The 144179-nt window shown below is 36.6% G+C and overlaps 3 protein-coding genes across 19 annotated transcripts; 2 read left to right on the forward strand and 1 right to left on the reverse strand.

Moving 5' to 3' along the window:
- The first annotated feature begins 24519 nt into the window (after positions 1-24519).
- Positions 24520-58437, forward strand: LOC131167798 (DNA-(apurinic or apyrimidinic site) endonuclease, chloroplastic). 4 transcript variants are annotated; one of them, XM_058126688.1, is made up of 13 exons: positions 24520-24797; positions 25479-25654; positions 25754-25854; positions 40220-40299; positions 40513-40767; positions 40950-41275; positions 42918-43028; positions 44547-44684; positions 44807-44854; positions 46621-46701; positions 49365-49524; positions 57039-57148; positions 58000-58437. In XM_058126688.1, exons 1-13 carry the CDS (start codon positions 24695-24697, stop codon positions 58036-58038), a joined length of 1728 nt encoding a protein of 575 aa, XP_057982671.1. In that variant the 5' UTR covers positions 24520-24694; the 3' UTR covers positions 58039-58437. The 4 variants fall into 4 exon arrangements, with proteins under 4 accessions (XP_057982671.1, XP_057982674.1, XP_057982673.1 ...); XM_058126691.1 differs by having other exon boundaries at positions 24521-24696; positions 25448-25654; XM_058126690.1 differs by having other exon boundaries at positions 24521-24696.
- Positions 58438-59410: 973 nt separating this feature from the next.
- Positions 59411-81138, forward strand: LOC131167799 (uncharacterized). The gene is made up of 11 exons (XM_058126692.1): positions 59411-59978; positions 60150-60237; positions 64603-64694; positions 64820-64938; positions 78033-78148; positions 78243-78370; positions 78471-78557; positions 79895-79955; positions 80055-80095; positions 80208-80328; positions 80833-81138. Exons 1-11 carry the CDS (start codon positions 59620-59622, stop codon positions 80890-80892), a joined length of 1272 nt encoding a protein of 423 aa, XP_057982675.1. The 5' UTR covers positions 59411-59619; the 3' UTR covers positions 80893-81138.
- Positions 81139-90900: 9762 nt separating this feature from the next.
- LOC131167800 (U4/U6 small nuclear ribonucleoprotein PRP4-like protein) lies at positions 90901-127117 on the reverse strand. Of its 14 annotated transcripts, none has more exons than XM_058126699.1 (10): positions 126825-127102; positions 126392-126505; positions 125974-126185; positions 124650-124711; positions 123038-123100; positions 113525-114419; positions 111829-112282; positions 111509-111706; positions 111320-111401; positions 90901-91421 (listed from the first exon to the last, which is right to left on the reverse strand). In XM_058126699.1, exons 6-10 carry the CDS (start codon positions 114412-114414, stop codon positions 91324-91326), a joined length of 1722 nt encoding a protein of 573 aa, XP_057982682.1. In that variant the 5' UTR covers positions 114415-114419; positions 123038-123100; positions 124650-124711; positions 125974-126185; positions 126392-126505; positions 126825-127102; the 3' UTR covers positions 90901-91323. The 14 variants fall into 14 exon arrangements, with proteins under 14 accessions (XP_057982682.1, XP_057982681.1, XP_057982677.1 ...); XM_058126698.1 differs by having other exon boundaries at positions 125974-126229; XM_058126694.1 differs by lacking the exon at positions 125974-126185.
- Between the last annotated feature and the right edge of the window lie 17062 nt (positions 127118-144179).

Here is a 144179-nt window from a genome sequence, read left to right on the forward strand (position 1 = left end):
GACTTAAAGTTCATACTCCTGGCGTATTCCATGAGAAAATGAAGAGCAAAGGAAGAAGAAGACTTGTTTTAATTGTAATTGCATTTAGAGTTGTATGTAATAATGCATATCATGCATGATGTGGATGAAACTTCAGAATCACCATAGACAGACCTTAGGGACCTAACCTATTGACCTTATGGGTCATATCCCATTTTGATCATGACAAATACATTGATATTTAATGTTTGCTGAGTTTGTGTGCAGGATCAACTAGCAAAATCATATGGTAGCACATGATGACTTAAAGGAAAAATGAAGACCCAAAGTGTTTTAGTTGTTGTAATTTATATTCAATTCATTGGGTCTGTAATATTATTAATTCCAAAGGTCTGTAATAATTGGTGCATATCATGCATGTAGGATCTATAAGCTCATCAATAACCGTAGACAGACTGTAGGTTAATCAGAAGACCCTAGACAAGACTTCGATTTATCGATGCCAGGTTTTTAGACTTAATTGAAAAGCATAGACCATAGATAGACCCTAGGTCCCTACATATAACTTTGAACTCAAAAAGAACCTAAAATATTAAGTTTGAAAGGGATTCGGGCGACTGAACCAGGCAAGTTAAAAATGCCTCGATCGATAGAACTGTTGACTAGTTAAAAGTTTGACTTGATTCGGGCGACCAAACCAAAATGAGTTGAACTTCCTCAGTCGATCGAACCCTGGCCATAACTTTTTCCATCTTCTCTGAGCGCCCGAACTTCACGTTCAAAATACCCTCGCGCGATCAAACATGCAAGGTCGATAGACCGAACTTGAAGTCAGGCGACCAAACCTCAAGCAGATTAGAAAATCGCCTAGTTCAACCACCCGAACCTGTCCTCGAGCACTTGAACATGGGAAATTTACTTTTTCTCATGTGTTTGTTCGGGCGACCGAACCTCGGGCTTGGTTGACTGAAACTCTCGGGTTGGCCTAATTTTTACTGAGGTTAATTGGGGTTAAACAAGGTTAATTTTTTAAAACTCAATTAAAATAATTTTAATAATTTCCCTGGTGTCCCCAACGGTTATAATTTTGGCCAAGTCTATAAATATGGGTTCATTTGCACAATTAAAAAGAGATTAGTGATTGGATTAGCCAAAAATCCTCTGAATATTATGAAAGCTTATTTTTCCAATACACATCCTATACACTCACCCATTGTTATTTACTTGCTAAATCAAACTTGGTGAGTGTAAGGACCTGCCTATTTTACCATAATTTATTTTTTTTCCCTCTTATGCATAAATATTATACTTAATAATAACCCTGATACTAATATAGCAAAATCAACCAGAACCCATGGTGCTGAGAATGTACCTATTACACACAGCGGACACCTAAGCAACAGAAAATATAAAATTACATCCATAATAAACAATACCATAGTTTTACTACATTCCATAACATTTCTGTAAATATAAAAATATACAATCCTCCAAAAGACAAAAAGGGGAAAAACTAGGATCATAATCCAAAAACCATCTGACCCTAGTTCAATAACTCACCCTCCTACCAGGGTAGAATGAACTGCCTCTACTGACGCGGAGCTCGGTCCGCCTGTGTATCTGGATTCCCTAAAATGTTTTGTAAGCTGGGGTGAGACATCTCTCAGTAAGGGAAATAAACTAATATCGATTGTGTGGCGGTATGAATATATTTGTACTATAATAGATAAACAATACTTAATTCATGTCTCGATAAAAACTGGTGATATAATACTAGATAAAACATACATAATCATGATCATGTTAAATCATACTGAATTTCAGTTATTATAAAATTATCTACTATAACTGATAGTACTGAAATATTACCTACGATGGATAGCTAGCTGATGTCATGTATTACCCCCCATGACTAGGTTGTGCAGCCCGAAGACGGGACCTGACAATGGCTGGCTGACCATTGCTAAGTCAAATGTGTCTGTAAGTACGATGGGCCTACCCCACCCTGGTCCGGACTGCCAGAGGGACGTCTACAACCCTACACTGAAGCCACATCGACTATCCATCTCCCACACTCTTTACTGACAAGTGTGGTAGCACTAGTCTGAACTAAATTGAATAACTATGGTACCAAGCCCTAAATACTAATCTAAACTAAACCATCCAGGTACTGATAACATATAATATGTTTACATATACTGATTTAACATGAAACTAGATTGATAGCATTTTTTTGAATTCTGACATATCATACATAATCACGACCTTGCACTAAATAACATACATAATTATGGTTTTGTGCCGGCTATCAATCACGACCTTGTACCGAGCCTATTATAACATACCGATATGATATTTGTACTATTTATCATAAAATTCTAAAACCATAATTTCCTGTATTATTTATGGTTTTCTTGAAAAAACTATTGTAAACATGCTTTTATTGAAAATTTGACAAAACATAATATTTGTAAAATGATACTCATGCCACACAGTTTTAAATAGTATTAAAGCTGAATACCTAATCTGAATATATTTTTAGTTAAACATTTTAAAACTGTTTTCCTATTCAACAACAATATTTCCAAATATTCTGATATAACATACATAATTACTGTAAATACATACTATTTAAAAATAACAAATTTTCATAAAAATAAACTAACTTAATATATCCCCTTACTTGACTACTGAAAAGCCCAAAAATTTAACTAAATCTACACCTATGGTGTTCCCAGCGCAACACCCTGAAATTCACATTTTGCCCCAGCAAAACTTTAGTATTATTTCATCTACTACACCTCCTCAGTTCAGAAATACTAAATACCTTATTAAACTTTAAATAATTAACTTACCCAAATTTTGGGATGGTGTCCAAATTGGCCTAACCAACGATCCACTCCTACAAATATGAAGAGAAACTTCCTAGGAGTAGCATGGCAGCTTCGGATCGTCGAACCAGTGAAGAACCAGACCAAAAATCTAGAGAGAAGGTGGAGGGGGATGGGTTTTAGAGAGAGAAAATAATCTGCATGTGATTCTCTCGCAGAAAATGAATTCTTCACCTTTTATAGAAATGCTTGTCCACGTGACCTTGTCGATGAGCCACATCTCCTCGTCGATGAGTCTAAGAAGGAGTTTTGTCGACGAACACTTACCCCTTGTCGACAAAATTCAAGCCCTGGAAAACTGTCTATTGGTAAGTTCTCATTGATAAGATGCATGTCTCTGTCGACGAGCCAAAGAATCCCGTTCGTCAACAAATGCGCTGTGTTCGTCGACAAGACCCTGTTGAATTTCCCTTAAAATTTCCTTTGTTTCCACTCCTTTATTATTTAGTTGATATAATTCACTAGGTCTCTACATTCTCCCCTCCTTATAAAATTTTGTCCTCGAAATTTACTATCTGTATTAAACACCATCCTTTAAATAAAAATGGGCTACTTATTTTATTACTTACCCTCACTTGTGGCGGAGGAATACCGTGGTTACGTTCAAGGTCTTAGGAGATTACAAATACATAAACTAAAATTCTCTCAAAACCAAAATACTGACTACTACCAAAAGATTATTACATTACTGATTAACTTGCAAAAGGAACATTACATACTTATTTGCGTCTTTTCCTAATTACTATTGAACCCCACTGAATAAATGCGGGTATTTTTGTCGTATCTGCTCCTCGAGTTCTCATGAAACTTCTTCTATCACATGAATTCTCCACAGGACTTTTACTAAATGATTCTTCTTATTGCACAATTCCTGTTCTTTCCTGTCTAGAATTTGCACTTGTACCTCCTCATACGCCAAAGTATCCTTGAGCTCTAACTCACCATAACTGATCATATGGGAGGGGTCTGGGATGTATTTTCTCAACATGGAAACATGGAATACGTCGTGTATCTTGGACAAAATGGGTGGTAAGGCTAGCATGTAGGCAACTGACCCTACTCTCTCAAGGATCTCAAACGGGCCAATAAACCTAGAGCTAAGCTTACTCTTCCTTCCAAATCTCATAACTCCTTTTAATGGAGCTATTTTCAGAAACACATGATCTCTCATATCAAATTCCAATTTCCTGTGGCGAGTATCACGTAACTCTTTTGCCCTCTCGGAGCTGCACTGATTCTATCTCTGATGAGCCGAACTTTATCGCATACCTACTGCACTAGCTCTTGCCCCACAACTCGCTGCTCACCCATCTCATCTCAGTATAATGGGGAACGACACCTTCTTCCATACAATGCTTCATAAGGTGTCATCCTGATGCTGGCCTGGTAGCTATTATTGTACGCAAACTCCACCAATGGCATATACTGGGTCCAACTACCCCCAAACTCCAGCACGCAAGCCCGTAGCATATCTTCAAGAATCTGGATCATCTTCTCAGTCTGCCCATTTGTCTAAGGATGAAAGGTCGTGCTGAAGGATATCTGAGACCCCAGAGCCTCCTGCAAGCTCTTCCAAAACCATGATGTAAAACGTGGGTCTCGGCCTGATACTATAGACACTAGCACACCATGAGAACGGACTATCTCCTGAACATAAATCTTTGCCAGTCTGTCCATGGAGTAGTTGATTTTAATGGGAAGGAAATGAGCGGTCTTCGTTAGATGATCCACGATCACCCAAATTACATTCTGACCATGCAATGTTGATGGCAACCCTGTAACAAAGTCCATAGATATGTGATCCCACTTCCACTCTAGAATGAAAAGTGGCTGCAAATGATCCGTCGGTCTCTAATGCTTAGTCTTAACCTGTTGGCACATCAAGCAATGTGCTACAAACTTGGCAATCTCCCTCTTCATGCCGCTCCACCAGAAAAATTCTTGAAGGTCCCTATACATTTTCATTCTGTCAGGATGAATCGTGTATAGAGATCTGTGAGCCTCCTCTAAAATTGTTCTCCTGATATCAACATCTGCAGGTGCTGGCCCGGTTAAGCATCCAAAGGGGGGTGAATAGATGTTTCTCACGGATATGCAAATTTTCTACAAACACGAAAATCTTGCCAAGAACAAGTGCATAATATCACAATATAAAAGTGAAGAAAATGCTAATGAAAGAGCAATATAAAAGAGAGAAGAGAGGAGAGAAGCTTAACACAGTGATATTAACGTGGTTCGGCACCCCGCCTATGTCTATGCCTTGAGACCAACTCAAGGATTCCCAAAATCTACTATACGATCCTCCTTCAGGCGGAGAAGCCAATACACACAATTGCTCACAAAGAGCTTTAACAAGGTACTCACGTAGAGATACCCTACAACGACTCACAAAGGGCCTTTCTATACAAGTAGTTTATAAGAGGTGAATACAATATTAAATGCTCCCTTTGAACTGAGTATCACCACAAGATCCTTACACTATATCCTCTTTTCAATGGAGTAAAACAAGAGCAAGAGCAACAGGAAGAGGGCAAGTGAGTTACACAAAGAAAACCCTAGAGTGAAAGCACAATAAATGATCTTAATGACTAAATGAGCTTTCTTAGTTTGAAGTAAATGCAAAAACCCTTATTTAAACACCAAATGGGCGAGCTAGGTGCTGGAGAGCCGTTGGGCATTTATTAATGCAAGACAAGAGCAAAACTAATTGTTCTGGTGCATTTAATGAACCCTACAGCTTGACATTCGTTGACAAGGTCTCTCCTTCGTCGACGAAGTCCTGTGTTCGTCGACGAGTTGCTGGTTCTGAATTCAGACAAGTCTCAATTTCTTTTCGTCGATGAGAACCCTGAGTTCGTCGACGAAGTTTGCATATACCTTGTCGCTGAGTCCCTTATATTCGTCGATGAGGGGTGCTCTGAACTTTTAGGCACTCTCGGTATATTCTTGTTGATGAGAACCTTGTGTTCGTCAACCAGGGCATGTGTTATACTCGTCGACGAAGCCCTGTGTTCGTCGATGAGGCCCTTTTTATTACTTTAGAAAAAATCCTTTTAAGTTCTAAGAAAGGTCCTTGTCTATTTATGAGGGATGATCCCTGATTCATTGTAAGATGTCTTAAATTTTGTAAAACATGTTTTAGGGTTTTTAGACACCTTAAGTAGCTTTACTTGTCTTTGTTGTGTGTGTGTGATATGCCCATTTCTTGCTCTTTATTTGAGTCACTCCATATACAAGGGATTTACAAAAAATAATCTCTTACTTTCACACTCAATCTTTAGAACACTTGCATATTATGTAGAGTTCATGAATGCTTTGAGTAGCTGAGCTTTTGGTCATGTCACGAGTTGCTTTTGGCTGATTTGAAACTTTACTTGCTTTGGTGCTGTTTTGTGCAACTGAACAAGACTAGAGAAAAAGGTTAGTAGCCTTAAAGAACTGCTATTGGGTTGTTGTCATCAAAACATAGTTGGAATGAATGACTCTTAACCACTTTGTCTAACATTCACCCCCTTTTTGATGATGGCAATCCATTAATGTTCTTTTTGAAAAATATATGTTCCCCCTTACTAAATGTATATGTTTAGAATTTAAGTAAATACTCCCCCTTAATATTTGCATTATATGAATGGAGATTTTGTTTGAATTTTCGGCAGCATGCCGTTTATAAGTAAGACATTTTCCAAGTTTTGTAATCTTGCAAAAAATCAATATGTAACAGTTCAGTATATCAATCATTGTATTATTCAAGCATGTTCCTACAACGATAGTGCATTTATGTTCAACAATTACAATACCTACCAAGTACAATAATTTCAGTGAAATACTAAACTACTATATTAATCGCAGTGACTACTAATCTACTACACCAACTGATTACATCCGATAAAAGCCTATATCTCTCCCCCTTTGCCATTATCAAAATTGGGGGAAAGCAGAAACGAAGGACTACTCGCGCAGGTGACCAAGGTAGTCAAAGAGGGCAGCAAAGGAAGCATCAATGGTATCAAAACGAGCACGGTTGGTGTTTTCTTAATGGGCAAAGGGCGCATCTAGGGAATCAAAATGAGTGCTGTGACGTATTTTAGACTACGTCATGGCATGCTGAAAGCCATCCAAGCGCTCCAAGATATGGCTATAGGAAGTATCCTCATCTTCGCCTTCTTTATCTTCCTCCACGGCGGCCTCAACTTCATCGATCAAAGCTTGACCCTGCTTGTGGGCTTTGATCCACGTGTTGGATGCATCGTCCTTTTCAAAATGCATGTGACGAAGGGTCGCCTCGGTGTATATATCCTTGGGCATAGGACGAATGCAGGGCAAGCCAGCACAGATGAGCTTGAAATGATCAAAAAAGGTCGTGAGGAGATGACCATAGGGAAGGCAACCCCGCTACCGTTTGAGGCTCTTTTCCATATTTTGAACAATGATGGAGGGCAAGTAGATACCACACTCAACCCAGAGGCAGTACATACTGAAAATATCACCCAATGTTACCCAATCCCGTCCACTAGTGCGAGGGCAAAGATTCTATGTGATCATGTGGTGGAGGACCCTAAATTCAATTGTGAGGTCCTTGGATTTGGGGTGGGCAATGGAGGGAATGTGAGGGTTACCAGTAATGAGCTTTAGCGCAGCGTGTGAGTCGAACCATTCAAATTGTGCGGGCCTAGAGGCCTTGGGGAGGCCTCGGAGTGGATAGTTGTCGCAACCAAGCATGGCGGAGAATGTGTCCTCGAAGATTTGAATGATGGTCCTGCAAACTATAGAGTAGGCGGCAATTCCGCGATGTGAGGGAACAAAATTAGCATAGAATTCGTGAACCAAGTCCTCATAGACAAGCTCTCCTAGGTCGAAGAGAGCATCACATCCAATAACTTTAATTTTGGAGAGGAGAGTGGGAAAATGGAGCTGAAGAAAGTCGGAGGGCACAATCTTCCCATGAAAGATGTGCCATTTTAGAATGTTATTCTGATAGGGATAGGCGGCCTCTGGAGAGACGAAACGGGGGTCAGATTTTTTGGGGGTAGTCGAAGAAGGAATGTCTGTAGGACGATGAGAGGAGCATTCACCGGCCTCAATTTGAAGGTTACGGCACTTAGATCTGGGAGCCATTGAAGGATGAAGGGGAAAGAGAGAGTTGGGAAATGGAAAAGATGGTAGGCGCAGCGATGAGTGGAGAGCCAAGGAGATGGGAGGCTATGGAGAGAGTATGCATTGGTGAGAGAGAGGGAGGTGGAGTGAGGTAGAGGGTCGAGAGGGTGCTCAGGACAAGGTGGGTTGAGAGAGGGAGGGGAGAGAGAGGCAGAGGGTCGAGAAGAAGGAGAGGGATCGAAATAGGACGGCTAGGGTTTGCAAAAAGAGGGGGCTGTGCGAGCGGGAATATGAAGTATCCCGACAGATTTCATCGACGAGGCCCTGGGTTCGCCGATGAAATTAAGGAAAATTCGACGATGAGACCCCTATGTTCGTCGATGAATATGACAGATTTCTTGGCAACGAATACCTTATGTTCGTTGACGAGAGCAGGGAAAAATTGAGTTAAGCGTAGGATGAGCTAAAGAATGGAGGAAGAACCAATATAAAGATCCTATGATAGATCTGAAGGAGTACACATGCCTAGGGCATGCCGGATTTTATGGAATCTTTCTTCATTGAGTGGCTTAGTTAGGATGTCGGCGAGTTGATTTTCAGTAGAAACATAAACCAACTCAATGTCTCCCTTTTGGACATGGTCTCGAATAAAGTGGTGCCTAATTTCAATATGCTTAGTTCTAGAATGGAGGCACGGATTTTTTGAAATGTTGATGATACTAGTATTGTCACAATGGATTGGAGTACCCTTAACTAAGATTCGAAAGTCCTCAAGTTGTTGTTTCATGTATAAGGCTTGAGCACAGCAACTATCGGCTGCAATATACTCAGCCTCAGTGGTTGAGAGAGCTACGTAGGTTTGTTTTTTGCAAAACCAAGACACAAGTGAGTGTCCTAGGAAATGACGTGTTCCACTAGTGCTTTTTCTATCGATTTTGCAACCACCGTAGTCAACATCAGAGTAGCAGGTGAGGTCAAAGGGAGCATTCTTAGGGTAGAAGAGTCCTAAGTCATGGGTGCTTGCTAAGTATCTAAACATTTTTGACTGCATGAATATGAGATTCTTTGGGACAAGATTGGAATCTAGCGTATAGACAAATACTGAACATTATATCGGGCTTGCTAGAAGTGAGGTACAACAAATTACCGATCATTCCACGGTAGAGTTTTTGGTCAACATTTTTCCCTTTTTCATTAGCGTCAAGCTTTGTTGTGATGCTCATAGGGGTTACTTTAGACTTACCCATTTCAAGACTGAATTTCTTTAGCATGTCCTTAACGTATTTGCCTTGATTTATAAAGATTCCATGTTTCATTTGTTTAATTTGTAATCTTAGGAAGAATGTTAGTTCACCCATCATACTCATCTCAAATATTTCCTGCATAGTTTGAGCAAAATCCTGACACAAAGTTTCATTGGTGGCACCGAAAATGATATCATCTACATAAATCTATATAACTAGCATATCATTCTCCTTATGTTTTAAGAAAAGAGTAGTGTCGAATTTTCCTCTTGTGAACCCATTATCTAGGAGAAATTTACTTAAACGCTCATACCATGCTCTTGGTGCTTGCTTGAGTCCATAAAGGGCTTTTGAGAGTTTGTATACGTAATTGGGATGAGTGTGGCTCTCAAATCCTGGAGGTTGCTTGACATATACTTCTTCATTTTTGTATACATTTAAAAATGCGCTTTTTACATCCATTTGAAATATTTTAAAGTTTTGTAGCAAGAAAAGGCAAGTAGCATTCTAATAGCTTCTAGTCTTGCCACAGGAGCATAAGTTTCATCATAGTCAATACCCTCTTGTTGGTTATACCCTTGGGCAACCAATCTAGCTTTGTTTCTAACAATATTCCCATCTTCATCTTTCTTATTCCTAAACACCCATTTGGTGTCAATTATTGTAGTATTTTTGGGTTTAGGAACTAAGTGTCATACTTTGTTTCTTTCAAATTGATCTAGTTCTTCTTGCATGGCATTTATCCAATTTTCATCATTTTCAGCTTCCTCAAAGTTTTTTGGTTCTAGATGAGATATGAAAGCGATACGATTACATCCAATTCTTAGGCGAGATCCAGTGCTAACTCCTTGGGATGGACTACCTATGATAAGATCAGTTGGGTGATTTTTTACGAACTTCCAAGCTCTAGGTAGTTCATAATTCTCTTCTTCTGGTTCATTAGGCTTTTGAGGAGATGATTCTTGATGATCAATGTTTGTGTCTTGACAGTTTCTATCTTGATCATTATTTAACTTAAGTTGCTCAAATTCTTTTTCAATTCTAAAGGTGGTGACTTGATTATCTTCATCTATCTCAACAGGTGTTTTGGATGTGTGAGGGTCTGTTTCATCAAACACAACGTGGGTTGATTCTTGAACAGTTTGAGTTCTTTTGTTGAATACCCTATATGCTTTGCTATTCATGGCATATCCTATAAAAATTCCCTCATCGGATTGTGAATCAAATTTCTCCAAATGATCCCTATCATTTAATATGAAACATTTACATCCAAAAACCTTAAAGTGTGAAATTTTAGGTTTCCTACCCTTCCATATCTCATATGGGGTTTTTCCTAACTTGGATCTAATGATAACATGGCTACTAACATAGCAAGTTGTGCTAACGGCTTCTGCCCAGAAGTATTTTGGCAAGTTATGTTCGTTGAGCATTGTCCTAGCCATTTCTTGGAGTGTTCGATTTTTTCTTTCAACTACTCCGTTTTGTTGTGGAGTTTTTGGTGCGGAGAAGTTGTGTGAATAGTCATTTTCATTGCAAAAGTCTTCTAGTTCTTTGTTTCTAAATTCTCTCCCTCTGTCACTCCTAATGTGTACAATTGACATTCCCTTTTCATTTTAGATTTTTCCACAAAAATGAATGAATGCATTACAAGTGTCACTTTTGTTTGTAAGAAAAATTACCCATGAAAACCTTGACAAGTCATCAACTATAACAAATGCATACAGCTTTCCACTAATCCTAGCTATGTCATTAGAACCAAATAAATCAAGATGAATTAACTCTAAGGGTCTTGAGGTAGATATCATTTTCTTGGTTTTGAAAAAGGTTTTAACTTGTTTTCCATATTGACATGCATCACAAATTTTGTCTTTCACATAATTGTCTTTTGGTAGGCCATTTACTAGTTCTTTGGATGAAAGTCTATGAAGTAGATCCATGCTTGCATGACCTAGACTCCTATGTCATAACCAACAATTTTCATTAGTAACTGCTAAATATTTAACATTACAAGTTTTGATGTCATCAAATTCAATTGTGTATATGTTGGATTCACGTTTTCCTACGAGGATGTTTTTCCATTTAAATCATTTACTAAACATTTGGTGGATTGAAATGTAATGTTTAACCCTTTATCACATAATTGACTAACACTCAACAAGTTGTGTTTGAGAGTATCTACAAGAGCAATATTTTCAATAGCCAAGGATGAATTACCTATTTTACCTTTAACGATGATTCTTCCTTTGGCATTGTCTCCAAATGTGACTAATCCTTCCTTTTTGTAGGTGAGAGAGAGGAATTTGCTTGCATCTCCCGTCATGTATCTTGAACATCCACTATCGAGAAACCATTTGTTTCTTGTGGAGTTGGTCTTCAAGCATACCTGTACACAGCATTAAGTGACTTGTTTTGGTATCCACATTTTCTTGGGTCCTATGGGGTTAGTGTTCTTAATCACCCATTTGTAATTTATGTTCTTTCCTCTATTTCCCCTGAAGGGACAAGTAAATCGTACATGACCTTTTCTTTCATAATACAGGCAAACTTTATTAACATGTGAGGGGTTTGGTTTAGGTGCAGGATTTTTCTTTGATGCGGAGCTTCTTTTAGCATAAAGATTTGCAAATCCTATTGATTCTAAAGATGATAGGCCGTATTCTAATCCTTCTTTGAAAATTCCAAACCTTTGAGCTCCAAGTAACTTATCAAAATTCTTTTTACCATTTGTAAATTTATAAATTGTATTGTTTTGATCTTCCACCTTCTTTTTCAATTTAGAGTTTTCTTGAAGAATTTCAATTATATGTATTTTCAAGCTTCCAACTTCCTTTTGAGAAGACTCTTTGCAATTTATGTATTCCTTAGTGAGTTTTTCATTTTCAAGACTAAGAGATGCATTTTCTTCTTTCAAAGTGTCACATGAGCATATTTGTTTTTGTTTGCATCTTGAATGATTTTCTTCTAAGAGTTTGTGTTTCTTTTTAGATGCTTTTAATTCAATATAGAGTTTTCTACAATTTTCTTCTAGTTCTTCATAAGAAGGGAGATATTTGTCATCAGAGTTTACCTCACTTTGTTCGTCTACCATAAGGCAGAAATGGGCAACTTCTTCCTCGATTTTTTCGTCGGTTGAGGTCCCATCCAGTTCATCCCATTCGATTGCATTCATTGCTTTGAACTTCTTTTTATCTCCCCATTGATTGTTGCCTTTGTTTTTGAAGAGAGGACAATCTGCCATGTGGTGCCCGATCTTTTTGCAATTGTAGCATCTTATGCTCGATTCTCCTTTCTCCTTTTGTTTGCAACTTCGTTTGTTCATCAGAAAATTCCTTAATCTTCTTGTAAGGAGAGCGAATTCATCATCATCATCATTTTGTTCCTCTTCTACGAGCTCTTTTTGCTTTCCAACTTTTAGAGCAATTCCGGTAGCCTTCTTGGGTACTTCAGCTTCTGCGGAAGCATTTTTCTTCTTGATCTCATTGGTTATAAGAGACCTGATTAGTTTGTCAAGGGTGACCTTTGAGAGGTCCTTTGCTTCTTCAATTGCTGTGGACTTGGTGTACCAATATGCCGGTAATGAGCGAAGGACTTTCTTCTCATTGTCTTCCATAGAGTACTCTCTACCGAGAGCTTTTAGTCCATTTGTGATGTGTGTGAACTGAGTAAACATGACAGTAATTGTCTCACCTTCTTCCATTTTAAACATCTCATATTCTTTTACCATCATATAAATTTTTGACCTTTTTACCTGGGTTGTACCTTCGTATGTCACCTGAAGCTTTTCCCACATTTCCTTAGTCGTGTTGCATCCGCATATTCGGTTGTACTCTTCATCATTTACAGCGCAATAGAGGAAGTACTTGGTCTTGAAGTTCAGTTGTGCTAGCTTTGCATCCGCCTTGGGAAGTTTTCCAATAGGTATGTCATCACCTTCTTCGTTTTTGAAGGTGTAGTCTCCTTCAGTGATGACATTCCACATTCGGTAGTCATAGGCTTGGATGAAGATTGACATTCGATATTTCCATGTCGGGTAGTTAGCTCCACAAAATTTGGGGGGAAGGTCCACGGATTGACCTTGGGCAAACATATCCGCCATATTGATCTTTTCGCCTGGGAGTTACTCCGAAATTTAGCGACTAGCGCTCTGATACCACTTATTGGCTTGGTTGAGCGTCTAGAGGGGGTGAATAGACGTTTCTCGCGGATATGTAAATTTTCTACAAATATAAAAATCTTGCCAAGAACAAGTGCATAATATCACAATATAAAAGTGAAGCAAAAGCTAATGAATGAACAATATAAAAGAGAGAAGAGAGGAGAGAAGCTTAACATGACGATATTAACATGGTTTGACACCCCACCTACGTCCACGCCTTGAGACCAACTCAAGGATTCCCAAAATCCACTATACGATCCTCCTTCGGGTGGAGAAGCCAATACACACAACTGCTCACAAAAAGCTTTAACAAGGTACTCACTTAGAGATATCCTACAATGGCTCACAAAGGGCCTTTCTATACAAGTAGTTGATGAGAGGTGAATACAATATTAAATGCTCCCTTTGAGCTCAGTATCACCACAAGATCCTCACACTATATCCTCTTTCAATGGAGTAAAAAAAGAACAAGAGCAGTAGGAAGAGGGCAAGTGTGTTACATAAAGAAAACCGTAGAGTGAAAGCACAATAAATGATCTTAATGACTAAATGAGCTTTCTTAGTTTGAAGCAAATGAAAAAAACCCTTATTTAAACACCAAATGGGCGAGCTGGGTGCTGGAGAGCCGTTGGGCATTTATTGATGCAAGACAAGAGCAAAACTAGCCGTTTTGCTGCATTTAATGAACCCTGCAACCCGACATTCGTCGATGAGGTCTCTCCTTCGTCAAAGAGCTCTCCAGTTCATCGACGAGTTGCTGGTTCTAAATTTAGACAAATCTCGGTTTCTTTTTGTCGACGAGAACCCTGTGTTCGTCGATAAAGTTTGCACATACCTCGTCACTGAGTCCCCTGTATTCGTCGACGAGGGTGCTCTGAACTTTTAGGCACTCTCGGTATATTCTCATCGATGAGAACCTTGTGTTCGTCGACGAGAGCATGTGTTATACTCGTCGACGAAGCCCTATGTTCGTCGATGAGGCCCTTCTTACTACTTTAGAAAAAATCCTTTTAAGTTCTAAGAAAGGTCCTTGTCTATTTATGAGGGATGATCCCTAATTCATTGTAAGATGTCTTAAATTTTGTAAAACATGTTTGAGGGTTTTTAGACACCTTAAGTAGCTTTACTTGTCTTTGTTGTGTGTGTGTGTGATATGCCTATTTCTTGCTCTTTATTTGAGTCACTCCATATACAAGGGATTTACAAAAAATAATCTCTCTCACTCTCACACTCAATCTTTAAAACATTTGCATATTATGTAGAGTCCATGAATGCTTTGAGTGGCTGAGCTTTTGGTCATGTCATGAGTTGCTTTTGGTTGATTTGAAACTTTACTTGCTTTGGTGCTGTTTTGTGCAACTGAACAGGACTATAGAAAAAGGTTAGTAGCCTTAAAGAACTGCTAATGGGTTGTTGTCATCAAAATAAAGTTGGAATGAAAGACCCTTAACCACTTGGTCTAACAACAGGTACACATAATCTAGTGTGAAACCTCAAAGTTCTGTCATCCAAAATACTAAACACCTCTCCCTGACCACCCTGTACTCTGGCTATTACCTTTGCTAATTCTGGGTCCTCTTTCTGAGTAGCTTTAATCTTTTCATGTAATGTAGGCTGCACCACTAAGTTGGCAATAAATACCTGAGGATCACTCTCTACCAACTCTAAACCTATTCTTTCTAGATCTATCTGGATCGAATGTTGAACCTCCATAACTGCCATTGTTGGTCCCACTGATTTCCTGCTCAAAGCATCAGTTACCACGTTTGCTTTCCCTGGGTAGTAACTGATAGTCCAGTCATAATCTTTAATAAGATCCAACCACCTCCTCTATCTTATGTTCAGCTCCTTTTGAGTGAAAAAGTACTTTAAACTTTTTTGATTGGAGAATATCTCACATCTCTCACCGTACAAGTAATGTCTCCAAATCTTTAATGCGTATACCACTGCAGTCAATTCCAGATAGTGGGTAGGGTAGTTCCTTTCATACTCTTTCAATTGTCGGGAGGCATAAGCTACAACCCTACCATGTTGCATCAATACACAGCCGAGCCCTTTCAAAGACGTGTCACTGTAAATTATATAGCCATCACCCCCCCCCGATGGAATTGTCAGTACTGGTGCAGTGACGAGCCGCTGTTTCAATTCCTAGAAGTTCTGCTCGCATTCATCATCCCATACAAATCTGGCATTCTTCTTGGTCAGTCGTGCCAAAGGCCCTAATAGTCCCGAGAATCCCTCTACAAACCGATTGTAATATCCCGCCAGTCCCAAGAAACTCCTAATTTCCTGAACGTTCCTCAGCCTTTCCCAATTTACCACTGCCTCTATCTTATTGGGATCTACAGATATTCCATTACCAGATATAACATGCCCCAAAAACGCAACTTTCTCTAACCAGAATCCACATTTGCTAAACTTGGCATACAATTTCTTTTTCCTGAACATATAAAATACCAGTCGTAGATGCGTCTCATGCTCTTCAAAGCTCCTCGAGTAAACCAGTATGTCATCAATGAAAACTACAATGAACTGGTCTAAGTACTGATGAAAAACACTATTCATCAACTCTATGAACACAACGAGAGCATTCATCAATCCAAATGGCATGACCAGAAACTTATAGTGGTTATATCGAGTCCGGAACGCTATCTTGGAGATGTCCTCTGCTCTGACTTTCACCTGATGGTACCCAGAGCATAGATCAATCTTCGAATACACCAGTGTACCTTGAAGCTGATCAAATAAATCATCTATACGGGGTAGAGGATATTTGTTCTTGATTGTCACCTTATTAATTTCCATGTAATCTATACACATGCTCATGGACCCGTCTTTCTTCTTTACAAATAATACTGGAGCTCCCCACGGTGATACACTAGGCCGGATAAATCCCTTATCTAGCAAGTCTTGCAACTGATCATTTATCTCTCCCAACTCTGCTGGAGTCATTCTGTAAGGAGCTTTAGAAATCGGTGCCATCCTCGGAAGTAAATCAATAGAGAAATTTACCTCGCGATCAGGAGGCAAACCGGATAGCTCATCTAGAAAGACATCGGAAAACTCCTTCACTACTCGCATATTAGCAAGATTTAATTCATTTCCTGACATTTCCTTTACAAAGGCCACGAACCCGTGACAACCATCCATGAGTAGTCTCCTCGCATTTTTTTTTTATAACCAAAAGAGGGAGCACCTCCATTTATTTATTAATATACCCTCACTTTTGGTGCAGGAATATCGTGGTTACAAGATAAAAACAAAAGGGAGAGTACAAAAAAACCCTCCAAAAAAAAAAAACCAACACTAGCAACCAACCAAACTAGGACAACAAAACTAAACATAACTAACAAAGAAGATAAAGACATAAACACAACCAAAATCAAAACAAAATACACCAAACGAAACTCTAGAGTTGAACTAACGATGAATAGAAACGAGACCCCACCTATATATCCATCCGAAGAATACCTTTCAGATAACGTGGTAGAAGGTGTTGTTCTCCGTAGATTACATTGTTTCCCATTTCTCCTTCTTTAGCAAGAAAATCAGTCACACTATTGCCTTCTCTATGGCCGTATGGCTGATACTAACTAAGGCGAGGATTGCACTCGCGACCCCATGAACCTGAATTCTGACCCTCCTAGAGGTTTGAAAATCACTTCTTTCAAACGACAGTCTATACTGGCGTAGTTAGTTGTCAGTCAGTCCATTCCAAATATTACATTGAACCCATACATATCCAACACTATCAAGTCAGCTGGCAAGACTTGCCTCTGAATATCAATTGGACAACCTCGAAGCACTCTACTACACCTCACTACTAACCCTGTCGGTGTAGTTACTAACAGTTCGGTGTCTAACAACTATGTTTCTACCCCACATAATCTAATACACCTCATAGACATGAATGAGTGTGTGGCTCCTGAATCAAACAATACAATGACTTTAAATGAAAGCATGCTAATCATACCTATCACCACATCGCCGACTATCTCAGCATCACCTGACGTCAGGGTGTAAACTCTTGTCAAAGAAGTATACCTCTGCTAACCTCCATGGGGCGCCTGGTAACCTCCCTGAGCAAGTCTGGGAGCAGGAGCAGCTCCAACCTGAGCCTAACAATATCTCATAATATGTCCTGGCTCCCCGCATCGGTAGTAGATGCATCACTTGGCACGACACTCTCCCGGGTGTTTCTTCCACAAATCTAACAGGCTGAGTATGATTGCGTACCCTGAATCCCATAGCTCCCCGACTCCTGCTTTCGATCCTTATAGTAGCCACCCTTCTTCCACGAACCCCGACTGGATCCCTGCTGGAAACTTGAAGGCATGGATTTCTTTTTCTATTTATGTTCCTCAACATCCATCCGCTCTCCGGCTTTTGCCACAGCTGCTCTATCTACCAGCTTGGCAAAGTCTTATAGTTTTAGTATTGCCACCCACTTATATAATTCTCATCTCAAGCATCTTTTAAATTGTCTTGCTTTCTTCATCTTGTCTGGGATAATGTACGAGGCGAAGCAAGATAATTCAATGAACCTCGCCACGTACTACTGCACTGTTTGCTGTCCCTGCTTCAGATTTAGGAACTCCTCTACCTTGGCTTCTCTAAACGAGGCCAAAAAGTATATGTCAAAAAATATTTCTTTGAATCGATCCCATGTCATCTCTATAGGCACTAACCTCTGCTGCTCCATAAGTTTCACTGTCATCCACCATCTCTTGGCCTCTCCTATCAAATTATGTGTGGCAAATAGAATCCTTTGCTCCTCTGTACAATGCAGCATTGCCAACACCTTTTCAATCTCCTGCATCCAGTTCTTAGCGACTGCAGGATTAGTTCCTCCTGAGAAAGCCTGAGGATTCATCTTTGTAAACTTCTCACTCGTACATTTGTGGCCTACAGACGGACCTCCCTACTCCCTGGAGCTTCTGGCAATTTTAGCCATGACTTTCTGAGCCACACTACGTAATACTGCATTTGAGTCGCCACTAGTTGCACCCGAGGGCCCAACACCCTCACTACTACTTGCATGTGCACTACCACCTCCAGGGTCCATCTTGAAAAGAAAATAAAGTTGGCTTTAGAACCCTATTACCATAGCATATCCAACACCTTTTATCTAACTAGTATATCATATCCTTAATTAATTTATCATGCCTAATCTTAATTCAAGGTTCTATCTTGCAACCTAGACAACCTATTCAACATTAGTTTGCTATGACTTTCACCCCAGGAGAGACACCTAAACCATCACGGAAGTACTGCATTTAGACTACAAAATAAAACCTCAAATTCCTTTTTCCTACACTCTGGTATTATTTCCGTTGCATTCTAGAGTCTACAGAACCTAGCAACCTAGGCTCTAATACCAAACTGTAATGACCTGTCTATTTTACCATAATTTATTTTTTTCCCTTATATATATATAAATATCATAATTAATAATAACCCTGATACCAATATAGCAAAATCAACTCGAACCCGTGGTGCCGGAAATGCACCTGTTATACACAGCGAACACCTAAGCTACATAAAATATAAAATTACATCCATAACAAACAGTACCAGAGTTTTACTACATTCCATAACATTTCTGTGAATATAAAAACATACAATCCTCCAAAATACCAAAAGGGGAAAAACTAGGATCATAATTCAAAAACCAATTGACCCTAGCTCAGTAGCTCACCCTCCTACCAGGGTAGTATGAACTGCTTCTACTGACACAAAGCTTGGTCCACCTGTTTATCTAGATTCCCTGAAATATTTTGTAAGTTGGGGCGAGACATCTCTCAATAAGGGAAATAAACTAATATCAGTTGTGTGGCGGTATGAGTATATTCGTACTATAATAGATAAACAATACATCATACATGTCTGGATAAAAACTAGTGATATAATACTAGATAAAACATATATAATCATGATCATGTTAAATCATACTGAATTTCAGTTATTATAAAATCATTTTCTATAACTGATAGTACTGAAATATTACCCAGGATGGATAGCTAGCTGATGTCATGTATTACCCCCCATGATTGGGTTGTGCAGCTCGAAGGCGGGACCTGACAATGGCTGGCCAACCACTCCCAAGTCAAATGTGTCTGTAAGTATGATGGGCTTGCCCTACCCTGGTTCGGACTGTTAGAGGGACGTCTACAATACTACATTGAAGCCACATTGACTATCCATCTCCCACACTCTCTACTGGCAAGTGTGGCAGCACTAGTCTGCAATAGCTACGGTACCTAGCCCTAAATACTAATCTAAACTAAATCATCCGGGTTCTGATAACATATAATATGTCTACATATATTGATTTAGAATGAAACTAGATTGATAGCATTTTTCTGAATTCTAACATATCATACATAATCACGACCTTGCGCCGAATAACATACATAATTACGACCTTGCGCCGGCTGTCAATCACGACTTTGTGTCGAGCCTATTATAACATACTAATATGATATTTGTACTATTTATCATAAAATTTTGAAACCATAATTTTCTGTATTATTTATGGGTTTCCTAAAAAACTGTTGTAAACATGCGTTTATTGAAAATCTGACATAACATAATATTCGTAAAATGATACTCATGCCACACAGTTTCAAATAGTATAAAAACTAAATACCTAAGCTGAATATATTTCTGGTTAAACATTTTAAAACAGTTTTCGAGTTCAACAGCAGTATTTCCAAATATTCTGATATAACATAGATAATTACTGTATATACATGCTGTTTAAAAATAATAAATTTTCATAAAAATAAACTAACTTAATTTATCCCCTTACTTGGCTACTAAAAAGCCCACAAATTTAACTAAAACTACACCTGTGGTGTTTCCAGCTCAACACCCTGAAATTCACATTTTTCCCCAACAAAACTTTAGTATTATTTCATCTACTACACCTCTTCGGTCCAGAAATACCAAATACCTTATAAAACTTAAAATAATTAACTTACCCAAATTTTGAGATGGTACCCAAATTGGCCTAACCAACGATTTACTCCTGTAGATATGAAGAGAAACTTCCCAACAGTAGTGTGGCAGCTTCAGATCAGCGAACCGGCAAAGAACTAGGCCAAAAATCTAGAGAGAAGGTAGAGGGGGACGAGTTTTAGAGAGAGAAAATAATCTGCATGTGATTCTCTCATAGAAAATGAATTCTTGGCCTTTTATAGAAATGCTTGTCAACGTGGCCTTGTCGATGAGCCACATCTCCTCATCGACGAGTCCAAGAAGGAGTTTCGTCGACGAACACTTACCCCTTGTCGACGAAATTCAGGTCCTAGGAAACGGTCTCTCGGTAAGTTCTCGTCGACTAGATGCATGTCTCCGTCGACGAGCCCAAGAAGCCCGTTCATCGACGAACGCTCCCCTTAAAATTTCCTTTCTTTCCTCTCCTTTATTATTTAATTGATATAATTCACCGGGTCTCTACAATGAGAGTGTCCTTGAGTGATTCCATATTGTTCTCACTTGCTCAAATTCTCATTAGTTTAATTGCTTGTTGATTTTTTGATTGAGAGTTTTGACCAAAGTTTTTCCCCTCGGTTTAATTAATAAACTCATTGAGTGGGGAAAACTTTTAGCTAGTGAGTCTTTGCACCATTATTGCAAGATTCATTAAGCTTATCTTGTATTGTGTTATTACAAAAATCATTTGACAAGCTTATTCTCAAATATCTCTTGTGCTAGAATTTTGAGAAAATCATTTTAGAGATACTTTGATTAAACTATTTGGATATCTTTGAAACCCTACTTGAGATTGAGATATTTTGATATATTGTTTCAAAGATTGTTTGAAAATGCACTCTTGCACTTGATTGGCTATTGACATACAATTGAGTGTTAGCACACATATTGCATTGAACTTATAGTTCTTATCATATTGAAGTATGTTGATTATTACATGTGCGTATCGGTACATAATAATCTACTTGTAATAGAAGCAATTTGAATCGTACACAAATTTGTATTTCATTGTTGTATCCCAAGCGTGGCTTGAGGGGGTTTGATCTAGCCCGTAAGGATCAGGTTGGGGTCAGCCCTGTGAATTTGACCTAGGGCCTTCTCCGCCCCGTAAGGAGAGTGTGTAAAGGTTGAGTTTAGCCCTGGTAATTTGACCTGGTTGTAAATGGTGCCGCTTCACCCGTTAAGTGAGTCGTAGTGGAATCCTTGGGCTTGCGAGCCAAGGCGGGGACGTAGGCAGTATTGGGCGAACCCCGATAACATATTGTGGGTGTACTTTATATTTCCGCAATTTATTTTCTACACTTTCATTTTCAGTACATGCATGTTGTATGCCTAATTCATTATATGTTGTACATGTGTTGATTGGGTTTGCGATTATAAAGACAGACCCTAGGTTGTGTATTACTGCTGCTGAGTTGGATAAACTTAGGAATAAATTTTTAATACCCAATTCACCCCCTCTTGGGAATACATCGATGTCAACATAACCTTTTAGGAGTAACCTTTTTCATAAAAAGCTAAAATCATACAAGGTTTTTAAATGAATTTGGCGTCAAAAATAGGGTAAAACTTGCATTTTAATTAGGCCTAGTTGACCGACCCTTTTTACGTTCAAACACACCTCAGTCGACCGACTTGTCTTATGTGCCCAGCTAACCGACCTCATGAAGGCTGTAGAAGGCTAGTCGACCGACCCTATTCAAGATTATTTTAAAGTGCCTTAGCCGACTGACCCTTAAGTGCGTTCATTTTCTCAATTGATTGGCCTTTGGATTTTGACCAGATTTTCCTACCTTAGCCGACCGACCATCTAAGAACAAATTAGACTCAGCCGACCGGCACTGTTCACTCGGCAGACCGATCTAAAGCCTCAACCGATCGAACCTACAAAGTGTTTGGAATCGCCTTTGGCCAACCGACCGGTGGCTTCCATGGTCAACCAACCATCTTTGAAAATTCAAAATTTAACTGATGTCAGCCGACCGACATTAGCACCAGCCGATCGAACCTCTTGGGTTGACTAATTTTTTTAGTGCTTAAAAGCAATTAATTTTTTATTAAACAAATTAATAAATGCCCAACGTGTCCGTAACAGTCATATTTTTTCAAGATTCTATAAATATCCCTTCATTACTCATTTTTTAATTAATGTTCATATTGAAAATCCTCCTAAAAATTATTTTTGTGGTTTTTTCATTGTTACTCTCTTTCTCTTAATTCTTTTGAAAAATCATTTTTGAAAAAGAGCTTTGCTTGTTCTTTTACTTCTTTCACTTGCAAAGTTGTTGCATTTGAGAGTTGTTTAAGAAATCATTCCTTTGGGCATATATATTTTAAAAATCACTTACTCTCTCAAACCTTTACTTTTGAAAATCATCATTGAGAGTAAGATTAAAAGTTCTCCACTTAGTATTTCTTTGATAAATATTTTTGTGGAGAAATTTCTTATAGATTGTGAATCTTTGCACATATATTGCAAGATTCATAAGCTCACATGTGTTTATTTGCAAAAATCTTCTTGAGCCCAAAGCCTTAGCTTCCCTTGAACTTTGTTTGAAAAATCATTTTGCGAAAATTATTGGGATATTGAGAAGAGAACCTTGAACATACTTTTATCTATATATTTTTTCTTGAAAGGTTTCTCATATTTTATATTGAGAAATTTATTTTCCATACTCTTGGTTTTAATTAGAAAATATTTCTCTAAGAGAAATACCACACATACTCACATGAACTTTAATTCATATATTGTGTGAGTGCATTTTAGAGTTTCATATTGTACATCTTTGCTTTTGTAGAAGCAATTAATTGTACGTAAATTTTATTATCTTTGTATTCCAAGTGTGGCCTGAAGAGGGAGACTCGCCCTGTAAGGAGTCCGGGCTTGGCTCAAACTTGGTTAGGTGAGCTAGGAGGTCCACCTTCCTGTCAAAGGGTATACGACTTGGTTCCGCCCGAAAAGTGAACCGAGGTGTCTTCACCTCATAAGGAGAACCAGTTGTGGCTTAACCCTGTAATTGAGTTGGGGAGACTCCGCCCCGCAAGGAGTATTGGTTGTGGCTTAACCCCGTAATTGAGTTAGGGAGTCTCCGCCCCGTAAGGAGAGTTGTAAGTGGTGTCGCTCCACCCGGTTAAGTGAGCAAATAGTGGAATCCTCTTACTAGTTAGCTTGAGGCGGGGACATAAGCTAATTTGGCCGAACCTCGATAAAAATACCGTGTTATTCTCTTCCCTATACTCTTTACTTTACAACATTTGCATGTCTACATTTAAACTATTGTGTATGATTTAAATATTCGAGTATCCCAATATCTGTAGAATTGGTAATTGCTTAGAAAGACCCTAAGTTGCGTTATACTGACTGTGAATCCTAAACATAGGACATATTTGACCTATGAAATTTAAAATTTCCAACTCACCCTCCTATTAGGAATATACCATTCCTCACACAATGAATGCAAAAAAAAAAAAAAATCATTTCAGCTTGCCACCTACTTATGAAATTTCCAACCTTTAAAGGGATTAGGGACTTGATTGAAGAGGTCATGCTATGTGGCAACATTGAAAGGGAACTCAAAGCTAGGGAAGCTTTGCGCATTGAAATTTTAGACGTTAAAGATAAGTTCCCTTGTCTATGAGCAACAATTGTCATCACTAGGAGTAGTCCTCAATAAGATGGTGTTAATAATAGTAGAATAATAACTTAAAACTAAAGTTTGGAGTTTATGGGTGAAATACGAATGTGTTAATGTAGTTGACAATAGATATGCTCGGGGGTCAACCTTAGTGCGATGGTTCACCTCATGAATGTGTATTATATTTGCAAACTTGATAAGGATAATAAATGAACTTTCTTTTTTTTTGCCTCAAAGTTAGAGGAATCAAGTTAGGGCTATGTTGGGTGGGAAAAATCATGAACTAAAATTTTTGAGCTTTTTTATGGAAGCAAATTGAACCAACCAAATATCTTCCTTGGACCAAAATCCAACCAAGCAAAAAAATGTTAATTTTTAAATCTAGAAGTAATTTACGCATTTCAACTGTTATATCATAGCAATACAATGATTTTAGCTCCACGAAGCATAGAGATGGAAGCATTTTGCATTCACATTGATCCAACAACATGTTTAGTAGAAATAGACAATAAGAACACATAATACATTTAACATTCGTAGAAGACTAGTATACCACCCTATTTTCAACTCTAACATGTTCCATTTGCTACCGTGCGTGTTCGATCCGCGACCCACTGTCCCACCCGACGCTTTTTTCGCGGTTCTTTCTCGCTTTCCATGCCGCTAAGACGACGCTAGCCTACGCCGCCTGCCTGCTTAATGTACGCCTCCCCTTTGCCTTTCTCATGTCATGTGATGCATTCAAGCATGCAATTAGGGTTTCATAGATTCACAAACCTTAGAGCAGCATTTGCATTCTTCGGTAATTATACAAATCTCATTGTTATTATTATTATTTGTTCAAAAAATTTGAACGTCTTGTTCTTTATTTTTCCTTTAATCATCTGTTCGGCCTCAGCTGCCAAGAATTCTAAAGGTCGACGAAAGAGGTTCTAAGAGTTATGTTGGTTTGGTTTTCACAAAAATGAATTGTTTCCTAATGTCTGCAAACATTTCTGACCAACCAAACAGAAAAGAAAATTCGTTTATTGCTATTATTTTTACCGTATGAGCTGTTTCTTCCAATTTTATTTGTTATTTTTTCTGTAATTCCTTTTTTTTTTTGGTTTATGGGCAATGTTGTCCCGGGGATATTGTCTCTGTTTGTTTTTTGGAAGATTTTTGTTTTTTGATAAAACTTTTCCTGGGGGAAATTATCACTATCAGAGTGAATTTCTCTTTACACCATCTGTTTGATGGTAGATGATAATTTCTTTCTGTTTTTTAGCCTCTATTGTAAAATATTATGGAACTATTTCTGCACAAACAAGCTGAGTTTTGGAAAGAAATTATAACACACGCAAAACACACTGGCTCACGGCAGTTTGCTTCTAGGAAAACGAATGTGTGAAACTTTTTTACTAGAAGTAGCTTTAGTAGAAGCATATGAAGCCTAATTTGAGATTTTAACAGGCAAGCTTATTTAGGTTCTTTGGTTGTGCAGTAACTCCAAGGCATTTGGAAGTTGGGGGATTGGCCTTTCTGAAAGAAAGAGAAATGGGATCGAAACGGCTCCTTTCAAATTCATCAGTGCTAGCATCATCAACAGCTATCAACAAGAAAGACAAGAAGCCAACTGAATTCATGAATGAGTCACAATCCGGGCATGGTGTTTTCGAGGTCACTAAATACTTTATTTGTTCATTGTTAACGAAGTAAGATCTTTAGGTTTGTTGGTAATTAATAGTTTTTCCTGATTTTATATTCACTGGGATATAGGAAAATGTTGTGAAGAGGAATTTAGTTGATATTCAGAGTTTTCGGGATGACCCAGACAAAGTTGAAGCAATGACAGTTCAGGAACTCAGAACGACGTTGAGGTAAATGCAAGTATTAGGCCTGATATATTGGTTTTTGTGCATAAGGTGTCTATCTTGAACTTTAGTTCTAAAAAAGAATTGGGGGAAGGAAATTGACTGATAAAGATTGATGGAGGTTAATAAAGGAGGCCATTAAAATTGTTTCATAACTTTATTACTAATGAGAATAATGTTTAGGGAGTGATTCATTTCATAAATCCTCATGCTTGGCATTATTGTACAATATCAAAAGGTGGATTTCTAAATGGAGCTTACAAATAATGATGACTTCTTTGTGGGATATGGCCGGTTGGGAATTTTATTATTAAGGAGAAAATGTTTAGAGAATAATTCATTGTATAAATCCTCAGGTTTGGCATTAGCATACCAAAGCAAAATATGGTTTTGCAAGTGAATTTTGATCATGCATAAATAATGTAATTACATAAACAGTATATTCTTTTATATTTAATCTTCTGCTTAGTAATATAAATTTTTGGTACACATTGTTGATGTTCCATTTTGATTTAACAACTTACCCACCCTTTCACCTTCCTTAGTCCTTTTTTTTCCTTTTTATTTAAATTGACCAAAATAAAAAAAAGGCCTTAGCTGGCAATAAATTTAATTTATAAAAAGAAACTAGTTTTTCTTTGACAAAAACTTGAAACCTTGGTTCCGTCCCCTTCAAATTCTAAATCAAGGAGCTTGAATCTTAATGGACTTGTACTCATTTCATCCCATGTGCACGCATATAAACAAATATTCCTTTTGATTCCCTCACACCTAAAATTTTGGTGTGCTTATTCACACCTTACAGAAACTATTGAAATCTTCAACCACCTTAAAATTAATCAGAAATTGTTTTCATTTTGGCAAGGCCTCATTGGGTCATGTGGAAGGGAATCATTTCCACTAACATCCTTCATCCTGTAGCTATGTGAAGGCCCCCTCACGTTTTCTTCCTCATGCTCACACCTGGGCAGCCCCTATTCATGCATCTCCTCTCCTCTCTTAACCTTCATAATCATCAAGGTTTTACAAGGAAGCTAAGGAGCCAAGAACTTTCAAGGTGCAGGTATGGCCATTTTCTTCTTCAAGGTTGAGCATGCACTTTGATTTTGTGATTTTAGAATTCCCATATGTGTGTTTTTGTTTTATAAAAAGGGAAAGAGAGGTAGCAGTGCGGGTGAGTGTGTGAATGTGTGTTTGTGCCCCGAGAGGGTTATTGAATATTCAGGAAGTGGTGAAACCATAGTGAGGGAGTAGGTGAACTATGTGTACTTTTGTTTCTAGAGAGATAAATAGTTGTGTTGGTCTGCTTGAATGCTACAAAAAGGGAGAATGTGAGATTTGTTACATAGGGACAAGGAGCCCAACCAAAGAGAGAGGAGTGTGTGTGTGTTAGTGAGGTTAGAGAGAACAGAAAAATCTAGAGAGAGAGAGAGAGAGAGAGAGAAATGCATTTCTAGAAGAGAGTCTAGGACTAAAGGGGGAGAGAATGAGTAAGCTAAAATTTAGAGAGTGGAGAAAAGGAGAGCAATTTCTGAGTGTTAGAGAGAGAGAGAGAGCTAGGATCTTTTAAGGGAAGAAAAAATCTAGAGTGAGAAAGAGAAACACAATTCTAGAAGTGAGAGACTAAAATAGGATATAGAGAGAATAAACAACCTGCAAGGGCGGTTAGAGGTGGTGACGCCATCCCTTCCGTTTCGTTGGAGGAGTTAAGATCTTTGGGGGGGGGGGGGGGTGGGGTGGGAAGGGTTTCAAAAGTGCCTTAGCAGCCCCCTTCCTGATGCAAGGAAGAAGAAATGGAGGAAAGGTTCCCCCCACCCCAAATGACACACGACCATGCGATTTCAAAAATAGGTTGGGTTGACCCAGTTGGACTAGATGGGTCATCAGGTTGATTTGACTTGTATCTCTTGTCTTCGTTGGTTATCTGCATTTGCTTTCCTCCATTGGTTATGTGGGGTGACCAACATGGTCTTTCTCAATATTTCTATACTTATTCCAGAAAAAAAAAAAAAAAAACATAAACAGTCATGAAGAATTCTTAAAAAATAAAAAAAACTGAAAACATTAAATTAATCTAAAGAATAAGAAAACTCAGAAAAACAAAAGAATCAAAAATAAAAAAAAAATAGAAAATAATGAAAACCGAGTAAAAGGTAGGAAGATTAGAAAAAAAATAAAAAAAAGGGGATTAGAAAGAAGATAAAAATCATAAAAAAATAGAAAGTCTAAAAATGTGTGGACAAAAAAATCAGAAGGTAGCAATTAGAAGTAGAGGAATGAAAACCAAAAATAGGTGAAAATCAGAAAAAATCATAAAAATCCAAAAAAAAAAAGAGAAAATAAAAAGGTAAAGTCCAGAAAATAAAAAAAAAAACTAATAAATTAGAAATTTAAAGCTCCATAAAAGTTGATAAACCCTCACAATGATCTCAACACAAGCTTTGCTTTATTCCTTTTTGATCCTTATTTTGCCCTTTTGTCTAATGACTTGGATGATATAGCTTGCATTTGAAATCCTCACTTTGGCTGACAATGGGATAGCTGGAACATAATGTCTTCTTCCCCCTATCCCTAAGCAAGACGGGAGTCTTCTCTTTCCAATTAGATGGTTGAAGGAAGTTGATGCTCCAGCTAGCAGAGTTAGGTAAAATAAAGCATGTAATGTATTTTGTTAATTGTGTTTGTTGCTTGCTCCGAAAGCCTTATCATGGTTGATGATAGGATAGATGGAAACGAGACAGTGTCTTTCTTCTCTTTATCCCTAGGCAAGGTGGGGGTTTTCTCTTCCCAACAATTGGATAGTTAAGGGAGGTTATGCTTTAGTTGTTGAGGTTAGCAGAATAAAGGGGACTAGTATGTTCCTATCTGTGTTTGTTATCTGTCTTATGACTCTTATCTGCCTTTGCTTGCTGGCTGCACTCCATTCTTTTGCAGAGTAGTTTAGTTCACTTGCTTCTGAAAGCCTCATTTTGACTCACTAGGGGATGGTTGGAAGATGTTACCAGATAGTGCCTTCTTTCCTCTATCTTTAGGTGTCACGGGCCGAACACTTCACATTGTGTGAATGGCTATGTGGCACTAGTGTAGCACACTAGTTTAATTAGTCAGCTGAAAGTAAATTGCAGTTTCACCACATGGACTAATCATTCACATTGTGTGAAGGGCTATGTGGCACTAGTGTAGCACACTAGTTTAACTAGTTAGCTGAAAGTAAACTGTAGTTTCACCACATGGACAAATCAACAACCATTGATTACAAAAATAAATGGTAGTAGTAAGAACATGAATGTAAATGAGAGTCACATAGTAAACCATAAAGTAATGCAATTCATTTATCACGCATTCACACCTCCATAGGCAAGGTGTGTTAAGTGAGGGAAGTAAGTAGGCTACATGCATTTACAATAGCTAGTGACTCTTACAATGGTTTATGAGCAGCCACTATATCCGAAGGAACTTTTTACGCTATTATAAGTTTGACACTAGGAAACATCAATGTGACGGAGGATGCATACTCTCCTTTTACACTAAGGCATTACCCTACTCAAAGAATAAAAATTACACCAGTATTTACATGATGGTTACCCATCCCATGTGTGCAAGACAAGCAGTCACATGCAAGTATAATACCTTGTACAAGTTTGTCTTATGACATCCTTGACTTATGTGGTCTATGTTCTGGTAGAATTTGAAGTTTAGTGGTGCTCTAGAATTTGGGTTAGATCTTCAGTTTGACAATGAATGGCTCGAGGCAGCTAACATGAAACACATAATGCACCTTCATCCAAGTTGGAGCATCAATGTTGTTAGAGGCCTTCCTAACCTTGGCCAAGATAGGGAGTGGTCCTTGATATTTGTGAAGTTGTCTTCTATCTCAACCTTATAGTGACTTGATCTATTCTGGATAGAGCTTAACAAGCACCAAGTTACCCATGTTGAAGTGCAATGATCCTCTCCCTTGATTTTCCTAGTTCTTCATCCACTTCAAAGCAGATTAAGAAGTATGCTTGGTGAAGATATACGCTCTTGGATTCTTTCCTTTGTACAACTTGTCCATTGTGTGAGGTGGCAATGGTTGCTGATGTCTAACGAGCTCAAAAAGGACTTTTGTTGGTTGTTGAGCTCTTTAGGCATTGAAATAGAACTTAGCCACGTCAAGTAGCTGTATGTGATTCTTTTGGTTGGCAGTGTTGAAATGACACAATAGTCCTTTAGTAGCCCTTTTGAATCCATTTGTTTGTCTGTCGGTGGAAGCTCAAAGAGATGTCAAGCCATGAATTGAAGATTCTAAAAAGTTCTGTCCATTAGTTTCCTGTGAATATTTTCTCTTGGACACAAAAGATGCCATAGGGAATATCTTAATACTCTACAATATGTTTAAAAAATGATTGTGCCATATCTTGCGAGAGTAGTAGTTTGATGTTAGTGTGATTGTACCATACTTTGAAAGCCTATTTATAACTACAAGTATAGACCGCACATCCCGAAGTCTAGGTAGGTTGGTAATGAAGTCAAGTGAGACACTCTCCCATGAGCTTGTTGGTACTTGAAGAGCCTTAAACAACCTTGCAATCTTCTTTTGCTTGACCTTGTCTTGTTAATAGGTGAAACAAGTCGAATTACTCTACCATTGTGTTCAGTAGTACCTTTGCTTCAACAATACTAAAGTCTATGTCATGTCATCCTAGGTGTCCTGCCCACAATGTATCACGACACTCCTGCAACATGTCACCGCCTCAAGGAAAAAGAGCCAGTTACCACGTGTCAGTAGTAAGCCACCCTCTAACTAGAATTGGCATGCTTTTTTCTTGCTTCCACCAACTTCATGAGGTTTAAGGTGGATCTTTGACAAGGTTCTCCTTAATGGGCTCTCATATTCTTGTGGTAACTTAGGCTATGTAAGGAATTGGCTGACGGCCAAGTTATCCTTCTTCACCATGAACTTAGACCCAAGTAGGTAATATCGCCACATTTGTTGTCAATGAATCACTATTAGCATCTCATTCTCTTGAGTTGCGTACTTCTACTTTGCTCCACCATGCTTTCGACTCTCACACGCAATAGGATGCTCATCTTGTAATAAGACGACACTGATTGCATAGTACCTCGAAGGGCTTCATGATGTCATGAACAAGAAGTATTAGATCCTTTATCATGGTTTTCCTTCAAGTTGTCAAAAGGATCCCTAGACTGTCTTCAACAATGCAGTTAACGGGACAGCCCTCCTCGGGTATCCTTCCATGAACTTGTGATTGTAATATTTAGTCCAAGAAAGGAGCACATCTACTTGACTGTTGTTAGGATCTTCCTATCTTGAATAGTTCTCACCTTCTCCCTGTCCATCTGGATACGATCTTATTCAATCACATGACCAAGAAATTTGATACTCACTTTCATAGATGCTCTTCGTGCTCATCCAAAGTGGGATGATAGACAACAATGTTGTCATGGTACACCACGATAAATTTGTCGAGGTAATTATGAAACACCTGACTCACGAGTGTGCTAGAAGTAGCTAGCATGTTCTTAACCCAAGGGCAACACCAAGAATTCATACGCCCTATATTATCATGTAAGTAGTCTTTGGCTCATCACCTTATGCTATTCTCACTTACTAGTGGCCTCATGGCCAGTCAAGTTTGGTGAAGTACTTGGTTCAATGGAACGAGATACTTGTGCTCAATTATCTACACATATCACATGCTCTCATCATGTTTCCTCTGAAAGAACACTTCGTCCAGCAGTGCTTTAGAAGGTTGTATATTACCTATTCCCAAACTCGTCAAGTTGCTTTCTCAATTATGCGAACTCTAGAGGCACCATTTGGACTGACCCTTTAATAGGAGGCTTCACCTAGCAACTTGATCTCATGCTACATACCTCGTGGTGAAGGTAAGTTGTGCAGCTTATTTGGTATCACGACTTTATATTCCTCCAACACATCTTGGATGGCAATAGACACCTACTCCTGTCTTACATCCTCATCCACCACCACCAAGGCAAGATAAGTTGGTTCACCCCAAATCCTTTCTTGAGTTTCATGGTCAAGAGGAACTGCTTGTCGTCCTATTTCTCTTGCCATAGCTTGCACCCTACAAGGATGATCTCCCATCAGGTAGCGTGAGCCAAAAAACAACATTGGTACCACTTTAGGGCCTGTTTGGTATCGTTGTTGTTTCCTGTTTTCTGTTTCTCTTTTTCCACAGTGAAAAACAGATTATAAAAATGCGTTTGTTTTTGTTACTGATTTTCAACTGTTTGTCAAAAAACTGAAAACTAGATTTTATGGTTTTCAATTATTTTGGCAACTTGTTGCCAAAAATTTTAATATCCAGAAATAGTTTTTTTGGATTAAATTAATCATTTTATACACTTTTAAATTAAAATCAAAATTAAATGATTATATGAATTTAAATATAATTAAAATAAAAATATACATAAATTTTAAAAAATAATGATAAAGCCAATTACAAAATATTTTTTCTATTTTTCAGTTGTCATGTCTAATAAAATTTTTGTTGTAAAGTAAATTTTGAAAGTGGAACAATTAAGTAAAATAATTATAATAAATTTTATTTTAATTATAGTAATTTTTTTGATGTGTATTATTTGTAATTTTATTATTCTAATCATATTTTTATAATATTTTGATTTAAAGATGAAAATGAGCATTTTTTTAATTTAAATTTTTTTTAATTTGTATTAGTTTTATAAATATTAACCAAATAGGTTGCTAGTTTCTAGTTTTTAGTTTCTATTTCTGGTTTTTGGTTTTCGTTACTCTAATGTTTGACAGCGATACCAAATGGCCCCTTAGTTTCCCTTAAGAATTCCATTTCCATTATCATTTGAAACCATCCAGGAACGGTTGAAATTTGCATGTCTCCCTCACTAACCAAGCTTAACAGCCACTTGCTTGGCTTTCTTAGAGTAGGTTAGGCTTTGAAGTTAATTGTTTTTATGTATCCTGAGTCTTTTTCCAACTTCAAGTTGATTCTTTGTGCTTTGTGCTTCCCTCTATGAGACAAAGTTATCGGTAGTCTTGGTCCACTGAAGCACGGATGCTCTTCTCATTAATTGTAGATCCACAAACATGAACCCTTTACCATGGGCAACTTTGGATTATTTCATTTGCCTCTCGAACCATTGAGTAACCACATTGCACCCATCTTTATGGTTTCCTCATTCTCATGCTGTCCTTGTCTAGAAGTGGGGAAGAATTGAAATAGTATTTCTTATTATTGTAAAATAAGGTACAATCTGAATGTCTTATAGAATACAAGGCTAATCTAAAAGGAAAGAATAATAAAGGAAAGAATATAAAAAAAGGAAGGAATGACAATTTCTAACAAATCTCCTAGAATATCTCCTAAGAATATATCCTAGAATATCTCCTAAGATTATTTACATAATTACAGAAATTTCTCCTATAATCAAGGAGAGTAGATTTACATAATTACAGAAATTTTTCCTATGATCAAGAAGAGTTGACTGGATAAATTTTGAAACTTTCCAACACTCCCCCTCAAGCTGGTTTGAAGATATCTTCCATAGCTAGCTTGCCGATCAAATTTTCAAATTGCTTCTTTGGTAGTCCTTTTGTAAGTATATCTATTACTTGTTCAGCAGTAGAGATATAGGGTAAACAAATCAGTCCACTGTCCAGCTTCTCCTTTATAAAATGCTTGTCGACCTCAACATGTTTTGTTCTATCATGAAGCACAGAAGCACTGGATTTTGAGCAATGGCTATGGCAGATTTGTTATTGCAATACAGTCTCGTAGGTAGCGGATTAGTGACTTTCAATTCTTCCAATAATTTTTTAATCCACAACACTTCACAAATTCCATGAGCAACTGCTTTAAATTCTGAATCTGCACTACTCCTAGCTACCGCATTTTGTTTTTTGCTTCACCATGTAACCAAATTTCCACCAACAAAGGCACAATAACCAGAAGTTGATCTTCGATTGGTTATACTCCCAGCCTAATCTACATCAGTGTATACCTCAACTTGTAGATGTCTATGGTCTTCAAACGATAGACCTTTTCCTGGAGTTCCCTTTAAATATCTCAGGATTCTATAAATTGCATTAAAGTGGTCAGGCCCTGGTGAGTGCATGAATTGGCTTACCATACTGATAGCAAAGGCTATGTCAGGACGTGTAGCCTTCCAACCAATCTTTGGTACTGGTCTCTATTGGTTACTTCGTCAGCTTGGTAGGTCGTAGTTTAAGATTAGGTTCTATAGATGTCTCAGCTGCTTTACACCCTAGTAAACCGGTTTTTCCAAGCAAGTCAAGCGCATATTTTCTTTGTGAAACAAAAATACCTTTTCTTGACCTTGCAAATTCCATACTGAGAAAATATTTCAAGTCACCCAAGTTTTTAATCTCAAATTTATTAGCAAGCATCTGTTTTAATTTCTCAAGTTCCTTGCTGTCATTGCCCATCAAAATAACATCGTCAACATAGATAGTTAGAATAGCAACCTTCCCTTCACTTGTGTGGTTATAGAACATGGTGTGATCAGCTTGACCTTGGCTGTAACCATGACCCTTTACAACCTTCCCAAAGCGTTCAAACCAAGCTCTCGGAGATTGCTTGAGCCCATACAATGATTTTTTCAATTTACACACCTTATCTCTACCAAGATTACCTTCAAAACCTGGTGGTAATTCCATAACCACTTCATCCTCTAAATCTCCATTTAAAAAGGCATTCTTTACATCCAACTGGTGTAAGGGCTAGTTAGAATGTACAACTAAGGAGAGTAACATTCGGATTGAGTTTATCTTGGCCATTGGAGCAAAAGTTTCTTGATAGTCAATTCCATATGTTTGTGTAAACCCTTTTGCAACAAGTCTTGCCTTATATCTCTTTATATTGCCGTCAGCCTTGCATTTAACTGTAAACACCCACTTGCAACCTACAGTTTTCTTTTCCTTTGGAAAATCAACAATTTCCCAAGTACTGTTGTTCTGTAGTGCATTCATCTCTTCAAGAACTGCTAACTTCCAATCCGGATGATCCATAGCTTCCTGAGTGGTCCTTGGAACAAATAGGTGAGAAATATTGGATGTAAAGGCCTTATGATTATAAGAGAGTCTATGGTATGATAAATATTTGGCAATGGGGTGTGTGGTATAGGTTCTAACTCCTTTCCTAGTGGCTATAGGTACATCAAGGTCAGTAGATTGATCAACTGGAAGTGTAGTAGAAGAATTACCTAGGATTTCCAAATGACTAGTTTTTGGAGGTGATGATTGATTCTACTATGAAATTGTGGGATGATCCTTAGTATTAGAATGATATTTGCCTTCAGTATAAACATGAAGCTCAGAAGAAGGATTATTCTGTAGCAATTCTCCCCCTGTTTGTGATTCCCTTATGCTTTGTACAGGCGGATTGGGATTTCCATTCTTTTCACTATTTAAAATTTCAGTTCCTTGAATGTTTTGTATAGGGATGCCAATGTCAAGGAAAACATTAGGCATTGGTGTAGAAGTTTTCCAAAACTGATCTTCACTACTCTCTTTCTCCCCCTGAAGATAAGTTTGGTTAAAGTAAGACTGATTTTCAACGAAAACGACATCCATACTGATGTGATTTTTTTGTTTTGTTTTTGGATTCAAACATTTATATCCTCTCTTATTGGGAGCATATCCAAGAAACAAATGTTTTTCAGCCCTAGGATCAAGTTTAGATCTAAGGTGAGCTGGAATATGAACAAAAATAGTGCATCCAAATACTTTTAGAGGCAGATAAAAAATTATCCTATTATTAGGAAAGGATTTATTTAGGCATGCCAAAGGAGTGATATATTGCAGCACACGGGTAGGCATCTATTAAAAAGGTAACAAGAAGTTAGAATAGGATCCCCCCACAAATATTTTGGAATATGCATTGAAAACATTATAGCCCATGCAACCTCAAGTAAATAACGATTTTTTCTTTCAGCAATGCCATTTTGTTGTGGGGTGTCATGACAAGTGGATTGATGTTGAATCCCTCTTTCTTTCAAAAAATTTCCCAAAACTTGATTAAAATATTCTGTACCATTATCCGTACGAAGTATGCTTATTTTTGTGTGAAATTGGTTTTTGATCATACTATAAAAATTCTTGATCAACTTCAGATTTTCCATTCATCAAATATACCCAACAAATCCGAGTATGATCATCTATAAAAGTCACAAACCATTTTTTTCGGATAAGGTAGTAACCTTAGAGGAACCCCAAACATCATTATGAATCAAATAAAAAGGTTTTGATGCATAGTAGCCTTTTGAACTATAAGGAACTCGATGATTTTTTTGATAAATGACACGCATCACAATGAAGAGAAGTACAATTCAAATTTTTAAACAGATTAGGCAACAAATATTTTAAATAAGAAAAACTAGGATGCCCTAATCTAAGATGTCAAAGCATTATTTGATCACGCCCAGGGATTGAACTAGTACTACCACTCAAGCCCTGAGCTTGTTTATTTCTGAATAGGGTATCATCAAAATAATAAAGGCCATTGATCATCCTTGCACTGCCAATCATCGCCCTTGACATTTGATCCTGAAATCCACAGTGAGAATCAAAGAATATGATACGACAGTTAGAATCACGGGATAATCTACTAACAGATAGAAGATTGCAAGTAAGTTTAGGAACATGAAGGATAGATTTTAATTCTATTTTCCCGGAAATTCTAATTGAACCTGCTCTTGCAATGGATGAAAGACTCCCATCTGCAATCCTAACCTTTTTATTACCCGGACAAGGATAATAAGATTGAAGCAATTGAGATATACTAGTCATATGGTCGGATGCACCTGAATCAATAATCCATGGCGCAAAGGCTAAAGAGTTGGAACAGGCACTCGACATTTTTCCTGTTTGGGCCAAGGAACCAATAGAAGTACCGGATATCAGATTGGATTTCAGCAGTCGAAGAAGCTGATCCATCTGCTTTGAACTTAGAACATTGGTCTGGGCTTCATTTGCTCTTGGAATCACTTGGTTGTTTCTAGATCCAAGTTTGCTGCTCTTCCAATTTGCTGGTTTTCCATGTAGTTTCCAGCAGGTTTCTTGGGTATGGCATGGCTTATTACAATAGTCACACCATACTCGAAATTTTGATTGGGATATGACCGCTGTACAGAGGCATTAGCAGCAGCCAAAACAGTAGGATTAGCAGCAACCAAAGCCAAGTTCTCTACTGTTCCATCAGCCCCTTTTTTCTTTAGCATAACATTCCAGCGACAATCTTCACGTCTCACTTTAGAAAATACCTCTCTGATTTGAGGCAGAGGCTGTCTACCAAGAATCCTCCCCCTGACCTCGTCAAACTCATCATTGAGTCTAGCCAAAAATTTAAAAATTCTTGCATTTTCCACCATCTTCTTGTTGTAGTTGCAATCATTAGGGCTCTTCCATTCATAATCATTGAATAGATCCAAGTCCTGCCACAGTCCCTTTAAAGACATTGAAATACTTAGTCACACTATCTTCCCCTTGTTGGGTCTTGCCAATTTTTGCTGCAATTCATAAATCTGGGAATAATTTCCAAGGTCAGAATACATCTGACTAACATTATCCTAGAGTTCTTTTGCAGTTGGATAGCACGTGTAATTAGCACTAATATCTTCATCCATTGCATTCACAAGCCAAGCCTTAATCATGGAATTTTCAGCATCCCATATAGTATATGATGGGTCTACTCTGTCAGGGGCCTTGGTTTCACCAGTAAGGTATGCAATCTTACCTCTCCCGCTGATATACATTCAAATTGACTGAGACCATCTCAAGAAGTTGGCTTCATTGAGACGGATATTTGTGATTTGGACTGAATGGGGTTCGGTATGGGCTACCTTGGTTTCAGTTTTGGTGTTGACCATAGGTTCAGGTCTGGCCATGGTGGAAGTGTCAGAAATTTCAGACATAATGGAGGCTGAACAGAGTTAAGGCAGTGAGGCCTAGGTTTTAGAGCCTATGGCTGCCTAAAGGAAAAGAAAACCAGGCTCTGATACCATCTATAAGTGGAGAAGAATTGAAATAGTATGTCTTATTATTGTAAAATTAGGTACAATCTGAATGTCTTATAGACTACAAGGATAATCTAAAAGGAAAGAATAATAAAGGAAAGAATAGAAAAAAAGGAAGGAATGACAATTGCTAACAAATCTCCTAGAATATCTCCTAAGATTATTTACATAATTAAAGAAATTTCTCCTATAATCAAGGAGAGTAGATTTGCATAATTACAGAAATATCTCCTATAATCAAGGTGAGTTGATTGGATAAATTTTGAAACTTTCCAACACCCTGTGTCCCCTTCCCCACAATGGAGGCTTGTATGACATTGAATGATGATTTGTGTGTGCAATTAGTAATCTGTAAGGGCCTCAACATAAGAAGCACACAATCTTGCCCTTACCATCAGATGTGTGTAAGATCGAGACGAGGATGCTTCCATTGAAGTTGATGTCTCAACTTTGCCACTTTCAGGTTCGCCCTTCTTGAAAGACTTTGCTATTTTCACCCAAAGAGCCACTCTCCTTAGGCGTGGAGTTAGTGCGTGCATGGTTCTCCCATCGATGCTTCACACAATCTTACAATCCAAAGGCAACTAAATCCAAAAGCAATTAACCAAGCTCTGTTACCAACTCTGACAGGCTGAACACTTCACATTGTGTGAAAGGCCGTGTGGAACTAGTTGTAATACTAGCTTAACTAGTTGCTTGAAATTAAACTGCGGCAAATTACAAATCCACAGCCATCAAATACAAAATAAGCAGAAGCAGTATGCAAACATGAATGCAAACGAGAGTCATGCTAATTGTAAAGTAATGCGGTTCATTAATCACACCCTTGTAAGCAACGTGTGTCCTAGTGAGGGCTACAATAGGCTAAACATATGTACGATAGCTAGTGGGTTTTATAATGATTGATGAATGTTTACTCTCCGCTAAAGAGCTTTCTTATGCTTTTTTCACTCTGTCATTGGGAAAAATGTGACCGAGATGTAATACTACCTACTTTAACTAAATCATTGTCCTACTCCAAGTACACAACCTATGCTAGTATTTTCAAGAATGTTATTCATACCGTATGTACAAGGCATGCAGTCACGGGCAAGCATTATGTCCTAAGCGAGGTTAGCTTGTGAGACTAGGTAAGGCAAGAATTTTCTCTTCCTAAAGACTGGATAGTTGAGAGAAGTGAGGCTCTAATCAATGAGGTTAGGCTGAGAGAAGCAAGTATTGTGGGTTTGTGTTTACTTGGTAAATTGTGGGAGTCTGGTGTTTTCTTGGTTGGATCTTTCACAATAGTGGACTTTTAATACACTTTTTCAAACAACTGCTTTAGAAACCTGCTTTTTAAAAAATGGCTGATGTTGAAACCCTAGATTCTAGCTCCGGTCTTTGTTCTTTTAGTCAAGTCTTACATCAAATCGGTATGCCAGCCTTATTTTTTTTTTTTCTAAGTCCACGGTCTCAGTGATCAGCATTCTTTATTTCTTTACTTTTTAAAGTCTCAGAAGTTAGGGTTCCTAAGGCTATACCCTGCTTCCCGCCCCCCTTGTTAAGAGTAAAGTCAAGGGCTCCGGATTCTGTCAGTCACACTTACATACTCTTTGACAGTAAGAATCTTGTTGGGTGATTGAAGGGGTCAACTTTCCAGTTTCTTTTCTGTCTATTTGATTCTAGGGACACATGCATAGCACCAGCAACCATTCTTTGAACACGTGACGATAGGGGTATCGGTTGCCAATTGTCTTCAAAATGATTGGTCTATCACCTTCGCTGCACACAAATGTACTCTTAAATCCACTCTGTTTTTGTTAATTTTCTAGGTTTTTTTATTTGTTTTCTTTTTGAAAAAAAAAAATACTAAAATAAATAAGTGATGACTATGCTCTCTGTTTGTTTTGCTTTATTCTGTTTTATTGTGTTTCATGATTCATCCTTTATTTGGTTTCTGGTGTAGGAATGCTACGCTACCTCGTCGGCTCCCATATGGAATCTAGTGTCAGCATATCCATTCACTTGTAAACACCAAAAACTTACTTTGTGCAAAGGCATACATTTAGGACATGATACAATGAACGTGTGTGTATGTGGGCAGGTGCAGACATGCTTGTGTGCATGCTTTGTTGTGTTGTGTAACTTGTGTTGTTTTGTGTCTGCATATTTGTATCTGCCATGTGCTTAGTAAGCCTTGAAACTTAGCGAGAATTGGGAAGCTTCTGTTATATTGTTCCATGGGATGAGAATAACATTAATTGGCTCTGTAGTTTTGGTTAGCATGAATTATGAGGGATGCTATGCAACAGTGTGTCTAATGATTTATTATAATGGATTTTTGAATTTTCAGGACTGTTGGGTTGCCTGCTAAAGGTCGTAAACGTGATCTTGTGTTAGCATTTAAGCATTTCCTGGACAACAACATGACTGGTATTCTAGTTGAACTTGAACTAAATTATTCCATAAAGTAGTAGCCATGGTGCAACATTACTTACTGAGAAGACAGAGGAAAGAGGATATCCTTCTTGGCAAGCTAGTAGTTTAAAGGTTCCAAAAAATCTTTCCCCTTATCCTCTGTCTTGTCGGCAACCACATGAAGGTAATTGTTTGATGTCTCTGGTTAAAATATTCCTGTGTGAGCAGATAAAAGTTCTCAGGTAACAAATGAACAAGTTTCCTTTGAGATGAAAGCTACTTGTACAGAGAATATTTCATCAAAAAGGAAGACAGAGAAGTCATCTGGGGGAGACCATGTTAAAGACATAAATATCTTTTCGACAGAATCTGGAATTCAAAGGCGTAAGAAAAGGGTAAAACAAAACCAGGTTGAGAATAACATTGTTAAAATCAAAAATAAAGAAAAACAGCGGCTGTCAATCAACAGTGATGAATTCTCAGGTACTTTAGTACATTTATACTTTCCTATATTGCCAATGTATCACTATTATGTTTTCCTCTCTCTCTCTCTCTCTCTCTCTCTCTCTCTCTCTCTTAGCTGTAAGAATATGATTAAATTGTCAAGGCCATGTGTGAGTGAATTGATTTAATTAGTCATGTTATAAGATTGTCATTGTTTCTAGGCCAGAAGCCCCCCAGCACAAGGAGAAAAGTGTCTTCTGAAGGGGGAAGTGAAGATGTTGACCGTGTTGGTGCAGTTGATATGTCCATGATTCTAAACGAACCATGGACGGTTCTTGCACACAAGAAGCCGCAGAAAGGTTGGATTCCATATAACCCTAGAACCATGAGGCCTCCTCCTCTTACTGGTAATACCAAGTCTGTGAAGCTGATGTCTTGGAATGTCAATGGTTTGAGAGCCTTGTTAAAGTTGGAGGCCTGCTCTGCGTTACAGCTTGCACAAAGGGAGGATTTTGATGTCTTGTGCTTACAAGAGACCAAACTACAGGCAAGTGGGTTACAACTATATTGTCACAATTTCATTCCTAGTTCAGGAAATCATCTTGTTAGTGGCTGTTTCTCTTTGGCTTGGGCCTTTTGGTAACATATACCCAATTAATAATTTTATTTATGAGGAAAAAATGGGAGTGTGCAATAGTTACAAGTGAGAGATGTTGAAGTTTTACAAGTTCTAAAACATATCCAATCCTTTCAAGTTTCGTTTTAGGTTTTAGTTATGCATGTCTCATTCCAATATTTGAAAGCATTTTTTATCAGTTTGAAGCTTTGGTGTTGTAATCCTTCTAAGAGTGGTGCTGGCACTGGATGTTTAGTCAATAGGTACGTATGGAAGAGTTTAGGAGAATTTTTTTGGAAGATTAAGTCTCTTATTAGTTGTGCAAGGTTTATGATAATTCGTTTCTTCCATATTAGTGCTGCTTAAGGGTTGGGAGTTAATCTCTCAGTCCTTGCTCTTTTTGTAGAGTTTGGAGCTACCAAGGTGCTCACCTCGTCTCCCACTTGTCCAGTTAAATGTTCATAAAAAATCTTTGATGTTTTTATCACCAGTTGTTGACAAACATCCATTTGTCACATAATGGGTAATTAATTTTAGACACATGCACACATCTGCACACATGCGACCTGTTCAAAATAGTGGATTTATACAAATTTGAGCACATTATACACATTTTTACATATTCATATGCATTTAAGTGCTAGCTTGCTTGGTACTAGAGATCTCAGTGATTGGTACCATAGACCTGGGATCATGTCTCACCAACTAGGTCTCCCACACTCTTGATGTGTTTGAAAATAGGGAAATCAAGAAAAGGCAAACTAGGATATCTCAAGCAAGGTATGGCTTTATGACACTAGTCAAACACGTCGTACGTTGTGATGTGTTGTGCGGTACTAGTTGAAACACTCTTGCTTAACTAATCAGCTGAAAGTATACTGCAGTTTACGACTAGAACACATTCATAACCATCAAATGCAAAGTAAGCAGAAGCTGTAAGCAAGAATCATGTGGTAAACAGTAAAACAATGTTATTCATTCTTAGCACCTCCATGGGGCAATGTGTGCTTAACGAGGGAGGCAATTAGGCTAAACGCATTTTCAAATGCTATTGAGTTTTATAATGATCGATGAATATTCACCTTACTCTAACGAGCTTTCTATGCTATTCTAGCTTTGGCACTAGGAAACATAAAACTGACGGAGGGGTCAGACTCCCATTTTATACAAAGGCATACCTCCATGAATAAAACCTGTGCTACTATTCACTTGATGGTCACCCTTCCCATGCACCCAAGAGAAGGGTTCACAGGCAAGCATAATGCTTTGAACAAGCTTGGCTTGTGACGTTTTAGTGTCATTATGCAAATTGTAGGCTTATGTCATTATGGCTTATAGACCTTATGCTTATAGTGAAAACATAATTCATTGCTTTTTTTTTTTAATTTTTAGTTTTAAATTTTTATTTTTCATCAAATGTCAATGAATTCTGTTTTGTTATTTTTGTAAATTTTATTGTGTTGTTATTACTACTAGTACTACTACTACTACTACATAGTGAGTATTCACTTTTGTTTTTTTTTATATTTGGGCCTTGTATTCAGTTTTGATTTTTTTCTGGTTTCAAAAGCAGGAGAAGGATGTTGAGACTATTAAGCAGTGCCTTGTTGATGGCTATGAGAATAGCTTTTGGGCTTGTAGTTCCTCCAAGCTTGGGTACTCTGGTACTGCTATTATTTCACGGGTATGCATGTTCCTTTTCATTAGAGAGCATGTCATCATATTTTTCTTCTCTTTAATTCTTCATTAGTTTCCCTAGATTTTTCACTTCTTTTCCTTTTTCATATTTATTTTTTCTCTAATTAACATTGCTTTAGCAGAAAACTCCCCCCCCCCCCTCCTCCCCCCTCAACTACTAAAAAGTTGGAAGATCAGAGGATGAGAGGAAGCATAAGGCTACAACATCTGAGGAACCTAAGTTACAGTATCGGCAGGAGTTGGACTAGGGTTTGGGAATGGGAAGCCTCTATAAGATTAAAAATTTGTAATGTTGTCAAGACATCAATGGGAGGCTTTTTGACATGTTTAGAGGATCTGTTGCATTAATAATAATGGGTTGTTAACATATCAAATAATAATAATCCTAGTGGTTTTTTTAAGATTTGTATGGAAAGAATAGTCATGACTACTTTTCTCCATTCAGATCAATTTAAGGTTACCCCTTTATTAAACTATATATAAAACAAAATTTTGACTACCTCAATCTATATTTTTTTTCGTCATCTCATTATCCAAAAGTAGTGTTTTGGGAGCATAGATTTCGATGCTTGGATTTGGATATGTGTGGAGTTGGAAGAAACTCAATACAATTTTATACTACATTTTGTCAAAATTCAAGATCCGATTTCCATGCTTCCAAATGCAAGGCAAGAGTATCCTAATGATCACCATTGTACTTCTAAACCTTAGTGATTTTCTTCATTTGGTCTCCAGTGGGTGCTGCCACTAACCTCTTATGTATGCAATTTTTTTATTTATCTTGTTTATTGCCATTCATGCATCCAAACAAAGTCATTTCAGCTACTCATTTTTTAACTGGTCCACATTCAAATCCAAATAATATGACTAATCTTGTGGGTGTGTTTTAATATTTGAACTTTCAACTTGATGAGCAATTGATAATCACATAGCACTTCAGAAAATACTTCAATGGTAGTTTTATTTTGTGTAATACCCTTGATCTCCTCATTGATAGCTGATCCTAGGTATGAACCCGATAATTCTAGATACCTCTTGGCCATTATATCAACCGTTACCATATTTTATAAGTTGAGTTTGGGTGGACAACAAATTTTTGCAAGCTTTGGGTAGGAAATTCACAATCATGGTTTCAAAACGGAGCAGCTTGACTGAAAAGGGGATAAAAGGTGGGCAGAGAAAAAGTAGAGCATCAAATAAACAGAAGAATACAACAACAGCAACAACAACAACAACAAACAAACAAACCAAGCCTGTACTCCTACTAGGTGGGGTCGGCTACGTGAATTATTTACCATCAATAAATAAACAGAAGAATACTGCAGCTAAATTTGAGATGTATGCAATAAATCCTCTTTGCAAATGTTAAGATTAGTTCTTAATTTTACAATTTAAGCTGCTGTTTGATTATATTATCTGCAATTGCAAGTGAGCTTTTCTCCTTTTAGCATGCTGTGCTACATTATTAACTATTTTGCTAGTAAAGTCATCACTTGTCTGACAGATAAAGCCTCTTTCAGTCAGTTACGGCTTAGGCATAGCAGATCATGATACTGAAGGACGGCTAGTGACAGCTGAGTTTGATACATTTTATTTATTAAATGCATATGTTCCTAATTCAGGAGAAGGTCTAAAAAGACTGGTAATTTACCTGGTTCTTTATACGATATTCTTCTGTTTTTGTTATTTTTAGCATAATTTATGACTATTGCTGCAGTCTACTATTCTTTACTGGAAAACTTTAGTGACTCCTTTTAATACCAGTCTTACAGGGTTACGCAATGGGATACATCTCTCAGCAGTTACATGAAAGTAAGTTCACTTTCCCACCTCTTAGTATTCTTTAATCTTATTTATTTATATAATATTTATCAGAAAAAATTCCTTTCCTATTGCTTCTTACTCATGCAAGGCTGGAAAGATTCTGATGGTTCTCATTCTTTATTTCTTAGAAGGTGTATTCTTTTTTATGACGTTTTTCGCTTACCTCATTGATTATAGTGATCACCAAAACAAAGTGCTCTAGCATTCTCAACACAAAACAGTGGATTTTTCTTATGAATAATTAGATATTTATTTTCCTTATAACATCAGTCATTCAAGTTTCAAGTAAAAATGAAAAAGGGTAGCCGGTGCACAAAGCTCTTGCGTATGCTGGGTTCGGAGAAGGGGCAGACCATGATGGATCTATAGTACGAAGCCTTACCTTGCATTTTTGCAAGAGGCTGTTTCCATGGCTCAAACCCTTGACCTTCAGGTCTACTTTGCAATTTTGTTTAGTCTGGATTATGCTTCATTCTTGTTCAGGTAATAGCTCTCTAATTATATAGTTTAAAGGTTTATCTATGGTACTATGAACGAGGTAGACCACATTGGTGTCCTCCTTCAAAGGTTTTGATAACTTAAAGACACTTATTTCATTTCTAAAACAATAAAAAATCCTCACAGTGCTTCTCTACATTCTTTCTTCACTTTCAGCATAACATATTACATAACTACAAACAACTCATCAGCAACTTCTCTCTTTGGGCTGCTCATACTCATTAATATTGCGTCAATTGCATCTTCATGAGGGATTAGACTACCTACATTCGAGTTGGACCACCCTCACTAGAGCCTACATTAGAGCCTCATGAGCATGAGCTGCCCTTTACCTAATGACTATTGAGATCAATAGTCCTTTAAAAAAATATATAGAAAAAATTAAACAAATTATATATAGTGGAGGGGCAAAACATTTCAACCTGAATTTCTGAAGAATAGTTGGTCATTCAAAATTTTGAGGGTTGCTGGGAGACCAACTGTGAACTTTTTCCTTCTTTTAATTTGTAATAAATTATAGGGGTGCAATTGTATCTTTCACTAATTTTTTGAAAGGTCTCTAAATTTTAAAACTTCTAAATTTTATTAAATTACTGTGGTTAATATATATATATATATATATATATATATATATATATATATATATATTCACAATGCTCACCCCCCCTCCCCCTCCCTCCAAAAATGTAAATATCATAGATGTAGTTCCACCCCTGCATGGAGTGCATTTTGCGGGGTAGTCGTAGATTTAGGAAATTTTTTTTCTTTGGTTACTTTTTTTAGGAAAAAAGTATTCATGAGCTGACCCAATTAGTATAGTATGTTTATTGACGGAAAATGTGCTAGAGGTTTTTCATGAAAAGTTTGCTATGGGGTTTCAGTAGTTATACTAAGCCTTCTCTATGTTTGTCTCTTTGATTTCTAAATAGCTGGGTCTAAATTGATTGTTATGGCAAGGTAGAAAATTACTTGTAGCCTGCAATATAATGCAGGGATGATGTATACCTTCATAAGCACAAGCTTGCCTTTTTGGGTCTGAATTTTAATTGAATGGAGACCTTTACTTTGTAGTTGGAGAGCTCATATTTGATTGATTTCAGATAATTTTTATGCTTATATTTACTTCCATTTTATTTTTTTTGTGTTTATTATTGTTATTATTATTAATTATTTTCATTATAATGTCATAAATTGTTATGCTAATCTGAAGAAATGATAAACTAGGAATTGTTGCTTATGGCTGCTATTTGATGCAGGAGCTAGAAAAATCAAAGCCTGTAATACTGACTGGTGATCTGAACTGTTCTCATGAAGAGATAGACATTTACAACCCTGCTGTAAGTTACCCAGATCTATTGTAATTTGTTACATGCTTCTTCTTGTTGAGTGACTGATATTTAAACCACAGCAAGTATACTCCACCGAAAAAAGAGAAAAAAAAAAACAAATAGCAATTTTCCTTTATAATGGTTAATATATAGCCAAATGTTGCTAAAAATTTTGTTCTTAGTATTCTTGAGCAGTTGTTAATTTCTTCTCATAGAGATGGTTAGAATAGTTTGTTGCCTTGAGATGATGTGGTGCGCTGCCCAAGAATTTTGGCATGATTTCATTCTTAGTTTATTTGATTGGAAGGGTTGATGGGAGGGGGGGGGGGGAGTGTGTGTAATCATGCTGTTGCCCACATGTCTTGAAAGTTAGTGTATCAATTATTGGATTTGAGGAATAGCGAAGAGTGTTTTTAGTTGGGGAAAACAGATTTCATTTTCCATTTTAATTTTCAAAAAATTATAAAAAATTAGCTAATTTTTCATTTTTAAAACATTTTTATGAAATAAAAAACAATAAAAAATTTTGGCACTATTTGTTTGTGGAAATTGTTTATTTCTAATTTTTATTCAAATAATTACAAAAATGTCATTTTGATTTTGGACGAGAAGTGGGTATTTTGATGGATTATTTTGACCCAATTAGGAGGCTTATGTCAAAGAATAGGGTGAATGGTTTATTGAGTCCGAAACCCAAATGTACTAAAGTTAGTTGGTTGTTTAAGAATGTGTGTGTAGTTTTCTTGTACTAGGATTATTTATGTTGGGGGTTTGTTTGTAGTTATTGTGTATTCTAGGGGTATTTTTGTAATGCTATGTAGTTTTAGGGGTATGTATATAATTTCATGTGCTTAGAAGCTTTCTTATAAATAGTGTGTGAAAACCATGTTGTAAGAACAACCCCCCCCCCCCCCCCCCCCCGCGGCCCGGTATCTCCTCTCTCCTACCTTCCCATTCCTTCCTTTCTTCTATTTCTTCTAAATTCTCCCATGGCTGCAGAACCTTGATGCTGCCCCTGCATCACATCTTGTTTTCCAATTTTCCAAATTTATACAGAAAAGTTGAAAAATATCTTTTCATTATTTTCTGGATTTCTGACTCTTACTTTACATATGGGAGCATGGAATTCAGATCTTAGACTTTGACTTGTGTGGATTATATGTTTGAGTTTCTTCCAAATCCACATACAATTGAAATTCAAGCCCCAAAATCCATTATCCCTAATACTACCTTATATAGTTTAGGAAAATTGAAAAAAAAATTGTTTTTTTGGCAATTATTTTGAAATCTAGAAATAAAAAATGAAAAATTGTTTTGGACATTCAAACATAACAAGCTCTTTATTTTCTATCTTTTTTTAATATGAATCTTGAAAAACTAAAAAATAAACTAAAATTTATATAATTCTTTGATAAATTTAAAAAGTGGAAATGGAAAATATTTTCCACAACTAACCTGCCCCAATTTTCTTTATTATTAACTCAAGACCTTTTCATGATTTCAGGGCTAATTGCCATGCTAGAGGCCAATATTAAGTTGCAAAATCAGTTTTTTTCTTTGTTAATTTAGCTCAAATAGATAGGATAAATATTGAGTGTGAAAAAAGAGTCACAATTTGTGCTTACAAGCCCATTTGTATTTGGTGCTTTACCTGGCAAAATTGCCCAAACTTATTCCGCTTTCAACTTTAGTATATTGGTGGTAAACGATCCATAGACACCATAAATGATTTTGAAGATTTCCAGAACAGTTGTTTAATTGAGAGGTGCAAGGGCAAATTCTATTCTATATGCATATAAATGCAAGCTTTCAGCTTTTCTAAACAGGCTAGTGCAGGCTTTCTTATAACTTGATTATGTAGGCTAGCATATGAATCTCTTTTATCTTTGCAACAGCATGCCTGTTGGGTTTATGAATTTCAAATTCTTCATTCATGGATTCTGTTTGATTTGAGAGGGAATGAGATCAAAGAAGAGTGTCAAATGTTTTTATATGAGGCTGTATGTAATAAAATATTTATGCTGGTATGCTTCATTATAAGTATTGCAAAATATGAGATGAGTAAGATATTTTTAATGGGTAATGGATGTCATTTCCTCTTTTGCTCCTACCCAGGATAAAATTATCATTGTCCTTAGAAGTATTTTCCTGAACGACCCTCTTCTCTTCCCAAGTGTGACCCATGGAAATCTTCTATGTGATCTAGTTTTTGAGTTTATTTATGTTAGGATAAGTTGGAACTGAGATGTCTACAACCGTTGTTTTATTCACATTTTATTGCTTCATTCTGTTATTTTCTGCATTTGATAAAGAGCATCATAATAGTCACATAATCACATGAGATATTTTGGCTTATTTGAGTGAACAGTGATATAATATTTTAATTCATTAACTTTTTGCCTTCTAAATTCTGGATATTTGTTTTCACCTGGACATTTAATATAAAAGAAACCTCGAGTCTTTTGAGTGGTCACTTTCTTTTTGCTTGGTGTTCTGAGTGGTCACTTAATAACTTCTGATTTAATCTTATGCAGACTTTAGACACTATTTACGAAAAAGATAAAGCAAACACTGATTACCGTGCAGTTATTACTTCAGTATAATGCTTTGTTTGATTGTCATTTCTTTTTTATGACACTGCTAAACTTCTTGATTTTTACAACAATTTGTAGGGAAATAGAAGAAATGCTGGGTTTACCAATGAAGAACGAGAATCATTTGGAGCAAACTTCTTGTCTAAGGGTTTTGTTGATACCTTTAGAAAGCAACATCCTGGTGTTGTTGGCTATACTTATTGGGGCTATAGACATGGCGTGCGCAAAACTAATAAAGGTATTTAACATTCTATATTCTTTGATTTTTTTGAAAATGTTAATGCTTTTCCCTGGGTTATCTATCAGTGATTCAAATTTCATTATATGAGGTTTTAGAAGCCTTTATTTGGTCAAAATTGTATCAATAAATTATTCTGTGGATCCTTGAATCTTGATATCTTTTATGGTGATGTATCCATTATACAATTGAACTGGAATAGGATTCCTAGTTACATTAACCTGAGGAGAAACTATTATGGGTGCAGTAATTTTGAATCATGAAGGTTGAGCAAATCCTTAATGTAGCCACTGCTTTTGTGTGCCTTTCTTGCAGTTGTCTTGTGTTTGTGCAAGTATAGATTGCTTATATAAATGAAATCATGAGCTTTTAGTTTCTGTAGATTTTATAATTTGAGCAAGCTACATAATGGAAGTTTGAAAAAATGGACAACTAACTTCTCTATGAGATGATATGAGGAATGAAGTCATGGGCTTTGGGACATTGTATGGGCTTCTGTATTGGATATTTAAGAAACAAGTGGCATTTCCAACAAGTTGCTGTGTCTGCCTCTTACTTGAAAAATATGTAGTTGCAAAATCTCTTTATCATGGTTTTAGAACCCAGACTGGAGCGGTCCGCCTGAACTGGTGCTGACCTGATGAACCCGCCTCAAGCCAAAAAAATAAATATTTGTGTAATTTTTATGCTAGTGGGTCTTCAACTTGGGACCTACGGATGTATTTACCTCCTGTTTTGACTGCTTAGAATCTGCATCTCATCCTTTTCTTGCATTGCTATTTCTCTTTGAGGATTTGTAATGTATTGATTGGTTTATTTGGAGAGAATTGGGTTTGCTTGGGAGTTGGGACATTGGAGGATTTGACTATTTCCTTTGGAGGCTTTGGGAAGGGTGGAGATGGTTTTGTTTTGTGGAGTTGTATGATTTTTTATTTATTATAGTTATTTTTTTTTTCAATTTTGTCAAGAATTTGGTTGGAAAGGGGTAAGTGTATTTTTACAGGAAGAAGGTCACATGTTCTTTTTTTTAATGGGAAAGGATTCCTTCTTTGGCTTCACTTTGGTCTTTTGAAGCTAGATGAAGAGTGTCTTTTTCTGATTTACAGTGAGAGTGGAAGGCGGTTTTATTAACAATTTTTGTTCTTTTAATGAAATCTCTTCTTTTTATAGAAAAAAAAAAGGAAAGAAAAAGAAAGGACAATTTCAAGTTCAGGAAATTATTGGAAACTCTCATTATACATAATATTTGATTTTTAGCACCAGCATTTGAGTGTAATTTTCACTATAAGCAAGACATGAATCAACAGCACAATCCCTTGATAGTAAAATAGATTATGATTGTGGGGAACAGTTTTGCTCATATTGGTGACTGAACCACCCAGAATAGAGCACAGTGCTGGCAATCTACATCAATGGGCCCAAATTATGACAAATGGAAATTAGTCGTTTGTATTAAAATGCAAAATTTTCTTTTCCATAATATTTTTGGAAAGAATGTTCCCGAACATTGGGACCTATGAAGCTTGACATTTTAAGAAAGAGGGAAAAATGTTTGGTGTTCTATTTTCCATTCAAACTATTCCATCTTAATGGAATTCGGACTCGATCAATGTTAGGGATTGGGGCTTCCTTAATGCTGATGTTTTGAGTGCATGCATCAGTGTCATTTTGTGTGAAGAACTTTTTTCCTGTTCATCTCTCAAATAAATGCATACCCTTTTGGTTTTCAATTGGGTTGGGTTGGTCATATGAAGTACCTCTCAAAGTGCCTTTCGTTCCATTACTCTTTGGTCTCAAGTTAAGTGAATGGTTGTCGTGCTTCAAAAGTCTATGGCCGCTTCACTTTTTATGTTGCATTTTGTGTAGTAAGATGGTTGATCTCCTTTTTCCATTGCTTGGATTTCAATACCATTTGGATTTCTCTCTTTTTTTTTTTTATGTGATGGGATCATTTCCTGTGCGCAGTGGTCTTCCACCCGCCATTATTATTGGCTTGCAATTATGGTGTTTGTTGCCGCTCACCCGTAGCCTAAATGGGACAAATTGTTATGGAGCATTAATAAACTTGTTTGCCACATGATTTGTATTTCTTATTATTTAAAGGAAAATCATGGAGTATGGAGGCCCCTCACCCGTAGCCTTTGTTTTGGGGCAGATTCCTTCTCCATGGAATTTTGCTATAAAGGCCATACTGCAATCTCTCATAAGATCATCATCAGAAGAAGAAAATTATCTTCTTGTTTAGCTCCCTTGTGATTTTTTCTTTTGAGTGTGATAAAAGGGTGTAAAAGGGGTTTTGGTATTTTGAGTAAGTGACAAATGCTCCAGTAAAATTTTCAATTCCATAGTGAATCATTCTCACTGCTCTCCTCTCGTGGACGTAGGCAATTTGCCGAACCACGTTAAATCTATGTCTCTTTCTTGTCTTTATTTTTTATCACACAATTTATTTCTCCATATCAGCATTTTATTTCAACAAACTGGTATCAAAGCTATGGCTACTGCCAAATATGATGTGGAGAAATTTAATGGAGAAAATGATTTTAGTTTGTAACAAGTCAAGATGCGAGCTCTACTTGTTAATCAAGGTTTGGCAAAAAGCCTTGAAGGGAAGAGAAGCGTTGCTGGAGACTCTGATAGAAGGCGAAAAAATGAGATCATGGAGAAAGCACACAATGCCATTTTGTTGTGCTTGGGAGACGAAATTCTGTGAGAAGTGTCCAAAGAAACTTTAGCTGCTAAGCTATGGCTGAAACTGGAAAGTTTGTTCATGACGAAGTCACTCACAAATCGACTGTATTTGAAGAAAAAGTTGTATACTCTTCAAATGCAGAGAGGAAAGCCCATGAAAGAGCACCTAGATGATTTTAACAAAACTATTCTTGATCTAAAGAATATAGATGTTAAAATTGAAGACGAAGACCAAGCAATTATTTTGTTGTGTTCCCTGCCAAATTCTTACGAACACTTCATCGACACCATGATGTACAGTCGTGAATCTCTTACCATGGAAGAGGTCAAAGCGGCGTTAAACTCGAAAGAGTTGAAGAAAAGAGTATCAGAAAACAAATCTAAAGGCTCATTAGAAAGTCTTGTTGCAAGGGGAAGAACAGATAAAAGGAGTCAAGAAGGTGGGAAAGGCAGATTTTGGCCAAGTTCCAAATCCAGGCCTAGGAAATACAAATGTTTCCATTGTCACAAGGAAGGACATCTACGAAGAGGTTGTCCAGAGCACAAAGTCAAAGAGAAGGAGAAGATTTCCGAATCTGGAGATGCGGCTATAGCAGATGGCTATGATAGTGCGGATGTTCTTACAATTTCAAAACATGACTCAGGCGATGAGTGGATTCTTGATTCCAGGTGTTCATATCACATGTGTATCAATAAGGATTGGTTTTCTACCTACGAATCTTTAGATGGGAGCAAGGTGCTACTAGGCAATAATGCAGCTTGCAAAGTTGTCCGTATTGGCACAGTCAGAATCAAGATGTTTGATGGGATCATAATAACATTAACAGATGTCAAGCATGTTCCAGAATTGAAGAAGAACTTGATCTCTTTGGGTACGCTTGATTCGAAAGGTTATAGCTACAAAGGTGAAGGTGGAGCTATAAGAATTTATAAAGGCGCACTTATTGTGATGAAAGGCAAGATAGTCAATAGCCTTTACACATTACAAGGAAGCACAGTTACAGGAATTGTTGCTGTATCATCAAGTTCAGAATCTAATGTCACCAAATTATGGCATATGCGGTTGGGGCATTTTAGTGAGAGGGGTTTAGCTGAGTTGAGCAAGTAGGGACTACTTTGTGGACTACGAGTTGGAAAGTTAGATTTCTGCAAGCACTGCATATTTGGAAAATTGTGTCGAGTAAAGTTCAACATTGTTGTTCATTGGACAAAGGGCACCTTGGATTACATCCATTCAAATTTATGGGGTCCTTCTCAAGTTCCTTTTCATGGTGGTGGCAGGTATATGTTAACATTCATTGATGATTATTCAAGGAAGGTTTGGATCTTTATTCTGAAGCAAAAAGATGAAGTCTGTCAAGTTCAAACCGTGGAAAGCTTTGATCGAAAAGCAGACTGGAAAGCAGATCAAGCGACTAAGGAATGACAATGGTTTGGAGTTTTGTGGTGGCGAATTTGAAAAGTTCTGCAAGGATCATGGTATTTTCAGACACCGCACAGTGAGACACACTCTACAACAAAATGGGCTTGCGGAACGGATGAATAGAACTTTATTAGAGAGAGCTAGATGCATGTTGTCTAATGCCGGATTATCAAAAAAGTTCTGGGCTGAATCTGTCAACACAACTTGTTATTTGGTCAATAGATGTCCATCTTTTGGTTTCAAGACTCCTGAAGAGGTACAGTTAAATACCCCTGCTAAGTATGAAAATTTAAAAATTTTCGGTTGTCCTACTTATGCTCATGTGAACGAAGGAAAACTTGAGCCAAGGGCGATGAAATGCATTTTTCTCGGATATCCTGACAGTGTGAAAGGGTACAAGTTATGGTATCCAGCTAAAAGAAAATGCATTATCAACAGGGACTTGACTTTCAATGAAGCTGAGATGCTGAAGCCTCAAAAGGAGCCATCAGAAGAAAATGAAGACCCCAATGTCATGAAGAAGGTGGAGCTTGAGGTGGAGCCGTCCAAAGAAAACTCAGTTGGCTAGGAAGAAGAGCAAACTTCAGGGGAGGAAATAGATACACCACAATTGCAGCAATATCAGTTGGCTAAAGATAGGCAAAGGAGAGAGATAAGACCTCCTCAAAGGTATGGCTATGTAGACCTGGTATCATATGCTCTAAATGTTGCTAATGAAATTGGTAGATGTGAGCCACAATCATATAGTGAAGTTGTTACGAGTAAAGAGTCTACTTGGTGGATTGCTACAATGACAGAGGAGATGGAATCTCTCCACAAGAATCATACTTGGATACTTGTTGAAAGGCCAAAGAACCAAAAGATTGTTGGAAGCAAATGTCTTCAAGAAGAAAGAAGAAATTCTCGGGGTTGAGGGTGCAAGGTTCAAGGCTCATTTGGTGGCAAAGGGCTATACACAGAGGGAAGGTATCGACTACAACGAAATTTTCTCCCCAGTGGTGAAGCATAGCTCGATTCGTATTCTACTTGCCATTATTGTTCACTTTGATTTAGAACTTGAGTAGCTGGATGTCAAAACAGCCTTCCTGCATGGTGATTTTGAGGAACAAATATATATGAAGCAGCCCAAGGGGTTCGAAGTTCAAGGTAAAGAAGATCATGTCTGCGTACTAATGAAATCTTTATAATGCCTAAAACAATCTCCTGGATAGTGGTATAAATGGTTTGACAATTTTATGCTTGAAAATAATTACTTTAGGAGTAAGTATGATAGTTGTGTGTATTACAAGAAACTCTCAGATGGGTTATTTATTTATTTGCTCTTGTATGTTGATGACATGTTGATTGCTTGTAAGAACATGTTAGAAATCAACCTTCTTAAAGCTCAATTGAGTATGGAGTTTGAAATGAAGAATTTGGGAGCTGCAAAGAAAATTCTGGGAATGAAGATCTACTGAGATAGAAAAACGGGCACTTTGTTTTTGTCACAGAAAAAGTACATAGAGAAAGTGCTAGAGCGTTTTGGCATGCAAAATTCAAAGTCTATCACAACTCCATTAGCATCTCATTTTAGATTCTAATTGGCTTTGTCACCACAGACCAAGGGAGGGTGGAGTGCATGACTAATGTCCCTTATTCTAGTGCAGTTGGTAGTCTCATGTTTGCAATGGTATGCGCTAGACCAGATATTTCACAAGCTGTCAGTGTTGTAAGTAGGTACATGGCAAATCCTGAAAAAGTCCATTGGCAAGCTGTAAAGTGGATTTTGTGCTACCTTAAAGGTACGACTGATGTAGGCTTGGTTTATAGGAGTATCAAAGATATTGAAGGAAGTATCAACAGATTTGTCTGTTCAAATTATGTTGGAGATCTTGATAAACGAAGGTCGCTTGCCGGGTATTTGTTCACTTTATGCGGATGAACTATCAATTGGAAAGCAAATTTACAATCCATTGTTGCTTTGTCAACCACTGAAGTAGAGTACATTGCCGCAACAGAAGCAGTAAAAGAAGCTTTCTGGCTTCAAGGATTAGTCAATGAGTTGGGTATACAATTAAAGGAGACAATGGTCTATTGTGATAGTCAAAGTACGATCCATCTGATGAGGAATCCTATGTTTCATGAAAGAACCAAACATATTGATGTCAGGATGCACTTTATTAGAGATGTTGTCACACGAGGAATTGTTAATGTTGATAAGATTTCTACAGCAGATAGTCCGACAGATATGCTGACCAAGTCTGTTCCAGTTAGCAAGTTTAGGCATTGCCTGGACTTGATTGGAGTTCACATCAAATGAGGGACATAGGGGAGAGCGGCAGAGATAAAATTATGGATAATTGAAGCCAAAGGTGGAGATTTGTGCGCAGTGGTCTTCTGCCCACCATTATTATTGGCTTGCTATTATGGTGTTTGTTGCCACTCATGTGTATCCTAAATGGGACAAATTGTTATGGAGCATTAATGAACTTGTCTGCCACATGATTTGTATTTCCTATTATTTAAAGGAAAATCATGGAGTATGGAGGCCACTCACCCGTAGTCTTTGTTTTGGGGCAGATTCCTTCTCCATGGAATTTTTCTATAAAGGTCATTCTGCACTCTCTCATAAGATCATCATCAGAAGAAGAAAATTATCTTCTTGTTTAGCTCCCTTGTGATTTTTTCTTTCTGAGTGTGATAAAAGGGTGTAAAAGGGGTTTTGGTATTTTGAGTAAGTGACAAATGCTCCTGTCAAATTTTCAATTCCATAGTAAATCATGCTCGCTGCTCTCCTCTCATGGACGTAGGCAATTTTCCGAACCACGTTAAATCTGTGTGTCTCTTTCTTGTCTTTATTTTTTCTCACACAATTTACTTATCCATATCAGCATTTTATTTCAACATTTCCCATAGATCCTATTTCATTGAGATCTAGTGTTTCGCTGGATTTTGGTTGCCATCTATGCATGGCATGTCAAGGACTTCAAACTTTGCACCTAGATGATTTACCTGGGAAGGTGTGTAAAGAACTGATCTTGGGGTTGTTTTGTAGCTATGTTCATTATTTAGTTGAGACTACTACTTGATATGGGCTATTACCACTGTCTAATATTATTGGAGATGGTTAGCTGTGCTGAGGCTCTCAATGGTTCTTCCAGATTCTTTATGTCTATGTTGTTTTTGTTTGTTCCTCATCTTTTCTTACATATTCTCGTAGACTCTGTAATGTTTCTTTTTCATTCAATTCTTTAAAGACCCTATTTTGTTCCTTTATTTTGATGATTCTCACTCTCATCCCTGATCTTAGTTACTTTCTTCTAAACTAAAAGAGTATTAGTTAAATTCAATCTGATAGCTAGAAGCATTAGCAATGAAATAGATCATAATGTGTGCTTTTCCGATTTTATCTTTCGACAAGTTGTTGCCCCTGTTTCTGCTGCACAGCGTCCTAAAAATTCGGGGTTGTGGCTTACTGTGACATTACCTATGGTGGCAGAAGAAAGAATGGATCCATTCACTTATAATATGGTAAAAGTTTGTTACAATTCAATTGCATCTGCATGTTTGTATGACACTGCTTCTCTCCTTTTCGTTTGAAACTGTATTTTATTGCATCTATTAGATTATTCCTTTACCAAAAAACTTAAGCTATTAGGTTGTGGGCCAACAATGTATATCAAACTTTAACATTCCCTCGCACATACAGTCCGACGGAGCGTGGAGAGATAAACACACAATAAATAACACCCATGTTAGGGAATACAATAATATTTTTTAAACGTACACAATAAATGCGGGCAATAAGAGTAGAACCCAGGACCTCTTGGTAACCAGCTCTAATTCCATGTTAGATTACGACTTTACCTAAAAGCTTAAGCTATTAGGTTTTGGGCCAATAATGTATATCAAGCTTTAACAACATCAATTAAAGTTTTTTAAGATTTCAATAAATGATGTAGTTTTAGGGGGTACTCTCTCTTTCTCTCTCTCTCTCTCTCTCTCTCTCTCTCTCTCTCTCTCTCTATATATATATATATATATATATATATATATATTTGGGTGCATGTGTATTGGAATAAGATTTTCAATACTGCCATCTTTGTTTTCAAATTAGATCAAAGACAAATTTGAATTATGTTATTTTTATGTGGTGTTCAAACTCATGAAAATTACTGATCGAGAAAGATGACAATAGCATTCGAGATTTTCAAGCTCCTATGCATTATCAATGAGTGTTATCTTGCAGGCATGAACCCCCCTCACATATGATTCATTGCATTTCATGCTCTTATTTCATGTATAATTTTTTCATCATACATGATTTATTGCATAGTATCTGTTCTTATTTTCATGTTTTATTGTCATTGTGTGGGTAACAGGGTGGCGGCTTGACTATTTCCTCGTCTCAGAATCGATAGCGGACAACGTTCATGATTCATATATTCTTCCTGATGTTACTGGCAGTGATCATTGTCCTGTTGGCCTTATCCTCAAGCTCTAGCTTTGCCGTGCCATTGGAGCCAATCTTTGCTGCATTGAAATTGGTATATACTTGGATGACCAGAGCAAGAACAAAATTGCGTTCTATCCTGTGGTGTAGCCAGAACAGAGCAAAGTGTTTGTTTGCAAATCCAATCCTGGTGCAAAGATGCAAGGTTTTGAATTTTATTGTTTTGCTAGGTTCTAAAAACCTATCAAAGATGCAGGGTGGTTCTAATTTTGAAATCTAAAATGTTTTACTTGAAAAGTTGAAGATTATGATTGAAAGTTTGAAATCTTTGCAATGATATGTGAATCAACAGGAAAATTCATTTGAATTGTTTAGGGTCTGATCTATTGTGGAACCAGTTTATCATTTTTCAATGTTCATCATCTTCATAGGCATTGCAAAAATGCCACAAAATTTTTTTTCTTTCTAGTTTTTCAATATTTGCATAAGAAATTTGAAAAACAATCTTTTTAGTTTCTATGTTAAAAAATTGAAAATTAAGGTAAAAACTTTGCAATTTTTGATAAAATAAAAATAAAAATAAGAAAACAAAATTTGTTCTTAACTCATCAAATAAGAGCAAGTGAATTGACATTGAAGCTCCATTAGAAATTTAAATATGATCATATGAAAGTAGGCGTTTGATATATTAAATTGCATTCATCCAATTGCTAATAGTTGTCTTGGTTTGTGAGATTGTTGAAATCTTTTGTCCAATTTAACCCTTGAAACAAAGTTGCTGCTTAAAAAAAATTAAGAGGCAATTAAGTAAACAAGCCCAACTTCTTATTTAATAAGTTTAGGAAATCAATCCAGTTCTATATAGATAAGAAACAAGACAAATAAAATAAATAGCGAGGGCATTATCTTCAATCTATCTTCAATTCTCAATTTCATATATTTTAGGAGTAAAAACGATTTTTGTAGTAGGATTTGAAGTTTAATTTGTGTTTTACAATGCACGCGTTTCAAAATTTTATCTAATCATAATTAGCTTCTCTTCAAAAATTTTGAATTTAAATTATTTATTTTTAAAAATTAATTATTTTTAGAAACATTTTAACTGAGAATCAAATTTATTCAAGAAGAAGAATATAACTAAACTCGACATTTTTGTTATTTTTAACTTAATAAATTAAAGGGAAGTAGTTACGAATGAAAAATAATTTAAATAATTATTATAATAATTTAATGAATAAATATGCATTTAATTTAAAAAAAAAATTAGTTCTTTGTTTTGTAATTCTTTATTGAAGTCATTAATGTTAATCCAAGTCTTAAGGAAAATAAGCACTTTGCAGGTTTCAAATTTTGAGCTTAGGACTTGGGCCTCATTCAAATATCAAGCCTGGTGGCACGACGGCCACAGAGTGACGTGGCGCCCGTTGATTGGTGGAAATGGTCTCCACATCATTTCATGACGTGTCCCTGCGATGAATAACCTGTACCAAGGTCGCCAGAACAGAAGAACAGAGAAAGAAAGAACGACGCAGAGAGAGAGAGAACGGAGATGGGTGCTCGGAAGAGAGCTTCTTCGGACGCATCATCGAAACATCTGGCGGAATCGAAGGAACGAGAATTTGAAGGCATCAGCAGGAACTCCGCAGACCCTACGATCGCTCCGTCTAAAGCTGGGGAGATCCTGAAATTCTCTTTAATTTTCTTCGTTCCGTACTTGTACATGCTCTTCTACCACTATAGGATCGACATAGAGCTCAAGAGACCCATCCTCATCAACGCCGCCCTCAGCCTCGCCGGTTTCTTCCTCACCCTCTGTTTGATCCCCGTCGCTTCCAGATACGTTCTCCGTCGCAATCTCTTCGGCTATGATATCAACAAGAAGGGTACCCCTCAAGGCTCAGTGAAAGTGTGAGTCCCCATTCATTTTTTTTTCCTTTTAATTCTTTGAATTATGAAACGGGCGTCTGCCTAGTCCTCCGTTCGGTTTCCAGTTTGTTTTGAGTCTTTGCGGATGAAGAGTAATGGGCCGAAGTAGATAGAGCTTTACTTGATGATATTATATTGTTTTGGGTTTTGCAGGCCTGAGTCATTGGGTATTGTTGTTGGGATTGTCTTCTTGGTGTTGGCAATTCTATTTCAGTATTTTAACATACCATCGGATTCGAATGTAAGTGCATTGTTTAACTAAAGCTTCTGGCTCATTTTTTTTTTTAATTGTTTAATGTTAATCTTTAAAAGGGTCTATCCTACATGCTTCCCGAACGTATTTGCTTGTCTGTATCGCCGTCTTTGATTAGTTGTTTGGGGAGGATGTGGTAGCGTGCTGTTTTGTTCGTTCCGTCCAATGGACTGCCTCTTATAATGTCCTTAATACAATTGTCATTCTTCCCTTCAACAATGCATATCTATGTTTTATCTTTTGGCAATGGGCGATTGCTAATTTTATGCTGTCTGAACTGTAACTTATTATGCACTTGTTTATTGATAAAACCAGTTGCATAATTAGGATGCAGTTTTTTTCTTAGGTAACTGATGGATAGCTGGGACATAGTTTATTGGCTAGAAACTCATGCTCTACGAGAGAAATCTTGACAAAATTTTTAATTGAAATTGGAATATAAAACAATTATTGATGTGCTTAAGAACACATATGAGCAGGGAGGATTTGAAACTAGATTGAATTCTACTTTCATTGTGCTTATTCCTTAAAAAGGGGAGCCTAGCACATGGAGGAATTTGAAAATTTTAATTGAAATTGGAATATAAAATAATTGTTGATGTGATTAAGTACACATATGAGCGGGGAAGATTTGAAAATAGATTGAATTCTACTTTCATTGTGCTTATTCCTTAAAAAGGGGAGCCTAGGACATGCAGGAATTTTGGCCTATCAGTCTGTTAAGTAGTGTTTATAATTTGCTGGTGAAAGCCGGCTCATTGACTTGAAGAAGTGCTTGGAAAAGTTGTTTCGAAGCTCAGAATGCTTTTGTCCTAAATAGAAAAATCTTAGACGTGATCCTTGTAGCAAATGAATCTGTGGACTCAAGAATCTAGAGGAATGAACCTAGACTGATTTGCAAAATGGGAATTGCTTACGACTACATTTGCTCAAATATTCTTCTTTTTGTAAAGAGTGGTACTTGGCATGGGTAGAGGGAGTGCATCAAATATTTTTATTTTTATTTTTATTTTTTTTTCATTTTTCAGTGATTTATTAATGGCTAGTTGAAATCCTTTTGCCAGATCTAGGGGTTTAAGATGCGGGGAACCCATATCCCCATATTTGTTTGTCTTATTCATGGTAGCACTTGTGCTGATGCTCAAGAGGATCATGGAAGGAGTTTCTTTTTGAAGGTTTGAGCTTTATTTGTTAAAAATTGAGAGGATTAAATTGATCAAGAGTGCACTTGCTAATCTTTCTACCAACATTTTATCATTATTCACAATTCCTATGTCCCTTTCTTGCTCAATTGCCTAAAGGTTAGAGGGAATTCAAAAGAGATTCCTTTGGGGGAATTTGAGGGAGGAATTTTGATATCATCTTGTAAAATGGGAAATTGTTAAACAACATCTAAGATATGGAGGTTTACGGCTAAAATCCCTATCTACTTTCAATAAAACTCTCCTTGGAAAATGGATTTGGAGATTCATGAAGGAGAAGGATAACCTTTAGAGGGAAGTCATTGCTTCAAAATATAGTCTTATGCATAATGATTGGACCATTAAAGCTCGGAGAGGAGTGCATAGTGTGGGAGTTTGGAAATTCATCAGAATGGGTTGGCTGGATTTTTCCCCTCACATTAGCTTTCGAGCAGGGAATTGGGATAATATTTTCTTCTAGCATGATATATGGTGGGATCGATCTCCCCTTAGTTTGAAATTCCTTTCTATCTTCACTTTGCCTCATGACAAGGATGCCTTTATTAATAATTATCACCAAATTTCTAGCCAAGTGAATTTTTGGATCATTTCCTTTGATAAGGAATGCTTTAGATCGAAAAATAGAGAAACTTACTATTTTTTTTATTGCTAATACAAAATCCACTACAGTAACACCACAACCAAATCCAAGTGGATCTTGGAAAAAAATGGCGTGTTTATAGTCATATCCTTGTATAGGAAATTCGCTTCCCTAGTAGGAACTATTGATAAATTTTGTAGAAGCTCATTTGGAAATCTATAGCCCCCACAAAAGTTGCTTTGTCTGCACGGGAGGCAACTCTTAGGAAAATTCCCATGGACAACCTTCAAAAATGGGGGATGCCCCTTGTAGACAGGTGCTTCTTGTGTTTAGAAAGTGTGGAAACTATTGACAACATCCTTTTGTGTTGTTCTTGGGCCACAATCTTATAGGACCAAAACCATATGGGACCTGGCCATTTCCTCAATCAACCATCAGTGGGTAGCTAGAACAGTGGAAGGAGAGGTATGGTCTTGGAAAGGAATCCACACTTTTAAGGAAGGGAAGAAAGCCTTGTCCGCCATTCCCCTGGCCATTTTTAATGTATGTGTGCGGGGGCCACCTCCGGGGGGGGGGGGGTGGTGGGGTAAGGAATAAGACATATTTTGGAGGAATGGCAATGCCACTACATGTTTTTAAAGACCACTGGTTTACTACTGCTACTGGATGGCATAGTGGTTAGTCTTTAGTTGATTCACTTTTAATTCTTGATTTTATTGATACCATCCAGAGCAGGTGAGCACATTGTTGTTTGTACATGGGTGAAATCCCCTTGATGCCCTTTGATGAAACTTTCTTTGTTGATAAAAAGTGTGTGTGTGCGTGTGCGCTCACAATTCAAGTGTCAGTGGTGAAAAGATTAGAAAGGCTTCTGGGAGACTTCCCATGGGGCAGCAGTGAGGAAGAAGGGAAGTTTTGATTGTGGAATGGGATGTAAGATTTGTTCTCCTACGAAATAAGATGGTTTGTGGTTAAGACAAGTGCAAGACTTTAATCAGGCTCTCCTTGCATGTGGTTATAGAGATCATCTGTGCAGGACAGTTATTGTTGGAGAAAAGTTATTGAGAGCAAATTCAGCGAGGATGAGGGATGCTGGATGGCAAAGGATGTCAGCGTTTCCTTCAGAGTTGGTCTTTGGAAAGGTATTATGGAAAGAAAGAAGACCACTTCCAAGTTTATTGGGTTTGTTGTGGATTCTGATAACATGATTAGGTTCTGTTTCATATCTGGTGTGGAGTCACAAGGCTTAAAGATTCATTTCCATCCTTGCATGAAACAGTAGCTAAAAAAATGCTGTTGTTTCCTATGTACTCTTAGAAGGAAAATGGTGTTGTTTGGATTTGTTTAGAAGATAGGTGCAAGACAGGAGCTGGCTGAGGTGGAAAATTTAGTGAACAGACTTTTTGGACAGAAAAAGAAGAAATGTTACTGCAGAGGAGAAAATATGCAAAAAGGAGCATAAGAGATCCTCCTTATAGGAAACAAGGAGCAAATATTTTTTTAAGAAAAAAACAGCGAAACATCAGAACAAAATTGCCATCCAATCCTGCTGAAGATCAGAAAAAGACAGACCCTTTAAAACAACCAGCTGCAATTGCCCACAATGGTGCCATTATTACTATGGAAGCGGAGAATATTTTTAAGTGGATGGCCCGAAAAAATTCTAATTTTTCAATAAAAATAACTAGTTAACGCTCGGAAAGTGGTTTGGAGACTCAACAAGTTTCAAATATTTATTTTTTAATTTTTTGTGGGAAAAATTCTGTGGAGCTATTTCAAGAGGTGACGACCCCAGGGAAAGAGGGGTTTTATTGCTTGATGTGTGCTTACTTCTGCGAAGAGGATGGGAGAGCCCAAGCCATATTCTGCTGCACTATAAATTTGCCAAGCAAGCTGAGTTCATTTGTCCTGGTTCAGAGTTTTTGGGTGATACCAGAGAATATATATTCTTTTCTTCTCAGGCAGTTTTGGTGGTAAAAATGGTCCTCATGTCCTTGGATTGTGGAGGTAACTCCTGTGCGTGGTTCAGAGTGTTTGGAGGGAGAGAAATGGTAGAGCTTTTGAAAGGACTGAACTGTTTGGACTACAAATGAGAGTTTAAAGACACTCTGCGGGGGGGATTGGAAGGCTCTGTTGTAATTTGTCAGTTTGTAGTTTCTCTATTTTTTAGGACATCTTGTCCTTCTGATTTATACATTGTTTCAGTTTTCATAAAATTCTCTCATCCTACAAAAAAAAAAAAACACTTTCTGTGTCGAAATCTGGGAATTTTATCCAGATCTCCTTAGTTGGATTGGTTTTTTTGACTTCTAAGTTCTAATTTGTTTGTTTTTTGCATTTTCTGGGTGCCCTTAATGAATACCTTTACTCTTTATCATTCAAAAAATGTCTAATTTTGCTTGATCGACGTGTACAATTCATGGCGATTTCTATTTGTCTCTATTTCTTTTTTCCCTATTCTTCTATTTGGATTATTCTCTTTTCTCATTGTTTTTTGGTAGAGGAACTCTTCACTGATTTTTATCTGATTAAGTGGGACTAGTGGACTAATGGACTATCTAATACATGCAGTGGCTTGTTGAGTACAATGCAGCATTAGCATCCGTCTGCTTCATGATTTTACTTGGATTTGTCGATGATGTCCTTGATGTCCCTTGGAGAGTGTGAGTATTTGACTATACTTTAAGGCTTTCTCATTGAAGATTTGAAGCAATTACAGTCCACTGCATAACTTGCTCGATATTGCTAGAACAGATACTTATTTTCTTTTATCTATTGTGAAGTACAGGAAATTGCTATTGCCATCTGTTGCTGCCCTTCCTCTGTTGATGGCCTATGCTGGACATACCACCATTATCATACCGAAGCCTCTCATTCCATATGTTGGACTGGATGTTCTGGATTTAGGTAAAGAGTTTTGAGTACCCAAACTGATATTTCATTAGAAGGGCAGAAAATTGTTGCAGTTCCGAGTTAATGAATATTATGTTTCTTATTATTGAACGCAGATCTGATTGAAAAGAGGTTAACCTATGTTGATGCAAACACCAGAGTTTTGTTTCTATTTATCTGATAAGCTTGTAAAATTGATCTCAAGTGAGGGCTGCAGATCATTTGGTGATTTAATTTACATAGCATTTTGTTTGTCAATACAATTAGCCTTAAAATCTCTTTAGTGTAAGTTTTTCATTTTTAAATAGAAAGAGAAACCTTATTTACAGAGAAAAAAGAATATACAAGTACAAGAAATCTTCCTAAAAGATACAAATAAATAAATACTAAAACAAGAAAAAAACGAGAGAGAACAAACACAACAGTCCCATCTGTAGATCAAAGAAACCAAAACACCCAAAGCATGTAGAAGAGAACTTCCTAAAAAAAATATGTCCAATGCACTCGCTTTCGCACTCACTCTCTCTAGTTTTCTTTTGTTCGTTTTGTTGTAATCGATCATAAATAGGTGTGGAAGTGAACCTCCAAAAATTGGTGCAGGTCTAAAGAAGAAAAAGGTCGGGGTAGTGGGTTTTGTTTGTTGAGAGAAGAAAACTCCGAATCGCAGCCAATGAATTAGAGTTACTCTATTGGCTGCTAGGTGGATATGCGAGTATTTGCCTTTGCTTGTATCAAAATTGGAGAAGGTCGCTCGTTATAGGAAGTTCAGCTAGGTAAGCTTTTAGGTGTTGATTAGAGCAAATCAAACGGGTAACTTTATGGAATTGAATTTGTTGAGATTTTGATTAAATGAATGACCTAATCTCTCTCTTTCTATTTATAATACAAATCAAATGCATTCTAATGAGCATAATACCCTAACTAACTCTCACTAATTAACATACTAACACACTTAATATTAACATACTAACACTTAATATTAACATACTAAAAGACTAAAAAAACCATTAACACTCCCCTTCAAGTTGGAGCATAGATATCATATGCGCCTAGCTTGTTACAAATGAATTTAATGCAAGCACTCCTCAAAGCTTTAGTAAACAAATTTGCAAGCTGTATATCAAACATCACATAAATGGAGCAATGAGCGTTTGCACAAGTTTCTCTCAAGCAAAATGGCAATCAACTTCATTATGTTTTGTTTACTCATGGAAGACCAGGTTGGAGGCAATATGAAAAGCAACTTGATTATCACACATCAACTCCATAGATTGAGAATGTGGAAAACCCAATTCTTCAAACATGTTCTTCAACCAAATAAGTTCACAAGTAGTGTGAGTCATAGCTCTATACTCTAATATGACACTTGACCTAGCCACCATAGTATGTTTCTTACTCTTCCAAAAAACCAAATTACCACCAACCAAGATATAGTGCTTAGTTGTGGATCTTCAGTCGAAAGGCAACCCGATCCAATCTGCAGTTGTATATCTCTTAATACAAGTGTGACCTTGTTCTCGATATAAAAGGTCTCTCTCAGGTGCACCTTTGAGATATCTCAAGATGCGAATTATTGTGTCCCAGTTACTTGTCCTCGGAGAATCTAGAAATTGACTCACAACATTTGTTGCAAAAGATATGTCTGGCCTAGTGGCTGTGAGATAATTCAACTTTTCAACAAGAGTCCAATATCATCCAAGATTGGGCAACAAATCTCCTATATTCGGCACTAACTTGCTATTAAGATCCATGGGTGTATCCATCAGTTTGGATCCCAACAGTCCAGTTTCATCCAACAGATCAAGAACATACTTTCTTTGTGACAAAATAGTTCCCATATGAGATCTAGATACTTGTATACCCAAGAAGTATTTCAACAGTCCCAAATCTTTAGTTTGAAACTTAGTTTGTAAAAAATGTTTCAAGACTCTAAATACCTTTGTCATCATCACCTATAATAACAACATCATCCATATACACAAATATAAGGATCCTACTCGATGAAGTATGATGATAAAACACAGAGTAATTCATTGCACACCGTCGAAGACCAAACTCAAGTACTACAACACTGAATCGACCAAACCATGCTTTGGGAGATTGTTTTAAACCATATAATGCCTTCTTGAGCCGACACACTAAGCTTGTCTCTCCTTGAGCGACAAACCCAAGTGGTTGCTCCATATAGAGCTCCTCTTCAAGATCAACATGCAAGAAGGCATTCTTCACATCTAACTGATGCGGAGGCCAATGACTAGTGGTAGCCAAGGAGATGAACAAATGTACTGATGTAAGTTTGGAAACCGGGGAAAAAGTGTTGGAATAATCCAAACCATACACTTGAGTATACCCCTTAGCAACAAGACGTGCCTTCAGACGAGCCACAGAACCATCAGGGTTGACTTTCACAATGTATACCCAGTGTCAACTAACCACAGACTTGTCAGTAGGAAGAGATACCAAGTCCCAAGTAACATTGCCTTGTAAAGGATTCATCTCTTCAACCATGGCATTCCTCCACCCGGAGTGGGCTAAGGCTTTTGTGTCTTGTAAAGCATTCATCTCTTCAACCATGACATTCCTCCACCCAAAGTGGGCTAAGGCTTTTAAAATAGATTTAGGAAGGGCAGCAAATGATAGAACAATAAAAAACAATAATAGGAGCGTGATAAGAAGTCATAGCAAACATAGTTGGAAATGGGATGTTGTGTACACGTGATGTGCATTTACCTTTCCAGACAGCAATGGGAGGATCAACATCATGGGAAATATGATCATCAGAAGAGGAAACCAAAGGCATGGTGTGCTGTTAGTAGAAGCTAGAGGGATCTCTCTTTTTTGGAGCTGCCATTGTGAATACACTTGCAAATTAGGACGATCGAGATGATGAGAAGGACTCAAACTACATGGAGACAAAGGGGGTTGATTGAGCGAGGAGAACAAACTAGAATTTGGAAGATCAAGTGAAGGAAGAGACTCATTGAGATTAGAAACACTTGGGTATTGGGTGTAGTAAGGTATAGACTCAAAAAATTTAACATCTGTAGAAGCAAAGAAGCAATGCAGCATAGGATTATAGCAACGGTATCCCTTTTGAGTATATGAGTCGCCTAGAAAGACACATTTTATAGCACTAGGATCCAACTTATCCACCTTTGGAGTTAGTTAATGAACAAAGGAAAGACACCCAAATATATGAGAAGTTAGAGAGGATAGAGTTGAATTAGTAAAGAGAAAGGAGTATGGAATTTTACTACTAAGAATAGAGGATGGCATCCTTTTGATCAGATAGAAAGCAGTAAGTATAGCATCACTCCAAAACACTTTAAGTACATGCATTTGATAAAGAAAGGTGCGAGTGATTTCAATGATATACCTATTTTCCTCTTTGTAACCCCATTTTGTTGAGTGTGGGCATAGGATGATTGATGAACAATACCAAATTAAGTCATATTAGTAGTGAATTGAGTACGAGAATAATCTTTAGCTTATCGCTTCGAAGTATTTGATTTGCAAACCAAATTGAGTCTTTATTTCAGAACAAAAGGCACAAAATATATGAAAAAACTTAGAAGGATCTTTTATTAAATATAGCCAAGTTATCCTTGAATAATCATTTACAAAGGTTACAAAATATCGAAAACCTAACTTGGACACAATTCTACAAGGACCCCAAACATCAGAATGGACTAACATGAAAGGGCTTGCAGCCCGTTTATTGACCCAGGAAGCAAAAGGGACACGATGATGCTTTCCCAATTGACAAGACTCACAAGCAAGACTAGACATAGAACTCAAATCAGGAACTAGACATTTCGACTTTTCCAATGAAGGATGACCAAGGTGACCATGAATTTGGAGAGGTGTGGCAACAACAATGTAGGTAGTAGAAGGAGATAGTGGCTCAAAGTGATAAAGTCCACTAGCTTCACACCCTCTGCCAATCGTCTTCCTTGTCTCCAAATCTTGAATAACCACATAATCAGGGAAAAATGTTACTGAACAATTCATGAATTTGGTAATCTTGCTAACATACATAAGATTGAAAGGAAACTTGGGAATATACAACCAAACAAAAAGAAGTAGAAGAAGTGGGATTTACAGGCCCAATTTACTTAAAGGCAGTGGTGGATCCATTAGCAAGAGTAACACACGGTAAATTTGCAAAACAATGAAGAGTAGAGAAGAAATTAGGTATACATGTGATATGATCAGTGGTAGCAGAGTTAAAATGCAAGGACAAGGACGAGAAGTATTGTATGACAAGCATGATGTGGGATTAACTGTTTGAGCAAGAGATGGAAGGGAAAGAGCAGCTTGTTGTGACATTTGATACTGTTGGAACTTGGAATAATCTTCCTCTGATAGGGACATAATATGTTGCCCCCCACTTGGCCCCAAAGGTGTGGAGTTGGTAGTGGTTGCATTAACAACACGTGAAGGTCTACCATGGAGATCCCAACACTGCTCAATATTATGATTACCTCATTCACAATTAGCATACTTGCAAGGAGTGCCTCTATCTTGTCCATCTCTACCACCAAGACTGCTCGAACCACCTTGATAACTTTTGCAATTGTTTGGAAGAGAACTAGAATCACCATGTGTGGCAAAGGCTTTCCTCTTGGAGCTAGATGCAAGAGCAGGAGAATGTGTGCTAAAGGAAAGCACGAAGGACGCAAGAATACAAAGTATCTGGGGCTAGAATGTCTCAAACTCGGGTTTCAAGCCTGCCAAAACCTGGAGAACTGTCATTTGTTCCCTTTGCTTCTGCATTTCATGAATGTTGGCGGTTATAGATCGTGTGATGTTAAGTTCATGAATACATTTGATCTCTCTAAAATGATCTGGAATGCTCCTGTCTCCCTGTTGCAACTGAAAATAATCCTGGGATAAATCATACATACATGTCATGTTATTAGAGTATAGAAGCTTGGCATAACAGTGTGGTGGGTTTGTCCAAGAAAAATGGAGGAGTTCTTGGTAATATCTTTTGTGGGGTTTGGGAGAAGGAAGGAAGGTATTGCTTTATGGAATTGTGCTTTATTTACAAAGTTGTGGGGCTTGTGGAAAGAATGTAACTTATGTATTTTTTTCAGGGAAGAAGATTCCATATTGGTTGGTGTGGGAGAAAGGTTCTTTTTTATGGCTTCTTTGTGATATGTGGGCAATGGAAATTTTAAGGGGATGTGTTTGACAGATGTTTAGCGGGATCGGAAGTCCCTTCTATGGGCATGTTGATTTGAGTTTTTGCGCTATTTTATTTATTGAGTTTTCTTTTTAATGTTTTGTTTTTCTAGGGATTCCTAAATTTTGTTAAGGAGATGCCTTTTCTCCTGATTGTACATTCTTTTTTAATCTAAAGAATTCCTTTTTCTATCCTGAAAAAAAAAAAAAAAAAAATCTCAAATCTCCTTGCTTGTATCATGCATGCACATCCGTGCAATATGGGGCTCCATCAAATTCCACAAGAGGGAAACAATCAAGGCATCTTCTTGAGTCCACACTTCTTTTCTCTTCCTATCGGAAAAATCAGCTTGGAGCAAGTGGTCAGATTTTCCTAATCCTGCTAAATAAACCCCAACAGCCTTAGACCATTAAACATACTTCTTTCCATCCAACTTTTTAGTTGTTATCTATGGCAGCAATGAAGGAAACATGTTTTTGGGATTCATAGAATCCATCCCAACACTCACAAACTAGCAGCCACACCAATGTCAAACAAGAAGAACAATCAAAACTAATGGGGACAACCATAAGCAATGTGAAGCACCGAAACAACCACGGATGAGGGGAACCATCTACAAACTGATATTTGCATGGTTACAGCCTCACAAATCAACTTATGAACACTGCCACTGCTCAAGAAACACAAAAAAGCCTTTACAAACACCAAAAAACAACTAACAGATTACCACATGTGCATGGCCGAAAAAAGTTGGATCTTTGAGCAAAAAGCATGCCCAACAACTTGATAATATGGTCTAGGGAAGGAATCAGAACATGGTGGAGGAAAAACTCAGAAAAAACTGGTTGGAGCCTCTCTCATGTGCCGGTGCATGGGGTCGGGACTGCCGGCAGTCTTCCGGCATGTGGTGGCACGTGGGGAGCTTTACGGCAATGGGATTTTTTAGGGTTAGGTTTCAGAGGGTTATATTTTTGGCTATATGGTTAGTTTTCTGAAATAATGAAGGGTTGAGGTGGTTCTGAGAAGGGCAGTGACGTGAGGGTGTTTTCCGGTGACAGCTGAATGTGATAGGGTTTAGGTTGGATCATGCTCTGATACTATGTTGAGATTTTGATTAAATGAATGACCTAACTTGAAGGTCTTTCCCTCTAATACAAATCATATACATTCCAATGCATAATACCCTTACTAACTCTCACTAATTAACATACTAACACACTTAATAATAATACTAAAGGACTAAAATAACCTTTAACAAGGTCTATTATAGAGGGCCAGGGTTATGCAATCTTCATTCTTGAGGTCAAGAAGGGGGAAGGGTTGGCAGAGGTTTTTGCAAGAGTTGCAGGCAATTGTGGGTTTGTAGAAGACAAGTAAAGTTGTGGCTCAATCTTCAGGAACTCATGATTGCTGGATTTAGAAGGAGGTTCTATCCATTTGCTTAGAGACATTGAAGGCTGGATGGCAATGTGGAGATTTCAGATTTTCTGAAATGTTGAGCATTGGAGTGGCGTCCGGTGCTGGTCCAGGAATTTTCTGGGAAACTAGGGTTTGTAAGAGGAAGGGGAAGATGTCAAAGGGATCAGAGAGTGGAACAAGCTTCAAATGGGCTGGGCCAGGGATTCTTAATATCACAAGTCACATGGGCTAATTATGGGAAATGATCCAGTGGCTTTAAAGGGAGATTTGGCCCATTTACAATTTGTTGGGCTTTTAAGGGAGCTTTTAAGGGTTGTTGAGAGCATAGTTGTCAAATTGAGTTTTAAATTATGAATTGAAGCCTTTGGGAATTGGGAATCAAGAGTTGAATCAAACTGTAAGATTCACTCTAAATTTTCAAAATCAATTCCAAGTGGCTTCTACATACTGATATATGTACAACAAACAAAGTTGTAAATATTTTTAAATTTCAAAAATAAAAAATTCACACATCATGTGTATACTTTCTCTATACAATTAAAAGTAAGGGAAGAAAGTCAAGAAAAATTAATAAAAAACTAAACTTCATATTGTCTGAGGGAAGGAATCAAGAAATAATAATAAACTAAACTTTTGGCATTTATCAACAACTAAAAAGCAATCATATTTCATGCATATGCTTTTTAAAATTAAAGAGAAAAAGAAGTAACTTAAACAAAATTAATAAATTATTTTAGAAGACTATTAAAAAAACTAACCTTTGAGTCTTAACAACAGAGTGATACATGAGTACCACCATAGATGACCAGTATTGTTTTCTGCCCCTTCTCATTGGCAATGCATACTCCTCCAAGCGTGAAGAATGGATTTGTGAGGGAAACAGAATCCATAGTTGGCCTAAAGTTCTGTTTTCTCCTCTTTCTTAGCATGAAACAGATGTAGAGAATAAATGGGAAGCTATTATGTTAAAAAAAGGCGATAAAAAAGAAAGGTTGTTTTTGGGACTTTAAACCATCAAAACCTGAAATTTGTTAGGTTTAGGTTCGTGTGAATCCTAGATTTGGACCAGTTCATTAGATTCATGGGGTGAATCGATTGATCCAACAAAGATTCGGTTGTTTTTTGGTTCTTAGTAAAGATTTGAATCAGTTTGTATGGAATTGATTAGAATCGAGAATCTTAAGACTTCAGCAACTGTGGTTGAGAGCAATAATGCACAAGAGATTTCCTCGGTCCAGAATGGGGTTGCATCCTCTTTACAGGTCTGTCTTCCAGGGATCCAACATACAACTAGAGTACACGCCCAATAGTTATTTCAGCAGATTAAGATTGGTGAGGCTTGTGATGCAGTGGGCTTCAAGGAGGAGGGGAAGAGACAGCAAGTGGGTGGAGAAGAAACAGCTTTGTTACTCTTCCTCTCCGGAAAGAGGGGATTGTGTGAGTGGATGGCATATATCTTAGCCTGGTGGGCAGAGAACTGAGGGAAGGAATTTTTTTAAAGCTGAGAAGCCTTCTAGAGGGGTTTCTATGGAGGATGGAGGATAATATGATTGCTTATCAGGATGGATATTGAGATAAGTGTGAGTTCTAGTAACAACAAGGTCGGAATGGATGGGGAGATAAAATCTCGGATTATCAAAATTCAGCATTACCACCGTTTTATGCTCAATTGTGGGCAGAATATCATGAGAAAAGGGAATCCTCAATTGAGAGGCAGCCTAGTGCAGATGCAAGGACTCTGAAAGTTTTCAGAAGACATAGCCCATGGCAGTTTTTATGTCAAGGAGTCTTCCAGTGGGTTGAAGATAGATCTACCAAAGAAAGGAAAATTCTGTTGAGAAGTAATGGGGTGATGTTTCTGAGGGTGAGTTGGACAATGATTTTGATTATGGTGAAAGGCTACTTTGATGGGTTCATGGACAACTGTGGTTTGAATCAGATTCTTATGATGCATTGCACAGTTTATCCTCTGTTCCATCTCCATTGGTGCTCTTAGTGGGAGTTTCTGGTTCCGAGAAGGATGGAATAGGTGAGGAAAGACACATGTTTAAGCAGATTGAACCTGTTCCTGGTTTTCATTTTCAACATTTTCTGTATACGATGGGTTTCATTTGGCTACTCAGAGGCAAAGAAAGTCTGTCTGGATGGTGGTAGAAGTAAGGCTAAGAAGGGACTAGGAATTGGCAAATTGGCAGTGCTCTATTAACTATGATATGGAAAGGGACTGAAAATGCGTTTTCTTTGGTAGTGCTTGTCAGGTTTTTGGTTGGGTGGCAGTTCTGTTTAGGTTTGTATTTCTTTCTATATTTTTAGCTTTCTTTTTTGAGTTCTCCTTGTCCTCTTCAGTTTGTGTTCTCTCTCTCTTTTAATGTATCTTTTTTAGTATTTAATTAAAAAAAAGAATTGAGAAATAATAGCCAAAGCGATGCAAAAGATTTAATTCTGTTCCACATAAAATCAGTTGACTTAAAACCATCATGGAAAATGCATGCATTTCTTTCAAACCAAAGCACCCAAAAGATAGCGAAATTTGCATGCCACCATAATCTCTCTTTGCATCTTTTTCCTTCCAAAACCTCTGAAGGCCATCAGCCAAAAAAATTTCCAAATAGCGAAAATTGCATGCCACCATAATCTCTCTTTGCATCACCTCTGAGGGCCATCAGCCAAAAAAATTTCCAAAAGTTGAGACATCAAATAAACCAAAGAAATAATTTGTTAAGCTCCAAGCAACAGAACAGTGAGGAAACGATGAACAAGCACCTCACCCTGTTGTAATGCATCACACAAACATCATTAGACAATGCTTTGTCGAGTCTTCTAATATTTTACTTTTTTTGGTGTTAGCTCTATTAAGAATAGTCATCCACACACAAAGACCTTAACCTTAAAGGGGACCTTGGCTTTTCCCCAAAAAATTGCCAGGGGAAAGGGACTTGAGGAACGAGTCAAAGAGAAGTAAAAGAGAGAGAAAATCCCATATTCTCCTCAGCAACCAAAAAGCAGAAGAAACAGGAGCATTCAGGTGCAAAGTGAAGGGAAAGCATAACAAAAGCACTGCTCTCATACCCAAACATCCTCCCAAAAACAAAGTTGAGAACCATTTCCCCTTCATTTAATGCATAGTAAGAAAGAGGTGAAATATCCTAGATAAATTTTGACAAACTTTCACCAGAGACTATTTCCAATATTGGCATCCCATCTGTTCACATGCAAACCAAATTTAATCTTGATAATTTAATGCCAAAGAGAGCTTCCAAACTCCAGAGGAAAACTTCATAACCACTTATCCACAAGAGTTAGAAACAAATTCCCAAGACCCAGGCCCCCCTCAGCCTACAGACAACCTCGCAAGTCCCAACTCACAAGTTGATCCCTATTTTCCTCAACCACAACCAAAGGAAGTCCTTCATAATCCTTTCCCATCTAGCGGCTATTCCTGTAGGTCCCTTAAAACACAAAATAAATGGAAGTTCAATGAGACATCATAGTTCCGTCAAAAGTGATTCGTACTACTTATTTCTAGAAAAAGTGGGTGACAGCATACACAAGTACACACACCTGTATATATTGATGCCCTCTTCCCTTGGAAGCTTCAAGCCCCTCACACACGCAACTAAATAATCCTACCTTCTCAGCACACAGCTGTGATGCTTCAGCCTTCTTCTTGTTCCTCATTTGTTACTTGCTACCATTAGTCTCAGATGTTAAGACTAAAAAGGAGCATAGGACCTACCAGAACCAACCCAATTCCTCCCCCCCCCCCCCCCCCCAAAGGGTGCTTCGATTATCATCACTTTTAAGCTTTTGAGAGAGATTTTTGGAGAAACATTTGGGGCAAACCAAGCCAGAGAGGGGGAACACAGCAACTGCCATATATAGGTGCCGTCTGTGCATGATTGCCAGCAGCCCATGCTAAAAAAGAACCCCCAAAAAAAAAAAAATTAAGGGCGTCCCCGGGGCACAAGGCTTCCTTTGCGACGGTAGGGGGAGGGTTGTCACAGTGTATGCAGCCTAACCCTTGTTTTTTATGTAGAGAGGTTGTTTCCTTGGACTTGAACCCATGACCAACCAGTCACAAAGGTGCAACCTTGCAGTTAATCCAAGGCCCACCCTCAGAAAAAGAGATAGCATTTGCTGATAGGAAAGCTTTCAATAACTGAAACTGCCCAAGGGCTAAAAAATGCAGGCACCATGAATGCCCACAACCTCCATTGTCACTAATGCTTGTTCTTATCGTACATTTTACGTTATTGTGTTGATATTCAGGAATTCAGTAGAGAGAATAATTTCTTTGGCCATCATTAACACCATAAGATCCCCGATCCACCGTCTTCAGCTCTCATTCTCAGTGATCCTTTCAGTAAGAATTTCCATGGGCTGCTATTCTGAGAAGTGATGGTTGGAGAAATGGATGCACAGAAAATCATTGTCTGAAGGTGTCAGAGACATCAGGGAAAAAGTGCATCACTGTTTCTCTGTTTTTGTGTGTGTATTAACAGATTTTCTCCCTGTCCACTGGAACTACATAGTAAGTGGTGTGCTGAGCTATGGGATGTCCAAAATGGCAGAAAATTGTTTTTTTTATTTTTTATTTTCTTGTTTTTTTTTAGGAGATGAGTATGATGAACTCATAGGTTATCTGTGTTTGACTTTTTTAAATCTAAATTTAGGGAGGTACTGTTTTTTTGCAGCTGACAACTAGCTAAAATGTATTTACAGTAAATTTTCTTGCTAAAAATATCTGCATTGATTTTTGCATGATGTTTAGCTTTTTATCTACGAAAAATTGTTTGCAGAATTTTCTGTTCCACTAGATTTATATTACGGGAACAATGACTGATAGCCTTATAAACAAATAAATGAAAATAGAACATTGAATAGAATATATATATATATATATATATATATATATATAGCAGAAGGACCTCATTATTATAAGAAATTGATTTAAGTTGTTTAGCAGCATAATAGCTAAAGTGTCAGTTGAATTTGTCATATATTGCAAACATGAATACCAAACTCAACTCAACAAAGTTTTGAGTCCCAAGTGCCAATGGTTAGCTGCATGATGTGTGTATTCCTTAGAAATGCTTGTGTTTTTTATGTTTGCCTAGAGGGAGATTTATACCCATGCTAAAGAGTGGATTAGAAAATCTGTTTCATGACTGCTTAAATTACATGCACTGACCTAGTATGGGTGTGCACTTGAAATTTATAGCTTCAATGTGTTTTCAAAATTTTATTTATTTATGTATTTTTTTTAAATTGATATTTACTGGTCAAGTGTGTGAAACTGGTGTTGCTTAAGTTGAGGAATGCTGCTGCTCCCCAGGGTGGAGGTATGATTGTGAGTCGATTACCTTTATTTTGTGTGATTGTAAAACTAATTTGATAATTAAATTTAAATGCTCAGAAAATGTGACAAGAAATAAATAGTTTAAGCCGCTCTAAGTGGTCATTATCTAAGATTATCATCTAGAGAGGGAGAGAGAGAGAGAGAATGGTAAAAGTAGATAATGAATAATTGATGACATGATTAAAAGGACTTAAGATAGCTAGTAATGAAAGCACCCTACAAGTCCTTTGTGAACAACCGACCAGCCTTTTTCCTTTTTTATTTCCTGGTTCTTTTCTGGGTTCTCTTTTCAGGACCAATCTATTTATTTGTTTTCTTTTTCTCACATTGACCCCTCGGTAGTCAATACCCAGTATTTGAGTGAGTGCAAGCCTTGACCCTATGGTGAGTGTGTCCCATGTTCGAGTAGCAGAAACAGCTTCTCCAATCATGGAGATTGGGCTGAGTACGTCGTGCCTTCTCCAGACCCTACAATATGGCATGGGTGCTTGTGCACCATCTGTTGCATTAATTGCAAGAATGAATGTGTATGGCTTTTTATGAGTTGAGTGGGAGCAATTGCCCATGTTCAACTCTACTTAGTTGTGCCTATGGATGCCCTTGTACTGTTGATCCATAATAGAATAATGAATTGATCACATACTAGCAAAAAATAGATAATGAATAATTAATCACATAATAGAATAAAAGGAATTAAGATAGTAGTGAAAACACCGTGCAAGAGCCTTTTGTGAACAATCTATTTTTCTTTTTTTCTGGATATTTTATGGGTCGCTTTTTGGGACCAATCTTTTATTTTTGTTTTTCTGCATTGACCTCCCACTCCCAGTATTTGAGTGAATGCGAGCCTTGACCTAATTGTAAGGGCGTCCCATGTTGAAGACACCGAAACAACCTTTCCAATGGTGGAGATGGGGCTGAGTGCCCCCGCCCCCCCAAATTGGCCTGAGCTTGTGCACCTGCTGTTGCATTACTTGCAAGAATGAATGTATGTGGGATATTTATAGAGTTGAGTGGGAACAATTGCCCATGCTCAGTTATACGTTGTTGTGCCCATGGATGCCCATGTACTGTTGGATGTTATCTTGGTTATTCCATTGTTGATTTTTCACCATTGTTCACAATTGTTTGTGTTGTGAACAGGATGGATATATAAACTTTATATGGGTCTTCTGGCAGTATTCTGCACAAACTCCATCAACATTCATGCTGGTTTGAATGGCCTTGAAGTTGGGCAGACAGTTGTTATTGCTTGTGGCGTAAGCAGAGACTTGTGGAACTATTTGAATCTGACTTTAGTGTAGAATGTGATATATTTTAGCGTGGATTGTGATACATCTTAACAATTTACAGATTCTGATACACAATGTCATGCAAATTGGAGCATCTACAGATCCTGAGTATAAGCAAGCACATGCATTTTCTATTTACCTCGTTCAGCCTTTACTGGCCACTTCCTTAGCTTTACTGTCTTTCAACTGGTAGCAGCTGTCAGTTATTTGCTGAGTTGATATAATGTTGTTTCTTTCTCCATATTCATGTAAATCATACTAATATGTTCTGTATTTTTGCATATTCTAGGTATCCTTCTTCAGTTTTTGTTGGTGACACATACACATACTTTGCTGGAATGACTATGGCTGTAGTTGGCATCTTGGGTCACTTTAGGTGCAACCCTTAACTTTCCTCCTGTATTTCATTATCTGTAATTTGGTACTGGTGTAAGATTAGTGCCAATGACATGGAATCTAGGATTTGCACATTTAGGTTAACGGTTGCCACTTTTGCATCTAGTATTGAGCTCATTTGTTATCTGGTTAATTGTGCTGTGTGTGCATAAGTGATTGGCACATTTGAACATCCTTCATGAGTTCACGTCACATGAAATTTTGCTCATCATTATTTTCTGTCTAGAGATTTATGTTCTCAGGTTGTTTTTTCTGTTTCTGTTACTGTTCTGGGAAGAAACAGGTTATGAGAACACCTTTGTTTATGTTTTCTCATTTTCTATTTTTGTTGTCAATTTATGCAGAAACTAAAAACCTGGTTCAGTTGTAATCTGTTGCTACAGTAGTTTAATATCCAAAATTGACTTGTGGATTAATGGATTCATTTTATGCAAAATTTTTATTAAAATTAATAAATTGGCTGTGTTTAAAATATAATTAAAATTAAAATATCCATTAAATTTCTATAATTTCAAAAAAAAAAAAAAACTAAATAAAAATTCATTCAAAACACTATTTTTACCATTTTTCAATTGTCACGTACAATAGGATTGTTCTTGGAGTACTAAAAATGATTTTAAAATATAATAATTAAAAAATAAAATTCTCATAGTTAGTTTCTATTTTTTATTATAATATTTTCTAAAATATATTCTTTTGCATTTTTAATATTTTAATTATTTTCTTCTTGTTATTTGATTCAACAACAAAGATGATCTTAAGTTCAATTAGGCTTTTGTGTTGCTTTAGTTTTGGATATCAGAACTAACAGATTGCTAGTTTTCAGTTTCTAGTTTTTATTTATATCTTTAGGTTTTTTTCCTTGTTTTTGTGTGATACATAACTGCCCCTAAGATTCTCCCAATCTATATAGGGGAATAATGTGCAAATTTCCTCATACTGCATGACCAATACCCCAATGAGCATCTTTTATCTTGCGCCATTCATCATGAGCCATCAATTTTGAATCCAAATAGTGAAAAAAATAGTAACTTCCTATCATTAGAGCAGCTTCTAACAGTGGTGGCTTCTAAAAATGCCATTATCCAAAAAAAGATGGATTCTAGAAAGCTGTAGACATAATTTGTCATACCTGGAGCTATATTAAGCATTGGATTCCCCGCATCAAGTGACCTAAGGATGACTTATCTGGTCATTCAAACAATGATATGTGAAACTCTTGTTCCTGTTATACTTGGTAGGCGACACATGCAACTCTTTGTCTGTATCTCTTTATCATGGCCATGATGATCTGATAACTTTTTTCTCTTGTTGCAGTGAAACGCTCCTGATTTTCTTTCTTCCTCAAGTTCTCAACTTCCTTTTATCACTTCCTCAGGTTTGATTGAACATCCCCAAGACCCCCAGCCCCATTGAAGAACCTTCAAATAACCATGGATTTGTGTAGAATCTAATTTGTGTGGATGCTGTCTTGCAGCTTTTTGGCTTTTGCCCTTGTCCTCGACATCGCTTGCCAAGGTATCTTTATGAGAACACTAACTGCATCATTATGCCCTAAGAACTGTTGCAGCCTTCCTGTCTAACTTTTCCTTCTTGGTTTTCTTTTTTCCTAAATGATTTTATATTTCAGATTTGATCCTCAGACAAGACTGCTGACGGGGACAAATGATGGAACACTTGTAAATTTATTCTTGCGACAATTTGGCAGAATGTCAGAAAAGTCACTTTGCACCCTGTTACTTTTTTTCCAGGTGACCACTTTTTCATCACATATATATATATATATATATATATATATATATATATATATATATAGTATATCATGTAGGGGAAAAGAATTTCTATTTTTGTGTGTGTGTGTGTGTGTGTGTGGGAGAGAGAGAGAGAGAGAGAGGTAGATAAAACATCTTTAAGGAAAACAAAAGACATAAAACAGCCTTCCAGTATTGTTAGAAATCAATCTAAGAAATAACTCTCAAAAAGCTTGTGAAGACAGCCCAAAGATACCAGATCACATTTATATATATAATGTACCTGTACATTGTATTTGTTAGAATAAAAAATGGGAAACAACTAGAGGCCTCAATCACCTACATTTATACTTTAGTGATGCTGAGCCCAAATTTTTAATGCATTTTGCCCAGAAAGGCCTGCATAATGATTTACTCGTGAGTCGTGATCAAAAGATCAACTGAAGCATAGATTTTATTTTTATTTGGTGAGTACTAAATCTAGTATTGCATATTTTTTTACAGGCAATGGGATGCTGTTTTTGTTTTGTGCTAAGATGGTTTCTTGCTGGTTGGTATAAATGAGGAGCGAAATTGTAAGAAGTTGATTTTCTAGCTGTTCATTAACATGAAAGAACTTCTCATCACCCAGTCATGTTGTACAATTTTGATTTATGCTACGGATGGCATACTAGATTATTCTGTCAACAACTCAAATGGCTTATAGTGGCAGTTGCCATGGGTGTGCATTATGCTGATCCTATGACGTGATTGTATTTGCTAAAAATTTTGTATTTGCCCATTTTCAATGAAAAGGGAAAGTTTGATTAATGTTCCTCGCCCCCTTTATGAATTTGTTCCGTGTTAGTAGTGTTGGCATATATTAAGAGAGATTGACTAGGGTTTCAATGGCAGCATCAACAAATTTACAATCACTATCATTTTGAAAGGCACCCAATGGAAGAACATAAGAAGATCAAGAGCCAAATCCACATATATTTGACAAACTTGTTTCGTGTTTCACCATGGCAGGTTCTTTGATGTGTATGTATTCTACTTATAGGTGATCTAATCAATCTTTAGATATTTCTTTTATAAAAATTGAAGATTCATGATATTGTTGCATGGAATGCTATTCTTATAGTACAAAAGCAAAAAAGAAGAAAACAAAAAAAAAAAAAAAAAAACAACAAAACAAAACAAAACGAAAGAAACAGGGGACATTGAAGAATTGTCACTTAAGCCTCATCATCTCTAATGCAGTGAGTGTCTCTTTGAGCTAAAATCACTAGCTTCTGTATTGGAATTTGTTTGGAATCTTTGGGGATTTTCTCATGTATTGGGTTCATTTATTTTTCCGCGAGGAAAGTATTTGGTGGAATACTTGGTAGAGATTTGTTATCTTGAAATGAAAAATATGGAATGTTATTAGGGTGCTGCACCAAGGATTGCAAAAGAACCAATTGTCTTTACAAGCTTGCTGATTAAGCCTGTTAGGTTAACTCATTTATATTAATCCTACTGAGGTATTTTGTTTTAATATTGTTTTTCAGGGTTAATAAAACCAAAATCAGGAGCTCTGGTTTTTAGGGCTGATGAATAGAAGTTGTTCAATATCCAATTTTCTCTTGATTTTATTTGAAAATTGTTAATTATACATTAGGCTTTTTATATTGGGAAAAAATCATACAACACAGACTTTTGAGTCATGTATACTAAACTTCTTAGGAAGTCAAGAAAAGAATTATGAATGTGGCTTCTATTCCATAAAATGCTGCTTCGTAATTTTTTTCAAAATTGTCTGATCTTACATGTTATATAAATCTACTCTCACGTGAGTGTTGCGATTAAGTATTCGTATTTTGTGTGGAGAATCAAGAATCCATATATTGAGTAGACGTGCAATATTTTCTTCGCTCAATGAAAATATTTAACACATTCTTAACTAGTAAGAGCAACAAAATCATTGTGCTCTCTCTCCCCCTCTATTTTCTTTCACTTTGTGTTGATTTGTGTGTTGCTTCTATATTTTGATTTTTCAAATTTATTTTGTGAGTTTTAACCTCACTCAATTCACCCCTAGTAACTTCTAACTTCTAGAATGCAAATTAATTTTATAAGAAAATGACTTCTCAAACGCTTACAAGCAAATGAAGTATATCCTAAAGGTGATATTTTTAGGGATCGTTTGTATAGACACCCCATTTTGTCCAAAATCTTATCTAGCAAAACCTTAGAGAGAGAAACGTGTATATAGTAATTATTTTGTAAAATTCGTTAGTACAATTAAAAAAAAAAAAAGGTCGAGGAAAAAAATACATGAAAAATGAAAAATAAAAAACCGCTCCATTTGGTGGGCCAATCTCCGAATATAGGTACCTATACGCACATCAAAAGGGTAAATTTTCAATTAGCAATAGGTTAGTAAATGTGAATAAATCAAAAATAAAAATCAACCAATTTGTTTTAAATTGATTGATTAATCAAAATTGAAGGGCTATTCCCCCCATTTACCTATAAATGGAGCTTCTTAAAGAGTTGATGGGGGAAGGAAAAAAGAAAGAGATTTGAGAGTGAAAAAGTGGGGGGAAAAAAGAGGAAGAAAAGGCTGAAAATTGATAATGAGAGAGGCTGAAAAGCTCAAACTGGGGCCAAAGAAACTAGGAATAAAAGGATTAGCAACAGGAAGTTGAAAGAATTCGGGCAAAGAGAGGCAATCAAAAGGAAAGCATAGGTGTAGGGACCCGAACCTGAAAAATAAAAGAAAATAAATAAAAGAAGAGAGAAATACAGGAAAAAGAGGAAATTGATTTGGCACAAGACCAAACCGTCAACGGTTTCAGGGAATCTTATGAAAACCGTCAACAACTAAAACTAGCGAGAGCAATTATTAGCCAAATCGTTGACTGTTTTATAAAGCACAAGGAAAACCATATGGTTTCCCTCTAGCCAGGCTTACTTAAGTAGTAAGCAATGTATTTTTATTTCATAAATTTCATTCCTCTCTCTCTCTCTCTCTCTCTCTCTCTCTCTCTCTCTCTCTAAATTAGGTTTTTGGACTCTCTCTCTCTCTCTTCTCTCACTCCCTCGTGACTCTGTCTCTCTCTCTCCCATAGGCTCACCCGGAGTCCGTCATCGCTCCCTGATCATCTCTCCTTCCTCTTTTGGCTTGCTGGCTCACTTTCGGCGACTGGTTCGGAAGCTAGGGTTTCGGTTCTTCAAGGGTTTTAGGCAGATTTTTCTAGGAAATAAGTAAGGGGATTAAGTTATGTCAGGTTTTTATTGAAAGTGAACCGATTAAATTGTTCGTATGTATATGTTACATGGTATTAATGATTATTTCGAAATCCAGCCATTCAAAAACGGACTTCATAAATATGGGAATATTTTACGGTAATTTTTGAATGATTTGAACGGTTGAAATGGTGAGTTATATTATCATAGACGTATTTTGTGAAGGAATCAAAGAAAAAGGGGTGATCGTCTTCATTTTCCATATGTATAGCCATATATGTATTTTCTAAGCAAATTAATCCATGGACATGATCAAGCCCGGGTTTTTCACCAAAGCTTAATATGAAATGTTTTCTCGATTAGGTTAAGTGACTATGACTTAATACTCAAATTGTATGGCATGAGAGTAAACCATTTGGTTTTGTTTCATAATTAAATATGAGTATTTTATGGTATCGTATTGTAGAAATATGATTTATACTGTTTGATAGAAATATTGGAATTGTTTGTGAAAAATATCAGAGATGTGATATGACGGTTGTATGTCAGGTTTTGATATGGCGGTTGTATGCTGAGTTTTGATATGATGGTAGGTTTTATATGAAACTACAACAATGAGAATATATTATAGTTTTTATCCCTTAAATTACATGATATGATTTAAGAACCCTAAAGATCAATTATATTGTGAGCACGGTACTGTTGCTAGTGAGTTGTTTGACCAGGTGCAACCACACTGTAGTGGAAGTGTAGGTGGTCTCAGCCGGTTGGCTTGCGAAGCATTGTTGTACCTTCCCTGGAGTCCGGACCAAGAAGTGGTAAGACAATCAAACCTACAGATGAGCTTGCAGATGCCTGCAGACATACTTGCAGATGGTTACTTTGACTTTGTTTGGGTTGATCATCCAAGCTAAGTCCAGCCTACGGGCTGCACAACCCGCCATGGGGGTTAAACATGTCATTTTTCCAACAAGGGGTGTCTTCTACGCATATATGTGAATTTATGTAAACGATATTACTTATTCATGGAACTAGTTTATATTGTGGAAGTGAAGGTCTATTTTCAACTGTATAGGTGTGAGTACAAATTACAAATACAATTTTTGGTTAAAGAAAGAAATGGATGTTTCTTGCATATACTAAAACTTATGTTGACCACACACTGATAATAACTTAATATGTCTTACTGAGAGGTGTCTCACCCCAATGATCATTTTATTTTTCAAGAAACCCCATGGATCGAGCTTAACGAGCTAAGGGGGTGGGGTTTGGTTATTTTAGTTGTAGTAAGTGGCTTGTATGGACCCAGTTTGTTTTCTTCCATTTATGTTGGTTTGTAACATTAATGCTTGGAGACCCTTGTGGATGATGGTAGTCTAGAACTCTAGAAATGTATTTGAGGTGGTTTAATTAATTCTGCTGTGTTTATACAATGATTGTGGTATCAGAAGTTAGGGATTTTATTAAATAACACCCCGAACCCCACTTCAAGGTTTCGGGGTGTTACAATAGGAGTTGGCAAGGAAGTTGCAATAGAGAAATCAATAGGAAAAGTCAAAAAGACCCAAGAGATAGGAATCTCAGTGTTTTTTATTATTTTTTTTCTTTCATCAATGCCTCATTTATTATGTAAATTAGGGTGAATGTTGTAGTGTGCCAAAAATTGTAATTAAATCAATTTGAAGTTGGTAATTTGAAATTTTAAAATTGATTTTTGCAATCCAAAATTAGTACAGTGAATATCCCCTAATAGAGCCCCAAATTTAGGAAAACTCATTTAAAGAACCAGCAAAAGAACCTCCGTAAAATCCCAAGAAAAGCCTTGATTTTTGACATGAATCTGTAAAAAATTGAAAAGCTCAAGTCAAACTACCTTGATTCGGGTATAAAATCTGGATCCATAAACCCAGACCCAACCCGAAGACTTAGGCCAACTTGACCTGAGTCTAAGTCAACGAGCCCAAAATTCCCTACCGAGGTCCAAGGACTCAAGTTTGACCCACCAACTCGAGACCTAGGCCAACTTTGACCTAGGTCAACTGACTCTATTGGATCCTAAAACTTAAAACCCATGAAACCATGCCCAATTATCCTAAACTAAAAAAAAAAAAGGCTCATGCTAACTCTAGAAGACCCAAGCCCAATAACCAAGACCTAGACCTTCAACTTAACTAAGCCCATAACTCAGGAGGTCCAATTGGGCCTAATCTACCTAAACCCAATAATCTAAGGCCGAATTGGGCCTAACCAAGCCTGACCCTAGCTCAACTCAACCTAAACCCCAGCTAATCCAACATAAAACCCTTTTTCCATAACCCCAAATTTTCACAACCTAAACAGAAGTCCATCCTCCAACTAAGTTCCCTATATCAATCGCCATCTGCCACGTGACAGGTGACGTAATACTAATCTCACCCTGCCCCATGTCACCTCCTAATATAAAAAAAATAAAAAATAAAAATTAGAATCACCTTGTTGCTACCACATCGCCTCACATGGCTGACACGTGGCAGCCCTAGGAGTTCTCCCACCTTTGCTTTCCCCCTAAACCGAATCAATCTGTTGACTTGATTCCTTAGACCACTCCATTTGTTAAATTTATTTTTAACTCAAAAAAAGTTTAAAAATAGTAAAAAAATCAGGAGAAATAAAAAAAAATCAAAAAATGAGAGAGAAAAAAATATATAAATAAAAATTTGTTAATCATTTTTTACTCAGGGGACCAAAAAATGAAAAATAAAAATAAATAAAATAAATAAAATTGGATAATATTTCCTAAAAATCCCAGAAAATTGTAGAAAAATATTGCAAATTTTTAAAAAATTTAAGAAATTTTTTAGAAATTTTAGGAATGTTTTGAAGATTCTTTTTACTTGAATTTAGTGCATTTGCGTAATCATTTTGCATGATTAATATTTCTATATATCATGTTTTGTGTGCTTGTACATATGTACTTCCAGATGATTAAATAAAAGGTAAAGAGGTATTTCAAACCTTACCTATAATAGTTTTGAGGAGGGTTTATCTAATAAGATCCCTTCATTGAAAGGTCTTATTAAACATTCTTAAATCACACTTAATTTTACATTTTTTATTTTGAAATTTCAATTTTCATTGGATTGTTTAAGAATTAATTAAGGTCGTTTGATTCAATTTGAGTAAATTCATAATAATTAGTTAAGTACCATTTGTAGAATGAGTGTGTAAATGGTGGTAATATTTTTCTTTTACATAATTGTACTCTTGATTCTAGTTTTGGTAAAAGTAAACCAAGACTATAGGTTTATTGGCCTTATGATTAGTCTAGAAACCAATCAACGAGTTGTGATTAGGTGAACTAACGGCGCCTAGGGAAATAGTAGGTTAGTGTGACCCCATTGAACCATCAATATTAATATCACTCCTTGTCATTTCGAACCTTTTTTTTTTTGATATTGCGACAGTTTAGAACCACTTATGCAAAAGTGTTTCAAAAAAAGTGTCGAATTTAATAAGTGTTAAATTATAAAAATGTTGAAAGTTATAAGGGATATTTGGTTGTATTCAATATAAGTGGTATTTTGATACTTATTTTTAGTATAGGGATATTATATGATTATTTTTAAACATACTATTAATATTTTTTAATTAATAATTTCATTAATAATTATTCTAATTATTTAAGCCTAAAATTTAAATATTTTTTATTAAAAAGTAATATAATATCATTTTTAATTAATAATAGTCTTGTTATTAGTTTATATTTATAACATATTACTATCATATTAAATTATGATAAAATAATATTATAAATTTAATTTAAATTTTTTATTTATTTAATGTTAATTTAAATTAATAAATATTTCTTATTCAATCTAGAATTGAATTATAATAACTAATATGTATATTAAAATATATGTTACATAAAAATATTAATATTATTATAATTAAAAATTTAAATAATAGTTAAATTAATTTTATAATTAAATTAAAATATTTTCTATTAACTAAAATAATATGATATTATATTATTATTTATCAGAATGAGAGTTTCGGCACAACATTGTCATGTGACTTGAAGGTCACGACTTTAAGGCATGAAAATATTCTCTTACAAAAATATCTGCCCCTTCCTCAAATCCTATATATATTTGGAAGCTTTGTGCACCGGGTTACCTTTTTTACATTATTATTTATTTATTAACAATAATTTTATTATTAATATATATTTATAATGTATAATTATGACATTAATTTATGCCAAAAATAGTATTAATAACTAAATTAAAATTTTTAGTTTATTTATTGTTAATTTAAATTTATAGATGGTTCTTTTTACTTTTTATCCATTCCATAATTTAATTATGTTTTATTAATAATTAATAGGCTATAATGCATAATAAAATAATATATGATTAATTTTTAATTAATAATTATATAAATTGTTATTTTTAATTAAGATTTAAATATTTTTATTAACTAAAAATAATATATTATTATTTTTTATTAACAATAATCTTATTATTAATTTATATTTACAACAAATAATTATCATATTGATTTATGTTAAAATAACATTATTAATTAAATTAGTATTTAAAATTTTTAATATTAATTTAAACTAGTAGGTGGTTCTTCTTCTCCGTTCCATAATTGAATTATGTTTCGTTCATAATTAATATATTATAATACATTGTAAAATAATATATGATTATCTTCTAATATATTTTTTAATAATAAAATAGTTACTAAATTTTCTTATATTTACAAAATTGGCCCTACCTATGAATAGTGTCACTTAAAAGCGACTAAAAACTCATCTTAAACTATTTTTCAAAATTCAATTAAATAGTTCTTGAAAAAAAAATGATTCTGAAAAAACATTTTTTATAATAAGTGTTTGTTGTAATACGAACAAAATGCCACTTTTTTTTTTTTGAAAAAATATTTATTTTAAATGATCAATGCTATAAGTACTTTTCTTTAAGTATTTCCGAATAGGGGCTTAGATGCTATGAAAAAAAAAATAACAAGAGGGCAAAGAATTATGTCAATAATATTGCAATTGCTCTGCATCATTTTGTATAATCTTAGTCTTTTGTTTGCAGTATTTACTTGTAGAACTTTAGCAAGATCAAAGTGTCTCATTAAAGGAATTGCTATAATTGGTTATGCATTCGATTTACCTAAAAATTAGGAAAAAACCACTCTAGCATGAGGTAGGTAGATCCCAAAATGGAAATCAAAAATCATGTAGGGTAGAAAAAGTGTGACATCACGAATTTTGATTTAGTTAATGTTTTAAAAATATAAAAATCAAAATTTCAATTTGGTTTTCAGCTTTCAAGTTTCAAAAATCAGAAATAAAAAATGACCAGATCAAACCAAAGCTTTTCTCAAAATTTGCAAATAAATGTCGATAAGATAGATGTTCACTAATATAAGATTACATTTCTTTTGGAAATAACATTTACCGTCACAAAAAAATTAAAATTGTCTTTTTTTTTCTCTTAATAAAGTATATTTAAAAAAAAATGAATGATAGAAATATTCGAGGGCCGCAGGAAGCAAGGCTAAAAGGGCAAGATGTGACTCTCTTCAAAGTTAACGAGAGGTTAATAATTTATTCCTAAATCTATTTTAAGGACTATCCATTCCTAAAAATTAAAAGTGTGATTTCTAAAAACAATTTCTCTAAAAGTGCAAGTTTCCAATGAGAGAAATAGTCGGATCATTTTAGAAGGGTCAAGAATTATGCCTAAAAAGTTTCTCTTGGGATAACAGCTTAAGTGGCCACTAAAAATGAACTGCTGCCTTCCCAAAGACTGCCAGCAATAATCAGGACTTCATTTCACCCAAATACAAGTGTTTTATTTTCGCACTGTTGAAAGATTTATCATTAAAATGTCTTCAGATGTGAAATTTACCAACTACTACCAAAAGATCCTATTCTGGAGATGATTTGATGTAAAACCAATTTGGACACCATGTAGAGGGGGACAAAGTTGTTCAAGAAAAGCATGATAATGTTGAAGTATTTTTTAAAATATATGATTTTATGGGCTTTTCGAAGTTCTCTTTTGATGAATTTTCTAAAGCATTTAATGTTATGTGGGTTTGTCCCGCATTGAAAAAAGTGAAAAAAGAAAAGTTATTAATAAATAACAAGATGCAATAATCTCTTAAAATTGATTAAAAGATAGTGCTAGTATGTACTCTAGTGCACCCTAAGACGGTTCGCACCATCCGCACACTCACGGCTTGGGCGCTAGTGTCACACAAGCACTTAGCACGCTTGCATCGTTGCGAGATCATGACCATTGATCATGATCGGATGGTTAAAAATTAATTTTATATTTTTTAAGATTAAGTGGCGCGACCAAGTGGTGCGACCTGGTCGATAGTACCATCGATTGAACATGAAATCCCGAGTCTCGACCAAGGGCTTGACGAGGTCGACGCCAGGTGCGACCAGGTCGAATCTGCTTCGCGATTTGAACAAACGCAATCTTTTGGAAAAAGCATAATTTTGCCTATAAATAGACAGAATTAACTCCACGAAATACACAAAAAATTCTCTCCTCTTTCTTACAAAAAATTCCCACAAATTATATCTTTTTCAAATTTAGATTCTATTATTTGCATAAATAAAATTCCAAAAAATTTGTTCAGATTACTCTGAGGATGTCTGTGATCAGTTTTCTAAATTTTATTCTTTCTTTGAAATGTATTTCCTGACCCAATACACACCGATCTGATGGGGACAAATAACGTTTTAAAAAAAACATTGTATCGTGCCTTGAAGCATTTTCAATACTGCAACATTCTCTACTTTTATTCCTACAGATCTTGTGTGCTTTAGAGCATTTAATTTCTCATATTCCCTAAATATAAATATAGGTCGTATGTGCCACAATCGCTTGTTTACAGCCTATGGTCTCATACTCGAAAGCTCTAGTCGGATCCACTTATGAGTAATCTGTTACTAAAAAAAAAACCCTCAATAAAAAATAAATTTGTAGTCAAATAGTTCACTGATGATTACATAATTTGATCAATGAAACATAAATTACATCAACAATCCAGATTACAAAGAAAAGCAAAGTGGAAATAAAAGATGTTACATTAAAATTTCTTGAACATTTTAATGTTTGAGGATACACACGCACGCGAATTAACATCCAGATCAAAGCCCTGACCTTTTAATTACCCTCAAGAAATTAAACTAAAGAAAGAATAATTGGTTCCATTTTATTGTGCTGCCGGATCATCCCACAACAATCATCATAAAGAGTTACTGCATTGTGCCTGGGATAGTAAGCAATGTAGCATGAACTAAATGTATGCTTAGGGAGACGTGATACAGGATGCATCCCAACCTTTTAACTTGTAATGAAGATTCAACTTTAATGATCAGTTAAGCAAATTCTGGTCTACAGACTACAGCAGCCTCATAAGCTTTTAGCATCTCAAAACAATTTCATGAGAGAATAAAATGGCGTACCATGAACCCAAGCAAGGAAAATTCAGATTCATGCAGACATTTACAAGCAGCTTCAATGCCATTTTACATGTGATAGAGATTTAATGTTAGCGCCAAAGAGTAATCCCAGAGAGCAAAGCTCCAGTTTGGAGCAACCTCGTATGCTTTCAATATCCCAGGGCAATCTCCCGAGCAAAATTTAAGGATATGCTGATGCTCCATCAGGCAATACAGGTGTACCCACATTTGATCTTGCTGGCATTTACGAAAGGAGGGAATAAAATCTTGCTGGAAATGGTACGGGAAAATCCAAAGTTGACTCAATCTATATCCATAGCTGCTTTTTCTCTACCACCATCGCTGGTTGACCATAGCTTGATTGTGCGGTCATGTGAGACAGTAGCAATGCACTGCCCGTCTGTCACAAAACAATACAACTTATGGCTGAACAAAAAGAAAGCAACCAGGAAACTGAGTGAACCCTAATACTAATGTTTGACTGATTTTAAATAGCACTAGTTTTCCATTACCCAAAAAGATGACATTTAATTTGGATTCATAAAATAAGATTGCCAAAAAGCCAATTGAGACAAATATATAACCTTTTAGAAATCTAATCAGCAAACCATGTACCACAACAATTCAGAGAAAGAATTCCAGCTGTGCAAAAACATACACATTCTACACAACCATTTTTTAACTGACACATGCTGGTGTGGCAATAAATCATGAAACTGCTTAATCCCCAAAAGTAAGATTTCATGATTTAACGATAATTCTAATAGAGTGACAATGTATTACTATAACCGTTTTCTGCCACTACTATTATATAATAGAGCCACGGGTGCTAATGCAGTGTTCAGACCATCTCTTTCACTACCACAGCCACCAATTCTCCCTCTTGTCACTACCATCACCACCACATCTCCCCCTACTACAAATTATTTCTAGAGGTATCATAGTTGTTAAAGGCACAAGGCACACTAATGGCATAGAGCAGATAGAGCCCAGAGCGAGGTGTCACAGCAGAGAGTGGGATGCACACCCACTATGTTCCTGGAGTTTAACCCAAACGGTTTGCAAGATACCGAACCTTCGTATATCTGTCTCGAGTAGTATAAGATGTCACTCTACTACTACCTTTGGTTTATGGATGTTTAGTGCACGCTTACACAAGGATTGCTATAGGGGGAAGAGTGACCTTCAGTGCCTATCGGATGTGCGCACAACACCCTTTACTATTTGAGTCGTGGCTCCATAACAACCATCTCAGTTGGGACTAGACTTGCCTCAACAAAAATACTTGACCACGAAATAGCACCATGAGAGTTTTCATGTATTCAGATAAGCAGAGATGGACGAGACTTGGTGTAGTCTTTTCGTCACACAGGCTACTTCTATTGCAGACCAAGGCAAAGATGATTCGTTTAGCCATGAAATTTTGCCACCCTGTTATGGTATGTCACTCCTCTGTGGAGTTGTACTAGGATTAATATTGTTGGCATATACTCTATTGTCGAAACTCAAGGAGTGACTAAATGAGATACAATTAATCCACCCCTAGGTGTGTCCTGGTCACTTTATCTGTTTATCAGTGGTAAGGCTTTTGCATTGATCGGCTGACTTATGCCTCTAGCATACCATTTTGAGGAAATCAAGATGCATTACCATATACCCAGAGTGTGTGCATAAGAAATTATTTTGTGAGAATTAGGATGTTTGAGAATATCCTACACCCTTAAGGTGGGTATTGATGCCCCACTATAGGATTTCTGTTATTTTGTATTGCTGCGAATCGTGGGTCACATACTCAATGGATAGCATACACAAAGGGAAAGCATGAAGGGAATCAAGCACTAGTAGGGGAAACCGTCGACGGTAAGGCTCTAACCGTTGACGGATTGGAGCAGAATTTCAAAAAATTTGCATTCTGTCTGAAACCGTCGATGCTTTGGCTCGGGACACCCAGCACAAATTTCAAATTTTGGAAGGGGAACGTTAATATGGTTGGGGTTTGAAGGGAAAACCTCCGGGAACTCTATATATATGTCATATCTGATATATTTAGAGCGTTGGTTGATAATACTTGTGAGTATTGTTAAGAGGATTGTATTGTTATTGTAATTTGGACAAGAAGATAGTGAATTCTTGCCGTTTGCTCTCGTGGATGTAGGCATTGCCGAACCACTTAATTCCTTGTGTCTTTGTGATTGTTATTTCTTTCATTGATTTGCCATTGTTCTGTATTTTTATCATTAGAGTGTTGCATTGTGTGTTTGATCCTTTTACACAAATATATATCCCGCTGTGCATCTTTGGGGGTTTTACACAACATGTTGGCACTTGAGTTCGAAGGTGTGATTAACAGATATGATTATGTTGTCCTCACTCCATAGTGAGAGATGCAGTCTTAGATATATGGAATAGACAATTGTAAGTTTTTAATTTAACTTACAGCATTCCTATTCCATAGTAAAAGGTGAGATGCTTCTATCTATGGGAAGCAAGAAATGTTGAAAGCATTTGATCAACTAATCCCAAGCCACATGAGTGTGATTAAAGATGGTCTCACAGTTGGCTAGAACCCTCTAGGGTGGCATCTTGAAAGGGACAGCAAAAGTTGCTCATTGGAACCCTAGGAGGTCCCTATGGTTTGTGGTAATATAGTTGTGAGAGCAAAACATTGAGGAATAGATGGTTGAGCACTTGTCCGCAAGGCAGACAAGAGGGCCTTGATCTTACCTTTGTTAGAGGGCATTGTTAATTCATTGCTAGAGGGCGGAGTTGTATTGGCTAGAGGGCCTTTTCTTGTGAGTCAAATTCGCACAACCCTGCCAAAGGGTGGCCTTGAATGCTAAAGGAGAATCAACTAAAAAATTAGCAATAAATGATTTAGTTGAGGCTTGAATGCTAGAAAGCACTCAAGTCAAAAGTTGGCAACAAAGGATTGAGTTTTGAGACTTGAATGTTAGAGGGAGATTGAAGAATGAATCAATAGCGAATGCTTGAGGTGGGAATTGAGCTTTGAAAACTAGAGTATGAATATTGGAATATAAGTAGAGATAGTGAAGGTATCGTGGCATGGTACATAGTGGATATATGGAATTGCTGATTGACTTTTGAATGGTGAATCCAAAATGGGATTGAATACACATTGAGAGATTTGAGAATGCAAAGTTGATCTTTGGGTTTTGAATTTTGAAGATACACGCAAGGGCAAGCCTTGATTTTCTACACTAGATGGAAGCTCTATCTACCAGAGACAAAAGTGTGGACTAAAAGCAATGAAGCCTTTACCATAAGGGTCCTTTAGGAGGAGAGGGATTCAAAATGGACTTCTTTACGAATGAAAAGGGTTGGGAGAAGCCTACAAGTGATTTGGTTTGTGTAGGAGAATCAAATGTAGATTGTGGTAAGAGTGACATCTTTTGAGTGACATAATAAGTTGAGTTTAATTGGGTTATAAATTGAGAATCTTTGTCACTTTTAGGGCTTGAGGTGTTTCCATTGTTGAACCGAAGATGTTCTACTACTTGAACTTGCAAGGGAGTTCTGGTTACTAAGAAACAAGAGATGCATATCTATATTCAAGATTGTTGATGCGAAAATGGGTTTGATGAGTGTTCATGATTGTCGCAACTTACCTCATTGAGGAATTGGAGAGCTTTTCCATGTAACCTAGATAACAATTTTGTAGTTGTTTAAAAAATTTTGAGCTGGGGATCACATCCCAAAAGGGTACCTTCTCTAAGAAGCTTGGCTGTGAGCTCATTGTAGAAACAGTGATATGTTAGGCGGAGTTTGGCTTGGAAAGCCCTATTGATCATGTTGTGTTCACGTCGAGTTTATTGAAGTTCTTGTTTGATGGCATGTGTTTTAATATATGAGAACATTGATTTGGAGTGGGGGAGAATGTCACATTTTCATGTTCTTGTCTCTGTGACATATACACAAGGTGGGTGTAATGCAGCCTTAGAGGGTCACAATGTGCATGCGAATGTGCCAAGGAGAAAGCTCTAGTAAATGGATTTGATTATCTCAAAACTAAGGGAGATTAATGGCTCCTTATGCTAGAGCGTAAGCATCCTACAACCGCTCAATGTCCAGCACTAAATGAGCACCCCAAAGAGAGCTTAGGGCTGAGCTATTGACATCCTTGAAGAGTTGACAAAGAGGTTGAGATGAGCATCCACTATGTCCCTCAAGTTTTGCTATCGAGAGATATTCAACCCCATATGTGTCTCAAGTAGCTCTAATAATAGCTCCAGTTAATGGATGTTTAGCGGCATGTATGCTTACACAAGGATTCTGCTATGTGACAAGAGTGACCCACTAAAAGTCTCAGCCTCCTTCAAAGGTACCTCATGCTTTGAGTTTTCACTTCAAATAACATCCATAAAACAATTGAAATCCTCAGGATGAGAAGGATTCAAACAAACATCCTCAAATTCCCAATTTTTTCCAAAAAAACACATTATTATATTCTTCATCCCATCCTTCCAATTCATTATCAAATTCTACAGCTTGTAGCTCTGCTTTGCCTTAGAAGATTGTGCTGTATTTTCCACGATTTTTAGTAAGATCCCAATCTTCCTTTCAAGGTCTTTCTTATCTGCATTTTCTGGGTTTTCTTCTGCGTCTCCAGCTCCATCATTACTGTTTAGTAAATTTGAAAGGTTAGTAGCAAAAGTAGATTCCTTTATTTTAAAGCTTGAAACACATTGTTGGCTCACAGCCTTAGCTTAAGCTTTTAGGTAAAGTGGTAATCTAACATGATTTCAGAACTGGTTACCAGGAGGTCCTAGGTTCTAGTCTTGCTGCCTACATTAATTGCGTGGTGTTTAAAAAAATTATTGCATTCCATGTAATAGGTGTAATCTACCAAGTTTATTTCTCTACATGCTGTCAAGCTGCATGTTTGGGGGAGTGTTAAAACTTGATATACATTATTGGCCCACAACCGACTATCTTAAACTTTTAGGTAAAGTGGTAATCTAACACTTTACTTTCAATGCTGGCAGGAATTTTCCTTTGCTGGTCACCAGGTTGCAAAAATCCAGCTTTTTCATGTTCTTCCTCCTTCCCAGAACTTTCTAACATCTCCCTATCTCCCAGCGAAGTTCTTGAAGTCTTCAGCATATTAACAACAGATTTTTCTTTCTTTTCAGCATATTAACAACAGATTTTTCTTTCTTTTCTTTAAATGCTGTCTATGAATCTCCCAAACTGGTCAAAAGGTTGAATCTATCCATCTTCACAGATTCTTCCTCTCCCTTCAAAATTTCACTAGCATCTCCACTTCTTTATTCTCCTTAACTGGTATCTTCGGCAAACTTTTATCTCCATCTCACCTTGTCACGAGCTAAGCTTGTTCAGGGCATTATGCTTGCTTGTGACCGCTTATCTCGTGTGCTTAGGATGGGTTTCCATCATGTAAATACTAGTGTAGGGTTATTTTCTGCTAGTCGAGTCTTTGTAAGCCAAATAAGGCAGTATGACTCCTCGGTCACTTTGATGTTTCCTAGTGTCAGAGTGAGAATAGCCTAGAAAGCTCTTTAGGGGAGGGTGAGTGTTCATCAGTCATTGTAAAACTCACTAGCAATTGTCAATGTGCTTAGCCTACTTGCCTCCCTCGCTAAGTACAACATGTCAACGGAGGATTTGTTAATGAATTACGTTTGCTTCAATGCTTACTGCTTGGTTGCCACGGCTTTCATGAATTGATTATTATTTTCACTGCTATCTGAATGAATGTTAATGAAAGTACTTTGTGGATGAATGTTGGTAAACGATAGGCTGGCTAGTTAAGCAAGAGTGCTTTAACTAGCGCCGCACGGCCCTTCACAACGGTGTGAAAAAGGCGGACCGTGACATTTGGTATCAGAGCCAAGTCGGTGACACTTGGTGAGAGCCCAAGGTTGACTTGCTACGTGAATTCGATTGCCTTCGTTGTTGGATTTGGGAAGCTTTGGTAAGTGACCATGACACCAAACAATGCTAAGAGGATCAGCGTGCTGGAAGCACAGGTTGAAGAGACAACCAACACTATGGCCGCAGAGATGGCCCAGATGAGAGAACTTGTTGATGAAGTGATGGGATCACAAAAACATCAAGCAGGTTTGATAGGCGACATGTCAGAGGACTTTCGCCACACTGTGGAAACTTTGCAAGCCCGGATGGCAAATCTAGATGCAAAGGTAAATGTGATGGTTCTTGCTATGGGGAACTCCAACACTCCGGGAGTTAGCAAGACCAAGGTACCAGAACCCAGGACATATGGGGTGCCTGAGATGCCAAGGAGTTAAGAGAACTTCTTATTTGATGTGGAGCAGTACTTTCGTGTTGTGAGGATGGCCTCAGAACAGGCAAAGGTGGATACTGCGACCATGTACTTGGTTGGTGATGCCAAACTGTGGTGGCGTACCAAGTACAGCGAAATTGAAAATGGAAACTGTGTAATTGATAGTTGGGCAGACTTGAGGAGAGAGCTCAAGGCCCAATTCTTTCCTGAGAACGTTGAGTATAATGCAAGGAGAAAACTGAGAGATCTCAAGCATATGGTGTCAATCAGTGAATATGTGAAACAATTTTCTGCTTTAATGTTTGATATTCGGGATATGTCGGAGAAGGACAAGTTGTTCTATTTTCTAGAGGGGATGAAACCGTGGGCAAGAACTGAACTTCATAGGCAAAGGGTTCAAGAATTGTCAACTGCACAAGCGGCTGCAGAGCGCTTGACTGACTAGGCTGGTGATGAGACCGCTTCGTCCAAACGATTTGGCAGAGAGGGAAACAGTGGAAAGTCTTTCAAGAATGGCAAACCCAAGAGTGGGGGAGCCGACTCTAAATCACCAACCTCACAGGAAGCTTCATCGTCACAAGGGTTCAACACACCCTATGGAAAGGGGAAGAGTAAAATTGAGTGTTTCTTGTGTCGAGGTCCTCATAGAGTTTTTGAGTGCCCTCACAAAGCATCACTCAATGTTTTACAGGCTTCCATTGTAAAACAGGCAGTGGAAGACGAGGGGGAAGAGGATGATGCCCCGAGGGTGGGTTCAGTGTGGTTAGTGAACGCATTGGAAAAGCAGACAAAAATACCGAAAGTTACACGAGCAAGAGGGTTAATGTTTGTGGGCTTGAGGATAAATGGGAAGAGTACTCGTGCTATGGTGGATACGGGGGCTACTCATAATTTTGTTTCGCAGTTGGAAGCAGGAAGACTCAACTTATCCTTAGAGAAGGATACAGGACGCATGAAAGCAGTTAACTCTGTAGCCCAGCCTACTCTAGGAGTAGCCAAGCAAGTGGCTATAAAGCTTGGATAGTGGGAAGGTCATGCGAATTTCACAGTGGTGTCATTGGATGACTATCCGGTCATTCTAGGAATGGAGTTCCTAATGGGGCCGAGGGCAGTGCTGATGCCTTCGGCTGGTTCCCTGTGTCTAATGGGAGATCACTCGTGCATGGTGCAAGTCGTTGCAACGAAAGGAGACGAAAGGAAGTCCCTTTCAGCCATACAACTCAATGAAGGATTGGATAAGGGTGAGCAGACACGTCTAGCCACGGTGGTGGTAGACAAAGAAATAGGCCAAGAGCTGGAGCCTACGACCATCCAAGCGATGTTGGATGAGTATAAGGAGGTGTTGCAGGATAAGCTGCCTCTAAATTTGCCTTCACGACGGACTGTGGAGCAAGAGATCGAGTTGTTATCAGGAGTGAAACCACCTGCTAAAGGCCCATGTTGGATTGCGCCTCTTAAGATAGTAGAGTTGGGGAAACAGCTTAATGAAGTGGAAGCGGGATGTGTTCGCCCTTCCAAAATGCCGTTGGGAGCATCGGTGTTGTTTCAGAGGAAACATGAAAAGCATCTACGGAAGGTGTTCGACAGGCTAAGGGGAAACAGTCTGGATTTGAAGAAGGAGAATTTCTCTTTCGCTCGGCGAAGCAACAAATTCCTTGGTCAAGTCGTTGAACAAGGTCATATCCGGAGGGGTATGGAGAAGGTAAAGATGATTCAAGAACGGAAGATCCCCACTACAGTGAAGGAGTTGCGTTCCTTTCTTGGCCTTACTGGATACTACAGGAAGTTCGTTAAAGGGTATTCACGGAGAATGACTCCAATGACAGGACTACTGGGGAGGTATTATTGGCCGCACACGCGGGATGATGTGGTTGATTATACCAAAACTTATCTCACTTGCCAACAAGACAAGGGGGAGCGGAAGAAGTATGGTACTTTCATGGCCGCACCAAAGTACTGTTCGGCAGAGGGGACGACATAATTGTTCCTCGTGACTATTGTGAAACATTGGGGTGTTCCCCAAGTTATTATTTGTGACCAAGATTTAATGTTCACTGACAACTTCTTAACAGAGTTTTTCAGGATATTCAGGTCACACCTTGACATCTCTTCGAGTTATCATCGACAGACAGACGGACAGATGAAGAGATTCAAAGAGCTACTAGATGAGTACTTGTGCCATTGTGTCAACGACAACCAGAAGAATGGCGTGCAACTACTTGATGTGACTCCGTTCTGTGGCAACGCCCAAAGGTGCTCAACTACCAACAAGAGCCCTATTAAGCTTGTTACAGACCAGCTGCCACTGTTACCTCACACAGTGGGTGAACCGTACAGACGAAAGAGTCCCAAGGTGTGCATCTTCACCAGAGAATGGAGACTGAATGCAGAGTTTGCCCAAGCCTATCTGGAGAAAGCTTCTAAGCAGATGAAGAAGTGGGCAAATAAGGGGAGAAGACCGCAGTTTCATGTCAGCTGCCTCAAGCCATTCAACGCCAACACCAACAATCTGAGCAGAAGTCAGTCAAACAGCGTAGAGTTGAAGACAGTGCAACCTGATAGACATGATGTTGAAGAGATCCTTGCAGACAGAAAGTTCATATCCTCAAGGAAGAAGCGGCAAGAGTTCCTAGTGAAGTGGAAGTGCCTTGATGACAAAGAAATCAGCTGGATTTCTGCGGAAGATTTGAAGCCATCCGTGGACAAAGTTGAAGTGTACCTACCGCCAAAAGTCTACGAGGACGTCGACCGCATAAGTGGGGGAGAATGTCACGAGCTAAGCTTGTTCAGGGCATTATGCTTGCCTGTGACCGCTTATCTCGTGTGCTTAGGATGGGTTTGCATCATGTAAATACTAGTGTAGGATTATTTTCTGCTAGTTGAGTCTTTGTAAGCCAAATAAGGCAGTATGACTCCTCGGTCACTTTGATGTTTCCTAGTGCCAAAGTGAGAATAGCCTAGAAAGCTCTTTAGGGGAGGGTGAGTGTTCATCAGTCATTGTAAAACTCACTAGCAATTGTCAACGTGCTTAGCCTACTTGCCTCCCTCGCTAAGTACAGCATGTCAACGGAGGATTTGTTAATGAATTACGTTTGCTTCAATGCTTACTGCTTGGTTGCCATGGCTTTCATGAATTGATTATTATTTTCGCTGCTATCTGAATGAATGTTAATGAAAGTGCTTTGTGGATGAATGTTGGTAAATGATAGGCTGGCTAGTTAAGCAAGAGTGCTTTAGCTAGCGCCGCACGGCCCTTCACAACGGTGTGAAAAAGGCGGACCGTGACACACCTGGATGTTGTGAAACTTGAGATTGTTCCACCTAACTTTACCACAGTTTACTATTGTACAGGTAAATAGAGAGTGAATAATTGTGCAAAATTACACCAGGTAAATTCTCAGGGAAGTGGGGGGTCACAACGGATTGCTTAAATCCCTCTTTCCTAAACAGAATTTTCCTTAGACATGTAATTAACACAATATATTACTACAACTATACCCGACAAAAGCTAACTACTGAATAGATGAAAGGAAGAACACCAGAATTTAACGAGGTTCGGCTAATTGTGCCTACGTCCTCGGACACTATCAACTAATATTCTTCTATTGCAAAAATATTACAAAATGAGAGAGAGAAGAGAGAATGTGCCTAAAAGAGAAGTAGGCAAATTTGGAGATGAGATTACAAATGGAGGTGATGGGTTTATATAGGTTAGAAAATAACACTATTACAACCACTTATCACCTACCATTGAAAAACTAACCCACCATTGAAGACTTCAATGGTGTGCTTATAGACATGAGCCATAATTCAACAAATCTCCACCTTGACGAAATTCCATCTCTTAACATCTCTCATGGATTCCATAATGTCTTCAAACGCGCTTGTAGCGCCAATCTTTCAATTTTCAACAATGTTGATCAAGTTCAAGCAATGTTGAAACTTGACCACAGTCACCACTTTTGTCATCATATCAGCAGGATTCTCAGTGGTTCGAATCTTCTGGATTACTACTCCACCTTCTTCCAAAATTTCTCGAACAAAGTGATATCGAACGTCGATGTGCTTTGTTCTTGAATGGTAGACTTGGTTCTTTACTAGATGGATAGCACTTTGGCTATCACAATGCACCTTGATCTGCTTCTGTTCAATTCCCAAATCTTCCATCAATCCTTGAAGGCAAATTGCCTCCTTCACAGCCTCTGTGACTACCATATACTCTACCTCTGTAGTGGACAAAACAACTGTTGACTGTAAGGTAGACCTTCAACTAACCAGCGCTTTTGCAAGAGTAAAAACATAGCCAGTAGTTGACCGACGCTTATCCAAATCACCAGCGTAGTCGGAATCACAGTATCCAACAATACTATAATCATCTTGCTTATCCTGCTCAAATATCAGTCCAACATCTACCGTATACAAAATGTATCGTAGAATCCATTTCACAGCTTGCCAATGTTCCTTTCCAGGATCATGCATATACCTGCTCACAACTCCAACAGCTTGTGAAATATCGGGCCTTGTACACACCATGGCATACATCAAGCTACCAACAGCACTTGAATACGGTACTTTTGTCATGTATTCTCGTTCTGCTTCAGTTTTTGGAGACATAGATGCATTCAGCTTGAAATGAGGAGCAAGCGGAGTACTAACAGGTTTTGACTTCTCATTCATACCAAAACGCTTCAGTACTTTCCTCAAATATTGTTTTTGAGTCAAACAAAGCCTCCTCAATTTCCTATCTCTACTTATCTCCATACCGAGAATTTTCTTTGCTTCACCTAGATCCTTCATCTCAAACTTCCTATTCAACCGAGCCTTTAGTTTGTCAATTTCTGTCTGACTCTTGGAGGCTATTAATATATCATCAACATAAAGAAGAAGATATATGAAAGATCTATCTTGTAGCTTGCAAAAATACACACAGTGATCATATTTGCTTCTTCTGTACTTTTGCCCCATCATAAACTTGTCAAATCGTTTGTACCACTGCCTTGGGGATTGCTTTAATCCATACAACGATTTTTCAAGTTTGCACACCATATTTTCTTTTCCAACAACTTTGAAACCTCCTGACTGAGTCATGTAGATTTCCTCTTCCAAGTTTCCATGTAAAAATACAGTTTTTACATCTAATTGAACTAGTTCCATATCCAATTTTACTACCAAAGCCAATAAGATTCTAATGGAGGAATGTTTTACTACTAGAGAAAATACCTCACTGTAATCAATTCCCTCTGTTTGTGCATAGCCTTTAGCCACCAACCTTGCTTTGTAGCAAACACTATTCTTGTCAGGAAATCCATCTTTCTTTGTATATACCCATTTACACCCAATTGCCTTCTTTCCCTTCAGAAGACTAACAAGCTTCCATGTTCAATTCTTATGAAGGGACTGCATTTCTTCATTCATGGCTTCCCTCCACTTGCTTCATTATAAGTAACAGGAGTATCATCGTTTGCAATTGGAGATGCATAAGCCACCATGTCAACAAAGCGAGCAGGCTTTCTAATTTTTCTCTTTGGCTTACTCAATGCAATAGATTCATGTTGCTGTGGAGGTTCTTGGGTTGAAACCTCTTCTTCAGGCGACTCTTCTTCTACCATAGAAGAGTCTTCATTTTCTGGGTAAACAATTCTTCTATCAAACTCCACCTGTTTTGGAGCACCATCTTTTTGCACAACACTTTCTATTGTCACCTTTCTTAAAAAAGTAGATTCATTAAAGGTAACATCCCTGCTAAAGATTATTTTCTTTGTTTCTGGACACCAAAGACAATATCCCTTTACTCCAAAGGTGATTCCCATAAAGATTGCTTTCTTAGCCCTCGGATCCATCTTTGGTTCCTTGACATGATAGTAGGTAGTGGAACCGAATACTTGTAAGGAATCATAATCTGTAGCAGGCTTTCCAAACCATTTCTCCAATGGTGTTTTACCACAAATAGTAGTAGATGGTAGGCGGTTGATGAGGTGGCAGGCATATGTTACAGCCTCAACCCAAAATTCTCTACCCAACCCAGCATTGGACAACATACACCGAACCTTCTCCAACAATGTTCGATTCATACGTTCTGCCACTCCATTCTGTTGTGGTGTACTTCTCACTGTGAAGTGTATTTGTTGAATTATGGCTCATGTCTAGAAACACACCATTGAAGTCTTCAATGGTGGGCTAGTTTTTCAATGGTAGGTGATGAGTGGTTGTAATAGTGTTATTTTCTAACCTATATAAACTCATCACCTCCATTTGTAATCTCATTCCCAAATTTGCCTACTTCTCTCTTAGGCACATTCTCTCTTCTCTCTCTCATTTTGTAATATTTTTGCAATAGAGGAATATTAGTTGATAGTGTCCGAGGACGTAAGCACAATTAGCCAAACCTCGTTAAATTCTGGTGTTCTTCCTTTCATCTATTCAGTAGTTAGCTTTTGTCGGGTATAATTGTAATCATATATTGTGTTAATTACATGTCTAAGGAAAATTCTGTCTAGGAAAGAGGGATTTAAGAGGTCCGTTGTGACCCCCTACTTCCCTAGGAATTTACCTGTTGTAATTTTGCACAATTATTCACTTTCTATTTACCTGTACAATAGTAAATTGTAGTAAAGTTAGGTGGAATAATCTCAAGTTTCACAACAATTGGTATCAAAGCCAAGGTTATTCTTAGTATGCTCTGTGGTTGCAGCTTAGTATGATCTCCCACATCCGAAAAGTTTTCCTTGGGCTATTGGCATTCCACATCGGCAACTATTGAATAGCATTTATGGCAGAGATGGCAGATAGTGCAAAAACATCCACAACACTGGATGTATTGCTCCCAAGCACCCCGTCTCTGTTCTGCCTTCTCCATTCCTTCTCTCTCTCTGTTCTCTCCCCGGTCCAGCAGCCCCTTCCCTCTATTATCTGCTCTATCTCTAACCCACTGCTCTGCCTGCAGCAGTTTTATCTTCCTCTCTTTCTCTTATAGCATGTTTGGAACATAGGAATGGAATGGAATGGAATTGAACTTTTCCTCTTGATTTCATCATGGCACCCATAAAATTTTCATTACATTCCTTTCCTACTCTATTCCATTCCGCAAAACAAACATGTTGTTAGTTCTTTCATCTTCCATTCCCTCCATTAATCACTCTCCCTCATTGTTCTGATATTTCAGTATTTAAACATTAAAAAAAAATAAACCAAAAAGCAGTGTCTGAACAATTCCAAAATTCCAGTCATGTCCCCATTCTTCGAACACCCTATCACTCGAAGATTTCACGGAACCTCCCACACCAACAGAAACTTTTTCATCATCGTCCGACCAAGCATGTGGACACATGCACCGGCAGAAGATTGCCCAGCCATTGGCCCCTCAAAATCCCAAATCTCCACTGTTTTTCTCATCGCTAGGCCACCTACCACAGTAATCCCCTCCCCCTGAAAACATAATCTGAAATGTCAATGCCTCACAAGCCAGTGACATGCATGAGGAAACTACCCAGACTGTTATGTATTTGCCTGTCTCGCAAGCAATTGGTTCCAGCCATGATAAACTCATGTTTTCTCCTGCGATTTTGATTTGCAGCATGATATTTTGGGTCCAGACTTGATATTATGCAAGCATGCGCAATATTTGGCATGAAATGCTATAAATTGAAAATTAGTGTGCCATTGGCACTTTGGAGCGTGGATTTGTCACTGCTAGCAACGACAAATCAGTTTGCATCAATGTGTTTGTGAGTTTTCTTTGTGCATTTGTTTCATTCCAGCAAAGCAATCAATAGCAAAGGTGCATTGAAGATAGTTTTTTGAGAAATTGGGAGCAAGGCTTGTGGGCAAATCATGTTAAGGCTTTTGGTGATACATAAAGCCAGCAATAGGGCGACAACCTACTAGAAAAACAAATGGATTTTGTCAAACTCTGAGCATAAGCTGTTCCACACCTTTCTTATGTTTGGGGAAAAAGTGTGCAAATTCATTTTGGAAGAAGTCCTGAGAATGTGATTTCCAGAAACAGAGACATTCGTATGCAATCTAGAACCCCATCCAAAGCCTTATGACATATCTTGGATTGATAACACTACCTTATATGTTCGTGAAGATATTTAGTTCCTATCCAAGATTCCAAATAGGTGATTTATTTTGATAATGGTCGGTGTGTTATCATACACATGAACATTGGCCATGTACTCCTTGGTTCTCCTTGGTTGGATGATATGGTTGTGACTCAAGGACTTGAGAACACATATGCCTTCCACTATAATGGGAAGAATATCATTTTGAAGCCTGCTCTACCAATCAATCAACACATGAATCAGCTGCAGTTACTCAACTTGATGGCACTGGCACCAAGGAAATGCAAGTGTTTGAATACATCCGAAGTCATTCTGACAGTACAATCGTTGAGTTTGTCATCCTCAATGTTCATTGATGCTAATTCGCAAGTCAAATCTATGGTATCGCCACTGGGACATGGTTTCTTGTATCATTCAAGCGTTGGCTTTCAAAGAATCCAAGTTTTTTTCTTAATTCTAATCCTCCAACATTTCAAAATTCAAGGATGGATTTTTTCTAACTAGGGGTGAGTTGATGTAGGACAAGAAGCAAGGCCTTGGGAAGATCCTTGTTGGAGAATACTCGAGAAGAATTGGATTGAGAATTGTTGGGTTTTACTTAGTAGTTTATTATGTGTTTAGTATTAATTAGTATAGGATTATGTGTATTTGGGAGTTGTTTGAAATATTTGTGTAATGTAGGGATTTGTTTGTAATTCATGTTGTTTTAGGAGTTTGTGTAATTTCATATGAAAAGGCTTTCTTATAAATAGTGTGTGAAAGCTACGTTGTAGGCTGTCATTGTTGAATTTGAATTGAGTGGTGAATGCGCTTTCCCCCCTTGCATCACATCTCTCGTCTCTTCTCCCCTTCCTCACTTTAATTTCTTCTAGTCTCTCATGTGGCTGCAGATCCTTGATGCTTCCTTGCATCAAATTTGCGTCGCTTTTTCCATCCAAGCTAGACCCACTGATCCAGCCCATTTTAAAAATCTCTTGTGCCCAATGGAAAAGCAGGCTTCAAAACAAGGCCTCTAGGCCCAAAACATGCAACATACGACTTCTTGCCCACTTCCACCATCTTTTGCCCAATTTTTTCATTCCAGTAATTGTAGGGAAGGTTTTTTCAAAATGGCATGAGAATTAGGCCTAGTTAATGCCCAAAAATCTCTCCCCAACAAATCTGCTCTTCCCAAATTCACAGGTTTGCCTTTCTGAATATTCTGACTAGACTCACCGGAATTTCCCCATCTCCAATCAAGTACAGCTCCATTGTTCACCATCTCTGCATAATTAGGCTCATTGGGTATCCCATTATACATAAGACTACTTCCTTCTCGCTTTTCTATATCTACGGAACCACACTTCCTGCAAAACCAACCCAGAAATTTTAATTATTCCGCTGTCCTTTACCTTCATCACCTTTCAGCAAGTTACAAAAGATTGACCAACGTAATGCTTCTTACCCTCTGGGATTTTCAAAGAAAATCTGCCCCCAGAATATAAAAATTTCTTGACAACAATCATCAGTATGAAAAAGTTTGACACAAATCAAATAATCAGTGAACCTCCTGAAAAATTCTTCTTCATCCAAGGAAATTTGTTATTTTGCGTCCAAAATTCACACAATTGTTCCTGGATCCATATCAGACCTCATTGTGTAGCAGTACACAGCAAAAGAGCTTATTCCCAGCATGCTCCAAAATTCTAAGAACTTGCATCAAAGGAATCCATTCATAAGAGAAAACCCTTCTATCTTGACTGAAGAAAACATGGTGATGTTCTGGTTAACAAAGAGAAGGAAAGGGTATAGGTTTCAATGAGTGATTTGAGGAACGACAATGAGTGTTTCTGAATATGGCGAAAGTTACTGGTGGAAAACAAAGGTACACAGGTGAGTATAGATTGAGGGATGAGACAGACTGGGAAACAAGCATCATTAGGTTTTGATGACTGGATCTTCTGGAGATTGCAATGGAAACAAACGTCGTTTAGGTTTTGAAGACAGGATGCTTCTGGAAATTGCAGCCCTGCTTCTGATATTTATGATGATATTTTGCTGGTAAAAGAGAGGGATTTGATGGAAGACAATTGGTCCTTCTGGTTCTGAAGGTTTGACAACTGCATGAGGCATGAGGAAGAAACCAGAGTCTGAGACACTGGGAACAGAGCATTGTGGTCGCTTCAGTTCTTATACTTTGTCTGAATTGGAACACTTGTAGACCTTCAAAACGCTAAAATATCATAATTGCTAGAGATGCAGTGCTGAATAAAGTGATCGTTCCTCCATTTATATGCCTCTTCTCATCAGCTAGGCAATATGTTTACTCTTGAATCAAATGTTATTATTCACATAAAAATAACCTTCCAAACTCATTTGAACAATTTTAGGATTAGTTAGGAAGCTGCTCCTTGTCCTCCTTCAGTTTGTTTTCTTTAATTTTCTCCTAACGATTTCTTTGCTATTAAGAAAAATTCACATTATCTTTGGGCATTAAAGGTAGTAAGCGTGCTCAGGCTTAAGTCTTAGTCTAGATTGGTAAGGGGTTTGTGGGTTTTCCCAAGTTAGGTGACCACTCAAGCTTGCTCATTGAAATTTGTTCACCTTATTAGTTGATTATGTCTTGTCGTCAATGTAACCTAGAAAATTACAAAGCACTAATGAATCACTTTTAATAATGAAAATCTAATATGGAAATTATTAAACTAAAACACCAAATCGCTCAATTTGGTGTTCTAGAACAATAATGTACCATGCTTCAGAATGTTTTTATGATTGAATGTTTTCTAGGACGTTACTGTTTTCATGTGACTGCATAGGCCTAAGCATTGAACAACATAAATCATGTGTCTTGAGGTTATGCTTACTCTCTTCATATTTCTTACAATTTCATTACCTTGTGCTTTCTCCAATTCGTTGTAGGTTGTATTGAGCACCACAAAGAACCACAGGAAAGATTAGTCAAATAAAAATTTTAGTGCTTTTCTATAGATATTAGACATTTGCACTTCTTGATTGAAAAAAGTAAGAATTGTAGTAAGGTTTGGAACTAAGGGTGAGCTCCCCTTCCCCCCACTTTTTTTTGCCTCTACTTCACCCTTTTAAAAGCAAAATCTAGGTCTAACATGTTTGGTAATCAGTTTTTCCAACTTTTAAAAGCCAGCTTTTAGCTTTTTTAGGAAGCTTTTAAAAGTTACATATTTGAATCTTTTAAAAGCTAAAAGCTAGCTTTTTCCCCCAACAAATACTCTATTCCATTGTTATTATTATTTTATTTTTTTTTCGAATATTATAAAACTATCAATGCATTAATTATATTTCCTAAAATTAAATATCCATTTTTTAATCATTTTAAATACTTTTAGGAACCTTACAACTTTTTAACAAACACTCAAAACCAACTTTTTCTTCCTAACAGCTCCTTTTTCACAAGGGGTCAAACATTTTTAGAACAATATCAATAAGTTCCTTTCATCAACTACTTTTTAAAAGGTCCTTTTAAAAAGCCACAAGGGGGCAAAACTAAGCCAAAATCCAATGAACCAAAAAGTCATAGCACTAAAATCTGATTCTAACTCCATGAACTGAAATAATTTTCAATTTCTTCACTAACTATGGTGTCATTTGGTATCACTATCAAAAATTATGAAAACAAAAATCAGAAATGAAAACTAAAAACCAAAAATAGAAACTAAAAATTGAAAACCAGGAACTTGTTTGGCTAATATTTTTAAAACTAAAACAAATTAAAAACTTGATCCAACAAATGCTCATTTTTATTAAAATAATATAAGTACAAATTAATATAAAAATTTTAATAAAAATAAAAATTATTATAATTATTTTACTTAGTTATTATATTTCAAAATTCACTTCACAAGAACAATCTTATTGTATATGACAATTGAAATAATGGCTTTTATTTTTTAAAAATTTTATGGGCATTTTTTATTTGAATTATATTTTAAATTTACATAATAATCTTATTTTAATTTTAACCAAAGTATGGATAAAATGAATGATTTAATTCAAAAAATTTAATTTTGGATACTACAATTATCTAGCAACAGGTTGCCAAAACAACTAAAAACCATGCAATCTGGTCTTCAGTTTTTTCGTAAACTGCTGAAACCGTCAACAAAAACAAAAAAAAAAACCAGCAACTTAAACAAACACATTTTCATAATCTGTTTCTTCACTGTACAAAAATGAAACCCATAATAGCAACGATACCAAATGGGCACTACGTAATTGTATTAACTAAAAACAATAAAACTTACAAACTATTATGATATAAATCATAGATTTCTATAATGTTTAAATCCATTACCCCTTTATGTTCTCAAATTAAATAATTTACACAATATTCTTAGATTGTTCTAGAGTGGTTCTTTGTTTTTTGTTCTTTTTTTGTTGTTGGGCTGGCTAGGGTCCGTGTCATTTCCAACCAATGAAGATTAAAATTGTTAAGTAGAATGATATCGTGCACCCCTAAACATGGTCTTAAATTTCGACGAAATTGTCAAAATTTCTGATTTCCATCACCCTCAAATCGAAATGGCAGTCGATTTCCGTCTTGCATAATTTCTATCGAAATCTCAACAAATCATTCGAAATTTATCAAAATCTCGAAATTTTAGCAAAACTTGTCAAAATTTTAACTATACGATGAAATTTTGTCATAATTCAAATGAGAAATTTAGGAGTGAAGTGAAATTTCTATCTTTCTTTATTTTATCAAAACAAAAGATCATTACAAGTGCTTTTGAAATTATATGAAAAAATATACTTACCGTAACATTTTATTTAATCATTCATGTCTAAATTATCATTATTTGTATAATAAATAATATTTAAATGATTTATGAATTTCATTTGTATTAACTAAATATGTTTAATGTACATTATCTCACAAATATGTTTGATACAAATACTATTTTACAAAATTTCCACCTCATACAAAACATAGATGTATTTGATTTGTAATATATTAGTCCTAAAACTTATATTATTATGTTTGTTAATCATTTCTAAAGTTTCACAAAGAATTTCATGCTTTACTACTAATTTCCGATATTTTTTCAAATCAAAATCGAAATTCCTGTACTTTTGGAGCTTTGAAATTTGAATCGAAATCGAAATTTAAGACCTTGCCCCTAAATAACTACACAGTGAGCATAAAGTTGCATGTTCTAATACCTCACCACAAAAAGGGGAAATATCGGCATCAAGAAAAAGCTCATTTAGGAAACAAAGCCAAAGGATGTGAGATTACCACCACCCTTGGCATAATTGAACTTTTGGCATGACACAAACACTTGTGCGAGTGCATCCAAATTAACAATTTTTTCTTAAAACTATTTTGAATATAAATTTTAGGGCAAAAGACATTAACCTTCCCTAAAGTTTGGCAAAAAGACAGGAACCTCCCCTGAGGTTTCAAAAATCCTAGAGACCTTCTCTGAGGTTTTAAGAATTCCAAGGACCACCCCTGAGGTTTTCCAAAAAGACACAAACCTCCCCTTGTATTTTTCTAACAGACAAGTCTTTTAATAAGAGATTTTGTATCTTTTTGCCAAACCTTAGGGGAAGTTTGTGGTACTTCTGAAACCTTGAGGGAGGTCAATGGAATTTTTAAAACCTTAAGGGAGGTCCTTGTCTTTTTTTTTTCCAAATTTCAAGGGAGGTGCATGTCTTTTGCCCTAAATTTTAACTACAATAATTATAGATTCATATTGCTGACTCCCGTGTGTGTGCATGATATCTGGTGCCACATATCATATTGAAGTAGGTTAACCATGCCAAAAAATATCACTGACAAAGAATTCCAAAAAAAGAAATCACAGAAGAACTGGCCTGGTATAATATGGAGACCTGAACAGATGACAGACCTTGGCAAGTTATAAAAATTTCTTTTGAAGGAAGAAAAATTTTAGGACAAAACATTTCTTTCTCTAATATTAAAGAACTCACCTCCTATCACATCCAAGGATGTAACTTTGGCTTCATGTCCAGATAAGGTCTTGACGGGCTTAAAATCCCTAGCCGACCATACCTAATCCATATGAAGAAAGAGATTTGATATATAAAGAGTCGTTAAATAATAAATTCAAATTATTCATTCTCTACAAGGAAATCATGTTCATCAAAGAGGCATAATACCTTTGCAGTCATATCATAAGAAGCAGTTGCCAAAAAATATCCCTCTTGAGGCTCAAATTTGACTTGTGAAATGAGGTTAGAGTGAGCTGGTATTACGTACAAGGATTTTTTCTTTCTTAAGTCCCAAATTCGACAAGTATTATCTTCACCACCAGTAGCTAAATGATAGCCATTTGGTGAAAAGCTGATCCCAAGAAGCTGGAAAACCACAAATACAGATATATTCAACTAAAAATTTTATTTTTGGAGAGAGAGATTATAATATGATAATTAAGCACACCAAAAAAAAAAGGAGGAATAGCAAATCTTTTTAGTCTTACCGGCTTAACATGACCTTCCAAAGCAAGAATACTCCTCCCAGAACGAAGGTCCCATACGCGAGCAATTGCATCCAACCCACACGATGCTGCTAAAGATCCATCAAGGTGAAAACAAAGCCCATACACACTTCTGCTGTGGCCTTCTTGAAGAAGCAACTCCATTCCAGTTTCCACATCCCACAATCTCCAAGTCTTGTCAAAGCTAGTCGTACCCAAGTACTTTCCTGTTGGATGGAAGGCAATACGAGCAAGACGATCTAGATGGCCCTCAAATGTCTTCAAGGGAGACCCTTCAGTATTCCATAACCTTGCAGTTCGATCAGCTGAGGCAGTTGCTAAATGATTGTGCACGGGAGAGAATGCAACATCAGTCGCACGTTCTGAATGCCCCTTTAAGGTAGAAAGCTTCTTAACTTCAGGCATACTCCATAACTTAGCAACTCCACTTAGAGCACTACAATAATCATTTTAAAAATAAAAAAAAAATCCAAGAATCAGATCATCCTCATCTAACATCATAATAAGTTGCAGGGGCTCTTAAATGTTATGATATACTCGCGCAGCAATCCAGAAAAGACTAAATTAGCATCTTAACCAGGAAGAAGTGACTCTAGAAAGACTAACTAGCGTATTAACCAGGGTAAAGATTGGTCACCATCTTAGTGTGTCTTTGTCAAGGCGTGGAACACAAAACACCACAGGAAAGCTTACAGTTACCATTTTTTTTGTCTTGATCTGCAGAATACAGAACAGCACAGCAATATCCTTCTCTTCTCCCTTCTTCTTGTGCACAGGGAACTAAAATATATGCCACTTTCGAATTTAAAAAAAAAATACATTCAACATGTATGGTTATAGATGCCTTGCCTTGATGCATTTCAAGAATCTAAGATCCTTATTTGCTCTATTAAATAGAAAACTTTAGAGCAAAATATTAAAGTAACGTTGGGTAGTTCTTAAGAATAGATTAATTTTAGTAGGTTAGTTACAATTAGTTATATAAGAAATTATGTTGTTACTAGAAAGCAAATAACAATATGAAACATTTTATGAGTTCATAATAAGGAATAACTATTCTTAAATTTCACCATGTGTATGTCTTTTCCTTTCTTATTATATGTTGGATGAAATAATTAGAAATATATAAGGAATAAGTGAATGACTAACTATTCCTTTGATTTCCAAAATTTAAACTATATTTCATCTTATTCCAATGATAACTATTACGCCAAACCAAACGAGCCGTAAGTCGTCCTTAACATTGATGAATTTTATTCTAAGTCAACCCCCGTCCAGGAGAGAGAGAGAGAGAGAGAGAGAGGAGATCAATAACATTTCAAACAGTGAGCATATTGTTTGTTCATTAACCATTCCCCCATCCCTTCCCCATTTTGTTGGTGAGGTTTAACCATTGGATTGCTATGAGTCCCAAAATCTTCTTGTTTTTCTAGCATTCTACTCCAACCAAATGCATAATACAAGCATTGAGCCATTACGATTCTATTTGGAGTTTCACCTGAGTCTCAGCCCATAAAGTGCAATATAGGCAAGCAGGCCTATCATGAAACCATTGGACAAGGCTTTCAGTAATGCAGAAGCAGAGCTTTTTCTCAGACTATGACCTGATATATACCTTTAGGGTTTCGATTACATTTTAGGACAGATTCGGGGAAAGAGAGAGAGAGAGAAAGATTACCAGGTGGCAAGCAGATTCCCGTCATTTGAGAAGGAACATCCTGAAAGTGGTCGATCATCCCCAATTTCACTGCAATCAAGGACCAAACTGCCTGCTTGTTTCAAAGCCCAATCCATCTCTGCATTCAAATCTTCATCAGGATCATCCCTTTTTCTCCTTGCACGTTGCAGTCGCAGAGCTGCCCTCAATATAGAAAACTTTGTAATCTCAACTCGAGCCCCTAAAAGCTCTTTTGGCCCTTCAGTATAGAAGGGGTACTGAAACATTTCTTCCTCAGCAGCATCCTCTTTTGCAGCAGAAGCAGCAGCCTCCTCCTCCTCCTCATGAGCTTTCATCAGCTTCTCCAACTGCCCTTCAGCATCCAGCCTTGCCATAATCATCCGCAACCGATCCCGTCTTTCCATCTCTCGTTCTCCAAACAGGGTTATTGGCTCACCAAGCCTGCGAAGGCGAGCCCGAACAGCCATGTCATTGGTGGGCACAGCTAAGGCAGAAGCACGCCGCTTCATCAGAAGATCTTGCATTGCCTTTTCCTGCCGCTCTCTAACCTGTCTGCTCTCCTCTGAAATCTCATATTCAGCCGAACCACCCTGATTCGCTCGGGTATGGCCAGCACCATCATCGTCAGAATCTGAATCACCTCCCCCAACCATGCCATTTTGTGGAAGAGTTGGCCTCAGGACAGGAAGAGGTGCCAATGGCCGGGGGATCGAGGGTATTGGAGCAATAGGAGGCACAGTTTGTGGAGGTGGAACCCCTGGCGGGATGATTGGCTGGATTTGTTGAAGTGCAGTAGGGGAAATGGTGGAACTGGGAGCCTGATCATCAGTAACTGCTGCAGAAGCCTCTTCAACTGAGGGTGAGATGGAGCTTTCCTGCTCTGCCGCCATAATCCCTAGGAAGGGGAAACTCGGGAATTACTAAGAAAGAAATCCACTCTCCAAAAGATATGAAGTGTGTTTGGCAAAGAAGAAAATTGCATTTGTGTATTGAGAGAGATGTACCCTCTTTACTGTCGTAATATATATCTATCTATATATGTAAGTACAAACAAATAGTGTAATCATTTTGCAAACAAAAATATTCTCATCTATGACCAAAATTCCTAAAAAAACCAAATTTCTATACTAGCGTAAATCAATTGTGGACAATTATCCTCATCTTTTAAAAGACCAAACATTCCCAAAACAAATAAATTTCAATGCTATATATTAGCATGAATAGTGTAAATCATTTTTGTGCACAAAAATATCCTCATCTTTTGAAAATAAAATCAAATATTCCTAAAACAAGCAAAATAATAATTTCTACAAAAATTAGATAAAATTACATCTAGAATGTCAAGAAGTTAATGTTTGAATCTAAAAGAAATAACTTCCATTTGGTTAAAGAATAAAATAAACTAACATTATATACTTTTCTACATCGGAATTTACACTCTAAATTAATAAAAGTACAGAGCATAAACAATTTTATGGCAAAATATCCTTGTATTATGAAAATAAGACAACATTCATAGACGAAAGCAAATTCAAACAAAATTAGACAATTACATTCGTAAATCTATTTTAAATATGTTAATATTTGAACTGAAAAAGGGGGGGAAAAAAACTCCATTTGGCCAAAAAAAAACTAGCAGCATATATATTTATCATTTATAAAAGTACAAATGGTGTACTTAAAAGCAAGACAAAGCATTCCTAAAAAAAATCAAATTCAATAAAATTAGATAAATTTTATATTAAATTTTTTATTTTAAAAAAATTAAGAGTTGAACCCAAAAAAATCAATTTGAAAAAATCAATTAAACATAATGGTATTATAAATCTAAATAAAGGGTATATCCTAAATTAAAATAGGTAAATTCTTCTAACGTCTTCTAAAAAATTATTATGAATCATATCATTTAGATAAATAAACATAAATACTAAACATAAATTCTAAGGATAATATTATAAACCTAAACATATCCTCCAAATAACAAATTTTAAATATATTTGAAATTTTAAAACTCATTAATTGATTAATAAGTAAACAAAAAATAACAATTATAAGGATTTTAGGTAGCAAATCACAATCTATAAATTCGTAACAAAATTTTTAATATTTCCATGGGAAGAAATAATATATCGAGGTTTTTTTCAAAATAAAAAAATAATGAAAATGTATATGTATGTTAGTCTTTTAGCATTATTATTATTATTATTATTATTATTATTATTATGTGTTAGAGTTTTGTTAGTAATAAGTGTGAGATAGTAAGGGTATTATGGTCATTCCAATTGTACTTATATTATAAATAGAGGGAAAGACCTATCATTCAGTTTAGGTCTTTCATTTTACCCAATTACTCAACATGGTATCAGAGCATGATCCAAACTAAACCCTACTCTCCTCAGTCGTCGCCGGAAAACACCATTCCCGTGGCTGTCCTTCCTAGATTAACCTTCATCCAATATTATTTCACAAAACCAACCATACAGCCATAAATAGACCCCCCCCCCCCGGATGACTCATCCCACAAAACCCCATCGCCAGAGGAGCCCCCACGTGCTGGCCAAATTCCGGTAGGGCCGACCTCACACGTCAGCGTGTGAGTGAATTCCGACCACCTTTTTCTGTTTTTTTTTCCTCTGTCATGCTCTGATTCCTTCTCTAGACTATATTATCAAGCTGTTAGGTCAGTTATTTGCTCAAATATTCAACCTTTTCTGACTATGCACTCACAGCATTCCATAATGTTTGCTCAAGGCTTGGGAAGGCTTCTTGATTTATTTTTTTGGAGCCGTGGCAGCATTCATATGTTCAGTTGTGAAGCTGTGGCAGTGCTATATCTGTCGGTGAGTTGTTCACCTCCTCCGTGGCAGTGTAGCACCCAAGGAATGGTTGTTTGATGCTTTGCGAAGCTATTTATCAATTGTTAAAGAGTTTATTGGGTCTGAAACAGTTGGATTTTTTTTTTTTTTTTTTTTTTTTTTTTCACTATTCTAATTCCTTCCATATACCAAAATATAAAGCCGTTGGGGATGTGTTTTTTGCTCCAAGATCCAATCTTTGTTGTGACAATGCACTCATGGTAATTCGTTGTTGTTCAGTGTTAGTAACGATCATTTGGTGACCTTATTGGGGCAGTGGCAGTGCTCATAAGCTATTTTCTTTTTCTTTTTCTTTTTTTTCGTGTGGGGCTGTGGCAGTGTTGCTTTCTTGGGGCTGCATCTGAGGTTGTTGGTGATTTGTTCATGGTAGTTTCGGTGGTTCACCTCTCCAATTGTTCCAGTGCTGAGTGTTGCTTTCCTGGGGCTGCGTGTGAGTTTCTTGGTGCTATGGCAGCCTTGCACTGATTTATCTGTGGCTTATTCATGGTAGGTCACCTTGTTCATGGTTATTCCAATTGTTCCAGCAATTAATCTCTTGATCATTGGTCTGAGTTTGTGAATGTTGGGATGGGAATGTTGGGATGGCGTTTTCAAATCCCAAAAGTATGATTCCATCGTTAGTCACTTGTTTGAGTGAACTGCGTACTGTGACAATATCAGAGGAGGAGTATTCCAAGTTTCTACGGTATCAATTGTCTCAACAAGCATCTTATCACATTGCTTCTTTTTCCCAAAAAGGTAATCCTACAGTCTGCATGTCATCTGGTATCCTTCCCACTAGCCCTGGTTTATCAATTCTGCTGCCACTGATCATATAACAGGTGCAAGTGTGCAACCAACTTCTTTTCTGATCTCCAATATCCTAAAAATCTCCCTCAAGTTACGCTTGCTTATGGGTCCACTATTGTTGTTAAGGGGATAGGAACAGTAAATCCTACTCCTTCTATCTCTCTTTCTCCAGCTTTATACATTCCTAAATCTCCTTCTAATCTTATGTCAGCTGCAAAATCACTAAATTGTTCTATCACATTCCTTTCTGATTCTGTGGTTATTTAGAATCTGAAGACAAGAAATACAATTGGCACAAGACGTGAGGCTCGTGAACTTTACTAATTTGAGTTGCCTTCTCCACCCATTGCCTGAACAGTTGTAGCTACACCTCTTCATATCCATTGTCGTCTTGGTCATCCGTCCTTTGGACAAATTGAAACAGCTAGTTCCTACATTGAGTTATATGTCTAATCTGGAATGTGAATCCTGTCAATTGGGCAAGCATCATCGTGTTCCCTTTGCTCCCTGAGGTGACAAACAGGTGGTTAGTCCTTTCATGTTTTTCCATTTTGATATTTGGGGGCTTAGTCGTGTGACATCACAGTTGGGGTTTTGATACCTAGTTACATTTGTTGATGACTATTCTAGGATGACTTGGTTATATTTAATGAAAGATTGTTCTGAGTTGTTTGATATCTTTTGTGCTTTTTGTTCCCAAATAAAGACTCAATTTGACATGCTAGTCAAGATACTTTGTAGTGATAATGCTAAGGAGTATTTCAGTACCCAATTCAGTACTTATATGAACTCCGGTATGACCCATCAGTCCTCTTGTGCCCATGCTTTACAACAAAATGGAGTTGCAGAGCGGAAAAACAAACATATTTTTTAAGTCACCCATACCCTATTGTATCAAATGAATGTCCCCAAAGTCTTTGGGAGTGATGCTATGCTCATAGCTTGCTCCCTCATCAATAAAATGTCATCTTCTGCCCTTGGTGGTAAAACTCCATATTCAGTTATCTTTCCTAAGATTCCTCTGTTCTCCCTTCCTCGTATATTTGGTTGTGTCCTTTGTCCATCAGTTATCTCCAAGAATGGATAAGTTGGATCCTCGTGCTATCAAATGTATTTTACTGGGCTATTCCTATACTCAAAAAGGATATCAATGTTATAGTCCTACTTTACATCGATTCTTTGTCTCTGCTAATGTCACCTTTTTTGAGTCTACATTATACTACTATGATTCCTTGAGTTTTGTTGACCTTGATGAGTCTCTTCCTCTACCTTGTCTTCCAAATCCAAACCTAGTATTTGTGTCCAATCCTCATCCAGTTTGAGTCCTTCTCATCGCTTGAACCATCCCAATTTGCAAGTATACACATGGCAACTCAAGGGGGAATGCCTCCTCTAGCTTCTACTACTGTGCCTCTAGTTCCCTCGTCGAATGATCTTATTTCTCGTGATGTTGATCCTCTAACAACTGTTCGAAAAGGTAAAAGCACTTGTACCCGACATTCAATCTCTAATTTTGTTTGATATGATTTCTTGTCACCCTCTTATTACTATTTTGTTAGTACTCTATCTTTTGTTTCTCTTCCAAGATTTAATTCTAAAGCCCTATCACATTCTGGGTGGAGGACGGCAATAGTTGAAGAGATGAGTGCACTACATGATAATGATACTTGGGACTTGGTACCTCTTCCGCCTAATAAGTCTGTGGTTGGTTGTCATTTAGTGTACAATGTGAAAGTCAATCTTGATGGTTCTGTGGCTTCTCTGAAGGTTCGCCTTGTTGTTAAGGGGTATACTCAAATGTATGGTTTGGATTATTCAGAGACATTCTCCCCAATTGCTAAACTTGCCTCAATACGTTTGTTCATTTCTTAAGCCACTACTTGTCATTGACCTCTACATCATTTAGATGAGAGGAATGTTTTCCTACATGGTTATCTTGATAAGGAGGTATTTATGGAGCAAACCCTTATTGGGACTCAGGCTTAGTACTCAAGAAGTCAATGTATGGAACAATCTCCAAGAGCATGGTTTGGCTGTTTTAGTGTTGTAGCACTTGAGTTTGGCCTTCATCTGTGTGCAATACATCACTCTATATTTTATCATCATACTCCATCGAGCAGTATTTTGCTTATTGTATATGTGGATGACATTGTGATCGCTGGTGATGATGATCATGGCATCTAGGACCTAAACCTTTTTCTACAGAGTAAGTTTCAAGGCAAAGACTTGAGACTATTGAAGTACTTCTTGGGTATAGAAGTATCGAGACCTCGATTCATAACTAAGAGTCCAAGACTTAGAACCCCAACACCACTCTTCCTCAAGTTGATTCTAAGACTAGAAATCCTCTCAAAAATCCATAAAATGGTAAAGTATATTCACAAAAGACTATGTATAATCTTCCAAGAAAATAATAGTGCCATCAGCTACCTGTAAATGGGAGTCAACTCTAAGACTAGAAATCCTCCCAAAAATTCATACAAAGGTAAGTATATTCACAAATGACTTTGTATTATCATCAAAGAAAATAACAGCATTATCTGTAAATGGGGTACTACCACCGCCTCCCTCCCCCACCTCAAATACCTCTTACAAAACCGCCTTATCTATTAATCTAATCAATGCATCCACCACAAGAACAAACAAAAAAAAGGAGATACCGGACCCAAATCATGAATTTGGCTCCCTATTGATAATTAGCAAGAAAGAAGCATTAGAATATCAAATAAAAACTCGCCATCCACATTTGCCATCTCTCACCAAGAAAATTCATGTTGAAAACATTATCTAAAAGCTCCCAACTAACATGATCATAGGTTTTTCCAAAGTCCAACTTAAAAACAATAACCTTCTCTCTTCTATTACAAACATCCTCCACCACCTCATTTGTTGCTCAAATAGCATCATAATTGTCTACGCCCCAAAAAAGCAATCTTAGCATTTGAAATAATACCACTAAGCACCAAACTCAACTTATCTACAAGAACCTTTAAAAAATCTTGTATAAACTACTTATTTAGCTGATCGACCAAAAATCCAACAAGTTAGTGGATCCACTCTTTCTAGTCAACAAGGTGATAATTTGGAATTAACATCTTTTCCCAAGAGCTTGTTCCCATAAACTCATTAAAAATATTTTATAAATCCTCCCTCACTACATCCCAACTCTCCTAGGCAAAAAACCGCGGAGGGTCCAGTGGGGTGTATGGAAGCAATAAACCCATCAAAACACAAAGCCTTAACCCTCTCTAAACCAAACACTATCACCCTCACTTCCGTTCCTCAAAGGCCTCACATTTGGGGTGTTACAATGGGATTCCAATCCAAACCCTCAATCATAGACTTAGAATAATCCTCCTTAATATAGGGAACTATACAAAGACGAGTTATCTCATCTGCAATCAGCTGAGGGCACCCCCAACATTCAACACCTTCCCATCCCTTAACCCAATTCTCTAATTTAATAGTGCCTCATTTTCCCACCATCCATTCTATCAAAAAAATTAGTACTACAATCACTCTCACTTATCCATTTAAATTTTTTTTATTTTTGCCACCAATTCCTAACTCGTGTGGAATCACCTTCTCAAGCTCTTCTTCAAAACAAGACACTCTTAGCCTTGCTGTTTTTTACAATTTTTTTACAAATTTAGGCAAATTAGAAAGCACAAAAAAGTCATTACGACACTGCAAATCAAATCCTGTGGCCAACTTTTGATGAGTCACAACATCTCAATAGCTCAAATGGATGGCACATCAACAGAAACAGCAAAAGCTCATTTTCCAACCATGAGGGTGCAGACACATGTATGAACCAAGAAAACATTGATCTTTTCATAATTAAGCACCGGCACAACTGCACAGCAGTAATAAAATACTCTCTTTGTGTATAGACCCAAAAAAATAAAAATAAAAATAAATAAATAATAAAAAATTATTAATTCAAAAAATTATTATTATTAATTAATTAATTATTATTAAGAAAATTAATTAAATTAAGAATATGAGGATTGTGGATATACATATATATATGTATATTTAATTATATATATATAAGTATATATGTAAATAATATGTATAAGTATATATAAGTATATGATAAGGTTAAAGGAAGGATAAAGGAAAGAAAGAAAAAGAAAAAAGAAAACTTAGTGCGTAAGTTTTCCTGCCAGAACAAAACATAGGAAAGAAGAAATTCCTTCTCACGCGCAGATAAGAAAGGAAAAAAAGAAAGAGGAAGAAAAAAATTAAATATATTCTCTCACTTTCCATTCCTTTTCTTTTTACGATTTCACGGTCGATTCTCGTCCAATTGAAAATCCGAAGATACCACCGAACTCCATTCTTCGCCACCGACATATCTACCGAAGTGGATTTGTCGTAAGAGTAACGTGGGCATATCTCGTGGGGTAAGCTAAATTCTCATTCTTATCTCAATTTTTCCTAAATTTTAAGCTAAATAGACGATCGGACACCACCACGAGAATCTAGGGATAATTCTCTACAAGTTTAACAGAGTGAAATTCTCGTGGGGTTATTGTAGAAATAGTCCAAAATTAGGATAAATGTGTTATTTAGAAATTAATTATTATTTAATTATTATAAATTAGGAAATGTTAAAATAATATTTTATTGAGGTTGATTTGATTGAATCAGGGTTCGGGTGAGCGTCGCGGGTATAAGTTTGGGAGCCCTACAAGCATAATTCAGGGAATCAGGTAAGGGGGAATAAAATTATATCAGTATTTTATTAAAGTGAACCAATTATTTACGAGCATATGAAATTTATTATTTATCTATATGATTTTCAGCATAGCCTGATTATTGGAAAAATGATGATTTGGTTTACGGTTATATTTGGGATAATTGTTTATGATATTAAATTCATGTGACATGGGAATAATTTTCCTAATAAATTGAATATGAATTACTGTGGTATTTGGATTTGCATGTGGGGGTGTTTGAAATGATTATGGTAAGATGAATGAGTTGTTATGTTTGACTCCTGTGTGGAAATGTATTGGTCTATGGGGATACTGTGTGGAAATGTATTGATCTGTTGGATTACCGTGTGAGAATGTATTAATCTGTTGGATTCTTGTGTGGAAATGATTTAATGCGTCTGTGTGAACTAATTGTGTGGTTATTCGTATGCATCTCAATATAACATTGGCATGAGGAGGTTGTTATATTGCCTAGATGTAAATGATGATGTGACGTTGGCAGGTCGAGGAGTTCGTCATATTGTTATTTATATGGGGTAGGACATTGGTAGGTCGAGGAGCTTGTTCTACTGATGTATAAAGGGTAGGTCATGGGGATTGGATACGGGTGAATAATGGCGCCTGTGTGGGCCATGTTATATACCCTGTGTGGGTAGTAATGCCTGTGTAGGCCACGTTATATCCTGTGTGGATAATGGCGCCTGTGTGAGCCATGTTATGTACCCTGTGTGGTTAGTGGTACTTGTGTGGGCCATGTGTAGATAAGAAGTACGTAGGTGCCTGTGTGGGCCACGTACTGACATGTATGCAAAGTGGCGCAGAGGAAGCGTGGTGGGCCCATAACCCACAGGTCCCAGGATCGAAACCTGGCTCTGATACCACAATGTGACGCCCCGACCTGCAAAGTGGGGCCCGAGTGCCACGTGTTCCAATCACCTGTATCTGATACTATAATTAACATACACGCAGCGGCACATGAATAAATAACCTCAAATAAATACCAGAGTTCTATATAACAACCAAAAAACCAACACTACAACATCCAAATATCTATATCCACAACTAGCATTTAAAACGTAATTCCATACAAATATATCTATAGATATATCAGTATCTCACAATACCCCAAAAGGACACTATCACAAACAGTCCCAGCCTAAGCCTTCAAACCCGGTCTCCAGAAGAACCTGAAAAATTGTTAATCCACTAGAGTGAGACACTTCTCAATAAGGGTGGAATAAATTATAACAGTGTGTGACAAATGAGTTTTAATATTTATATCTCAAAATAAACTACTTCTCATATAACATCAATAACAACTGAGAAAATGTACCATTAATAACATTCCCGACATCCAATATCACACACACATTCAATATGCACAAGTACATAATTTTTATGCAAGCGAAAGTCCCCAAGGATAGGGAAGATTATCCGCCCATACAAGTAGCTTCCCTCTACTCTGGTACTAAAAACTACCTACCAGAGCACTCACCTTACTCAGTAAGCCCTTAGGTGAAGTATTACCTCGCCGCCAGTACACACATCTTTATTATTTTAAAGGCGAAGATTTCCGAGGATCGAAATGTCTACCCGCCCATACAAGTAGCATCCCTTTGCACTGATACCAAAAAACTACCTAACAGAGCACTCGCCTTTCTCAGCAAGCCCCCGGTGGTATGTTTACCTTGCCGCATGCACACACATGCATTCACAATATGCTATACCATTATTTTTATGCTATAATTAAATTCACATGCACACAACACATCCACACAGGAATCATGCATCTCATACTTCATCTTCCAATGTCCTCAGTACGTGGCCCACACAGAGCAACTGCGTACATGTCAGTACGTGGCCCACACAGGCACCTACGTACTTCTTATCTACACGTGGCCCACACAGGTACCACTAACCACACAGGGTACATAACATGACTCACACAGGCGTCATTATCCACACAGGATATAACGTGGCCCACACAGGCACCACTACCCACATAGGGTATATAACATGGCTCACACAGACGCCATTATCCACACAGGATATAACGTGGCCCACACAGGCACCACTACCCACACAGGGTATTTAACATGGCCCACACAGGCGCCATTATTCACCAGTATCCAATCCCCATGACCTACCCGTCATACATCAGTAGAACAAGCTCCTCGACCTGCCAATGTCTTACCCCATATAAATAACAATATGACGAGCTCCTCGACCTGCCAACGTCACATCATCATTTACATCTAGGCAATATAACAACCTCCTCATGCCAACGTTATATTGAGATGCATACGAATAACCACACAGTTAGTTCACACAGACGCATTAAATCATTTCCACACAGGAATCTAACAGATTAATACATTCTCACACAGTAATCCAACAGATCAATACATTTCCACACAGTATCCCCATAAATCAATACATTTCCACACAGGAGTCAAACATAACAACTCATTCATCTTATCATAATCATTTCAAACACCCCCACATGCAAACTCAAATACCACAGTAATTCATATTCAATTTATTAGGAAAATTACTCCCATGTCACACGAATTTAATATCATAAACAATTATCCCAAATATAACCGTAAACCAAATCATCATTTTTCCAATAATCAGGCTATGCTGAAAATCATATAAATAAATAATAAATTTCATATGCTCGTAAATAATTTGTTCACTTTAATAAAATACTGATATAATTTTATTCCCTCTTACCTAATTCCCTGAATTACGCTTGCAGGGCTCCCAAACTTATACCCGCGACGCTCACTCGAACCCTGATTCAATCAAATCAACCCCAATAAAATATTATTTTAACATTTCCTAATTTATAATAATTAAATAATAATTAATTTCTAAATAACACATTTATCCTAATTTTGGACTATTTCTACAATAACCCCACGAGAATTTCACTCCATTAGACTTGTAGAGAATTATCCCTAGATTCTCGTGGTGGTGTCCGATCGTCCATTTGACTTAAAATTTAGGAAAAATTGAGATAATAATGAGAATTTGACTTACCTCACGAGATATATCCACGTTACTCTTACGATAAATTCATTTCGGTAGATATGTCGGTGGCGAAAAATGGAGTTCAGTGGTATCTTCGAATTTTCAATTAGACGAGAATTGACCGCAAAATCGTAAAAAGAAAAGAAATGGAGAGTGAGAGAATATATTTAATTTTTTTCTTTCCCTTTCTTTCTTTCCTTTCTTATCTGCGCAGGAATTTCTTCTTTCCTATGTTTTGTTCCATCAGGAAAACTTATGCACTAAGTTTTCTTTTTTCTTTTTCTTTTTCTTTTTTTTTTCTTTCCTTTATCCTTTCTTTAACCTTATCATATACTCTTTTATATATATATCCACAATCCTCATATTCTTAATTTAATTAATTTTCTTAAAAATAAATAAATAATTAATAATAATACTTTTTTGAATTAATAATTTTTTATTATTTATTTATTATTTATTTTTTTTGGGTCGTTACACTTTGTTTGCAAGAAGGAAGCCGGAATTGTCCTATTTTACAAACATTTCACTATACATCTAGTATAATGCATATCGTGAAAGATATAATAAACTAGTTGTCCTTATGCACTACAACCATTTCCAACAGCTACTAGGATTTGATTTTATTTTTCATTCTTTTCAAAAAATTCATTCTAAAATTTCTGAGTTCTTCAAGTAAAACAGAGGGACAATTTCAAAGGCATCATCAGACAAAAACACAACTTCAACTTTCAAAGAGCACAAATTCCAGTGAAGGAGCACTGTTTTTCTATGACTCTGTATTCACTAAGACTGACTGATTTATGGTAAACTAAGCAGTGACATAAGTTCAGCACACTACTTATCTGACTTACCCCTTCATGATAGCAAAGAAACACGTCTAGAAAAAAAAAAATCAATACCAAGGATTTCCAAACTTAATAGAGAACAGAATACAAATCGCTAATATCAGTAATTGCAGCATTGCTATATAATAGAAGGGCTAGACATAAAAGAAGGCAGATGCCAAAAGACCCAAAAATCTTACCCTTCTCTCTCTTACATCTCAATTGCTACTTCATAATTGAAGTCATAATTGAAGGTTATAAAACCCCTAGCTCATTTCACATATAGCCATTTTTAGAACTCCAGCAGAAAATCATTCCTTAAAAGAGGCTTCTCTATCCTTCATAGGAAAATCCAAACGGGAACATGGAAGCTGGGGTTAGGGTCTGCAGTCCAAAGCAATTTGACAGCGACCTCCAAGAGAAAATAAACAATTACCCAGCCGATTCTTGCTCATTCTTGAACACCAAAAATCAAAATAAAGTAATAAAACCATCACATCATCGTGCCTCAAAAACGCAAAGTCGTGCTCTTTGCTTACACCATGCGAGTGCTTAGGCGAGAGAACTACACAGAGAGAGAAGAAGAAGAAGAAGAAGAAGAAGAAGAAGAATCCATACCTGAAATTTAGGCTATGGAGAACCGGAGAAGCTTACGCCTTGGAGAGCTGCGGGAGAACCGACCAGGACAGTGTCTCACGATAAAGAAGGGGCTACCGGAGTGTACAAAAATTGCTGAAAAACCAAAAATCGGATTTAAATCGGACCGAAATCGCTTAAGTTTTTTGGTATTCAGTTTCAATTCTAAAAAATTGAATTTTTTGATTTCATAATTAGAACCGAACCAAAAATGGATTTAAATACAAATTATATATAAAAATTAATATAATTAATATTTATTAAGATATGATTTATTATTCTAGTTGAATTAGGTTGCACCATACTAGATCTGCTCTCTTAATATAAGTGAAGTTTTTCTAGGGATTTTTCTCAAATTCTCAATCTCAATTGACCCCACCCCGCATCCCCAACCATTATGTGGCTCTGACTCTACCTCTGTGCTACCGCCGCTGCAACTCTGCCTCCATCCCCACTCGGCCACTCTCCAGTTTTCGACCCTCTGTAGCTTTGCCTCTGTGCTGCTCCCGCTACGGCTCTGCCTCCCTCCCCACTCGGCCACTCTCAAGTCCCCACTCGTCTCGACGCCATAATTCCAATGTTCGATTAAAAACCTAAAAAAAAAAAATGGGAACCGAAGGTTCAGTTCTCCGAGGAATAATAAATTCGGTTCGGTTTTGGTTTCAATTCGCCAAGATTGAAAAAATAAAAGTTTGAACCGTTTACTCTTCTAGGGGCTACTTACAAAATAAATTATTTAAGGGCATCTTTGTATCATCGTTGTTTCTTGCTTTCTATTAGCTTTTTGAATCCGATCTTCATTTTGATGTTGATAAATACAAACGATTTTTATATGTGTTTTTAAATGCATAAACAGGTATAATTCAGGTCACACATAAAATCAAGAGAACATGAAAGTCATGACACGACTTAAAGCCCATATCTGACATATTTCATGGAGTTAAAGAGTAAAGAAAAAAGAAGAAGATATTTGTGTTATTTGTATTATATTTATTTTTATATTTTGATCTGTAATAATGCATACATCTTGCATGATATGTTTCAAATGCTCAGATGATCGTAGATTGACCATAAGAAACCAAATGATCGTAGGACACCATTCGGTCGACCGACGCCAGATTTTAAGGATATATGCTCAAAGGTCTTAGGTCGACCATAAGACTCACAATATTGCATGAAAATGACTCTCATAATCTTAGTATTGATTATCATGTGAATATGAGTAACTTTATAAGCAGAAAAAGACTGAAATGCACAAAAGGGCATGTTCGGTTGACCGAACTTCTACATGCAAAATTCTTCGGTCGACCGAACCTTTACCAGGTCAACATTTTGACCCTTCGGTCAACCGACCAAAAATGTTCTCCAACGCCCTGGTCGATCGAACCTCCCTAGGGTTAATAATTGACTCTTCGGTCGACCGACTAGCAAATGAACTCCAACGCTTCGATCGACCGAACATCCTCGAAGAAGCCCCAACTACCCAGTCGACCGAACCTCCTAATTCAAATTGTTTCGGTTGACTGAACCATGCGAATTTGAAAAATTGTCTTTTAAACCTTAAGTACGGTTGACCATCTTTCTAGTTCAAAATTCTCCCAGTCGACCGAACCCAGACACTCGGTCAACCGAATCTTAAGTACGGTCGACCGGTGCCCTCGAGTTGGCGAATTTTTACTAAGGTTAAATTGGATTATTTTTAATTAAACTAAATTAATCTTTTTTCAAAATTCCCAATGTGTCCCTAACGATCATAATTTTTGTAAAGTCTATAAAAACCCCCTCATTTGCTTTGATTATCAACTTTGATTAACTAATTTTTCTCTCAAATTTTTTTCCTAATCAAAGTTCCCCCACATACTATTTTACTTGAAAAATCATTTTGGGGTCAAATTTTTTACTCTCCTAGTCTCTTTATTGCAACGTGGAAAATCTTTTGTAAAAGAGTATTTCTTGTGTCTGAACATCTATTTTGATTGAGCTTATTGCAAAAAAAAATTGTGAATATAACTCTTAATTGCTCCAAATACTTTTTATTGCTAATCTTTGTTGGAGAAATACTTATTTTATTCTTTGAATCTCTCAACATCAAAGATCACACATCTTCATTTTTGTAAAAATATTATTAAGACCAAAAACTCTAAGTTCTCCCATATTATTATTGAAATATATTTTTGGAGAAAATCTCTTATTAGGATTTAAATATATTTAAGCACTCTTATTCTACTAAGCATAAATCATATCATATTAGAGTACATATATTTGAACTTTATTGTGTACACTTCTGCTTGTATTTTTCAGAAACATTTTCATGTACAAAAGTACTTTTATTGTACTCGTTGGATTTAGTCCGTTAATTGAACTAGGGAGTCTTAACCCTGTAAGTGAGACCATATATATATATATATGTATATATATATATATATATATATATATATATATATATATATGTAATGACCCAGCCCTTAATACGGACCAGTATCGTTAACACAAATACAGAATACTTGTACTTGCTAAACATACATAGACAATCCGCTCTAAACAGGGACATACGAGTATAAATCATACATAATTTCGATGTAAATGTCGCGGAAAAACATAAACATCCATTGGAATTTCTACTAGACTTATACTAGAGGTTACCTGTAAAGTTTATAATTACAGACATTTACCTAACATGTATCCAATATTTACAATCCCCAAAAATATTTCAACTAAGTTCAATACATCCTCAAAACACTTACGTAGACTATACCCAAAAATACAATCTCCGGAATCCCTCTAGCTACAAGGACCGACGTCCTGATGGATTTGAAAAATAAGGTTAGATACGGAGTGAGACACTTCTCAGTAAGGAGGAAGAATATTACAATAGAGTGTGATTGCATATGCTTATTTTAATCAAATTCACTACATATAGTGCGAATATTTTCAATACTGTGTTGCAACAGGCATAATAAAGTAAATACCATAAATTTCTTCCATAAAAACATTTAAATCATGTATATGAATATTAGAACAACGATCAGCTTGGTGTGACATAATTATGCCTATTTTTCCCGTGGCACGGGTTGCGCATTGATGACTCTAACATGTCATGTTCGTGTAGACAATGTCGAGCATCTATTTTATAGTCCGACTGCCTCCCCTGGTCTATTTCTTCACCAATGATTACAAACTCCTGCTAGCTGACTATCTCATGTACTCACACTGATTCACATGTGTGATTGCGCTGTACTTACCAGCTACGGAACCGAGCCCTAGGAGTATATTTCAACCCCCGCACTAGAGTATCTTTCAACCCCTTTTATTGAAGTCTCTTTCAACTTCTTGGTAGCAAGTTGTGTTTCCATTAATCATATATACAATTTATAACAAAATATGATAACCTGTGCAATTCCAGTATTTTCACAAACTCATATGTCCATATCTAGTATAAACCGGCACACACTCTCTCGGTTTACCCTTTTTGCATAATTAGCACGGTATATAACCGACACCTGTTTTTTCAACATTTTCTAGTACAACAATTTGGAACTTCGTTCCCATAATCCATATCAATAATATCAAATATTCACAAGTTCATTTCCATCCACAACGTCATACTAGTTTAAACAAAAATCCGCTATATAGTATATAATACAATAAACACCATTTAAATAAAAATAAGGGATTCAGGCATCTCCTGCATACATAATAATACAAATTAAGAAGTTTTGAAACATTTGGAGACCATACGCCAAAACCCGCATTTTTACCAAAAACCGTAAAATCGTAAAATTGGCATTTCTACGCAGTAGAATTTAGCAAATGAACAGTCAAAACATACATATCAATATAAACTAACTTTTTAGCAGATTGGTTTTACAAAAATACTGTTGTAAACAAATTCCTCTTTGAAACCTAAGGTGTAGTTCCAAGAGGGCGGTGAATTGGGTTTATTAAAAATTTCTTTGATCCTCTTTATGAGCTCTTGTCTCTTTTTACAATCTCTTAAGGTTTTCTTGTATTTTCGTTAATTAGGCAATACACACTAACTCCTATTTCCTTGTAATCAATTCACAATCAATAAACACAATCAATTCATTTACCATTCATACACAACAACCACAAGACAAGAAATTAATTCGGAATATTTAAAGGTCCTGCAAATGAATGTTCAATTCTTGTTGTTGATTTATGAATTTGAATATTGCAATGACAACCAAACACCTTTTCAATATCAAAACTTAATTAAACCTTCAGCTAACAAGTTTTGGGTGTTAACCAATCAACGTACTTCCTTTCGGTTTCCGTAAGAGATCGATTAACCAACGTACTCCCTTTCGGTTTCCGCAAGCCCAAGAACAAATTAGTCCTTTTTGGGTTTACTTAAATTCTAATAAGTATTACTTTTTGATTTCAAGTATTAAAACATGCACGCAAGTTATATTGTTACTGAAATTAAAAGGAGAGTAATGAGAAGAGAATAATACCACCACTTTTTACGAGGTTCGGCTTACCCCAGCCTACGTCCTCGCCTTAGGTCAACCACCTAAGGAGTTAACTAAATTTTGCTCCTTCCGGGTGGAACAAAAAATCTTACACAATTTACCCTCTTTTTCAGGAAGAGAAAAAACTCTCTAAGCACCAGCATGTGCTTGGTCCAACGATCTAATCAATCCTTTGAACCGCTCAAAGTACAAGAAGATGAAAAATAAATCTGCGTACAAAAAAAATACTCTCAAAATTTAGAGCATGTTGTACAAATTAAGATCTAAATTATACTTCTAAAAATCAAAGCAAAATAGAATATATGAAGCTCTAAAGTTTTAGAAGTCACCAATGGTTCTTAAAAAAATTGAATTGCAACCCAAAACCGAGTTTTGATATTTTCAATCTACCAAAATGGTAGAATTCCTTTCCAGCAAAAGATGTGAGTAAATTGAACTCAAGGAGAATATCTTTTTCTCCAACAAAATGATGTGGTTAGATGGAGTTCGAGGAGAATTTCAGCACAAGAAGAGTTTTAGCAAAAGACTTATTAATCTCTCTTATTTTATATTTTATCTTATATATATTTTTCATTACCTAAGCTGGTAATTTATAGGCTTTTTCAAAGATCAATGTCCCCATCAAATTAGGTAATATTTGAAAAAAAAAAAATGTTAACTTAATTTTGAATTTCAAACTTTTTCATTACCCAATAAGATATTTATATGTTTTTTCAAAGATCAATGTCCCCATCAAGTAAGGTAATATTTGAAAAAAAATTGTTGACTTAATTTTAAAATTCAAAATTTTTCATTACCCACGGAGGTATTTATATGTTTTTTCAAGGATCAATGTCTCCATCAAGTTAGGTAATATTTTTAAATAATTGTTGACTTAATTTTAAAATTCAAAAATTTTCATTACTCAAGGAGGTATTTATATGCTTTTTCAAAGATCAATATCCCCATCAAGTTAGGTAATATTTGAAAAAGAATTGTTTACTTAATTTTAAAATTCAAAATTTCAAAAGAGAACTTCCCATTTGAGATCTGAAATCTGTTTCGCGTGGCAGTCATTTGCCACGACATGGCAGTCGTCTGCCATGGTTAAATTTGAAATTCAGAATGCTGGCAGTCGTCTGCCATAGTATAGGCAATCGTCTATCATGGTTAAATTTTAAACCCAGAACATTGGTAGTCGTCTGCCAGGACACTGTCTTCAGTTTAAAACACTCAAATTTTTTTCAGTCGTTTGTCCATAGACAGACAATCGTCTGTCAGGTGTCTGACTTCTTTTTATTTTTGAAAACTTTCCTTCCTTTAAGACCTTTTTTACTTTTATTTTAAAAATATATTTTTAAACTCTTTTAACAAGGTTTTAGTTTTTTTTTTTTTTATGAGAGCTTCACATATCTAAATGGCATTTGGTTTGGAAGTACTTACAACAGTCCTTCTAATTATGATCTCCTTAAATCAGTAGGTCTTTCAGCCTTCTTCAGCCTCTTGAGGTTCACTTTTGACTTTGGGTTTGCTTGCCCTTAACTTCTTCATTTGTCGTCTATTGCCTTTGATATTCTGAGGAGTTTCCACTAGATTAACATTGAGCTTTTAGTTTATCAACCTTGAGAGTCCTTTTACCTAAAAACACATTACTCAACACCACATGTTAAAGCATCCTTCATTTTGTTATCATCAAAACAAGATTGAAAAGCTTAGTTAGGCCAACAATCTCTCATTTTTTGATGATGACAAATGAGAAGCAAAAAAAATATAAATACGCGTTAAAAAAAAAAATCTTCCTCTTACAACTAACATCATTCTACTCTCCTTTACAATAAGCATTACTTTAACAATTTGTAGATTCAAGACTGATCATGCAATAATCATGCTTATTGCTCAATGACGCTCAACATGCTCAAATAGTATTTTTACTCAAATACTACTCCCCCTTTTGACATCAATCAAAAAGGGTAAACATTAAAATGTACATATGACCACATACTCCTCACTTATGCCAAGATTCAACATCATATCTCAAACATCCACATGTAGCATGTTGCATCTCATTTATCATGAGCCTATGTTTCAAGAAACAAGGAAAGCAATTTAAGCTAAGTGTTGCATTATACAGCACATCAAAATACATGCCAAAATAAATTTTGATCACTCAAAAAGGACAAATCCTAGGTGACCCTAGAGACAGTTTATTGACTGTGGATTTTTCTTTAAGCCTTGTTCTTTTAGTTTACTTTTCTACTATGTAGTAGACCAAGTTCTCTTCTTATGGTTATAAATCTATCTTCTGAGAATGGTTTAGTAAAGATATCAGCCCATTGGTCATTTGTATTAATGAATTCTAGATTTATGTCTTCTTTTTAAACATGATCTCTTAGGAACTGGTGTCTTATGTCAATGTGCTTTGTTTTTTAGTGTGAAATAGGATTTTTAGATATGTTAATCGCGCTCGTGTTATCACACTTAATTGGTATAGTTGTGTAGTTTAAATTGAAATCTCTTAATTGTTGTTTCATGTAAAGAGTTTGTGCACAATAACTACCAGCTGCTACATATTCGGTCTCAGCAATTGACAAAGCCACAAATTTTGTTTCTTAGAAGACCAAGAAACTAAAGATCTTCCTAAGAAGTGGCATGTGACACTTGTGCTTTTTCTATCTATCTTACAACCGGCATTGTTCGCATCTGAATAACTGATCATTTCAAAACCGGTGTCTTTAGGATACCATAGTCCTAAGTCTATTGTGCCTATTAAGTATCTTAGGATTCTTTTAACAACAATTTGGTGTGATTCCTTAGGTGCTGATTGAAAATGTGCACACATACACACACTAAACATTATATCAGGTCTACTGGCCATTAAATATAATAGACTTCCAATCATGCCTCTATAGTACTTTGTGTCTATGGATTTTCCCTTTTCATCTTTGTCTAGGCTGATGGAGGTACTCATAGGTGTGCCTATGGGTTTACTATTTTCCATACCAAATTTTTGTATCATATTTTTTATGTATTTTGTTTGACTTATAAAAGTCCCACTTTTTGCTTGTTTAATTTGTAGTACAAGAAAATAGTTTAATTCCCCCATCATGCTCATTTCAAATTCTTCTTGCATACATTTTGCAAATTCTTTACATAGATGTTCATTTGTAGCACCAAATATTATATCATCTATGTAGATTTGAACTAAAAGTATATTATTTTCCTTATTTTTAATGAACAAAGTGCTATCAATTTTTCCTCTTAAAAATCATTTCTCAATTAGAAATCCACTAAATCTTTCATACTAAGCCCTAGGGGCCTGTTTTAGTCCATATAAAGCCTTAGTTAGTCTAAATACATGGTTAGGATTTTCAATATCTTCAAAACCAAGGGGTTGTTTAACGTATACCTCTTCATTAATATACCCATTCAAGAATGCACTTTTGACATCCATTTGATATAACTTAAATTCTTTGTAGGAAGCATAAGCTAACAACATTCTAATAGCTTCCATTCTAGATATAGGGGCAAAAGGTTTCATCATAATCTATTCCTTCTTCTTGATTGTACCCCTTTTCTACAAGTCTAACTTTGTTTCTAGTGATTATACCATTTTCATCATTTTTATTCCTAAATACCCATTTAGTTCCTATGATCAAATGATTTTCCGATTTGGGTACTAATTTCCATACTTGACTTCTTTCAAATTGGTTTAATTCTTCTTGCATTGCAACTATCCAAGATTCATCTTTAAGGGCTTCTTCAATATCTTTAGTTTCATTTTGGGATAGGAATGCATAATGATTGCAAAGGTTCTTTAGTGAAGATCTAATGATCACACCTCTAGATGGTTCACCTATAATTTGTTCTTAAAGATGATCTTTCTTATATTTCCATTCTTTTGGTAATTCCATATTTTATGAGTTCATCTTTTGACTTTTCTTCGTTTATTTCATTTTCCTCCTTTATTTCTATCTCATCCTCCTTTTTGAACATATCATCTTTTTCTTCATTGTTAACTTCTTTTGAAAAAGAGCTAGATTCGTCAAAGTCTACATGAATTGATTCAACTATGGTGAGTGTTCTTTTGTTGTAAACTCTATAGACTTTACTATTTGTGGAGTATCCAAGGAAAATGCCTTCATTCGATTTAACATCAAATTTTCCTAAGTTGTCTTTGTTATTTAGAATGAAACACTTGCACCCAAAGACATGAAAGTAATTTATATTAGCCATTCTTCCTTTCCACAATTCATAGGGTGTCTTGTTTAGGTTTGATCTAATGGAGACCCTATTAACTATATAGCTAGCTGTATTTATAGCTTCAACCCAAAAATATTTGGGTAAGTCATTTTCATTAAGCATGGTTCTTGCCATTTCTTAGAGGGTTCTATTTTTCCTTTCCATAACTCCATTTTGTTGTGGGGTTCTAGGTGCTGAAAAGTTGTGATTTATGCCATGTTCATTACAAAAATTTTCAACATTTTGATTCTTAAATTCTCTTCCTTGGTCACTTCTAATATTTGAGACATTATACCCTTTCTCATTTTGAATCTTCTTACATAAAGTGATCAATGAGTTGCAAGCTTCTTCTTTGTTAGCTAGGAACAACACTCATGTGTATTTTGAGTAATCATCGATAATTACAAAGGCGTATTATTTTCCTCCTAAACTTTGGGTTCTAGTAGGACCAAACAAATCTAAGTGTATAAGTTTTAGGGGTCTACTAGTTGATATATGTTTCTTCTTTTTGAAACTCTTCTTGGTTTGTTTTCCTAATTGACAAGCATCACACACTTTATCTTTGACAAATTTTGTCTTAGGCAAGCCTTTAACTAGATTCTTTTTGGAGAGTTTGGATATAAGATCCATGCTAGCATGTCCTAACCTCCTATACCAAAGCCAATTATTTTCACTCATGGCTGCTAGGCAAGTTATGTCTTGAGGGATTAAACTATTAAGATTTATGCAATAAACATTGTTCATTCTAAGTGCAGTGAATAATGTATTTTGATTCTTAGATTCTCGTATTATGCATTTGTCTCTCTTAAACATTATTTCACATCCTTTATCTCTAAGTTAACTAAAACTTAGTAGATTATGCTTTAGACCATCTACTAACAAGACATCATCTATAGAAAGTGAGGAGTCTTTACCTATTTTACCTATTTCATCTATAGAGTTTCCTCTTCTGATCCTCACAGGAACCTCCATTCTAGAAACGGACGTCGAACTACAAAGAATCTTAGAGAGTGAGAGAGGAAAATCGCAGGTTAGAAAGAGAGAGAGAGAGAGAGAGAGAGAGAGAGAGAGAGAGAGAGCTTTGGAAGAAACTTAGCCCTTAAGAAACTCAAAATGGATATTTATAGGACCTTTGACCAAGTCCAACTCGTCAACGAGGCGGAGTCTTCATCGATGAGTCCGCCACACAGCTCGTCGACGAGGCCCTACCTTCATCGCTGAGCCCTTTCCGAATATTTCTCTGACTCTCTCGGTATTCCCTTGTCGACGAGGCACTGAATTTCGTCGAAGAGGACTTAAGGGACTTGGTCAACGAGAAGGCTGCCCTCGTCGATGAACCTAGTCGAAATACTCCCTTTCTGACCGTTTCTTATTTACTTCCTCATTTATGGGTTCGGGTTTCTACAATCTTCCCTCCTTATAAAAATTTTATCCTCAAAATTTACTAACTATTACTAAACACAATCTTTCCTTATGAATCTATTTTACAAAAGAGTCGACAGTCACCCACAAAGTGACTTCGGCCCAAATTCATTACTACCCTCACATATGGTGGAGGAATACCGTGGTTACACAAAAGATACTTCAGAAGATTACATACAAAACAAAACTCTCCCAAAGACCATGCCATTTAATCTGAACCACCTATATTGCTATACATACTTACATGCTATAAAAATAACTGCGGGTACCTCTGACGTATCACAGATTCTAATTCCCATGAAGCTTCTTCTACTACATGGTTACGCCATAATACTTTCACGAGAGGTATTTCCTTGGTCCGTAACTGCTGAACCTTCCAGTCCAATACCTGTACTGGTACCTCCTCATAGGATAATGCATCACTGATCTCTAGAGGTTCGTAACTCAGTACGTGTGATGGATCTGATACGTACTTCCTTAGTACAGACACGTGAAATACATCATAAACTTTGGATAACGCTGGAGGTAAAGCCACTCGATAAGCAACCAAACCTATCCTTTCAAGGATCTTAAAAGGCCCGATATATCGAGAACTTAGCTTCCCCTTCTTTCCGAACCTCATCACCCCTTTCAACGGAGCGATCCTCAGAAACACCATTTCTCCTACCTCAAACTCCAACTCCCGTCGACGAGTATCAGCATAACTCTTCTATTGATTCTGAGCTACCTTGATTCTCTCCCTGATCAACTCGACCTTTGCAAAGGTCTGTTGAACCAGTTCTAGACCCAATATCTGCCACTTACCTACCTGATCCTAGAACAACGAAGATCAACACCAACGACCATAAAGTGCTTCGTAAGGTGTCATCTCTATGCTAGACTGGTAACTGTTGTTATATGCAAACTCAACAAGCGATAGATATCGTATCCAACTATCACTAAAATCTAGGACACAAGCCCGCAACATATCCTCTAATGTCTGAATAGTCCTCTTCAACTATCCATCTGTCTGCGGGTGAAAAGACATACTGAATGTCAATCGTGATCCCAAGGCATCTTGTAGACTCTTTAAGAAACGAGACGTAAAACACGGATCTTGATATGAAACAATAGAAATAGGGACACCATGGTGACCAAGGCCATAGTTCATCCCCTTGGTCAACCGAACCTCGATAATTTTGCCCTCAACACATGTGTCGGGTCGACCAAGTCCCCAGTTCATTTTTGTCCTGGTCGACTGAACCATATGAACTTGGGTCGACCGAAAATGTCTCTAGTCGACTGAAGCTCTCGGGTTGGACTTAATTTTTACCGTGGTTAATATTTTTAAACGGGGTTAACTTAGTTAAAATATATTAAAACTTTCCTAATAATTCCATATGTGTCCTTAACGGTTATATTTTAGGGGTTGTCTATATATACCCCCTCATTTGGAATAATTAGCATGAGATTAGAAAATATAATTAGCCAATATCCTCTTAATCTCAAAAAGCCTATATTTCATATTCAAGCTTTAAACTCCCACTCTTATTCATTAATATTGCAAATACCTCTTTGTAAGAGTTTTCTTGTGCTTATCTTACCAAGCTTAAACTCTCTCTTGGTTGTTCTATTTGAGATTTATATTTCATATAGAGTAAGCTGCAAGTTCTCCTAGGGGGCTTCGTAAATAAGCCTTCCGTAGGAAAACTTCTTTGGGCTTCTGAGTTTTGCATTCTCATTGCAATACTCAAGAGTTCATATTGTGTTTTGGTTGCAAAAATATTATACATCATTTTCAAAAATATCTCTTGTGCGTATCTTTGAGAAATCTATTTTGAGATATTTTCTTAAGTGTTAAAAGATCTTTATTGCTACACCTTCTGATTGAGATTATCTTTTTTATTACAAAGATCAAATAAATATTTTGCAAACCATTTTTAAATATCTTTTGTGGTTTATATTGAGAAATATTATTTGTTGAGATATTTGAAGTGTGCTTATGATCTTTGATTGTGCATTGTGATTGAAATATTATTTTGACACAAAGATCCTATCATTTACACTCTCACGCATTAATTGCTATATTTGCATAAATATTTGAGAGTAGACACTTAGACTACACGGAGCTTATCATATCCTATCTTTTGGTAGTGTATTAGTTATACTGTGCGTATTGGGTACATATCTGCTTTACACGACAGCACAATCACTATACCATTTGATTGTATTTCAAATCTATTGTATGTCTAGGCACGGGCCTGAAGAGGGAGACTAGCCCTTTGAAATAGTCCCGGACTAACTTAGACCGGATTAGGAAAGTTAGGTGTGCCATCCTGGTAAGGCGTGCTGGTTGAGGTCGGCCTCTTAATTGACCTGGTTGTAAAGGTTGAGGTCAGCCCTGTGCTAATTGACCTAGGTTGTTTAGGTGCTGCTCTACCCGTTAAGTGAGCCTATAGTGGTAATCCTTGTACTTGTTGGCCAAGGTGGGGACGTAGGCAATTTGGCCAAACCTTGATAACATTTCTGGATGTCGTCTCCTTTACTGCTTTATTGTGCATGCTTGGTTAAACGTTTATTGCAGTCTAAATTCCATTGTATATTTACATTGATTTATTTTACATGTACTAGATTGACCTTAGGCTTGTGTAATACTATTGTTAGTAGATTGACCTAAGGCAATAAATTTTAAATACCAATTCACCCCCCTCTTGGGATTGCACCAAAGCTAACAACCCTAAGATATCTTTTGGGTTGTGTACTATGTGTATATAAATACAGTGGTTATAGTAATTCTGGTATTGTGATGGATGATTCTGTATTTATGATATTATGATTGCATGTTTCCTACTGCTTAGGCTTCCGTTATGTGTTATGATGTATCCCTGGTACCCACGGGTCCAGGTGGATTATGTTCTGCTGATTTTTGTGATATTGGTTTTATTGTATTATGTAAAAAAAATGTGGTAATTAAGCAGGCTGTCACACATAAAACTTTTGATTTTTTAGAGGATCAGGTGGATTATGATCTGCTGATTTTTGTGATATTGGTTTTATTGTATTATGTAAAAAATATGTGGTAATTAAGCAGGCCGTCACACATAAAACTTTTGATTTTTTAGAGGATCAAGGGTGTTAAAATGACATCCTCTATAGAAATATTTTTGAATAATTTCAAAGGGAGTGACCGAATCCCACTCTAGTTCAATAGCAAATAAATCCTCAAAAATTGCCTTGTCCATATTAATTGAAGTCTTCTTTGGAGTGGAAGCTTGTTCTTCTAGGATTTCTTTGAATGATGACAGTAATTGAGGCCTTATGAGTGGTTGAAACCTATTTTGAATAACGATTCCTTCACGAGAACCTTCTTTTGAATAACTCTCTTTTGAATAATAATCACTAGCCTTTTGTAGTGGCATTTTTGCACAGGAGAAAATCTCTTGTAAGAAAATCAGGCAAAAAATTTGAAGATCCTTTGATAAACTCAATTTGAAAATAAAAAACAGAGAGAAGTGCTTGCCATCTGGCGAAAATTTGTTTTGAAACCAAATTTTTAACATTATTTTCTAAAACTTCTTTTGCACTTTTGCAATCAATATAGAGTATGTTAGCTTTGGTGCAATCCCAAAAGGGTTGGGGGTGAATTGGGTTTTAAAATTTTTCATCTAATTTAAATGTTTTGCCGATTCACCACATATTATATCCCTTTTTCACGTGTGTAAGTAAATTAATAAAACAATAAAAGTAGACATACACATGAAACATATCTCATTTAAAATAGAGGTGTGCATGCAAATAATTATAATGACAAATGAAAGCATACACATGCGGAAATTAAAGTATAGTAATTTAAATGAGATAGGGAGAGAGTGATACATGATATTTGTTATCGAGGTTCGACCAAACCAACCTACGTCCCCACCTTAGGCATACCCCTTAAGGATTCCACTATACCTGCTCACTTAACCAAGCGGAGCAGAAACCTTTTACATCATCTCCTTACGGGGCGAGGAAAACCCCAGTTCAATTTTCATGCTGAACCGAACCGGTCTCATTTACGGGGCTGAGACTCCCCAGTTCAATTCTGGGATGAACCGAAACGGTCTTATTTATGGGGTTGAGACTCCCCAGTTCAATTGACAAGCTGAACCCAACTAGTACATGGAAAACATTTTTGTACATAAAAATACTTCTAAAAATACAAGCTGAGATGTACACATTTAAGATCAAATAAATGCACTCTAATATGATATGCAATGATCGCAGTAGAGTAAGGGTGCTTAACTATATTTAAACCCTAATAAAAGGTTTTCTCCAAAAAGATATTTCAATAATAATATAGGAGAACCTAGGGTTTTTCTCTTTCAATAATTTTTGCTCAAATAATGTATATGAATATATATATATATATATATATATATATATGAGAAATATGTTCTCCAACAAAGATTTTTGCAAATAAGAGTGTTTGGAGAATCTGGAGTTTATGTTCAAGGAAGTATTTGTGCGATAAATAATTTTCTCCCAAAAGATATTTATCAATGAAATAATCCGGGAGAAAACTAAACTATATTCTCAAAAATGATTTTCAAAATAACTAGTATGTGAGAGTATAACACGTGAATACGAAAATAAATGCCCAAAATAAATATATTCTCTTTACAAAATGATTTTGAAATGAATGAATGGAAAGAGAGTTGGAGAGTTTAGTTTGAAAAATTTTGCCCCAAAGAAGAAATTTTTGCAATAAAAATAGGTTGGGGGAACTTTGATTAACAAAGGATTAGAGAGAAATTTAGACTTAATCAAAGTTGCTAATCTGGAGTTATGAGGGGATATTTATATATTTTCTGAAAATTTTGACCGTTGGGGACATGCTCAGCATTTTGGAAAAGATTGACGTTTTAATGAATTTAAAAAATTCCAACCCGAGAGCTCTAGTCAACCACTTTTGTGGTTCAGTCGATCGTGGAGCCAAGTTAGGTTGACCGAGGAATTTTTGAACTATAGGTTCGCACGACCAGACATGAGGCGATTTCCAAACCCACGCAGTTCGGTCGACTGGGTCAATTTGAACTACGAGATTCGGTCGACCGGGAGGTTGGCGATTCCCACGTGGGGGTTCGGTTAACCAAGGCATTGCCCGTATAAATTTGGTCGGTCGATCGGGAGGTCAAGTTGTTGATCGAAGGAGGTTTGGTCAACCAGGTCTGCCTATATATATCTGGTCAGTCAACCAAGAGGTCAACCTGTTGACCTGGTGGGAGTTCGATCGATCGAGGAACTCAATATAACTGAGTTCGGTCGATCGAACATGCCAATTTAGGCATTTTCAGTCCTTTTTCTCTTATAAAATTTACCATATTCATATGATTATTAATGTTAAGCCTATAGGGCATATTTTTATGAAATATTCAAGGACCTAAGGTCAATCTAAGGCCTTTGAGAAATAACCCTAAAAATTTGATGTCGGTCGATCGAGCCCTAAGGTCATTCAGTTCCCTATGGTCAAACTACGACCATCTGAGCATATAATCCATATCATGCAGATGCGTGCATTATTACATACCAAAGATATGAAAATAAATTAAATACAAATAAAACACAAATGTCGTCTTCTTTTTTCTTTGCTCTTTAACTCTATGGAATACGCCAGATATGAGCTTTGAGTCGTGTCATGGCTTCCATGTCCTCTTGATCTTATGTGTGACTTGAATTATACATGTTCACGCACTTAAAAGCACATATAAGAACCGCTTGTGTTTGTCAGTATCAAAACGGAGATCTGACTTAAAAAGCCAACATAGTAAAAATTCTTTATTAAATAAATCATCTTGAAATTTTTGAACACATAAAACAATCGATAAAATCTCTTTTTGGATGGTAGAATAGTTGACTTAAGGTCTTGACCAAGCTCCAGAAAAAATCTAACAATAATATCTTTTGAATCAAACTTCTGCTTGAGGATGCCGCCATAGCCTATGTCAGATGCATCTGTTTCAACTATCATGAAAACTTTTGGATGAGGTAAACTAAGGCATGGGAGAGTCTTGACTACAGATTTAACTTTTTTAACTGCTTGAGTGTGTTCTTCAAACCAAGCGGGTGGATTTTTCTTAAGTCTTTTAAAAAGAGGTTTAAGTATTATTCTTAGATTAGGAATAAAATCCGCAACATAATTAAGGCATCCTAAAAGTCTTTGCAATTGATTTTTGTCTTTAATTTCATCAGAAAATTTATCAGCAAAATCTAAAGTTCTTTGAATAGGAGTTATAGTATTTTGATAAATATTATGGCCTAAGAAACGAATACTTACATGAAAAAGCCTAATTTTTGGCTGAGAGACAACTAAATCATTTCTTTTGATTACTTCAAGAAATATATTTAAGTGTTTGAAGTGTTGTTCTATAGTTTCTGAGAATACCAAAACGTCGTCAATATATACTGTTTTAAATTTTGTATAAGGATTAAACATTTCATTCATTACATTTTGAAATTCTGAAGGAGCATTTTTGAGACCAAATGGCGTTACATTCCATTCCATTTGTAATGTCCAAATGGTACTGTGAAAGCAATCTTGTACCTGTCTTCTTCTGCAATTTGTATTTGTTAGAATCTAGACTTCATATCAAATTTTGACAAGATTGAAGGATTAAAAAGTCTACTTAGTAAATCTTTTTTATTTGATATTGGATATCTTATCCACTAAAGTGTTCTATTCAATGATTTGTAATTAATAACTAATCTAGGAGCTCCTCTCTCAATTTCAGCTTGATTTCTAACGTAAAAAGCAGAACAGGTCCATGGAGATTTGCTTTTTCTAATTAAATTTGTTTCTAGTGATTCTCTAATTTATTTTTTACAATATTCTAATAATTATTGATTCATCTAAATAGGTCTTGCTTTTGTAAGGATTTTTTCTTTAGAAAATTCTTTGGTGTAAGGTAATTTTAATAAATGCTTCTTTCGCGACCAAAATGCATTAAGTAAATTTGAACAAACTTCCTTTTCTAATTTTTCTTTAAATTTTTCTATTTTAAATTTGATTTTTGGATATTGTAATCTTTCTTGAATCTTTTTGTGATGAATTTCTTTTGATAACTACTTTATGTGTTTTCTCTTATATCTTATCAAATTTATTCTTTTTATGGCTAGGTCTTTTAAAGTATTGACTTCTTTTTCTTTCATTTTATCAATAAATTCAATTAAAACTTCTTGTCTTGCAAGTTGAGTGTGAATTCCATTTTCATCAACTTGAAAGGGGTAGATGAGTGTGAAAAATGGCTCTCCTAGAATAATTTCCTATTGCATATCTTTAACTAATATAAATGTAGTTTTGAGACAAATATCTTGATTACAGATATGAACATTAGATATTTTAAATTGTATTTGAAGCTTTGCATTGTTTGCACCATACAATTTTGTGGTTGTTTTTTCATAGTATTGTGTTGGAATTAAACCTTCTTGGACGCAATTCATATCAACACCTGTGTCCAAAAGGGCACGTGGTTCTAGAACAAAATTTTTATTAATTACTAATTTTACACTTGTATTCCATTTATGAATATTTACTTTTGATAAAAATCCTAAGAATGCTTCTTTTTCTTCGTCATCTTCTTTATTGTTTTCTTTTTCACTTTCAGAGTGAATTTCTTCTT

This window comes from Malania oleifera, chromosome 11 (genome assembly GCF_029873635.1).
Source record: "Malania oleifera isolate guangnan ecotype guangnan chromosome 11, ASM2987363v1, whole genome shotgun sequence".
NCBI classification, from domain to species: domain Eukaryota; kingdom Viridiplantae; phylum Streptophyta; class Magnoliopsida; order Santalales; family Ximeniaceae; genus Malania; species Malania oleifera.

Excerpts from the sequence above, each read along its gene's own strand:
- LOC131167798 (XM_058126688.1), top strand. The coding sequence starts at position 24,695 with ATGTACGCCTCCCCTTTGCCTTTCTCATGTCATGTGATGCATTCAAGC. Across the intron at positions 41,276-42,917 it reads TACAAGAGACCAAACTACAG|GAGAAGGATGTTGAGACTAT; the intron begins GCAAGTGGGTTA and ends TTTCAAAAGCAG. Across the intron at positions 46,702-49,364 it reads TAGACATTTACAACCCTGCT|GGAAATAGAAGAAATGCTGG; the intron begins GTAAGTTACCCA and ends AACAATTTGTAG.
- LOC131167799 (XM_058126692.1), top strand. The coding sequence starts at position 59,620 with ATGGGTGCTCGGAAGAGAGCTTCTTCGGACGCATCATCGAAACATCTG. Across the intron at positions 60,238-64,602 it reads ACATACCATCGGATTCGAAT|TGGCTTGTTGAGTACAATGC; the intron begins GTAAGTGCATTG and ends TAATACATGCAG. Across the intron at positions 80,096-80,207 it reads CCTCGACATCGCTTGCCAAG|ATTTGATCCTCAGACAAGAC; the intron begins GTATCTTTATGA and ends TTTATATTTCAG.
- LOC131167800 (XM_058126703.1), bottom strand. The coding sequence starts at position 114,414 with ATGGCGGCAGAGCAGGAAAGCTCCATCTCACCCTCAGTTGAAGAGGCT. Across the intron at positions 111,707-111,828 it reads TGGAAGGTCATGTTAAGCCG|CTTCTTGGGATCAGCTTTTC; the intron begins GTAAGACTAAAA and ends GTGGTTTTCCAG. Across the intron at positions 111,402-111,508 it reads CTTATGATATGACTGCAAAG|GTATGGTCGGCTAGGGATTT; the intron begins GTATTATGCCTC and ends CATATGGATTAG.